This window comes from Heterocephalus glaber, unplaced genomic scaffold (assembly GCF_053883595.1).
Source record: "Heterocephalus glaber isolate CG9 unplaced genomic scaffold, H.glaber_assembly_v1.0 deba00001509, whole genome shotgun sequence".
NCBI lineage: Eukaryota > Metazoa > Chordata > Mammalia > Rodentia > Bathyergidae > Heterocephalus > Heterocephalus glaber.
The window spans coordinates 48,167,072-48,311,250 of NW_028258325.1; positions in this window are offsets into that span (position 1 = coordinate 48,167,072).

A 144,179-nucleotide genomic window follows, 5' to 3' on the forward strand; every position below is an offset into this window, starting at 1 on the left:
ATGTTAGATGGGAGCATATAGAAAAATGTGATATATGAAATCTGATATGTCAGTTCGGTAGAAGACAAACAACATTTTTGTTAAATAGTTGGAGCCAGGTATAGACCAAAAGTTTTTCCAGATGATAAAAAAAAATATAGTTCCAAAAATAATGTGAATCTTAGAAAAATATAAATCAATTCCCACATAGTCTATGATATACACAAATTATGCAGATGGCATAGTAGCTTATTTTGTGGTGCTATAACAAAATACCTGAGACTGAATAATATGAAAGAAATGGAATCTTCTTTAGCTTACAGTTGTGGAGCTAGAAATTCCAAGACCAAGTGACGCCATTCGTTTGATGAAGTCCTTCTGAGTACATAGTCACCACGTGGAAGGTATCATAATGGGACAGAGTGCTAGAGGAAGCCAGCAGTCACATAGCAAGACACCAAACCTCATGGGTTAGACTTGCTCATTTAATCACAACCAGCTGTCAAGCAGTTAACCAGGGTGCCGTGAGAACTACATTGCTTCTTGGCACGGACACACTTCCAATGACCTGATGATCCCACCTTAGCTGTTACACCACCTCAACATTACTACATTGAGGAACAAGCTTCCAAGCCATGAACCTTTGGGGAACACATTCAAATTGTATTCAAACCTTAGCAAATGATAACTATCTAGATTCCAGAATAGAATCTTAGCTCCTAAGATCATTCTCACCTAGAAATGGACAAGGAAATAACAGCCAACCAATACATGAAAAATCAAAGTGTGAAGGAGGAAATTGAGAGAAAGGCATATTCAAGTGGTTAGCAATTTTCTAAAAGAAATTAATGCACCATGAGTGAGATCAATGCCAATTCAGGTAACATGAGGGTTTTATATCCATAAGATTAGAGAATATTGAAGAAACAAATAATATTTTGCCAGCCATAGTAGTCTCATATGTAGCATGGGAAATCATTACTACTTTAAAAATCAAGCGGAAGAAATATATTAGAATTACCTATAGCACTACCAAACTCAAATCTAGAAATCTAACCCTTGAAAATGAGAACCTAAAGATAAACATGTAAGAAAATTTACTGCAGCATTTTTGTAGGAATAATAAACTAGTTTATCATTTTTTGGAATGACAATCAAATTATTGCACGCATAATCCCTAAGATAATATGAGCTTTTATAAGAAGTATTTCAGGTGTAGCAGTTACTTTTCAGGGCATTGCATGGGGTATTTTTGAAAGACAAATATAAGATGCAAGAAATGGGTCAAATTTGTATTTTTTTTTCACAAATGGTGGTGCATTTTCTATTAATCTAAAGACTTACTTAGAAGATAAGTATGCATAATACATTATTTTTGCTTTACATGGAGAGGAAGAAGGAGGTGAGAAATGAGAAAGTAGAGATTTTATACACATCTCTATTAAATAGGTTGTATTCTGCAAAATTTTATATGTGTGCCTGAGACTTTACATTTAATTTTTTTAAAAAGGAAAAGAAATTTAAAGAAGATACACCAGATTACATTGTAAGCAGTTCAAAAATCAAACTCTATTATTTTGTCTTTTATTTGAATATAATAATAAAGCATATTTTAAATGTGGTAAGGCACTTTCATTTCATATTACTAATCAAAACACCTCATTCCTTAGCTTTGTATATGATGTACAGGAAATGTTAATTTGTTGAAAGATAATCAAAGAAATAAATAACAAAATTACCAACCGGTTGTCATTTGTAGTTTAGATAGATAATGCCATTTTCATTTTTGCTTCAATAGCTGTTATTTTCCTACTACAAAAATTTCACTTCATTTGTGAAAGTGACAAATCAAGCATGGATTTCTATATTCTTTATGAAATTTTACTCTTTTAGTATGAATTAAAAGTACATATATTGTTATCAGGAAACTTGGAAGAAAAAGATCCACTTATTGGTATTTGAGTATGATAATAAAAGTTCTGCCTCAGGAAAGAACTAAAAGTAGTGTTTTTTAAATGCTTTCTCCTTCCTTATAACTTATTCTTTCATTGATAACTGATGCAATGATACAGTAAAAATCATTATGACTGAGATAATAGGATAAACATTCATTTGAAAGAAGTAAAAGTAAAAAAAAAAGTAAAAAAAAAGAAAAGAAAGAAGTAAAAGTACTAGCATGTTATAGGAATAATAAGAAGCATAAAAACTGAGAACATTCTCTGAAATTGTAAGGTTTAATTCTTTTGTAATTTAGATACAGGAGAAAAAAAATTCATTATTTCAATGTGAAGCAGAAGTCTACCATATTAGAATACCACTGAGGAGCTACAGTTTTAGTACAGCCTTCACTTTACTATGATATTTGTACTTGCTAGGAAAATTTTACAAGAATATCTTTCCTAACATATAGAAATTATCCTTTTTAAAAGTTCATATACACAAGATTACTGAAAAGATAAATAGGATAAAAATAATCTTATATTAGAGTCTGCAATGTAAAATTTATAAGAGAAATATTCAAGAACTTTAAAAATGGTCATTATTCATTTCAACTATTTTAATAGTATGAAAATTTCTACATTCAAAACAAAGATACACCAAGATTTGTGTAGATTATGGAGTGGTTAAGGAAGTCTATAGACTAGGGAACCTAATCTGTCTTTTCTGTGACAAAATAAGGTATCTAGTTTTAGGAAAATTATTATTTCTTATCATTTACTTTTTTTCTCCTAAATGCATTAACTTCATTTGCATGGAGAGTTTCAGTTTGTCTCTGTATCCTAGCAAAATGTTAACCATGTCTCTTTTACTGTTCAGAGTATCTTGCTTAAAGAATATATTGCACCCTGCCTATGAACATACACATACACAGTTTTAGAATATTTAAGATATTTTGAAATTTAGCCATAGAACCCTTAGGGAAGCAGTTCCATGCATACAGTTCTGCTTTTTGCTTAGCACACATCACCTGTGGATCAATAAAGCTTTCTCCCAAAGTATCTCTGTCACAGATGGCAAAATTCCTTTTACTCTAGAGGCAATTTCAGTGCTGTTCACTGCTATGCTATTCTCGGATTTCAGGTCTATGGTGGAACTGGATCTTGTGCCTTCTTTGTGGCTCCTTTGTGGCTGAGTGGAGCATGAAACTAATTCCAGCCATTGAATTGAAAACAAAAACGATGTTCGTCACATGTGAGCTAAATGCTATTTTATTTCTTTTTAGCATTTGCCCTGCCACCCAGATTTCTTCAGCAGAGATTCCATTGCTGCTAACAACTGAAAATGATCATAAAGTATGGATGAGAAATAAGTATTTGCCATTTTAAATCATGGATTTAACTAGAATTAGCTTGTTTTGATTGATATATAATGCCTCAGTTCACAGTTGAGATTGCCACATAGAAATTTTGCCAATCTAATTTTTGCATTAGAAAAATGCCAAAAAATTATGAGTTCCAATATATAAACATTCTACATAATAAAAAGGGAGAAATTATTTCAAAGTTATTTCCATAATGAGAGAGATAAATGCAGATGGAAATATTAAAAATACCAAATCACCATATATGAAACCACATGTGAAAGTTAAGTAAGAATTAAGCCTGTTTTGGATTGAATGTCATGGTATCTATTTCTGTGTCTGAAAATGTCAGATTTTTGTAGATTGTGTTGATGAATTAGTGATGAAGAAGGTCACTTAGACCTTACTGTAAATAACTTATTGAAATCTTTTGCTATGAACAGAAAAAATGCAATATGCTTCTGGAAAGTATGGGGGCACAGTTTTAATTTTGTGAGAGACAAGTGATTTTTACATTAAAATCATTTGCAGAATATTTCTTAAAATAACTATAACAGCTCTGGCCAAATTTGGAAATAGAACCAAAGCACTGATATTAACATATATATATAAAATAAAATCATAAGAAATAGAACAAGCAAGTGCATATTTAAATCTGAATGCAAATAACCAGATGTAATACAATTGTCCCTGTGAGAAAGAAAAGACAATTAATAGTAAAATAATTAATAATCCTAAAGAATATGGGGCTAACGTTGAGGTAGTAAGAAGTAAGATGGCAGTTCCCGCTATGTTATGGCATCAAGAAAAGAAAATAATATTTATAATGTATTTACTTTTGTTTATTGGAGAAAGAAAGGTGACAGACTTTGTATCTGATGGAAAGTTCTATTTTTATCAGTGAAGCATAGCAAAAGTAATATTCTGAGTATAAAGAGATATAAGGAGGTCAGAAGTTTAGAAAGCTAACTTACTGGAGAAATATTATGATCTCTAAAGGAAATATTGAGGTTCCTTATGAGGCTTAAAATCACAAAATAATCAAAAACATCTGATATGTGACTTTTCTCTAGACATGTCATCTACCAGATGGTAGCCATAGAAAAAGTCTCTGATTGCATTTTACTATGGACATAGACTGGCGATGGAATTGTAATGGGAAAGTAGTGGTGCAGAGCAGCCTGAATATTTTCAAAATAGCAATGGAAATAAGGGTCCTGTTGCTTGGAATTAATGGTGGAAATGGTGAAAATAAAAGCAATGGCACTCATTTTGTATCATGCCCTGGTGCTCTGAGGATACTTCAGAGTAGAAGAGTGGAGAGGGCACAGATTGTGGCCTGAAAATGGTATGTGCAAGTAAATAGTTTGGAAAATTAAATATTTTTGAGTAATAAGGAAAATTTAAAAGCAAGTGCCAGAGGAATATTGGGGGATAAGACAAGTTGGTAATGAAGAGATGGACTTCTAGTATTTTTTGGAAAGTTAATCTACATGGATATTACTGTGTTAGAATAGTAACATGGGTTAGAACATCATTATTCATTCATAAATCTTTATTGATTAATGACTGTTGATTGAGAAATATTTATCTGTTATAAGGAGGAGGACAAGGGGTGATAGAATAGGTACTCAGTCACAGGAGCAGGACCTATTAAACCTAGAGAGCCTATGTTTTGAAAAGCCATTTTATGGAGGAATAATCTCTACTACTGGACCTTGAAGTATGAGGATAGGTAGAGAAGGCCCAGATTTTGAGATGCAATACCACAGATTATCTGTGTCAGTTGCAATATGGGGGTAGAACCATAGAGATGGTATGAGCTAGAGAATGTCAGAATGGGCTAAGAGGAGTGGGGTGATGTTAGGAGATCATTCAGAGAAATTTGATTTGTTAGAAGGAATTTGAAGGTCTTCTGCTTTTGTGAAGGAAAAGGATCTTTTCCACTGCTTTGAGGCTTAGAGTGCCTTGACTAAATTTGAAAATAACAGTGCTTTAAAACTGCCTAAGGCGATTGTATAATACAGTGATGATATAGAAAATAACAAAAAATATTTTCAAAGCAGAAAATATTTAGGAGTGTCTAATAAGATATAGGCTACATTTTGGAGATGCAGAGAGCCGTCTATAAGGCAACAGGATCCCATTAATTGTTTTAGGCTGCTGCTGTCAGTCCTGTCATTTTTCAGAGTTGAAAATAGAAATAATGGAAATGAATCTGTCTGGGAGACAATGGAGTTCTTTCTAGAGTCACACAGACTTTGTTAAGGTCTACAACACTGACCAAACAGTTGCATATGGAGAGAAGGGCTCTGCATTGTGTTAATTTATAGCACAGTAGTTCAATGACTGTATTGGTCTGTTATGCGTTTTCATGCTGCCTGACACTGAAAACACAATATCAAAATAGGTGAATTTCACTTAAGTCAATTGATATTTTTTACACTGTTTCTTTGTGCTCTTGTAATACAAATTTTTGAAAAAAAGGATTCACAACTAGCTGGGAATGGTGGTGCATGCCTCTAATTCCAGTATTCTGGGATGCTGAGGCAGAAAGACACCAAATGTGAGATCAACAGAGGCAATTTAGAAACTTAGCCAGATACTATCCAAAAATAATATTTAAAAAGAAGGTTAGGAATGTAGTTCAATGTGAAAGCCCTGATTTCAATCCCCATTAAAGAAGATAGGAGTGGGGAATGGGAGGATTCACCACTGACACAATCCAAACTTTTTTTTTTTTTGAGACAGGATCTGTCTATATAGTCCAGACTGGCCTTGAACTCACAGTGATCCTCCTGCCTGACCCTCCTGATTGCTGGGATTACAGGCATGCCCCACCAACCCCACCTATAATTCAAACTTTTAACTGCAACTTTTGAAATATCAGTATGTTTTTTTGTATCAGTCGCAAAGTAAAAGTACGTTGTTAATGGGAACAGGAGCAATGCAATGTAATGTAAATCATTGTTAAGTTTAAAAATAGCTACTAATGAGTAAAATGCAGCTCTAGGAATACCAAAAAAGAAAGAAAGAAAAAGGAAACGCAGAAGCAGGAGATTTCTACTATAACTAAGACTGAGGAAAAAGTGAATGAGGAAGAGATTAAGAATTTAGGACAGCATGCCCTCAAAGTTCTACCCCTGTTTCTCCCCCAGCACCTCCCTCTATTCTGAACTTGTTGGAGCTCTGTGGGCTAACACAGGGAATGCAAAGCCAAATACTAGGGTGCAGAAACTTGGCAGAAAGAAATGAAGGCTGCAGGGTGCATGAGGGGGAGACGGATATTCACAACAGGACATGAATAGGCCATAGCCACTGAGTGATGGTTTACTGGACAGAGCTCACACTAGTCTGTAAGATTTACTGACATGAACACCATAGGAAATAATACCACACTAAAATTATCATAGGCAGCTAAGTTGGATAGAAATTAATATACAGTCAGAGAGGGACTGGGTCTTCAAAGAAGTCAGCAGAAAAATAATGACATCAGAATTATGGCTGGAGGCACATCTGAGGAAGATCAGGCCTCAAGATAAAGATGCAATGACCAGACCCAAGTGCCCCCCTGAGGGATAAGCAATAATTTGAGATTATACTATAACTGGTATCACCTAGTATCCAGTAAAGTCCACATAGACATCAGTCACCCAAGTAGGTGACTGGAGCATCTGGACCCATCCCTTCCCCAAAATGCCTTTGTTCTTGCCATGTACCCTTGCTATGTGATCTGCTTCCTTATTGGATCAATATTAGCTCAGCAGTTATACTTGTAATACTATAGATTGATTGTAGTTTGACCCACTTTGTACCCACGTTGTGACTTTGCTGTATAAATTACAGAGGGGCTCGGTGGCCACCCTCTTTCAGTACCCTTCCTGTCTCTCAGAAGCTATTCTATTCCCTAATAAACATTTCCTACTTTTAACCTCCTTCACTGTTTGGAATTCATTCTTTGATTTCTGGGGACATGAACTCTGCTTATGTAACCTCTATCAGGTTGGATGTTATATTTTCCCCTATATCATAATGACCCTCCACTCCCCTCTAAGAAAAGGCTCAAGCTTGTGAAGGAGAGATGTTTATGGAATTCAACACCAGAATCATGAAGCATCTTAAAAGCATTTATTTGGAACACTATGCTGAAAATTGTCACAGATTCTACACAGAAAAATCAAAAAATATTTTTTTCATTCTGGAATCTCATGAAAAGAACAGTAACTGCCATCTCCATGAAATTCATCTTATTTTAAGCTTTAACATATTTATTCCCCAAAGATGAATTTCTGAGTAATTAAGCATCAATATTTTGTTTTAAAATGCCAATTTAGAAATCACTGAAGAATCTATGATAAATCTTACATACAAAGATTGTTCTTATGTAAGACATAAAAGCAGCTTTTGTAAGAGAAAGGTTTTATTTTGTAAACCAGTCAAAGCATGAGGTGCCACATTTACAGGTGGATGTAAATGCAGGTCTAAGCTAGAGCAACTCTGGTGTCCAAATATTTGTTCTATCTCTGGGCATTCATCACATATCATTCACTTAGAGCCTTTGGTTAATTGTCCTCTTCCCCATCTTCCTCTGCTCAAATGCAAATTTTCCCAAGAGGATAATCCTGTGAAACTGAGGTTGTCAGCTCCTGTGGAGTCAAAAACAGTTTTTAAAAAGGCATTGAAACACAGGGAAGCCAAAAACCTTACCTCTGGTTCTCAAATTTCAGCTTTATCAGGAACCACATGCTGCACTTAAATCCTGGTCTGAAAATACTTGTATTAATTATCCTAAATGTTCTCAGGTTTTGATATCTTGATGTGAACAAAGGTTATCACGCTCAATTGCCCATATTTTGTATTCAAGAGAAGGGGAAAGGTTATGTAAATCATGGTTAAGGTTTCTTATTACAGGGACACAATTAGGCCCAAATCTTTATTCTGTTTTGCAGCCTAATTCGGATTCTTCTAACTAGTGATGTAAAACCAGTTATAAAGGAAGACAGTGGAGAAGGGAAAGAGCAAGGATTAAAACGATACACTGAGATAAAAGAAAACTAAAATGGGATAATTGTAATGGACACACCCTGACTCTCTAATAATCTGTACATCAGTTCAATTAACCTTGTAAAAATATTTTTCTATCCTACCAGCTGGCTGCTTTTGCTGGCTCTTGTCATTTTTATTGGTCTCTGTATGTAACAGCCTACATTTGGCCTGACTACTTTTATATTTCTCATTAAAGTAACTTTCAGCTAACCAAATCATTTGGTCTTTTGCAACTCTTCAAGTATAACTGGAATTCTATCTTTTAAAGTTAAATAGCATCATTAATCAGCATGCATAAATCATGTTTAATAAATGGCAATAGTATACACAAGAAAATTTACTTTTCTATTTCAGTTTGCTTTTACTTGATACAACCAATATATAATATTAAAAGATTTCCAAGATGTTACTAGACTGTGGGAAAACTGAGGTCACTATCTACAGTATGGTCAGAAGAGAGTTGGGATAAAATCTTACAGTGGGGATAATTTGGCAGGGGCACAATTCCTGGAAAGTAATAGGCCAACTCACTGGGTGGTCAGCTTCAGGCATGATACAAGATAATATGGACATAGTTTATAGCATTCTTCCATTTCACAATGACCTCTTATTCCTGAGACTCCTTCTTTAACCCCCAGTGTTTAAGTGCTGTTATACTACGTGACACTGTCATTTTGGCCACAATCAGACAAGAGATAGGTTGCTGCTTCATGCTGTGCCAGTCCTCTTGTGTCTCCTGAGAATTCTGGTCTGGGTGCATGGACACATTTTGAGTGTCTGCGTAGCTAGAATTATAAATTTTAACCTCAAGAACTGTAGGGCGCTCATTCACAACCATGACTGCACAAAGAGATGTACTATGGCATCTGAACACTGAGGCAGATATTGAAAAAAGCATAAACATTTGTAAGAAAGGAAATGCATTCTGACTTTTTATTTTCTTACTAGAATTCCTTGGAAGCAAAATTTTGTTATTCTTTCAGCCTGCCATTAATTCCTCCATTTTTTGCTTAAGCTTGCTCCAGGGTGCTTTTTAAAAATTACACTGAGTGTTTTCCTTTAATGTGCAGTATATTTCCTTTTATCAGATCATCAAAATGTATTCAACACATGTGACAAAGGGCTTTACACAGAATGAGTGCTCCAATTAAGACAAACAGGAAAGGCGATGGAATTAATAGCTGTTTTCTATGTTGAGAAAGTCAATATGCATCATATCCTACTTTATTATTTTAGCTTTCTTTTACACAAGTGAACCATTCATTCACAGTCAAAATTATTGGCTGTTTCTCTGTATACCAAAAGATGCTTCATGAACTTACTGTGTCACATGATTTCTAAAATGTTAATAAATAAATACACAAACACAGATACATGAAAATGAAGAAAATGATTGACACATGCCTTCTCTTAGCATTTCAGGGGAGATTTTGTGATACAGGATATTAAAGCAAAAATAAAGAAAAATAAGCTTATATAAATTTAGGTTCTTCTGGGAAAATTGTCAAGCAAACAGATGGTTATATTAAGAGGCTATATAAAAACTGATTGCCAATAAAAAGAAAAAACAAACATATTATTATCATTAATTTTATTGTAACTAATCCTGGAATAATTGTAGTGGTTGTTGAGACATTAATAGTAGCATAGCTGACATTTAACAAATACTTCTACTGTGCCAAGAACTCTGCTACAACTTTTATAGTTTTCCTCATTAATCTTTATAGCAACTGTGATAACTGTCATTATCATTTTGCAGATGAGGAAATAAAAGCTTAAGACACTAATGATACCATAAAAAGGTGTTTGAAATTCAATTAAATATTTTAACTTTATATTTTGAGAAAATAGATTTGAGAATATAAGACCCACATTTTATATCTGAAATATGCTCATTAAAATTTTCCTTTTGAGGCCTTTGCTCCTCTCACTCTCATCCTGTTTGCATCAAACTTTACTAAAGACCGTGGAAAAGTACAAAGATTTACCACCAATATTTTCCCCTAGTGCTGGTGAGCCATTGTCTAAGAAACATATATATATATGTGTGTGTGAGTGTATGTGTTACATATGTTATATATATTGAATCTATATTATATATAATACATATATTATATATATATTCCTGTACCTTAGACAATGGCTCACCAGCACTGGAATATATATATATATATATATATATATATATATATATATATATATATATTCTTCCTTTCTTCAATTTTTCAGAAAAATTTTTCTTCTTCCTGATGTTAATTTTTCCTCAAGGTATGACACCCTCTGATATTTGAAAATGAATGACAGTTTCCTCTAAGTTTAGTGTGACTAGGTTGTTAAGATTATAAATGTGTATACCTGGACACTTGAACATTGTTCACAAATTGGATTTTTCTGAAGTGTTAGCAATGTTCTTTTTGAGGTATTAATCTCTCCTTCAATAGAGATGGGGAGGAGGAGAAACAACACAAATACAATATTCCATAGACTTTATCATGCTCCGTATTAAAGCTCAAGATCCCATGTTATCTCTGGAGCAGTATTTCATCTCGTTATCTCATATTTCTGCTTTACTAGCCAGATCACATATTTTCCTCCATAGACAGAATTTTGGGTATGAATCCTCATTGTATTTTCATCCTTATTTTCATATTGGTTCATCTTATTTCAAAGATATCAAGGTAAGCGCCTCAGTAAAAATATTTTACTTCATTTGTCTTCACCTTGTAAAATACAGGGGAATAAATGGAATGAAAAGGTGTGAGCCTGAAAGGATTTTCATAAAAGATGGGGCCGCACCTTCACTCTGCAAGGGAAACTTCATCTTCACCAGAGGAGGCACTTCTACTGTGGAAATTCTCATCCTCGGGATGAGTTGAAAGTGCAGTTTAATTCTTCATTCCTAGACACTAACTAACACTACTAGGAAAACGTTCTGAAAATCCAGCATATCTAATCCTTACTCTGATCTAAAAGGGTAGCCCATGGTGCCTAGAACCTTGGCAGCAAAGCCAAAGCTCACAAGTAATTGGAAGTGTGCTCTATGGTCTTTCTGCTGACACCTGAAGTCCTGTTCAAACAGAGCATCCACTGTACACCTATGCCACTGAGTTAGTTGTCGTATGTAGAAGATGAACTCAATTTAATTTGCAGAAATAGAAATCCAAAGAATTGCAGACTACAAGGACATAAAGGCCATGCAGGGCATACACTTCAGATGACTACTTATTCAGTTATTGAAATAATATTTTATTAATATTCTTTCATTAAATAAAACTAAAATTTCAAATATTCTTCTAAGGAGATGAAGCCAAAGAGAGAATCATAAAAGTAGAAAAGTATGCAAACACAAAAGAGAAAAAAGAGAAACAAAGGGGATTGTTGAAAATTTCTTATTTTGAAGAAGTACTTTATTGATGTAAAGTTTATTACATAATCGACAGAATTGGTTAGCACAAACAATATGCTTTGGTAGTATTTTAAAAGAAGGAATTTTTGAGGTAAGTGTATATTTTCAAATATATTATGAATAGAATCAAATTTAAACAGGTTTAAAATCTAAAAATCACACTTTAGGTAATGGTAAACTTTGTATTTTGATAAATTGAATTTTCATATATAGATATTTGTTTCTAACAAAATCTAAGAATACATGCTTTGGAGTTTTTTTGTTTGTTTTGTTTTTTGTTTTTTGAACTTTTTTTGACTTTGGAGTTTTTATACCAGTTTTAAAACATTCCTTGGTCATTAAAACAGTACTAGCTATATATCAAAAAGCTGATTAATAATGAAAAAAATAATCTGTGATCACTAACATGAATATTTTGCCTTATTATGCAGTAAAAATTACATATAATTAATGAAAATTATCATGGCTTTCATGTTAATAAGAAAAAAAAGGGTATTACAATTGAAACATTTGAATTCCACATATATTAAACCCAATTAATACTTTTAAATATTTCCTAAGGCAAAGAACATGTGAACATATCACTGCAACTAATATTTAATATGGATTTTTCTTAGTGAAGCTTCGTTGATACTTATTAATAAATGTATTGGAATATTGTAGTGGGAAATACACTTGGATAGCTTTTCAGTCCTGTCACTAATGGGCTGCCTGAATTTCCCTCCTTTTTGGCTTTGTCTGTGTCTTGTCATAGGTTTAAGACCTTACCCATATCTTTAACTTAAAATTTGTTATTTCTAATCTTAATCATCGCCCCACATCTGGCTACACAATACTGAAATGATCTGATAATTCAATTTCCCTGACTTGCCCTCATGTGACCTTTTCAAATTTTTTCCCCTCTTAGTTTAATTGAGCACAGTCCAGTTGTTTTTAGGACAAAGAATAACTTTTTATTACACTTCTGCACAAGAAGGCAGAGTACTGAATAGCTTGACTTTAAGAGTAAACTATTCTTAATGGTGGCAGGCAAAGAAAAATTCTACAGAGCTAATGACATAGAGATTTCTTCATTTAAAAGCTCAAATTGAAATAAAAACAGAGCGTAGAAATCTTCAACAATCACTTCAATTAGAGATGTTCTCTTAAATAGAAGATTGATGTGTTGGACAATTTAAATCCAAAAACATAACCAAATATAAGCCTAGTTCATATATATTAAGCCCAAATATCATCCAGTACCTTTGAACCTAGTAAATTTAATGAGCACTTTTGCAAAATTCTAACCGTAGAGCCTAAAATCTTCAGGGTTCATTTCTTAAATGTTTTCATTGTTCTTGTTCACCACCAGATTGCTTAATATCTTTACAGCCTTTACTACTTCTAGAACTCTGTGTTCATATGACTGCCTCATTTTGTACTGCTATTTCTAGGATATGAAATTTGTTTCTGTACTGAATTACCAAAAATATTTCAATGTAAATAAAAGCTTATGAGTTTTGAAGAATTCACTGAAGTGGTTTGTGAAGAAGTCACGTTTCACAATTTAACAAGTCAGTTAAAACCAGTTTTCTTTGCATATGACCAAAATAACCATAGATATTTTTTCTAAAGCTACATATTCAACAGATTCAAAATTCACGTATTTATAAGAAAATACATTATGTTATAGAACATTTTGAATATCTTGTAAGCTGGAAGCATGAGGTAAACATATTTTTCCCTTGGATTCTTGTGTAGTAGCTAGCCTAAAAGAGCAGAAATAGAAAACATTTTTTTATTCTAGAAATGGAGAGGATATAGCGTTCTATTGCATTACAGTGGCTCTGTCTTGAAAACTGTTAACTGGGCTAGCTTAAAGTCATTTTCTAGAATTCCATTTCAAACTATTGTATAAATTTTAGAGGGCCAAAGTGAATCTTCAGTTATACTGTGGCTGAAACTCCTTGCCAATATAGGCTGGTGCCCTTCCTGGACTGGAGTCAGTTCCCAGTCCTGGAATTGCTGCATCATTCCTTGGAAATGACTTCATAAGACTAACAGGATAGGTTTGGTGTGGTGTGATGTGTATGTGTTTTGATCTCCATGATGAATTGCCTCAGCTTCTGTGGGCTATTTATGCTACCTAGCCAGAGATACACAGATTCAACTAGTCTTCATAGATTACAGCACATGCTTGAGAGTTCCATTATGTTTTACCCCACATTTTAAATTAAGCTCTCTTTCCTATTTTCCTGAATAGGGACTCTACATTTTAACATCACACTCAGAGTCAATAGCTTTAACTCCTAGAATTGCACATGGTCAAATTCTGTAACAAGACCTTAATTTATGTGTGTGTATTTGGTCCTGCTTCTTGGATCAAACTTGAATTTAGTATTTGAAACAAAAGTTGCTTCTTAGAGTGACTTGCCATCTTGGTTTGCCTAGTGATGGGAGTTTTCCTGGAACGTGAGTTCTCAGAATGAAGTCCATGTACAGAATGAAGTCCATGAGGAAATAGGATACACACCAAAGCTATTGTATGATTTTGCAAGTATATTAACTGAAGCTATTGGATGCTTGTGAGGAAAAATTTCTTAAGAGGATGTAGACCAAGATTGAAGGAATATAAAATGATTTCAGATTTGATTTTTCAGTTTGAAGAGATACTAGTGGTTGGGTTAGTTGAGTGAAATAAAGATTCAAAGACGATCTCTTCTAAGCCAAAATATTAAAACTTATTTGTTAGGCTATACATCAATGTACCCAACAGTTTATGGAAATTAGAATACTAGCAAGGATTTATTATGAAAAATTCACCTGTCTACCCCTTTGCTAGTCTAGAAGGTATGCACTTTGCTATAGGTGTAAAGAATTAAGTTGGTGAGGGAATCTCACCATCCTTCAAGTGCACTGTGTTCATTCACCTCTGTACGTTAGAAATCATAGTGAAAATTGATACCACCAAACTAGGTACATAAATGCTATGGGAACAATGGGATCTTAGGGTACAGGGGCCAATTGCCAACACTTAGCCATTTTTTTCCCCATTAAGTTTATTGGTACATTTTCAGTATAAAATACAGTTACATTCATCATTGGGATCTTGTACCTTTACATGAGTCTCTTGGTTCTTATTTGTTTTCCCCTTCCCTTGCCCTCCCTTCACCCTCTCCACCCTTCCCTATTTGCAAAGACCTTGTTTCCATTTTTTTTTCCTCTTCTCATATTTTTTCCTTTCCCTTTTTTCCCTTCCCCTACCCCTTCCAATTCCCCTGCTTTTAGACGTTTTCTTTCTGTTACACAATATCAGTTATATATTTTTAAAATTATAATATTAAGATCTAGGAGACATTACCACAGATTTTACAGAATTTAAAAGGATATAGAGAGCATATTACAAAAATCTTTTTTGAAATAAATTTGACAACTTCTAAGAAGTACATTGGAAGTCAAATTAATGAAACTACCTCTGGAGGAAACATAAAATTTGAATAGCACTTATTAAAGAAAGTATATTCCTAGCTTGAAAACCTACCTATATGACAACAGCAGGCTCATAAACATTTTAACTGATAAATTATATTCAATTAAAGCAGAAAAAAGAAGGAACACTTCTCCCCTCATTTTACGAACTCAACATTGTGCTAATCTTAAAACTGGATAAAGATAATAGAAGTAAAAAGTATGAACATAGATAGAAATTTGTTTAACAAAACAAACTATTGGAAGTCAGATCTGTCAGGATGTAGAAAGTGGTTTTGTTATAGGGATGGCAGAGTTGGTTCAGCATTGGAAGATCCACCCCCAAAAGTCATCATTTTAACAGAGGAAAGGAAAAAGCCATATGATCCTACCACTAGTTGGAGAAAAAGTATTGGACTAAATTCTACAGCTGTTCATGGTAAAAGCTATCAGGAGCCTAGAAGTAGAACAGAAACTTCTCAACAGATTAAAGATATGTACTCCATACTTCCAGCGAGAACACCTTATATAAATGGAGAAGATACAATGCTTTCTCCTTAAGGTGGGGAACAAGGCCAGATATGCTTACTCTTTATCTGTTCATTAAACTTTGAAATCTAGTCCCCACCAAAATAGTCTGGCAATAAAATGACACAATTAGGATAGGATTGGAAGAGCAGAAGCAAAATCTTTATATGTAGATAAAATGATCATCTACAAAGGAAATACTAAGAAATCTCTAGGAGCCCCTAGAACTTGTACTTGAATTTAGCAGGATAAGAAAACAAAAGGTACATATAAAAATTCAGATCTGTGTATACTTGCTATAAATGAAAAATTGGATATTGAAATTTAAAAGTTATGTAGGAGTACAAAGGACCTAGAAAAGTTAAAAACAAAAACAAAAACAGAAGACGTTTAGTACCTAATTTTAAGACTTCTTCTAAAGCTACAGTAATCAAGGCAGTGTTGGTGTAAGGAAAGACATATAGATCATTTGAATAAAACAGAGAATCTAGAAATAGAACCACACATATATGGTCCACTGAGTTTTGAAAGATTATTTAACATTAGCATTTTATAGAATATAAACTCAATACAAGAGCCCTGGAAGAGAGTGTTTTCAGCAAACTGCACCAGAACACCTGGTATCCGTATATAAAAAATTAACCTCAACCCTTTTTTTCCACACATGAAAATAACTTGAAGGGATCTATGAATCTAAATAAGAAAGCCTAAAAATATAAAACTTTAAGAAGAAATTATAAAGGAAAATATTTATGAATTCAGAGTAGGAAAGAACTACCCTGGGGTAGGCAAGAACTACCTAAATTTGGAACTTTAAATGACATCATTAAAATGAAAAGTAGTCCTTAAACAGACCATATTTACAATGCATATAACCTATGACCAGAATATATAAAGAATTCTTAGAGTTCATTAATAGACAACCAAATTAAGATGTAGACATAAGAAGATGATAAATAGGCAGTATAGCACAAGGAATGGTGTGCAACTCTAGAATCAGAAAAATACTAATCAGTACAATAATAAGATTGAATTATACACTCAATAGGGAGATGAAGTCAAAAGTTTTAAAAACCTTGTCCTGACGTTTTCTTTTTGTTGGATTCTCCCCCTTCGCATTTAATTTGTCATGCCCAGTGGATTCATTCTGCTGGGTTTCCTGTGGTTGTGATCCTCATTGTCTTTTCCTAGGGTATTGTCTAAAATTTTTTGGAGTGCTGGTTTGGTACTCGTGAAGTTCCTGAGGTGCTCTTTATCATGAAAGTATCTTATTTCTCCATCAATTTTGAAAGATAGCTTTGCAGGGTACATCAATCTGGGTTGGAGGCTGTTTTTCTTTAGGGCTTGAAATGTATCACTCCAAGCTCTTCTTGCCTTGAGAGTTTGCATTGAGAAGTCTGCTGTGATTCTGATGGGCTTTTCTTTGTATGTGATTTGTTTCTTTTCTCTCACTGCTTGTAGAATTTTGTTTTTCTGTTGGATTTCTGGAATCCTAACTATTATGTGGCTATGTGTAGATTTTTTTTTGATCAAGGCTACCTGGAGTCCTATATGCCTCACTTATCTGTATGTCAAGTTCTTTTCCCCTCCTTGGGAAGTTTTCTGCCATCACTTCTGTGAACAGCTTTTTCATGTCATCTGCACTCTCTCCTCTTTCTTCATTGACTCCAATCAGTCTTATGTTATTCTTCTTTGCATCGTCTAGCAGCTGCTGGATTGATTTCTCATGTTCCCTTATAATTTTAAAGCAATTTTTCTTTTCCTCCTCACTAATTGCAATCTTATCTTCTATATGTGAAATTCTATCTTCACATTGGTTCATTCTGCTGTGCAGACTTTTGATGGAGTTTTTAATCTCTTGGAAATCTGTGTCTGTTTTATGGATTCCATTTGTTTCCTATGTTGGGATTCCATCATGTTCCTCAGATCCTCTATTTTTTATCTGTGTCCTCTCTAGATTTATTAGTCATGTCTTTTACCATGAGCAAAATCCTTGCTGTTATCTGAGTAATTATTTCTGATTTCATTTTTCCCATATCCTCTTTTGTTGCCAGTTCAGAGAGTTCAGGTGGTTGAGTATCAGATTGTTCCATCTCGTTTCCCTTTGGGGTTGCTGTAGGTGATCTGGAAGTCTGTTTTTGAGGCTTGTTTATGTGTTTTCTCATTTCTATGGGTGTGTGTGTGTGCTTCTGGCGCCCACGCAGCTCACCTTCTCTGCCCTAGGAGCTTGGGATGGAGGTGGGGAGCTTCCTTCCGAGTGCTGGGACTGGCTCAGCTTCTCTGCCCTAGGAGCCTGGGATGCCAGCAGGGGAGCTTCCTTCAAGGTGCTGGGACTGGCTCACCTTCTCTTCCCTAGGAGCCTGAGATGGCAGTGGAGGAGCTTCCTTCTGTGTGCTGGGACTGGCTGAGTTTCACTGCCCTAGGAGCCTGGGATGGAGGCAGGGAGCTTCCTTCTGGGTGAGGGATAGGCTCACCTTCTCTGCCCTAGGAGCCTGGGATGGAGGTTGGGAGCTTCCTTCTGGGTGCTGTGACTGGCTCACCTTTTCTCAACACTTAGCCATTAAAGATAAAAATTCTTATAGTTTTTATAATGGGGAGCCAATGGAGTAATCAGAAGAATCTGAGCTGTGGAGATGTTTACAGTTGGCTTGTTGAGCATGGTGTCCATAGAGTTACATAGATAGGCAGGAAACTACAAGGTTGCTTAATCTACATAAGGGGGAAAGTGCTCGGTCAGAATTCTGACATAACTTGCCAAGTAAAGAAACATGATGACTCATTCATTTAACTTCCATATGTGAACTGTTAAATTCAGAGTCTTCAAATGAAAGAGTCCTCTTGAGGTTCCAAAAACTTATACTGCCAATCTCTCTCTTTGCTTTACATTGAGAACTGCAGCCATTTTTCAGGATTACTGTGAATTAAAGAGAGGATAACAAGATGTTTTAGCCAGATTCTGGATCCAAATAGAAACTAAGTCCTGTATACTCAAAACACTACTGTAATTAACTAGGGAGAATAAGGTGTAATGATTTGATAATTAAGAAAGTGATGGTTCAGGTCAATCCAACTGTGAAGCCAGTAAGTGCTTAAATTCACTCTGTGGTTTAATCGCCAGTTCCAAAATATATAATTGTAAAGGGTGTAACCATTGGATGTCAGAAGACCTATGTTAGATTCCTGACCTGTGAGGTAAGAACTGTTATAGGAAAGGCCTAGTAGAAGCCACTAGAACCATTTCTACTAATAAATATGGTCAACCAAAACCAAACCAGTAACTCATTTTTGGAGGGTATGACATGATCTGTGAAACCACCAGGATCTTAGGAAATACAGGAGAGGTGATGACTATTGACAAACAGAAACAGAGCTGTCATTAGGTAAGTAGTAATTTCACTGACAAATCAACAACTCTTTCATCCAGAGTACACTGAGACTATGTATTAGCAATGTGCCAAGTAAGAAAACAAAAGAATAGGACAATGCATTGTAACATCTTGGATAGGTTCAAAAGTTAGAAACTGGAACAGTTATTCTTTTCTGTCATGTTAGGTAAAAAATAATGTTTTTATTAATAGGCCAACCATTCAGATATAACTGTTATACCTCTTTCAACCATATCTATATTTATTTTTTCCAATAAAAATTAATTTGGTGTAAAAAAGCTATATCAGCATATTGTCTGAATATGACAATTTTGTGTCATTTCTCTCCACATAAAATTTTAACAAGGTATTGTATTAATATTGTTTTTCTTCACACACCATGGTTTCTAATCCTAAGTGGCTTCTTTTCTGATTTTACACTTATCAATTTTCTTTTTCACATATATACTATTTAATTATTACTAAAATGATTCTTCCTAATTAAATTATGTGCAATGGATTTGTTTGCATTTGGATGTGCTTCTGTAAGCAACTATATGTGAGGATCATTAAAGCAATTTTAATTTACTCAAGTTAATGATACAAAAGAAATTTAATTTAAAAATATGGAATAAATATATATATATCAACATATAAATAAGCATGAAGAAAAAGTAATTTAGTGTCTCAGACTAACTAGACATGCTGTCAGTTCAAGGATAAATTACTTTAGAATAATTATTTATTTAACGTATTGTTGAATGTTTGTTATTTACCAGCTTATGTGGTTACTGTGCAACATTAATAAAGCTGTAATGTGGTGCTTCATGCAGTTTACATTCTAACAGAGAATAATAAAAATAAGCAATAATCAGAGTAACCCAGTAAATTTTGTAATAAATTAGACAATTATGGGAAAATTGAACCAGAAAAGTGCAGTTTATTCAGTAAAAAGCTGAAATTTTTTAAAGAAGATGAATAGGTAGAAATTGAATAAACATTGAATGGATTTGAAGAAGAGAATTTCTTTAGATAGTAAGAGAAAGAGGATTGTGGACAGAGGGAGTGGCCAGTACAGATCCTGAAAATCTGTAATCGGTCTAGGACGGTCAGGGGATGGGATTCATTTGAAACATGTGGTCTACCTCCCGCAGACCTTGGAAAGCCATTGCAAGGAGTTGGTTTCATTTTCCATAAATAATTGCAAGACTTTAAACATAGTAGTTATATTTTTTATTTATATTTTAAAAGATTATTCTTTTTGCTGTTTCAAGAAAAGATTGAGTGGAAAGTAGTAAACATGAAGAAGGGGAACTTTTCAGGATTATTATGTTTTGCTTTAATTTAGTTAAAAACAGTGTGAACTTTGACTAAGAAAGTAGGAGCAAAGGTTATGATAAACAAGTAGAATATGTGACAAACAAGTAGAATAAAGTCCAGCTTCCTGGGAGAAGGTGGATACAAAAGAAAATGGAAAAGGATTAATAATTTCAAGCTTTGGGGACAGAGCAACTGATGGATAGAATTACCACAATTAAGATAGGTTGAGCTGGACAGTTTTAGGATAGAAATGAGAAATTCAGTTCTATTCATGTTTGGATTGCAATATCCTTCAGAGATTCAGATGAAGTTGCCATATCTAGTTAAATGCGTGAGCAGTAGTTCAGAAAAAGATCTGAAGAAACTCATAAATTTAGGAATCATGGTTGTTTGAGTGATATTTACAATTTGAGTAATACTATGAGGAGTATGAGTTTAGGTGTACAAAGACAGTATTGCTAGAGAATGAGCCCCAGAGCTTCCAATTTTAAGTTAGAAAAAAGGGAAATATCAAAAAAGGAAAATGAAAGTAGTAAACCAGATTTGTCAAGAGACCTCAAGTTATAATCAATGAAGTAGACATGGAGAACCGAAAGAACCAGAATATCATAGTTTACAGAATACCTTTTCTCTTTCAGTATTAACTTCAAGTATTTTTTTAAAAGTGCTGGATTCATTCTAAAAATTGGTAGGTGATTCTGAAGCTATTTCTTCCAGGATCTTCAACACTTTGAAGTACAAAAAGGTGCAATGCAAAGATTATCACACACTATTTTCACGTGAGTTGTGATGTCTGAACCTAAATTTCTCTGCTCAGCGATCCCAGGCTCTGACTCTATTCTCTGAGCTGATTACTGGGGCCCAGTGAAGGGTGCTAATGAATTACAGTTGCAACTCCCCAGCAATTATTGATTTCAACCAGCTCACTAAACAAAAATAAGTACTTTCTAATTTGTTGTGGCATTGAATAGATGTGTTTATTTATTAGAGGATGTTGTAACGGCAGCATGCCATCTTGTCAGAAGAAAGAGCAACTTTCCTTTTTCTGGAATCCAGCAAAGACTGGCAAATTAGTGTTGGTTACAGACAACCAACAAATGAGTGACTGAATAGGTTGAAATATGACAGAAGAAAAGAAACTAGAATTAACATCAAATACATCGAATTGAGTTTCTTCCAACTTTGCCACATGAACTTTTGGCTTTGTGTGAGTTATCTAACATTTCTTTCTCAGATTTTTCATCCAGAGATGTAGATGTGGACAAAAATCTTTTGTTAGCATATAATGAAAAAAATGTAAATGTCTCTGAAGAGCATAAAGAATTACAGAAGCCTTGGATTTAGCTCACTGGTTCTACTGCCTGCCTCACAAGCACAAGGCCCTGAGTTTGATCCCCAGTACCAAAAAAAAAAAAAAAAAGAATTACAGAAACTTTAAAAAAATGGGTGACTAAATTAGCTTTTGTTAATTAATTTTATTGATACATTTTAGGTATACAATATAATGACATTCATCACTGGAAATTTGTACCTTTACGTAATCTATCTAGGTTCTTTTTTTTTTCACATTCCCCTTCCCTCCCTTGAACTTCTCCACCCCTCCCTATTCACAAAGACTTTGTTTCCATTTTTTCATATTAATTTCACTCCCTTCTTTCCTTACTTCTACCCCTTCTACTTCCCCTTTGCACCTTTTCTTCCTATTTTACATTATCTGTTATACAATTTAGTCCTTATTTACACTTTCAATTTCTCATACCAGAGAAACTATTCGGTATTTACACATGTATCCTATTTATTTCACTTAAAAGTATCACCTCAATGTGCATCCATTTAGCTATAAACATCTCTAATTTCTCATTCTTTACAGCTGAGTAGTACTCCATTTTATAAAAAAACAAAACAAAACAAAACACATTTTCTTTATCCAGTATCTAGATGATGGGCAATTGGGCTGTTTCCAAGTTTTAGCTATTACAAACTATGCCACTATGAACATGGGTGCACATATCTCACTGTGGTATGATTCTTTTAATTCTTTTCAGAAGATACAAAGCAGGGGAATAGCTGGGTCAAATGGGACTTTTAATTCTAGTTCTTTGAGATATCTCCATACTGATTTCCACAGTGCTTGCACCAGTCTACACTCCCACCAGCAGTAGAGCAGGATTCCTTTTTTTCCCACAGCCCTGCCACAATTTATTATTGGTTGATTTCATGATAGCAGCCATTCTTTCTGGAGTGAGGTGGAATCTCAGTGTTTTTATATGCATCTCTTGAAAGACCATTGATGTTGAACATTTTTTCATATGTTTATTTGCTATTTCTACTTCTTTGTCTGAGAAATGTCTGTTCATTTCAGATGCTCATTTTTGGATTGGGTCTTTAAATTTGGGAGGTCTGATTTTTTAAAGTATTTTATATATTCTAGATAGTAGGCCTTTGTCTAAGGAACAGTTGGTAAAAATTTTTTCCCACATTGTGGGTTGTCTCTTCACACTGTAGGTGGTGTCTTTTGTTGTGCAGAAGCTTTTTAATAAGAAGAGATCCTACTTGTTAATCAACAAGTGCTAGTTCATGGGCACCTGAGATTTTGTTCATAAAATCTTTTCCTATGCCAATTCTTCAAAGTTCTCCCTAACCTCCCTTCCAGCTAGTTTAGTATTTCTGTTTTACTATTTAGATCTTTAACCCATTTTGATTTTAGTTCAGTGCATGATGAGAGATATAGGTCTAGTTTTAATCTTTGGCAAGTTGAAACCCAGTCTTTCCAGCACCTTTATTAAAGAGGCTATCTTTTGTCTAGTGAGGATGTTTGCTCCTTGGTCGAAGTTGAGATGGCTGAGTGTGTCTGGAGTTTTTTCTGCATCTTCTAATTTGTTCCACTGGTCCTCAGGTCTATTTCTTTGCCAGTAGCATGCTGTTATTATCACAGCAGCTTTGTAGTATAGTTTTAAGTGGGAGGTTGTGATACCCTCTACCTTATCATTGTTGTCTACAATTGCTTTTGATATTCTAGGTCTTTTCTTATTCCAAATGAATTTTTGGATTGTTTTCTCAAGGTCCACAAAGTATACTACTGGAATTTCAATTGCAATTGCATTGAATCTACATAGCAGTTTTGGAAGTATGGCCATTTTCATTATGTTGGTTCTTCCTACCCAAGAGCAAGGGATGTCTTTCCATTTTCTGATATCATTTTCAATTCTCTTTTTTCAGAGTGATATAGTTCTCAGAGTAGCAGTCTTTGATTTATTTCATTTGGTTGATTCCTAGGTATTTCAGTTTTTTGGATGCTATTGTGAAAGAAATTGTTTGCCCCATTTCTCTCTCAGTGAGTCTGATATTCATGTAGAGGAAAACTATTGATTTTTATGGGTTGACCTTGTATCCAGCTACTTTACTGAATTTAGTTATTAAGTCTAGAAGACTTGGGGCTGGGGATTTAGCTCAGTGTTTTTGCCGCCTGCTGCGCAAGCGCAAGGACCAGAGTTCGATCCCCAGTACCAAAACAAACAAACACAAAAAAGTCTAAAAGACTTTTGGTGGAGTTCTTGGGGTCTTCTATATAGAGTATCATGTCATCTGCAAATAGTGACAATTTAACTCTTAATTTCCTATCTTTCTTTCTTTTATTTCTTTCTCTTGTCTAATTGCTGTGGCTAATGTTTCCAAAACTTTATTGAACAGGACTGGTGATAGTGGATATCCTTGTCTTGCTCTTGATGTTAGTGTAAAAGATTTCAGTTTTTAACTATTTAGTATGATATTGGCTGTTTGTTTTTCATAGATGCCTTTTATCAGATTGAGGTAGAGACCATCTATTCCAATTTTTTGTAGGATTTTTATCATGAATGAATGTTGGATTTTGTCAAATACTTTTCCTGCATCTTTTGAGATGATCGTATGGTTTTCATCTTTGGGTATATTAATACAGTGCATTGACATGGAGTTAAGGGAAGATCATCTTGGCAAAGAGTCGTGCATTCAAGCTTACTAATCTTGCGGGCCCAGCAGGCTGTGGCCAAAGGGGATGAAAGGTCATTCCCCAGATAGTTTTCTTGTGGTGCTGACTCTGCTCCAAGAAGAGATCACGCCCCCTGTCATACTTCCCATAGCTGCAATCCTGTTTGTCTTGCCTTGGCTCCCTTGAAGGAATAGTTCAAGGATGGGAACATCCTGAGAAGTGTCTCAGCCCCTTTCTGTAGAGATTAGAGTGCATTTATAGAGAAGAAAACATTAAACAACACCTGCTGTTTATGCATTCACCTTAAATAACCTCTGTAAGTACTATGTAAGAGATGTATGAACCAAGAATAAACGTCCTGTTGTTCTTCAGGACCCCCTGTGTCCCGCTTTTGTTTCTTTGTGGCCCTCCACTCTTGGCCCTTATCTTCTCCAGGCCGAACAACAGTGTATTACATTTATTGATTTTTGTATGCTGAACCATCCCTACATCCCTGGGATGTATCCCACTTGGTCAGGGTGTATGATCTTCTGCATTCTATTTGCTAGTATCTTATTAAGGGTTTTTCATCTATGTTCATTAGTGAGACTGGCCTATAGTTCTCTTTTTCAATTGGGTCTTTCTCAGCTTTGGTAATCAAGGTGATGCTTGCTTCGAGGAATAAATATGGGAGTATTGCTTCCCTTTCTATTTAAATGGAGCATTAAAACAGTAGTGGCAAATAGTTCCTCTCTAATATTTTGTAGAATTCAGCAGTGACTCTGTCAGGGCCCGGACCTTTCATAGTTGGTATATTTTTAATTACATTTTTAATTTCATTGATTGATAATGGGTTGTTTAGAATTTTTGGGTCTTCTACATTCAACTTTGGTAATTCACACATATCTAGGAATATGTCCATTTCTTCTGCATTTTCCATCTTATTGGTGTATAGTTTCTCAAAGTAGGTATTGATGATCCTCTGGATTTTTGCTGGGTCTCTTGTAATTTCACCCTTTTCATTCCTAACTGCATGGACTTGGGCCTTTTATTTCCTTTTTTGGATAAGATTAGCTAAGGGTTTGCCAATTTTGTTTATTCTTTCAAAGAACCACCTCTTTGCTTCATTGATTTTTTGTATCGTTCTCCTAAGTCTCCATTGCATTGATTTCTGCTCTGATCTTTATAGTTTCCTCCCTTGTATGAGCTTTGGTTGTGTCCTGCTCTTTTTCTAGAAGTTTGAGGTTCAGAATCAGGTTGTTTAATTGAGCTCACTCAGTTTTCCTAATATGAATTTTTACTGAGATGAATTTCCCTCTTAAGAGTGCTTTCATTGTGTCCCATAAATTCTAACATGTTGTGCTGATATTGTCATTTAATTGTAGGAACTGTCTGATTTCTTCTTTAATTTGCTGTGTGATCCATTGGTTATTCAGAAGTGTGTTATTCAATTTCCATGTGTTTATGAAATTCTTGTGGTTTCTCTTGCTATTGATTTTTAATTTCATCACACTGTGGTCTGATAATACTGGGGATATCTTCAATTCCTTTACACTTACTTAAACATGTTGTATGATTAAGTATGTGGTCTGTTTTGGAGAACAATCCACGTGCAGCCAAAAAGAATGTGTATTCTCATTTTGTGGGGTGGAACACTCTGTAAACATCTGTTAAGTTCATCTGTTCAAGATTTTGATTGAGTGCCAATATTTCTTTTTCAATTTTTGTCTAGATGATCTGTCTATTTGTGACAGTGAGGTAATTAGTTCCCCCACTACTAATGTATTAGTGCTTATTTGATTTTTCATGTCTGTTAGTATGTTTTATATAGTTGGGTGCACTAGTTGCATATATATGATTTTCAACTCTTCCTCTTGGATTGTTCCCTTTATAAGAATGTAGTGTCCTTCTTTGTCTCCCTTAATCAGTGTTGGTTTGAAATCCACTTGATCTTCAAAGTGGATAGCTACCCCTGATTTCTTTTGGATTCCTGTCACATGGAGTATTTTTTTCTACCATTTAGCTTTCAGTCTGAGTTTCTTTTTGAATTAATTGTGTTTCTTGTATGTAGCATATTGTTGGATCTTGTTTCTTAACCCATTCTGTCAGTCTATTTCTTTCAATTGGTGAATACAGACCATGAACATTGATAGTTACAACTGATATGTATTGAATTATGCTTGTAATGACTTTTTCTTTTTGTTGGATTTTCTCCCTTTGCCTTTAATTTCTGTCATGACTGATGGGTTCATTCTACTGGGCTTCCTAGGGTTGTGATCTTCATTGCTTTATTGTATGATATTGTTTAAAAATTTTTGGAATGCTTGTTTGGTATTCATGAAGTTCATAAGGTGCTCTTTGTCATGAAAGTATCTTATTTCTCCGTCAATTTTGAAAGATAGTTTTGCAGGGTACATCAGTCTGGTTTGGAGGTTGTTTTCCTTTAGGGCTTGAAATACATCACCCTAAGCTTTCCTTGCCGAAGAGTTTATATTGAAAAATCAGGTTTGATTTTGATGGGCTTTCCATTGTATGTGATATGTTTCTTTTCTCTGCTTTTAGAATTTTGTTCTTCTGTTGGGTTTCTGGAATCTTAACTATTATATACCTATGTATAGATTTTTTTTGATCAAGGCTAGTTGGAGTCCTATATGCCTCACTTTGCTGTGTGTCAAGCTGTTTTCCCCTGCTTGTGAAGTGTTCTTCCATTACTTCTGTGAACAGTTTTTTATGCTATCTGTACCCTCTCTTGTTTCTTCATTGACCCCAATCAGTCTTATGTTAGTCTTCTTTGCATCATATAGCAGCTTGTGGATTGATTTCTCGTGGTCCCTTACTATTTTTTTGTGTGTGTGTGTGTACTGGGGATCGAACTTGAGTCCTTGCACTTGCAAGGCAGGTGGCAGACCCACTGAGCTAAATCCCCGGCCCCTATCCCTTACTATTTTTAAGAAATTTTTATTTTCCTAGTCACTAATTGCAATCCTATCTTCTATACCTGAAATTCTGTCCTCACATTGGCTCATTCTCCAGTGTAAACTTTCAGTGGAGTTTTTAATCACCTGGAAATTTGTTTGAGTCTGTTTCACTTGTTTCCTATGTTGGGATTCCATCATGTTCCTCAGCTCCTCTATTTTTTTATCTGTCTGCTCTAGATTTATGAATCATGTCTTGCACTATGGGCACAATTTCTGTTATTTTCTGAGAAATTATACCTGATTTCATTTTTTCCAGATTTTCTTTCCTTGCCAGTTTAGGGAGTCCAGGTGGTTGAGTATCAGATTGTTCAATCTTGTTTCCCTTTGGGATTGCCTTAGGTGACCTGGAAGTCTGGTTTTGAGAATTGTTTATGTATCTGTTCATTTCAATAGATGCAGCCTGCTGTGCCTTTGTTGATGCAACGTTTTTCTCACCCAGTGGTCTTCAATTCTCAGCAAGCCACAGAACAGACTTTTCTCTGCTGCTCACCAGTGAACTAATTCCTGGGTTCAGAATTGTTGCCTTCTGGATCCTTGAGCTGATCTATTGTCTGGTCAGGCTTCTGGCTGGGGCCTGTGCACAGTTGGGATGGTATCTAGGCTTGCCTCTGGGTAGGGCCTGTCCCCCTACCTAGCTGTTGTCTGGGAGGGCATTTGGCTGTGAGCTGTGCACTCCAGTCCCTGGTATCTGAGCAGGCTTCTGGCTAGGGTCTCCACACACTTATCAGTGGTACTATGGCAAGCCTCTGGCTGTTGCTTACACAACTCTTTTCCAGTGGGCCCTTGGCTTGGTTCTGTGTGCCCAAGAGTCATGGGTCAGAGCAGGACCATGGCTGGATCTGTCTGGAGCCCAGCTGCTCAGTTCCCCACTACTGCTCGCTGAGATCTGTGTGTGCTTATAGATGGAATCAGGGTGGGCCTCTGGCTTAGATTTCTTTAATATGGTAAAAACTGAGGCCAGAATAGTTATTCTTTAAGAACTTCTGTATTACTCAGATTTCAGCTTTTGGAAATTTTAAACTTAACATTTTATTGAAGTTCATAATAAAATCAATAGAGTGCTCACTTAATGCATTTGTGAAATAATCATCCAAAATATGAAAAATTGTGTAAGGTTTGTTTTCTACTTCAGAAGATATTATTAGCAATATATTGTATTAGAATTTAGACAAAATTTATATATTTATATATATATTATCCTCAAAAAGACATATTCTGTGAATGACAGGATATTTTGAATAGACATTTTTGTTGATTGAAGTGGATATAATTTTTACATTTGTCTGTATTTTTACTGTTTAGGTTTAAATAGTACAACCTTATATTCAATACACACACACACACACACACACACACATATATATATATATGGCAAAATCATTACTACACTCAAGTAATAAGTTTTTATTTGTATTTAAATTCTTTTATTGGTACACTTTAGGTATACAACACATTTACATTTCTCATTGGGAGATTGTACCTTTACATAATGCATCTTGGTTCTAATTTTTTCCCCATTCCTAGCCCTCCCTTCACTCCCTCCACCCTTCTGTATTTACAAAGACTTTGTTTCCATTTTTTGCATTTCTCATAATTTTTCCTTTCCCTTCTTTCCTTTCCCCTGCCTGTCCCACTTCCCCTACCCCTTTGGACCTTTTCTTCCTATTTTTCATTGTCAATTATTCATTCTAATCATTGGTACATTTTAGGTATACAATATCATTACAGTAATCATTGGAAATTTGCACCTATACATAATCTCTCTTCGTTCTTATTTGCCCCCTTCCCTTGCTCTCCCTTTAGCCCCTCCATCCCTCCCTATTTACAAAGACTTTGTTTCCATTTTTCCATTTTCTCATATTTATTCCATTCCATTCTTTCCGTTCCCCTAAACCTCCCACTTCTTCTTCCCCTTTGCCCCCTTTCTTCCTTTTTCACATTATCTATTATACCTTTAAGTGCTTATTTACACTTTCAGCTTCTCACACTAGAGAAACTATTTGGTAATTACACACATGTGTCCTATTTATTTCACATAAGAGTGTCACCTCAATGTCTATCAATTTAGCTATAATTGTCTCTAATTTCTCATTTTTTATGGCTGAGTAGTACTTCATTTTATACAAAAGACCACATTTTCTTGATCAAGTCTCCAGTTGATGGGCATTTGGGCTGCTTCCAAGTTTTGGCTATTACAAATTGTGTTGTTATGAACATGGGTGCACATAGATCACTGTGATATGATTAGTTTAATTCTTTGGGTAAGATACCCAGCAGGGGAATAGCTGGGTCAAATGGGACTTCCAGTCCTAGTTCTTTGAGGTATCTCCATACTGATTTCCACAGTGCTTGCACCAGTCTACACTCCCACCAGCAGTGGAACAGGGTTCCTCTTTCCCCAGAGCCCCGCCAGTATTTGTTATTGGTTGATTTCATGATAGCAGCCTTTCTTTCTGGGGTGAGGTGGAATCTCATCTTGTTTTCATTTGCATCTCTCGAATGACCAGTCATGTTGAACACTATTTCATGTATTTATTTGGTATTTCTACTTCTTTGTCTGAGAAATGTCTGTTCATTTCAGATGCCCATTTTCAGACTGGGTCTTTAAATTTGGGAGGTCTGATCTTTTTAAGTTCTTTATAGATTCAAGATAGTAGACTTTGGTCTGAGGAACAACAGGTGAAGATTTTTTCCCACATTGTGGGTTGTCTCTTCACACTGCTGGTGGTTTCTCTTGCTGTGCAGAAGCTTTTTAATAAGAAGAGATCCCACTTGTTGATTGTTTGTGCTAGTTCACGGGCAACTTTGGTTTTGTTCATAAAATCTTTCCCTACATGAATGTCTTCAAGAGTTCTACCTAACCTCTGTTCCAGCCTGTTCAGAGTTTCTATTTTAATATTTAGATCTTTAATCCATTTTGATTTTAGTTTAGTGCATGGTGAGAGATATAGGTCTAGTTTTAATCTTTGGCAAGTTGAAGCCCAATTTTTCCAGCATCATTTATTAAAGAGGTTGTCTTTCCTCCAGTGAGGGTGTTTGGCTCCTTTATCAAAGATGAGATGGCTGATTGTGTCTGGAGTTGTTTCTGTATCTTGTAATCTGTTCCACTGTTCCTCAGGTCTGTTTCTTTGCCAGTACCATGCTGTTTTTATCACAGTAGCTTTGTAGTATAGTTGCAGGTTGGGGATTGTGATACCCCCTGGCATGTTTCTGTTACCTAGAATTGCTTTTGCTATTTTAGGTATCTCCTTGTTCCAAATGAATTTTTGGATTGTTTTCTCAAGATCCATGAGTATGGTGCTGGGATCTCAATTGGAATTGCATTAAATCTATATAGCAGTTTTGGAACTGTGGCCATTTTCACTATATTGATCCTTCCTACCCAGGAGCAGCGGATGTCTGTATATTTTCTGATAACATCTTCAATCTCTCTTTTCAGAGTGCTATAGTTTTCAGAAAGGAGGTCTTTGATTTCTTTCGTTTCATTGATTTCTATGTATTTCAGTTTTTTGGATGCTATTGTGAAAGGAATTATTTGCCCTATTTCTCTCTCAGTGAGTCTGTCATTTGTGTAGAGGAAAGCTATTGATTTTTGTGTGTTGACCTTGTAACCAGCTACCTGACTGAATTTGGTTATTAAGTCTAGAAGACTTTTAGTGGAGTTCTTGGGGTCTTCTATATAGAGTATCACATCAAGAGCAAATACTGACAATTTGACTTCTTCATTTCCTATCTTTATTCCTTTTACTTCTTTCTCTTGTTTACTTGCTGTGGCTAATGTTTCCAAAGCTATATTGAACAGGAGTGGTGAGAGTGGACATCCTTGTCTTGTTCCTGATTTTATTGTGAAGAATTTCAGTTTTTGACTATTTAGAATGATACTGGCTGTTGGTTTTTCATAGATGGATTTTATCAATTTGAGGTAGAGACCATCTATTCCAATTTTTTGTAGGGTTTTTATCATAAATGCATGTTGGATTTTGTCAAATGCTTTTTCTGTATCTAAGGAGATAATCACATGGTTTTTGTCCTTAGCTCTATTGATATAGTATATTACATTGATTGATTTGCGTATATTGGACCATCCCTGCATCCCTGGGATGAATCCCACTTGATCAGGGTGTATAATCTTCTTGATGATCTTCTTCATTCTGTTTGCCAGTATCTTATTAAGGATTTTTGCATCTATGTTCATTAGTGAGATTGGCCTATATTTCTCCTTTTCAGTTGGGTCTTTCTCTGCTTTGGGGATCAAGGTGATGCTTGCTTCCAGGAATGAATTTGGAAGTATTGCTTCCCTTTCAATTTCATTGAAGAGTTTACACAGGAGTGCCAGTAGTTCCTCTCTAAATGTCATGTAGAATTCAGCTGTGAAGCCATCAGGGCCCAGGCTTTTCTTAGTTGATAAGTTTTTAATAACATTTTCAATTTCATTGGTTGATATTGGGTTGTTCAGAATTTTTAGGTCTTCTTCGTGCAACTTTGGTAATTCATATGTATCTAGGAATCATTCCATTTTTTCTGTGTTGTCCATCTTATTGGCGTATAGGTTCTGGAAGTAGGTATTGATGATCTTCTGGATTTCTGCTGGGTCTGTTGTAATTTCACCCTTTTCATTCCTAATTGCATGGATTTGGGCCTTTTCTTTCCTTTTTCTGATATGATGGGCTAAGGATTTGTCAATTTTGTTGATTCTTTCAAAGAACCAACTCTTGGCTTCATTGATTTTTTTGTATCATTCTCTTAGTCTCCATTGCATTGATTTCTCTGATCTTTATAATTTCCTCCTTTGTATGAGCTCTGGGGTTGTCCTGCTCTTCTTTTTCTAGAAGCTTGAGGTTCAGCATCAGGTTGTTTAATTGGGCTCATTCTGTTTTCCTAATATGCATATTCACTGCTATGAATTTCCCTCATAAGACTGCTTTCATTGTGTCCCATAGATTCCGATATGTTGTATTGGCATTGTTATTTAATTGAAGGAACTGTCTGATTTCTTCTTTAATTTCCTCTGTGACCCATTGGTTATTCAGAAGTGTGTTGTTCAATTTCCACATGTTTATGAAATTTTTTGAGTTTCTTTTGCTATGGATCTCCAATTTCATTGCAATATGGTCTGATAATATACAGTGGATAACTTCAATTCCTTTGCAGTTAATTAAATATGTTCTATGTGTGAGTTTGTGGTCTAATTTGGAGAATGACCCATATGCAGCTGAGAAGAATGTGTATTCTGATTTTGTGGGTTGGAAGACTCTGTAAACATCTGTTAAGTTCATTTGTTCAAGGTTCGATTGAGTTCTAGTATTTCATTACTTATTTTTTGTCTAGTTGATCTATGTATTTGTGACAGTGGGGTGTTGAGGTCCCCCACTACAATTGTATTAGTGCATATATGACTTTTCATGTCCATTAGTATTTGTTTTATATAGTTGGGCACACTAGTGTTTGGTGCATCGATATTTATGATTGTCATCTCTTCCTGTTAGATTGTTCCCTTTACAAGGATTTAGTGTCCTTCTTCATCTCTCTTAATCAGTGTTCCTTTGAAGTCTGCTTGATCTGCAAAGAGGATAGCTACTTCTGCTTTTTTTTGGGTTCCCGTCACATGGAGTATTGTTTTCCACCCTTTAACTTTCAGTCTATGAGTTTCCTTTTGAATGAAGTGTGTTTCTTGTATGCAGCATATTGTTGGATTTTGCTTCTTGACCCATTTTGCCAGTCTATTTCTTTTGATTGGTGAATTGAGACCATTAACGTTGACGGTTATAACTGAAACATATTGACTTGTCATTGACATGACTTTTTCACTTTGTTGGGTTCTCCTCCTTTACATTTAATTTCTTGTCATGCCAGATGGGTTCCTTCTGTCTTGCTTCCTGGGGTTGTGATCCTCAATGTCTGTTCCTAGGATATTGTGTAAAATTCTTTGGAGTGCTGGTTTGGTATTCACGAAGTTCCTAAGGTGCTCTTTGTCATGAAAGTATCTTATTTCTCCATAAATTTTGAAAGATAACTTTGCAGGGTGCATGAATCTGGGTTGGAGGCTGTTTTCTTTTAGGGCTTGGAATATGTCACTCCAAGCTCTTCTTGTCTTGATGGTTTGTGTTGGGAAGTCTGCTGTGATTCTTATGGGCTTTCCTTTGTACGTGATTTGTTTCTTTTCTCTAACTGCTTGTAGAACTTTGTTCTTCTGTTACGTTTCTGGAATCTTAACAATTATATGCCTATGTGTAGATTTTTTTTTTGATCAAGGCTCTTTGGAGTCCTATATGCCTCACTTATTTGTATGTCAAGCTCTTTTCCCCTGCTTGGGATGTTTCCTGTTATTATTTTTGTGAAGAGTGTTTTTAATGTCATCTGCACTCTCTCCTGTTTCTTCATTGACTCCAATCAGTCTTATTTATTCTTCTTTGCATCATCTAGTAGCTGCTGGATTGATTTCTCCTGTTCCCTTATAATTTTGCACAATTTTTCTTTTCCTTGTCATTAATTACAATCTTATCTTCTGTATCTGAAATTCTGTCCTCACATTGGCTCATTCTGCTGTATAGACTTTCAATGGAGTTTTTCATGTCCTGGAAATCTATTTGCATCTGTTTTATGGATTCCATTTGTTTCCTCTGTTGGGATTCCATCATGTTCCTCTGCTCCGCTGTAGATTTAATAATCATGTCTGGCAGTAGGAGCACAATTTCTCCTGTTATCTGAGAAATTATTTCTGATTTCATTTTTTCCAGATCCCCTTTTGTCACCAGTTCAGTGGGTCCAGGTGGTTGAGTATCAGAGTGTTCCATCTCATTTCCCTGTGGGGTTGCTGTAGGTGATCTGGAAGTCTGGTTTTGAGACTTATTTATGTGTGTTCTCATTTCGACTGGGAGCAGGGCTATTGGCACCTGCACGGATTACCTCCTCTGAGCTGGAAGAGGTGGAACAGGGACCTTTAGCAGCAGTAGGGGTGGTGGCCCAAGAGCCCTTTCCTGTGGGCTGGGAGCAGCGGGAGGGATGGTGGCCCAGAAGCCCCTTCCTCTGGGCCAGGAGCAGTGGGACAGAAGGTGGCCCAAAAGCCCTTTCCTCTGGGCTGGGAGCAGCGGGAGGGATGGTGGCCCAGAAGCCCCTTCCTCTGGGCCAGGAGCAGTGGGACAGAAGGTGGCCCAAAAGCCCTTTCCTCTGGGCTGGGAGCAGCGGGAGGGATGGTGGCTAGGAAGCCCCTTCCTCTGGAGCAGGAGAAGTGGGATGGTGGCTCAGATGCCCCTACCTCTGGGCTGGGAGCAGCGGGACTCAGTACAGTGGTCTCGTGGTCTGAAGTCCTCTGCGTCTTTGTAGTGTGGAAACAGGTGGCTGTACAGAGGAGTGGGGGGGCAGGTGTCCAGTGGATTGTTTCCAGGGCCCGTGCTGATTCAGTGTGTTCTGGGCAACTCGTGACCTTCATAGGGCATGCCCTGATCTGCCTGCCTGCAGTGGGCTCATTCCTCGTGTTCTTCGAGACTACAGACCTCCATAGGGCATGCGCAGACCTGCCTGTCTGCAGTGGGCTAGGATTTCAGTTTTTGACCATTTAGTATGCTACTGGCTGTTGGTTTTTCATAGATGGCTTTTATCCATTTGATGTAGAGACTATCTCTTCCAATTTTTGTAGGGTTATTGTCATAAATGCATGTTGGATTTTGTCAAATGCTTTCTCTGCAACTATGGAGAAAATCATATGGTTTTTGTCCTTGGCTCTATTGATATAGTGTATTACATTGATTGATTTGCATATGTTGAACCATCTCTGCAAACCTGGGATGAATCCCACTTGATCAGGGTGTATAATCTTCTTGATGATCTTCTGCATTCTATATGCCAATATCTTGTTAACAGTTTTTGCATCTATGTTCATTAGTGAGATTGGCCTATAGTTCTCTTTTTTGGTTGGGTCTTTCTCTGCTTTGGGGATCAAGGTGATGTTTGATTCCAGGAATGATTTTGGGAGTATTGCTTCCTATTCAATTTCATAGAGTGTTTAAACAGTAGTGGCAGTAGTTCCTCTCTAAATGTCTTATAGAATTCAACAGTGAAGCCATCAGGCCCCAGGCTTTTATTAGTTGGTAAGTTTTTAATTACATTTGTAATTTCATTGGTTGGTATTGGGTTGTTCAGAATTTTTAGGTCTTCTTTGTTCAACTTTGGTAATTCATATGTATCTAGGAATCTGTCCATTTCTTCTGTGTTGTCCATCTTATTGGCATACAGATTCTTGAAGTAGGTATTGATGATCCTCTGGATTTCTGCTGTGTCTGTTGTAATTTCACTCTTTTCATTCCTAATTGCATAGATTTGTGCCTTTTCTTTCCCTTTTCTGATAAGATTTGCTAAGGGTTTCTCAGTTTTGTTTATTATTTTGAAGAACCAACTCTTGGCTTCTTTGTTTTTTTGTATCATTCTTTTAGTCTCCATTGCACTGATTTCTGCTCTGATCTTTATAATTTCCTCCCTTGTATGAGCTTTGAGTTTGTCCTGCTCTTCTTTTTCTAGAAGCTTGAGGTTCAGCATTAGGTTGTTTAATTGGGTTCATTCTGTTTTCCTACTATGTGTATTTACTGCTATGAATTTCCCTCATAAGACTGCTTTCATTGTGTCACATAGATTCCAATATGTTGTATTGTCATTGTCATTTAATTGAAGGAACTGTCTGATATCTTCTTTAATTCCCTCTCTGACCCATTGGTTATTCAGAAGTGTCTTGTTCAGTTTCCATGTGTTTATGAAATTTTTCCAGTTTCTTTTGCTGTGGGTCTCCAATTTCATCATGCTATGATCTGATAATATCCAGGGGATAACTTCAGTTCCTTTCCACTTGCTTAAACATGTTCTATTCATGAGTATGTTGTCCTTTTTGGAGAAGGACCCATGTGCAGCTGAGAAGAATGTGTATTCTGATTGTGTGGGGTGGAACACTCTGTAAATTTCTGTTATGTTCATTTGTTCAAGAGTTCGATTGAGTTCTACTATTTCATTACTTATTTTTTGCCTAGTTGATCTATCTATATGTGACAGTGTGGTATTGAGGTCCTCCACTACAATTGTATTAGTGTATATATGACTTTTCATGTCCATTAGTATTTGTTTTATATAGTTGAGTGCACTAGTGTTTGGTACATAGATATTTTTGATTGTCATCTCTTCCTCTTTGATTGTTCCCTTTACAAGGATGTAGTGTCCTTCTTTGTCTCTCTTAATCAGTGTTGATTTGAAATCTACTGATATGCAAAGAGGATAGCTACTCCTGCCTTTTTCTCAGGTTCCCATCACATGAAGTATTGTTTTCTACCCTTTAACTTTCAGTCTATAAGTTTCCTTTGGAATTAAGTGTGTTTCTTGAATGCAGCATATTGTTGGATTTTGCTTCTTGACCCATTTTGCCAGTCTATTTCTTTTGATTGGTGAATTGAGATCATTAACATTGATGGTTATAACTGATACATATTGACTTCTCACTGTCATGACTTTTTCTTTTTGTTGGAATTTCCCACTTTACATTTAATTTCTTGTCACTCCTGATGGATTCATTCTGCTGTGTTTCCTGGGGTTGGGATTCTCATTATCTGATCCTAGGATGTTGTCTAAAATTTTTTGGAGTGCTGGTTTGGTTTTCATGAAGGTCCTAATGTGCTCTTTGTCATGAAAGTATCTTATTTCTCCATCCATTTTGAAAGATAGTTTTGCAGGGTACATGAATCTGGGTTGGGGGCTGTTTTCCTTTAAGCATTGGAATATGTCACTCCAAGCTCTTCTTGCCTTGATGATTTGTGTTGAGAAGTTTGCTGTGATTCTGTTAGGTTTTCCTTTTTATGTGATCTGTTTCTTTTCTCTGACTGCTTGTAGAACTTTATTCTTCTGTTGAGTTTCTGGAATCTTAACAATTATATGCCTATGTGTAGATTTTTTTTTGATCAAGGCTCTTTGGAGTCCTTTATGCCTCACTTATCTGTATGTCAAGTTCTTTTCCCCTGCTTGGGATGTTTCCTGTTATTATTTTTGTGAAGAGTGTTTTTAATGTCATCTGCACTCTCTCCTGTTTCTTCATTGACTCCAATCAGTCTTATTTATTCTTCTTTGCATCATCTAGCAGCTGCTGGATTGATTTCTCCTGTTCCCTTATAATTTTGCACAATTTTTCTTTTCCTTGTCAATAATTACAATCTTATCTTCTATATCTGAAATTCTGTCTGCACATTGGCTCATTCTGCTGTGTTGACTTTCAATGGAGTTTTTGATCTCCTGGAAATCTATTTGCATCTGTTTTATGGATTTCACTTGTTTCCTATATGGAGATTCCATCATGTTCTTCAGCTCCTCTCTAGATTTATTAATCATGTCTGGCACTAGGAGCACAATCTCTTGTTATCTGAGAAATTCTTTCTGATTTCATTTTTTCCAGATTCTCTATTGTTTGCAGTTCAGGGGGTCCAGGTTGTTGCCTACCAGAGTGTTCCATCTCCTTTCCCTTTGGGATTTTTGTAGGTGATCTGGAATTCTGGTTTTGAGACTCATTTACATGTCTTCTCATTTCTACCTGGGGGGGTGGGCGCTGTTGGTGCCCATGCAGCTCACCTCCTCTGAACTGGGACCAGTGAGATAGAGGCTTGGAAGCCCCTTCCTCTGGCCTGGGAGCAGAGGGAATGGAGGATGGCTCAGAAGCCCCTTCCTCTGGGCCAGGTGTGATGGGATGGATGGTGACCTGGAAGCCCCTACCTCTGGGGTGGGAGTGGCAGGAGGGACTGTGGCCCAGAAGCCCATACCTCTGGTCCAGGAGCAGAGGGATGGTAGGTGGCCCAGAAGCCCCTTCCCTGGGCCAGGAGCAGCAGGAAGTTTGGTGGCCCAGAAGCCATAAGTTTTAAAGTTAGGAAATGAGAGACCTCCATTGGATGAATATGGGATTTACACAGATTTTAAAACTGCAAATATTACTGTAATCTGTGTAAGAAGTGAAATGAACTTGAATGTTGGAATCAGTGAAATCTGGCTTCCAAACCATCAAGCAGCACTTGTTTTGATTATATCAATGTATTAAATAAAAGGTCAGTGAGATACCTAGTTCATCACATGCTTTAAATATTGGATGGTGCAATTTACATAAGAGGTTTATGATAGGCAGAACTTCTAGGAATTCCTAATCCTTGTCACTTGTAAAGGTGATGATTATTTTATAATGTATATGGCAGAGTAAACCTATGAAAGGGAAAAACTTCCCAAATATGTCTTGCCTAATCACATAAGTTTTTAAAGAGAAACTTTTCTTTGTCTGATTGCAGATGAGTAAAACAGAAAAGGAAGACAGATATTACAGAGAGAAAAGTCTGAGATTTGAGACATAAATACTAGATATCCCCTGGGTATTTTGAACTTGGAAGGGTCACATGGGAAGGAATGTGGAAGTCCTCCTCTAGGAGCAGAAATTGATTCTTGGCTCACAGCCAGAGAGAAAACAGGTGCTTCAGAACTACAGTTGCAAAAATCTCAATTTAGCCTGTACTTGAATGATCTTAGAGGCAGATTCTTCCCAGAGCCTAGAGATAAGTACTCAGGCAAGTTGCCACTTTGACTTCACCTCTGTTATATGCTGAGAAAACGTCTAACCAAATCAGTTGGATTCTTGAACAACGGAATTGTGAATTAATTAATGTATGGAGTTTTAAACTTCAAACTTATGATAATTTGTCATACAGCAATAGAAAATTAATAAGACCCCCAAATAGCATTTAGCATAATGAAATCATTCAACAAGTTTTAACTCTCTATACAGCTTTATGCAAACGATAGTGTTTTTATTTTTCACAGAGACGGTTTCATTTACATTTGTCTAAAGTACAGATTTCATGCTATACACATGGTAACTGAACACCACCTTCCTCAAGAAACATTTGATCACTCTGGGGTAAAAGGGCAAAAAAGAACCTTTTTCTGTTTGAACAATCACAAACAAAGCTTTGTTCATATCTTTTTACCACACCGTGACTCAATGCTTACTATAATTATATGTGGTTATTTTATCTCCAAAACTAGATCATACAACCATTAAGAGTAGAGTCCAGACTGTATTCACCTTCATTTATAATTCTGTCACTTAGGACAACAACATGAGCAAATTTGTATCTCTTCAAACACTTATTAAATATATTTCCTGATTCATTATTTGATATATTCAATAACTAGAGACATTTATATCTAAATGGATGCACATTGAGGCCGTACTCTTAAGTGAAGTAAATAGAACACACATGTGTAAATACCAAATAGTTTCTCTGGTGTGAGAAACTAAAAATGTAAACAAAGATCAAAATGTATTATTGATAATGTGAAATAGGAAGAAAAGGTTTAAAGGGGTAGGGAAAGTGGGAGAGGTAGAGGAAAGGAAAGAAGGGAAAGGGAAAAATGTGAGAAAAGGAAAAAAATGGAAATAAAGTCTCTGTAAATAGGGAGGGGTGGAGGGGTTGAAGGGAGGGCAGGGGAATGGGGAAAAAATAAAAACCAAGGCACATTATGTAAAGGTACAAGTTTCCAGTGATGAATATAACTGTATTGTATGCCTAAAATGTACCAATAAACTTAATGAAAAAATATGGAATTAATCAAAAGGTGACTTATTGCTAAAAATGTAAACATTCGTGAAACAACTGATAATTCTGGAATAAACAGCTGCAAGTAAATATTGAAAATAATTCTAAATAATATTGAGAAAAAAATCTAAGTAGACTAATTGGTACATTGTTAATTTTTCTTTTTTGAACATACAATTTCATTTATAGCTGCCACCTTGTCTGATTTATTCCTTATGCTGCGAAGAACTGATTTTCTAGTTGACACAAGGAAACTCATGTTCAATAAATGTTAAAGAAAAGAAAAGCTTTGGAAAAAATTTGAAACCTTTAGATTAAAGCTTTGATATGAAAAATTCTCAACCATTTGAAGAGTGCCAAAAGTCATTAGAGATCACAGTACCTTACAACGACAATGTGACATAAAAACATTTCTAAAATCACAAGAAAAAAAACTTATCTTTATATATCTGAGAATTGAGAGTTCAAAACCTACTGTTTGCCAGTTTTTATTTTGTTCTTGTTCCTTAGTAGCTTTCTGAGAGTTCATTGACTTATATGTCTGTGTAAGAAGTCAACACTGCATTTCATGTCTTTCAAACCTGAAAATAATCATACAGGGAGAAATATATGTCCATTCTATTAATATAATGAGTGTTTAAAGGGAGATTTCAGGGATGATGAGAAGAAATAGAAAAATCAGAATATTAAATCAGTAATGGATATTCCTACATAGCAACAAAATTATGTCTTAAGAAAGTTCAAAATGAAGGCTTTCATAGGAAAATGACTATTATTATATATAAGCTCATTAGAAGTCCATAGTAATGTATTTGCTTTTGCTCCTCATTAGTATGCCAGTCTAGATATCACATTCCATCTCTTGGTTCTCCAAGTCTTCATTTCCATGTGCACATAAAGGTAATATATTTAGCCGATTTCCCATGTTGCTTGTTGTTACAATGAAATTTCTTGGGGAATATTCTGACATTTTACTTTGTCTTCAAAGGTCAACTTCCCTCAGATCATTATGTTATTAGTTTCAGGCCTGTAGAGAAGTCTGATTTTACACCACTGGATTCTTTACCATAAGAAATGCTATTTTTTCCTCATAATTGGTATATCTGTTTCTATCACCTCACATCTTACTTTTTCATTCCAAGGATACTTTTAAGTATTTCTACCTGTCTAATGTATTTCCCAATTCTGTTCTGAGTTGCATAGACTGTGCCATGGGAGGACTTTGAAATCCTTATATAAATCACAAACCATCATACCTTCGAATGAATTCTCCAGATATTCTTAATTATGTACAATTTTTGTAATATAATCATGTGATCCTGGTAGAGATCTTCTCTTCTTGTGTCTCTGTATATGAAACCCATCAGAAGAGTATGGTATGGAAGAAATGACTTTGCCAATGAACAGTTTTAAGCTACAATTCTTCATTGATTATGCACCCTAAATGTCCAGTATTCACATCCTTTGAAGGTCAAGCCAATTGCCATCATATGTTTTAAGTAAACTAGTCCTTTTAAATAATTACTATCACTCAGCATTTCATCTGTCAATCAGACTAGAAATAAATGTTTCCTCTCTCTATATATACATATATATGTATATATGTATCTTAGTTACTTTTTCTTATTGCTGAGAGAAAATATATGACACCTGTTGGTGGTCTCTCTAGAGGGCTACCTGGAACCCCGGAAAGCACCGACTTTTAAAGAAAGAAAAGGAGACAGCCTGGGGGGCAAACAGCAGTTTAATTCCTCTGGTACTATTTGACAATCACAAAGGAAAGAAGCAAGGCTTTTATACATGTAGGAAAGCACCTTAGTTATTTTGGCTATCGTCTTTCTGATTTTAACCTCTGGTGACAAATGACTTTAAGTGACTCATAAAAGCTACAGGTGAATTTATAAGTCCCCTGTTTCCATTCACCAATCCCGTACATCAAAGAGCAGACTGCAGCCCTCTTCTTACCAGATAGTGTCAAGAGAGCAGGATAACTTTAGCCAAAATCAAGCCCACCGGCCCACCATAAACATCACAGATGTGCATGGTGAGCCATATCTCTCTTACCACCAGTAGAGTCATTGGGTCGTTTTCCTCTGATCCCAGAAAATGGTAAATAAGAAAACTAGGAAAACCTGTTTTTCTCCCGTGAGAATTTTACAACTTCTCTTAAAGTTTTCTGGCATTCTTTTAACAAACAGACTTGTGGAATTTCCCAGAAACAATTTAATTTTCTTAGTTAACAAACTTCTTGTGATCTATTCTTACAACTAGATAGCTGAATTCTACCATTTCCCACAGACACCCAAAGTTAAAGGAGGAAAGATTTATTTGGCTCACATTTTGTAGAGGTTTCAGTCCATAATCAGCTGGCTGCAAGGCATGGCAGAGGGGCATAACAGAGGAGAAACAGTTCATGGCAAGTAAGCAGGAGACAGCAGAGCAGTAAATAGCAAGTGACAAGTGAAAAGTAAAAACAACAACAGCCCTTTTTCTCTTTCTTATATTTTATCTAGGCTACCTGTCTTTATGCCAGGAAACACTCACATCCTTAATCCTAGCATCACACCCTGAATCAAGCCCAGCATCACACCCTTGATCCCAGCAGCACACACCCTATTTCCAGTCATCTCCAAAAAGCCCCACCCATGATTGGATGAGGCTTTGGGGAACATCTAGATAATAAACCATAACAATATATAAATAAAATCCCTGGTTTGTACTACACTTTCATTTTTTTGAGGAACTTCCATGTTCTGTTATGTTTTCCATAATATCCTTAACAATTTAAATTTCCACCTGCAGCATACAATTTTTCCCTTTTGTATAAAATGTAACCAAGACTTACTATCTTTTTTATAGTATCCATTCTTTTTTTTGGTACCAGAATTCAAACTCGGGACCTTTCCTTTCACAGCAGGCAGTGGAACCACTGAGCTAAATCCCGGGTCCCAATAGTATCCATTCTTATCTGTGGAATCTGAACAAGTTGAATACTTTGGAGTGGCAAATACATAATTGATTTCTAGTGGTTGGGGGATAGGGGAGGTATTAGTCAAAGGGTATAAAGTCACACTTAAATAGCATGAATAGGCCTAGATATCGAATGTAGAGCATATGATTATATTTATATTTTATATTGTTATACATACTAGACATTTACTAACAGAATATATTTCAAGTGCTCTTTCTTATACATTCACACAACCAAGTGATCTGTTAATTTGTTTCCAAGTAGCAATAATTTTACTAAGTGTATGGATATCATATAATATTTTTATCCTCCATATATAGAATTTAATTTAAAATAAAATAATTATAATTATATAACTACGAATTAGGACAAAATAAAAAGTTGATACATTTACAGCCTCAGATGTAGAGAGAGAGTAATGAAGTCTATTAACTAGTTCAACAGATTATTAATGCTGCCCTTGGGTAGAGTCGGAGGAATAAGGAAATGTGATACAGTTAAAAACTAAGCACAGCAAGTGCTTTAATTGTGAGATGTGAATCAAAAAACTCTTAGAAGATTTCAGTTGCTGTTAAAAGTTCAACTTGCCTCAGAAAGAGGGCTCTTTCTTTGGTCTTTCTGATTTCTGCAAGCATCAACCATTGAAAAGATCAAACCAGAAGTAACAGGGTGTGTTGTGTAGATACATAGAGTGGGCTGCATGACCATTCCTCATGAATTTGAATACCAATGGAAGCTAGCAATGTGCCCATGTAGCGTATATAGACAGCAATTTTAAATATGAGTGTGCATAAGTCCCAAACATATTTCATCTGTTACACACATGCATCATTCCTGTGGCGCTATCAAGCAGGCACCTGAAGATATGTGTAGAGCTGAACTATCCAACAGAATAACAACCAGATTCCTGGAGCTCTTGGGCACTGCTTGATGTGTGGTTGGTTCAGTAGAGTTGTGCTGTAAGTATAGATACATGCAGGACTTTGAATAGCTGTTATAAAATTATTAAAAAATCAATATTTTATATGAGTTTTGTTGGCTGTATTGGTCTTAATATGAACATATTTTTAATGTTTTATTAACATTAATATTAATTTTCTATTATTTTTCCAATTCTCCAGGTAGCAACTAGAAAATGTAAAGTTAAACTTGTGGTTCACATTACATTTTTATTTGACACTGCTGGACCAGAGCTACTACTAAAAGAAGTCTTCACAGAGGATATAAAACTAGATTGCTGTGAGAGGTATAAGGTCTCAGACCAATGGTGGAAGCAGAACTGTTTCTTGTAGTGGAATAGGTTTTAATTCCATGATCTTATACAAGCTCTACATAGTCTTGTGTCCAGAAAGATGATCAGAGTTATAAATAAATGGTGGCATAATTTATATTGATGCATTACTATTACTATGGATTTTTTGCTCCAAATTTTATTCAGATGTTCTCAGGCATTAGTTTGTGTATTGAAGAATTTGACTTTCACATTTAATTCACTGTTAGCTAAATTGGGATCCCTATATTTTCAAGGGTTATTCAAATATAATTTTTCTATAATACTTATCTATCACTTGGCTAAAAAAGACAGCTTAGACAAAATTTGATTTATATATTTTTCAGGTTGGTGGCAACAATTTCAAAGGTTCTTAATAAAGAAGACTGGAATATTTTTAAAACATTGATAAGAATTTCAATGTGCCAAAAAGTCTACTATCTGCTGTATTATTCCTTAATTTCTTGTATCCAAGTCCTCAGAAACCATAGGGAAGGTTGCCAAGCAATTAAAAGCTGCAAAGACCTCTGGAGGGTTTCCCTGTGCACTTTAGTTCCTTTATAATGAAATCAAAATCCCAGATCTCAATGCAGTACTTTGAGGCTACTAACATTCTACTGAACTGTGGAAAGGAGCTAAGCTGGATGAGTCCTTCTCCTTAGCAAAGTTCTATTAAACCATTTTATAAGTTCCATGAGAAAGATGCTTGATCATATTTTATTCAAATCATTACAGAATCCAGCATTAGAAGCTAGAGGTGAGGTTTGTAGAACTTACTCTCAGATTTCACAGCCTCAAGAACCATTTGGAGAAAGGCGAGGAATGTTTATTTCATGATCTTTTAGTTTTGACAGCCCAATCTGTAACACAATATGACCTGTACAGTGATTATTCAATAATTTAATATTTTAATTTGACTAGGAAATGTATATTTAAGAGACCCATTTTCAGGCTTAGGACAAATAAATGGTCTAGTTAAATTAACCTTACCAGAAGTCAATAAGGAATAAGTCTACCTTGCCACAGGCCAATGAAAGATGGACAGGCTAGTTTTTTCTTTTTTTCTTTTCTTTTCTTTCTTTCTACTTGCCAGCACTCACTCTCTCTCTCCCTTCCCCTCCCTCCTTCCCTCCCCCTTTGTCTCATTTGAGACAGAAACTTGCAAAGTAGTTCAGGCTGGTTTTGAACTCACTAAGTAGCCCTGGCTGGTTTGCACAGCTTCACAAATTACAGGCATATCTGCCCCTATATCCAACTGGGCCACCTATTTCAAACAGAGGAATACAGATGGCTTCTTTTGAGGTTATACTAACCCCAAGGAGATTACAACAGAATAGTAACTGAAGGAAAGCTAGACAGATTGTAATGAAGAATTAGACCTAATATTATCATGACTGATACAATATAATAAAATTTAATAGATTCCTTTTAATGCAGAAACAAAAATATTGTAAACTATATGAATTATGCACATTCATAAGGAATTTTGTCATTTCAAAATTTACAGGTGAAAAAGCACTTTGCTTCGTCTGTGACCAAATGTCAAAGTCTCTGTAGCTGGAAAACAAATACGTACTTATAATCTCAGTGTCATGATGACAGCAATGTTGTTAACATTAAATTTTTCTGTAAATGCTCTAGTGTGTCTGTTGTGCTAATACTGTATTTCACTCTTACCTATTTTTTATAATCTAATACCTTTTCACGTGAGGTAGTAATACTATTCAAGCATTCATTATATAGTAATGTTAAAGTTGATGTTAAATAGTGTGTTTAATCATTAACTGAGGATCAGAAATTAGTAGTGAACTCTTTAAAAAAAAAGTAAAAATGGGATGGGAATTTAGCTCAGTGGTGCCACACCTGCTTCTCAAGCACAAGGTCCTGAATTCGATCCTTAATACCTCCCCCAAAAAGTAAAAATGTTATAGGTTCTGCTATTTTTAAAATTGAACATTCTAATTAATGCAAATGAAATATAGCAAATATTTAAATGGATATAAGTGCAAAATTATTTTCATTTTAAAATCATCCTATGAACAAGAAAGGATGATTGGAAAGTACTAGTTATATGAGTATGAGATCCATGCCATCATCATTACAAAAATATGTTCATTTGAGTGCACTGAAAATATCCTGTTCTTTATATTTATTCCTACAGGGAAAAATATTTCTTGAATTACACAAATTTGAAAGTGATTCTTTAAATATTTTCCTCTATCCCAACATGTACTATTCTCTCTTTATCAAAGATTTAATTTTACCTCATTTTTCATGAAATTATGTTGAAATCTATCTAAAAATTAAATTATTTGTAAAAGCAACTGGAAACTTTAATTTTTTTCCTTTAAGAATTTCTTTACCCTTATAAAACAATTGATTTAGTTATTGTCAAAAAACTTACACAAATATCTATTACATGCTTCTGGGTATGTGTTCTATCTGTTTTGTTATACAATTGTAAGTGATGTAAAAATAACATAAATAATGTAATAAAATTAACAAATGGATACTTCATATTCTTTTCTAAATAAAAGACAAAATTTCTAATGGGGCCAATTACAATGGAAAAATTTGAGTTTTTTTCCTTATTCTTTCTTCAATATATTGCTGGTTAAATCTCTATTGTGAGCATGGTATATTTTTAGGGTTCATATTATCAGTATAAATATAGAGAGTGAGATGTATCACTTTTGCCTTCTCTTAAAGGGTGCCAATTGCACTCAAAATCTGGAATTATCCAAACCTGACAATTAAACTTTTAATATAATGTAAAATGATGATTGATGCTTTTTTCATTTTTCAGTCTTTTCCTCCTCAATGTTTATTCATTGCATAACATTTAATTAATGTACACTGTTGTATGTTTTTTAATCTTGAGAAGAAAATCGTATTAAACCCAAAGCACATATAAATCAAAGAGCAAATTACATAAGGACAATGGGAAATAGAAAGATAGATCTTTGGCAAAGGAGACAAGTAAGAGAAAGAAGATGTAAAGACAATTAGGATCTGTCATGTACATGTCCCAACTACCCACAATGAATGTATCTATTATGTACTGCAAATATGTACTAATCAAAAAGTAAGCTAAAAGTTTCAACATGATAAAATAAAAAAATCCCCCATCCTTAATAATTTAAGCATTGCCCCAAAGCACATACTTGACCAGGTTTGAAAGTTATAAACTGAATTAGTCAAAATGAACTGTAGGAGGACATAACACTTTTTATAAGCAGTTCTCCATTTTTTCCTATTTTTCTTCCTTTCTCCTACCTTCCTTTTCCATATCCTTCTTTCTGTTAAAACATTTAAAATATTTTAGCATAGACAAATGCCATAATTTTATGGGAACACATTGAAGTGACTTTGTTTAATATGAGCAGAGTTTTTTTCAGCTTGAAATACAAACAGTATAATTAATGGAATCCACACCAAAATATAAAAGCAACTTATATGTGTGTGAAGCAATAGAAAAAGCCAAACATTTTCAAACATTCATGTTTCTGAGTTGGTGGTGTCATTTTCTCAGCCTTTCACTTTCACTTTCACAGAACTACTAAAGGAGCTTGTAGAAAAGCAAACCTCTCTAACTCTGACTTAAGTTTCCAACATTCTTGAACCTATAGTGGAACTGGGAAAAAAGAAATTGATCCTTATTTCAGCTGGGAGCTCTCTTTGAATTACCCAGGGCCTCATATCTGATCCATAAAATAATTATGACCAGGTCTTCATTGAACCTAGGGACCTAGATAAATAGAGGACATAGATGGTTGTTTGAGCCATACTGTGCAAAAGAAGATTGGTTCCAGCAATTGTTGGAGACATTCTTGAATGTCAAGAGTATCCTGTATCCATTCCATATTATGTCTGTAGCAGAATGGAGCAAACTGAGACTATAGAAACCGCACATTTTCTCTGTATTGTGAGCAAAAGTATCTGCTATGGTTAGTTTCATGTGTCTACTTGGTTAGATTACACAACCTGCAATTAAACACTAATCTAGGTGTTGGGGTGGAGATATTTTGCAGATATGATTAACACCTACAATCAGTTCATTTTAAGCTAAAAAGTTTATTTCAACAATGTGGGTGGGCCTTACGCAATCTGTTGAACAGCTTTAAGAGCTAAAATAGGTTTCTTTAAAGATCAAGAAATTCTGCCTCAAGATAGAAGTTTCAGTACTTGTTTAGAAGTTTCCACTCTGCTGTCAAGTCCTACAAATTCTGGAGTTTCAGCCCCCACAACCACATAAGCCAATTCCTGAACATAACCCATTTATTTTACAAGCTTCAGCTCCGAGTCTTGTAGAACCCTCACTAATATGGTATGATTTACACAGCGCTCTATGAAAACAATTTTCCTTTGCCAGCAAAGCTAGCTTTTTAACATTTGCAAATACAAGGCATAGTCTGGCTTATTTTTAAAGTAAACTCTAATCTTATTGAAAAGACCACAATCACAAAATGGGCTGACATTTTCTTCCTATTTGTTTTCTTCTCATCTCTCAGTAAAATTGCACCATGCTCTTTGACCACTGTATCTAATGAGTCACATGACAATAGTAGTATTCTCATATGTCTGAATCTGATTCCAATTTTTATTGTAGTGTTTTTCTATCTTATGTCAGTTCTTTAATTTGGTAGACATAAAAGTGGCTTTGGTGTATATTTTCACTATTTACATTTGAAATTGTCTTTACTTCGAAAGGAAAAAGGAATTAGTTGCATCTCATCTGTGAAATTTAAAACGTTTTAGTGCTATCTGGAATTTCATGTTAACAAATACTGTTTATCTGTACTCCTGATTAGTGGAAATTATTAAATGTTTGGTATTTATAGTAGGTGTCGAATAGAAGGGTAGAAGGAATTGTGATATCTTTGGGGATTCGGATACATATGATGATGCTAGAAAAATCCTTATCCCTTTCAGTTGAGGTCCAAATCTAGATCCAAATACAGTATATATTGATTTTTAAATTTTAAATAAAATTACTATTGAACTAATCATATAAATAAGAAAATATGGTCATCTTGAATTCTTCTTTACCCATCATCCTATCTGATGCTGAGACTTGACAATTCTGCTTCTTAAATATTTATTTTATCTGGTTTTTCCATTTGAAGCATTGGGCACACTCCAATCCCAGAATTTAACTATAGAGTATTTCTTGACACTTCTAAAGAGCACATCCCATAAGAACAAACATTCAGATCCATGTTTACATAGCCAGTAGATAAAACAAGTTTAAGACACTGAGCATGTTTATCAATAAATGTTTTTTAAACATATGAACACTTTTTTCAATTTGTAATTTACTTTTTATTAATAAGCATCATCAAAAGTAAAGCAAAAACTCTACAAAAGACATTAGCTCAAAACATCCAAAAGTTGAAGTGATAGCTCTATTGTTGGCTAAACATTGTGGGTGTATGTGTGTGCATGTGCTTGAACACACATGTGCACATGTGTAAATTTTAAAATACTTAAACTTGCATCACTAGTTAACAGTTTTATGTGATTTCTGATTTTGACATTAGGCTAAAATGATACCATTCTACAAAGAAATCATGCTATATAGAAATTTTGAGATTTGCATTTATGTTTGTAGATTAGTTAAAAATAAGTAAATAAATACCAAGATGTGACACATCATATTATGGTTTAGTAAACTCACTCTTTCATCTTTATCTTTGCAGAGAAGAAAATGGATACAATTGCCTTTTAAATTATTTGTAGAAAATGGCATAATTTGATCATCATTTAGCATGTAGAAATATTAAGTATTTTTTTAATCATATCTAGAAAAATAAGTGGTTGAAAATGACCTTTCCAGGCACTAATCAGGAGACCCTTGGCTTGTTTTTCTATGTATATTTCTTTTTTTTTCATTAAGTTCATTGGTACATTTTAGGTATACAATACAGTTACAGTCATCATTGGAATCTTGTACCTTTACATGATGTATTTTAGTTCTTATTTTTCCCCATTTCCTTGCCCTCTCTTCACCCCCTCCACGATTTCCTATTTACAGATACTTTGTTTCCATTTTTCCCTTTTCTTATATTTTTTCTTTTCCCTTCTTTGCTTTCCCCTACCCTTCCCACTTCCCCAACTCCTTTAGACCTTTTCTTCCTATTTCACATTATCAATTATATCATTTGAACCTTATTTACACTTTTAGTATTTCACACCAGAGAAACTATTTGGTATTTACACATGTGTGAACATAGGAACATTTTATAAAGGCTTTCTCATTCTCAGCAAGAGTAGGTGTAACTTAAGTCCCACCTCTCACTGTGTTCTCACTTTCTCCTAAATACTTCCTCCAAGGAACAGGCGAGCTAGTTCACACTGATAGCGGGGATGATTGTCAGCTACTAGTTCATGTTACATTATACACAGAAATCACAACCCAAATTTTTCCACTGTTACTTGTATTCAGTTCCTGGATTTTATGTCCCAATAAAAGTCCAGCTAAGGAAAAGGGATAATTCATGAGGAGAGGAGAAAAATGGACAAGGGCTCATGGTCTGGGTTTCAGATAATTTTCCAGGCACAGAGAATGAATTTTGTGCTTTCAATGTGCATTTTATGAATTTTAGTCAGAATATACTCACAGGTCTCCTGGATCACAGACACAATCGTTATTATCACTTAACGATAATAACTGCTTTGGAATACTTTGCCCAGTTTTTACACCTGAGATTACACAATAAAAACAAGACAAAAATCATGCCATACAGGAGGTGTCGAGAACATGGACTGAGCTGCTTATGTGCAGGAGGAGGACACTGCCTCTCTTTTCCCTCCCAAACAGATGCTCAAAATCTTCTGTTCCCTTGAGAGGTGACATAAAGAATCCTGGATTCTCAGTCTAACCATCTGAAGTGTGAATGCATTTTTTCTAAGAGCCATATACATCCCAGCATTTCTGGATTTTATAACTTAGATGCATCTCTAAGCTCCAAGGCCTATTTTCTTTCAAAATAGAGAACCGTGTACCTCGTGTTCAGTGAATCTCTCTGGAGTTCTTTCACAATCTAAGCAGATGAATACTACTATCTCAAGATTTACAAATTCGATATTTTTAAGCAAATTTATTCAGAAAGCTCTATCATGTAGAAATAAAGATTTTTTTTCTCTATGCTGTAGTGTGGCTATAACCTCTCAAGACCCAAGTGAAGTGTATGTTTAAGGAATCACAACTGAATGTGGGAGCATGAACTCAAGAGAGCCAAAATGTTGAAATTTAAGACCTGTGGAAGAAATCTGAGCAAAATAGGAACCTCTGCAAGTAAGGGGGCCGGGGGGTCTGTGCAGCTTTCCAAACAGTTTAAATGACAATACTACAGCAATAAGAACCACATGACTAGGATTAAGGGAAAATAACTCTAATATCAGAATACTATGAAGTTTCTACTCCAATATATTCTCCTAATAATTAGTTCTAACAGATTTTTAGGTAAAAAAAATTAGCAAATTGAACGTATTGCCATATAAGGAGGATGATACATGATTACTTATATTTTAGTCTAGTAATGAAAATTTGACAGTTTAAAATTATTAGAACTGGTGCATGACCTACCAAGGTCCTGAGTCGCACAGAACATGCTGAATCAGCCCGCTGCAGACAGGCAGGTCTGTGAACGCTCTACTGAGGTCCTGAGTCGTGAAGAAGACACCGAATCACCCCACTGCAGACAGGCAGCCACCTGGTTCCACACTACAAAGAGGCAGAGGACACCAGACCAAGGTACTGAGTCCTGCTGCTCCTGGCCCAGAGGTAGGGGCTTCTGAGCTGCCGTCCCACTGCTCCTGGTCCAGAGAAAGGGGCTTCCACGCCACCATCCCTCCTGCTTCTCCCAGCCCAGAGGAAAGGGCTTTTGGGCCACCTTCTGTCCCACTGCTCCTGGCCCAGAGGAAGGGGCTTCTGGGCCACTGTCCCTCCCACTACTCCCAGCTCACAGGAAATGGCTTTTGGGTCACCATCCCTACCACTGCTCCTGGCCCCTGTCCCACCTCTCCCAGCTCAGAGGAGGTAATCCATGCAAGTGCTAACAGCCCCCCGCCATGGTCGAAAGGAGAAAACACGTAAATAAGTCTCAAAACCAGACTTCCAGATCACCTACAGCAACCCCAAAGGGAAATGAGATGGACCATTCTGATACTCAAACACCTGGACCCACTGAACTGGCAACAAAAGGGGATCTGGAAAAAATGAAATCAGAAATAATTTCTCAGATAACAGGAAAAATTGTGCTCCTAGTGCAAGACATGATTAATAAATCTAGAGAGGAGCTCAGGAACGTGATGGGATCCCAACAGAGGAAACAAATGGAATCCATAAAACAGATGCAAATAGATTTCCAGGAGATGAAAAACTCCATTGAAAGTCTACACAGCAGAATAAGCCAATGTGAGGACAGAATTTCAGATATAGAAGATAAGATTGAAATTAGTGACCAGGAAAAGAAAAATTGCTTCAAAATTATAAGGGAACATGAGAAATCAATCTAGCAGCTTCTAGATGATGCAAAGAAGAATAACATAAGAATGATTGGGCTCAATGAAGAAACAAGAGAGAGTGGAGATGACATAAAAAATCTCTTCACAGAAATAACGGCAGAAAACTTCCCAAGCAGGGGAAAAGAGCTTGACATACAGATAAGTGAGGCATATAGGACTCCAAATAGCCTTGATCAAAAAAAATCTACACATAGGCATATAATTGTTAAGATTCCAGAAACACAACAGAAGAACAAAATTCTCCAAGCAGTCAGAGAAAAGAAACAAATCACATACAATGGAAAGCCCATCAGAATCACAGCAGACTTCTCAACACAAACCATCAAGGCAAGAAGAGCTTGGAGTGACACATTCCAAGCCCTAAAAGAAAACAGCCTCCAACCCAGATTGATGTACCCTGCAAAACTATCTTTCAAAATGGATGGAGAAATAAGATACTTTCATGAAAAGAGCACCTTAGGAACTTCGTGAATACCAAACCAGCACTCCAAAGAATTTTACACAATAGCCTAGGAACAGACATTGAGGATCACAACCCCAGGAAGCAAAGCAGAATGAACCCATCTGGCATGACAAGAAATTAAATGTAAAGGGGGAGAACCCAACAAAAAGAAAAAATCATGGCAATGACAAGTCAATATGTTTCAGTTATAACCATCAATGTTAATGGTCTCAATTCACCAATCAAAAGAAATAGACTGGCAGAATGGGTCAAGAAGCAAAATCCAACAATATGCTGCATACAAGAAACACACTTAATTCAAAAGGATTTTCATAGATGGAAAGTTAAAGGGTGGAAAACAATACTCCATGTGACAGGAACCTGAAAAAAACCAGGAGTAGCTATCCTCTTTGCAAATCAAGTAGATTTCAAACCAACACTGATTAAGAGAGACAAAGAAGGGCACTACATCCTTGCAAAGGGAAGAATCCAAGAGGAAGAGATGACAATTATAAATATCTATGCACCAAACACTAGTACCCCCAATTATATAAAACAATAGGTAGATCAACTATACTAAAAATAAGTAATGAAATACTAGAACTCAATCGAACTCTTGAACAAATGAATTTAACAGATGTTTACAAAGTCTTCCAACCCACAAAATCAGAATACACATTCTTCTCAGCTGCACATGGGTCATTCTCCAAAATAGACCACATACTCACACATAGAACATGTTTAAGTAAGTGCAAAGGAATTGAAGTTATCCCCTGTATATTATCAGACCATAGGGTGATGAAATTGGAGATCCATAGCAAAAGAAATTCAAAAAATTTCATAAACATGTGGAAATTGAACAACACACTTCTGAATAACCAATGGGTCACAGAGGAAATTAAAGAAGAAATCAGACAGTTCCTTCAATTCAATGACAATGACAATATAACATATCGGAATCGATGGGACACAATGAAAGCAGTCTTATGAGGGAAATTCATAGCAGTGAATATGCATATTAGGAAAACAGAATGAGCACAATTAAACAACCTGATGCTGAACCTCAAGCTTCTAGAAAAAGAAGAGCAGGACAACACCAAAGCTCATACAAGGGAGGAAATTATAACGATCAGAGGAGAAATCAATGCAATAGAGACTAAGAGAATGATACAAAAAATCAATGAAGCCAAGAGTTGGTTCTTCAAAAGAATCAACAAAATTGACAAAACTTTAGCCAATCTTGTCAGAAAAAGGAAAGAAAAGGCCCAAATCCATGCAATTAGGAATGAAAATGGGGAAATTAAAACAGACCCAGCAGAAATCCAGAGGATCATCAATACCTACTTCCAGAACCTATACACCAATAAGATGGACAACACAGAAGAAATGGACAGATTCCTAGATACTTATGAATTACCAAAGTTGAACGAAGAACACCTAAAAATTCTGAAAAACCCAATATCAGCCAATGAAATTGAAAATGTAACTAAAAACTTATCAACTAAGAAAATCCCGGGCCCTGATGGCTTCACTGCAGAATTCTACAAGATATTTAGAGAGGAACTGCTGCCACTACTGTTTAAACTCTTCAATGAAATTGAAAGGGAAGCAATACTCCCAAATTCATTCCTGGAAGCAAGCATCACCTTGATCCCCAAAGCAGAGAAAGACCCAACCGAAGAGAACTATAGGCCAATCTCACTAATGAACACAGGTGCAAAAATCCTTAATAAGATACTGGCAAACAGAATGCAGAAGATCATCAAGAAGATCACAAACCCTGATCAAGTGGGACTCATCCCAGGGATGCAGGGATGGTTCAATATATGCAAATCAATCAATGTAATACACTATATCAATAGAGTCAAGGACAAAACCATATGATTATCTCCATAGATGCAGAAAAAGCATTTGACAAAATCCAACATGTATTTATGATAAAAACCCAGAAAAAATGGAATGGATGGTCTCTACCTCAAACTGATAGAAGCCATCTATGAAAAACCAACAGCCAATATCCTACTAAATGGTCAAAAACTGAAATCCTTCACACTCAAATCAGGAACAAGACAAGGATGAACACTATCACCACTCTTGTTCAATTTAGTTCTGGAAACATTAGCCACAGCAATTAGACAAGAGAAAGAAATAAAAGCAATAAAGATAGGAAATGAAGAAGTCAAATTGTCATTATCTGCAGATGACATGATACTCTATATAGAAGACCACAAGAACTCAACCAAAAGTCTTCTAGACTTAACAACCAAATTCAGTCAAGTAGCTGGTTACAAGGTCAACACACAAAAATCAATAGCTTTCCTCTACATCAATGACAGACTCACTGAGAGAGAAATAGGGCACATAATTCCTTTCACAATAGCATTCAAAAAACGGAAATACCTAGGAATCATCCTAATGAAAGAAATCAAAGACCTCTTCTCTGAAAACTATGGCACTCTGAAAGAGAGATTGAAGATGATATCAGAAAATGGACAGACATCCCCTACTCCTGGGTAGGAAGGATTAATTTAGTGAAAATGGCCATACTTCCAAAACTGCTGCATGGATTTAATGCAATTCCAATTGAGATCCCACCAGCATACTTCATGGACCTTGAGAAAAAAATCCAAAATTTCATTTGGAACAAGAAGAGGCACAGAATAGCAAAAGCAATTCTAGGTAATAGAGACATAGCAGGGGGTATCGCAATCCCCAACCTGCAACTATACTACAAAGCTATTGTGATAAAAACAGCATGGTACTGGCAAAGAAACAGACTTGTGGACCAGTGGAACAGATTAGAAGATGCAGAAACAATGCCAGACACACTCAGCTATCTCATCTTCAATAAAGAAGCCAAACACCCTCACTGGAGGAAAGATAGCCTCTTTAATAAATGGTGCTGGAAAAATTGGGCTTCAACTTGCCAAAGATTAAAACTAGCCCTGTATCTCTTGACATGCACTAAACTAAAATCAAAATGGATTAAAGATCTGAATATTAAAATAGAAACTCTGAGCCAGTTGAAACAGAGGTTAGGTAGAACCCTTGAAGACATCAGTGTAGGAAAAGATTTTATGAACAAAACCTCAGTTTCCAGTGAACTAGCACAAACAATCAACAAGTGGGATCTCTTCTTATTAAAAGGCTTCTGCACAGCAAGAGAAACCACCAGCAGTGTGAAGAGACAACCCACAATGTGGGATAAAATCTTCACCTGCTCTTCCTCAGACAAAGGTCTACTATCTCGAATCTATAAAGAACATAAAAAATCAGACCTCCCAAATTTAAAGACCCAATCCGAAATTGGGCATCTGAAATGAACAGACATTTCTCAGACAAAGAAGTACAAATAGCAAATAAATAAATGAAAAAATGTTCAACATCACTGGTCATTTGAGAGACGCAAATGAAAACAACGCTGAGATTCCACTTCACTCCAGAAAGAATGGCTGCTATTATGAAATCAACCAATATCAAATGCTGCTGGGGCTGTGGGGAAAGAGGAACCCTGCTCCACTGCTGGTGGGAGTGTAGACTGGTGCAAGCACTGTGGAAATCAGTATGGAGATACCTCAAAGAACTAGGACTGGAAGTCCCATTTGACCCCACTATTCCACTGCTGGGGATCTTCCCCAAAGAATTAAAAGAATCATAACACAGTGATATATGTGCACCCATGTTCATAGCAGCACAGTTTGTAATAGCTAAAACTTGGAATCAGCCCCAATGCCCATCAACTGGAGACTGGATAAAGAAAATGTGGGGTTTTTTAATAAAATGGAGTACTACTCAGCCATAAAAATGAGAAATTAGAGACATTTATAGCTAAGTGGATGCACATTGAGGGAATACTCTTAAGTGAAATAAATAGGACACACATGAATAAATTCCGAATACTTTCTCTGGTGTGAGAAACTGAAAGTGAAAATAAGGACTAAATGTATAATAGGTAATGTGAAATAGGAAGAAAAGGGGCAAAGGGCAATGAAGTGGGAGGGCTAGGGAAAGGATAGAAGGGATGGGATTAATATGAGAAAATGGAAAAATAGGAACAAAATCTTTGTAAATAGGGAGGAATGGAGGGGTTGAAGGGAGGGCTGGGCAAGGGTGAAAAATAACAACCAAGAGAGACTATGTAAAGGTGCAAATTTCCAATGATGAATGTCATTATATTGTATACCTAAAATGTACCAATGATTAGAATGAATAATCGAAAATGTAAAATAGGAAGAAAAGGCCCAAAGGGGTAGGGGTAGTGGGAGGGGCAGGGGAAAGGAAAGAAGGGAAAGGAAAAATGATGAGAAATGGAAAAAATGGAAATAAAGTCTTTGTAAATAGAGAAGGGTGGGGGGGGTGAAGAGAGGGCTAGAAATGGGGAAAAAATAAGAACCAAGATGCATTATGTAAAGGTACAGTTCCCAATGAGAAATGTAATTGTGTTGTATACCTAAACTGTACCAATAAAAGAATTTAATTAAAAAATTAAATTAAAAAAATAAAATTATTAGAACTATATAATTAAGCACAATAATAACTCAAGTTGAAGTTTCATTACTATGTTTAATTAACTAATTTTAATAAATTCTTAGTAGTCTAAAATTAATATGACATTGGTACCAAAATTGAAATGGAGATCTGTGGGGTGAACTAGAAAAAATTATATGTGTGTGTTTTGTGTGTGTGGTCATTTGCATTTAATATAGACCTAGTTACTTTGTTCTTGGTAAGGAAAATATAGGTCAGTTAACAAATAATGCAAGATAATTACTTTGAGGAAAATTAAATGAAAATGTCAGAGTAGATTGTATGTAGCAAAATTGTGGGATTAGTAAATAATAAAAAATAAAAAATTACTTTTTTGTTTGTTTGTTTTGTTTTGTTTAAGACAAGGTCTTGCTATATAGCCCAGGCTGGCGTCAAAGTTATTGACCATGCCAGGTTAATAATTTACATTCTTAAAAAAGAGAGAATAGAAGGAAAAATGCAAACAAAGCTTCTATAAAGAAGGAGGGGAAGGGGGATCAAAGTAGGGGGAATGGGAAAAAAGAAGCATGATATATCATGTACAGATATAAATTCCCTATGATGAATGTCATGGTTATGTATAACTAAAATGTACCAATAAACGTTTTGGTTAAAAAAAAAACAGTAGGAATTTCTCCTTTTTTTGCAATAATTTGGAAAGGGGGCACTTCTGTATTATTCATGAGAGACAAATACCAATGAATTTCCTACAGGATAATTTCTGGGTGTGTATCAAAAGTTTAGAATGCACACTTACTTTCCACGTCAAGCCAAGTGTCTTCATACATAAGTAAATATTTCAAAAGTGATGTAAACAAAATATCTACAGTAAACCTATAGTAATTTTTTATATACAGTACAATACCACAAATCCTTCAACAGTCTTGTGTTTGAGGATAGGTACTTTCATGAAAAAAAGAAGTTAAAATAAAAGCTGGATGTAAGCTAGGGATATAATTATGAACTAAAATTAATACACATTTAAAAAACAGAACACAATGTGATTAATGTGAATAGTAGATTAAGGTTTATTTGAGCTTTCTTATCTCTCTTCTTAACTTTGTTCTTTTGTTTCTTCTCCCCTCTCCAGTACCCAATAGATAACTTATCCCTTCTTCCTTCTCCCATTCCCTCTCTCTCCTTTGCCTCTCTTCCATTTCCCCAACTTTCTCTCTGAGTTTATCTCTTTCTCCCTCCCTCCCTTCCTCTCCTCCTCCCTTTTTCCTTCTATCCTTTGCTATTTTCTTATTTTATATTTTGCATAGTTTTTCAGAAAATATAATCTTCTCACAATTAAAAACACTGAAAATTCAAAGCATCTTTAACATATTATTAAGGTGATAATAAGGGACACTTGAAAAAATATTTTTCTTCCTGTAAGAACAATCATCTCCTTAAAAAACTTTCTAATCAGAGTTAAATGACCTAGCAAATATCCGTAGGTGCTGTATTTCCATGCCTTGAGGTTTAGAGTTTCTTCATATTTATTCATAGTAGAAAAATTTTATTTGTGAACTGAGAAGTTGATAAGGTAAGAAGTAAGCTTCTCATAGGCTTGAGCAGTTAAATCACATAGGATTCTTGAGGAAATATATATATATATATATATATATATATATGTGCCATATCCTACACACATACAAGCATAAATACATGAATACATACATACATATATACATATATCTCTGTGTATACAAACAAAACACACACATTGCATGTGAATGAACACACACACACTCCCCACACAATTATCCATAGCTTCCTTGAGTTATTGTTTCAAAGAATCACTTAGGAATATGCACAAATTCAGTAGACACAGGTGAATTGCACTGTATTTGTGAATTATGAGCTTAATTGCTGTTAAATGTTTTTAGCAAAAAAGCCTTAGGCTTCCAATTGCTTCATCAATCCTTGGGACTTAACTTGGCTAACAACCATAAGGCAAAAATCTAGAAAAATAAATTTTAAGCCTTAAAGTTTAACTCTAAGAAATGAGTGTAAGCGAATATTTTCTGCTTTCACAATTTCATCCCTAGTCTGTTTCCATTATACATACTTTTTTGGATTTTCTTTGTTTCTCGTTGTAAATCTCAGCCTCAAAAACTGTATTTATAAATCATCCAATTTTTAAAAATTCTATTCATATTAATTTATGAGCTTCAATTAAAATTTTTGAGTGATAAATACAACAGAAAAATAGCAGCTTCACTTTCACCATTCTTAGTGATTTTTCTTTGTTCATTAATAATATTGAAATCATTACACAGCATGATAGTGTATATTATTACATAATATTTTACTATACACACCACAGCACTCATATCTCACAAACTGCCTAATGTCTTGAGTCTAATATCAGACGAAGAACCTAGGATATGTTAGCAGCCATGAACTCTGTTCCGACACCAAGGCACACACATGCACACACCTACAGGAATAGCTAACCGAACAGCAGAGCTGACATTTTGAACATGTGAGCAGGAGCACAAAGCTGTTTTCCTGGGTAACAATGACATCCTTCAGGTGCACAAAGCCCTCTAAAACAGAGAAGTCACTGAATTCACAGCTTTTCTTCAAATGAAAGCTCAAGAAGAATTTATTCTGTTATCACATACAAGTGAAATATTATATACAGTGATGGAAAGATAGCCTATATCATAGGCTTTAAGGGATAAATACAGAAGAGTTTATTCATCTTTTCTAAAATCACCTTTAATATAATGTCAAGGTGAATTCAGTTAAAGAAAAATTTTATTTTAAATTCACAAATCATTGACATAATTTTCACTGGTGAGATACTGCTTTTCAGACCTCTCTGCTGATAAATTTTTTTCAATAGGAAAGGGTGAACTTGGAATATGTGGTGAGGTCTGAAGAAATGACTTTGTGTGCAAGCAAAATGCACTGACACAAATTTCTTTATTCAGTGCCACAGTGCTAGCATAGCAATGGCCAAGACATTACACATGCCATTTCTCACAGTGTTTGAAGGTATTTTGGTCATATTTTCTGTCAGTAGCCTGGCAACCATATGACATGCCTTACTTCCTTGTCCCCCACCATACACACAGTCAAAACAAGGAACATCTGCATTCGCTATCACACAGAAAAGGATATATTCTGTTTTGCAGATGAGGAACATGATCAACAATAATGTTGTTTTAAAAATAGCAACATGTCTAAGAAATGGAGACATGAGGCAGGGACATATATTCTGAATGTCTTTTGTTCCATGTAATTCAGAAAAAAAACAAGATTCACAAGGAGAATGCAAGAAGACTCAGTGAATGACAATATTTGAACTGGAACTCAAGATACCAATTGAATCATTATTTTTCTTGACATAAAAGAGAGGGACAGCATCTTAAGTCAAAACAGAATACATAAATGAACTAATATTTAAATCAATGGAAATATTGGAAATACTGTCTGACTGATCCTGACATTGATTTTCTATCCAGCAAAGGGAGGATTTGAAATAGAGCTCTGCTTACTGTTTAGATCTCCACGTATATGGCTGCAGTAGTATACAGGGGTATTCTAGTGATTATATAATCACAGCATAGTCCAACATATCAACTTTACTCAAATATTTGAGAGGAGATATGGATTCATAGTATTCATTTTTTGTTTATACACCATCTTTTAATATATGCCAAACATGGTGCTACAACCAGCTGATGAATCTGTGAATGAGATTAAGTTCTTGTCTTCATAGGGCTTTTGCTTATGTGCATGTTTATGGACATGTATGTATATTTGTGTATCTTTCTACATCCAAACAAACTTCTTGTTTGATTGTTAAGGTTAGACAAACATTAAATTATTTAGTTGAGATAGGGAAGAATTTTGGTTGATTAGTTGTTAACAGTAGAAAGTATATCTATTTTTAACAAGTCCATGCCATGACCATTGATAGGCTATCTCATGATAATTCTATGTCAATGTAAAATCAAGTTGTAAGTGTAGAGAATGAATAAGAGCTAGGATAAAGCTAGGTTAAAATATGGCAAGCTACTATAGAAGTGAAAGGAAGATATGAGATTTAATTGACAAATTTGTCCTGTTAAGCATCAGAGTCAGGTTGAGTCAGAGAAATTACGATGTTATTTCTTTTCAAAATCTAGATATCAATTAGATATCATCTAATCCAGAGTAGATGTGAAAATTAACACAAACTGTTTGCTATTATTTTGTCTCATTCTTGACATGTTCTGGCATTCCTTGATAGATTTATACATGTAGAAACTAAGGAGAAAAGTGTAAAAAAAAATCAAATAAGTCTTAAATTATATCAAATCAGAGATGCAAAAATAAGGGCTGGTAAACATAATAATTGCATTATTATCAATAACCAAGGAAGACTTAATAGAATCATGAAATATGCTCTACAAAATAAAACGTGTTTTCTACCTTCCATCCTTGTAAATAACACATAATTCTTTCAAACACCATTGATTTTCGGTGTATAATAAGAATTCTGAAGCTATTGTTTAACTAAAGGTGTAATGATCCACTAGGAAATGTTTAAGAATTAGATTTTATGTGATACAGGAAAGCAGCATACAATTTCTACCACAAAGTAGTAAATAAAGATATTATTAACTGAAAGGTATGGGTAGATCTATAGCTCTTAAGGGTTACCTTGAGCTGGAAAAAGTTATTTTAAGGTTGAGAAATGTGGCTATAAACATGGCCAGAGGAGAAAGAGCAATTAGAAGGGAATTAAGGAGTGATATGGTTTGAGTGAAAAGAGAAAGGGATCAAATAGAGGGCACAGAATGCAAGTGTACATAATCTGAAGAATGAGAAACCTCTCTTTTAATATCCAGTGACATACTGAGTATAGAGTAAGAAATCTATGCTCTCCAAAAGGGTTTTTAATATGTTTAACAGAGTTGGTTTTTTTGTTTGTTTGTTTATTTAGTAAAACGGTAGACTTAGTTTCAGAGTAATCAAGCCAATCAAATCCTAGAGCTATGTACTCAGGGAGATGGGTAAATTTCTCTTATGGGATATTTTTAATGACAAGACAGATAGCCACCTGATAGACTCCATTTGTTTCAATTGCTTCTGCACTGTTGGAAAAGGTGACTTTGAGATTGCTTCCAGGCCTACATTTTTATGATTCAATGATTCATTTATGCCATCAGTACTAACCATAGAATAATAATTCAAGTAAATCATAAAATTTTGGTTCCCAGGTTGTAATCAATTTATGTGGGGTCTAATGTTTCAAACAAATAGCTTTTATTACAATTATGAACACACACAGCATAAAACAAGACACTGTCTATACCTTATTTGAATTAAAATAATATATTTTCAAATTCTCATTCGGTAAAACTGCAAAGATTTCCTATCATTTGCTTTTCCTGTCAGAGCTCTCAAATTAATGTGCAACATTTATGAGTTAATAATGCTGACATATGCTGAATTGTTAGTAATGAAATTAGTGTAAAACACATTATTTGAAACAGTTATTTCAGTTTCATGTGTCTGGTACTTGTTACTCAAACTTCTCTTATTTAAATGTGTAAGTAAAAAAATATATACATAATGTCCTAATTTCTGATTTTTTAGAAAGTAGATATGTGTATTAAATTTATATTTGATAGTAATTCTATTGAAACATTAATTACATCTATCACATTATAGTATCTTTATAAGAGTTGATGAGAGAAACCACTAACGTGGTCAACTAGTCTCCCATTACATAAAGTCAACTGATCCAATTAACTACAAAGGCAAAGTATTTCACTGCATATCTTATTTTCCAACAAGTGGAATCTACAATAGCTTACTTGTTCAGTAATAGCTTTCAGTATGGACTTGAAAAAAAGAATATGATACTTGTCGGTATATCTTACATAGATGTTAGAAAATTTTAGGATTAGCCAATATCCTGAAGTGCCCAACTGTGAGCAAGAAATTTTTTCTAATTTGTGCCAAAATATTGGTACTCAAAACCTGTATAGTGTTGACAGTTTGTACAGTATAATGTTCAGAGACAAGGGATACAGTAAAATGGTATGGGCTTAATCTTTGTTTCCATTTGAAGTTGCCCCAGACTGATGACTGAGTGAATTATGTAGTTTTACTTGATGACTAGTGATGTCAATCCATCTTGTTCTTTTTCCTAATAAGGCTTTAATCCTGAGATGCTCAGGGTTTACTTCTACCTTGTGCATATCCCCAAGCCTTGTCTCACCTCATTCCTAGCTTACCATTCTGATAGCTGAAGTTCTGTACCTCTCTAATTTAGTTTCCTGACCCCTCTGACATATGGCATGACCCAGGCCAGCATCAATTATATGACAAATGGGTATCAGTCTCGAAAAGTTAGTATCACCTGAGTTTCACCAGCAGTTTTTTGACTCACCAAACAAATCTAACTCAGTTCTTACAGGTAGGCTTTATATAAAATATTTTACTGATTAAAATAACATATACAATATTTTAAAAATAAAAAATGTTATACATGTACAAATGAGAAAGTGAAAGACAAAAATGTAGTAAGAGTCTTCTACTAATGAACTCTTCTGAAGGGGCTGTATTTTGTTTTTAATTTGGGATTTTAATTCTTTGGAAAGTTGAACTCATAACTTTAAAATTGTGCATAATAATGTTTTCCTCTTTAATCAGTTTTATAGAAAATCTGTGGACTCTGTTCTGCAAGATGAAAATAACTTCATGACTATATTTACTATTCAAATCTTCTGTTAAATATTCTGGCAGTAGATGTTCTGAGGGGCCACGATCAATATAGAAAACTCCATCATGGTTAACTACAAAGAAACATTATTTTAAATAGGACTTGATTTTCTACATATTAAGCAAAATACCCAATACCCAGGAGTGAAGAGAGTTCTCTGCTCAGGATATAGAAAGTGGTAAGAATGTATTAAATTATCATACTGTACATTCTAAATACCCAAAATAAAATGAAGTCAGTGGCAGGAGAATGCCACTTCCATTCTAACAGGAACAACTCAGACAATCTAAAAATTCATAAATATTTTAAAACCTCAGAGGGTATGCTCACCAAGTGACTCAATGAGCTAAACTACAAAAAGTAACAATTCACACAGAGGCCGGACACTGCTTTGGTTGCATCTTTGCTAAAGCAATTGAGAGAAGTAATTACCTGAAGTTTTAATGAATTCTTAAACGCTGAGGGTTAGCTAGGTTGATGGTTTCAAATCTTTGCAAACTCCTGAAACAAGAGAAGTCTGTATCTTGGATTCACTCTTTTCTATGGGCTTTTCTTGAATGCTTGGAGGAAATTTTGAGATACATCAGGAAAGTAGGCCTAAGCATTAGGCATGTGGATCCTATGTGAAGTTGAACTCAGGAGCAGAGAAACTTATAAACTAGTCTTCATCTGCTCTGAAGTATACACTAAGAATCATTTTATAGCTCTGTCTCTGCAGGAGAAGTATAAAAACTGAGAGACATAGATGTCTTCAGATAACCAGGCATAAGCCTGCATGAGTGTAAGGAAAAATCAGGGTATCTGTGAAAAATATTGTCACGTTTGGGTCTTACCTTGAATATCCCACAATTGAGGGTCAAACACCACTGGAAGAATACTCTTCCCAAGAGGGGTGGGTTGGACAGAGAACATATCTAAATTGACAGCCAAGGTGGGGCAGCATCCTCACAGCAAACCAGGAATTAGATAAAATATCAAAAAAGTTCTTAGACTAGGATAATGGAGAGATACCTCTCAACTGAGTATAGGGGCATAGGACCTTCCTACTCTGAGTAGGACACAGAATGCAGGACTCCATCAGTCAGTGGAGGAGGGGAGAGGACATGGAAGGAGAACCTGAGGTTCCTCTTCAAGTCTAGGTGCCAAAAGGGTAATGGAAAGAGCGTATGGTGCAATGAATATGACTGAGATAATATCAATGGGCATGTAATTAAACATTAATTCACTTCTCTCTATCTTGATTGCCAGACAGAAGCAACTTCATCTATTTTTCAGTTTAAAAAAATAATAGTACTAGCCACTACTGTTTTTCTAAACACATTTGAAACTCAATAAAAAAATTTGAGCTGGACATAAAAGAAACATAAACTTGACCCACTAACAAAGAACCAACAGTTTTTCTTCAAATATTTGATTATTAATAAGGTTCATTAAAAAAGCTATGATAAATATGTTAATGTATTTAAGGTAAAAGTATGTAATATGCCTGAATATACCCTTTCAGCAAAAGACAATAGTATATAAAAAGTATAGTATATAAAAGATTCAAATGGAAATTATAGAAATGAAAGATAATATTAAATAAAATTATTTTTAAGAGTCTGTTAACAGGCTCTCTATATAAGCTTCCATTTTACTTGAAAACAAGTCAGTGGTAATTATTCAAACAGAAATATAGTTTCATTTTCAATTGAGGATAAATAAACAAATATTTTTGAGATCCACCCAAAAAGATCAAACTTTTTACCATGCATAATGAAATCCAAAGAGAATATAAAAAGAGTAGGACATGGAAATATTCAAAATTGAGAATTTTCAATTTCAATAAAATATGAGACAACTCACATAATTAATAAATTCAGAGACAATCAAAGAAAAGCAACAATTACAACAACAAAAACAGAGTGAGTGAAGTTATAGCCTCCTTAAAACCAACCACAGAGAAAGTTTTAAAATCAAAGCAAGAAGAAATACTAAGTATTACAGATGTGTTTTATCAGCAACTCATTAGATGAGTTTCAACCAGCCTAGAAATTTATATACATAAAAGTATGTTCCATAAAAAATTGTGAAACTAAAATATTTTTGACAGTCAAAATATTAATTTATTTCCAACAATGTACTATATTTACATATAATTTTATATTACAAAATATGGCTATATGAAAGTCTTTTAAAAATTTTATCCCAGTTATTCAAATAAAATCACAATGTAACACCAAGTAAATACCCAATCTGATGACAGAGGGATGACATGTAAACACCAATAATTGTAAAAACTTAGTATAACATAAATACACTTCATCCATGAATAAAGAAGTGTCCAACAATATAACAACAAAAAAGCCTTAGAGTAGGTACAGTGAGATAAAATCATTTTATCATTATTCCCAATTACTCTTCCAGTTGATAGATTTCACTTAAAGGTTTCTACAATTTCCTCCCTTGCCTTTTGATCTATTCTTCAGAAAACTTAGTCATTATCTCCTTGAACACAAGTTTATTACTTAAGCATGGTCTATTTTATTTATATGGCCTTTATTTCTCAAATAATTTCCTTTATTTCTCAAATAATTTCCTTTATTTCTCAAATAATTTTTAAACTGAGGAAGCTTTTGGTTCAGATTGCTGCATTTTAATTAACTAATAGGAATTGGTAAAATTATAAAAGTAATAAACAGTAAATTTTCTTCAGATGAAGTCATTTCCTCATCAATATATTTTGATTAACCAAAGTTTCTACTTACAGGTTTATCCTTAATATTTTTTTCTATTGATCATTTTATTCATATTTTATTTGTGATTAGCTAAGTACAGCATAATTGGATTGACTTAATATCAGAAAATAAAACTTCAAACAAAGGATATTACAGATATTTCATAACAGGAAGAGAAAAATCCAAAAATGGTCTACGATATAGTTAATCATTATAGAATTTTTAATGGAACACCAAAATACACGAAGTGAAGCAGGGCCCAGGATTTAGCTCAGTGCTGCCACCTGCCTCGAAAGCTCAAGGTCCTGAGTTTGATCCCCAGTACCGCCCCCCCAAAAAAATTCACAAAGCAAAACTGAAAGAATTAAAACAAGTTGACAAGGTTTGAAATTTTTGAGCACTTCTTTCCATAGTTGCTAGAATACACAGAAAAGGAATATCAACATAGAGCAATTTAGAAATGCTATTAACCAAAAAAGAATTTTGAGTCATCAACTTACATAAGTACTTCAAATTACTGCAGGAATTAGTACATAAAATATTGGGAATAAAGACCAAATATAAGAGCAGAAAATAAAAGAAATTGAAAATAGAGAACAGTAGAGAAAATCAATGAAATCTAAAATTGTTTCCAAGATCAAAATAACTTGTATACTCATCGAGAATAAAAAAGTAAACACAAATTTGCCACAAAAACAGTGAAATAGAGAGCATAAGCACTAAATCTATAGACACTAGAACAACAATATGGCTGCATCATGTATGATTTTACATAAAGCAATTCCACACAAATTAAATAAATTAAGGAAATTCTTTCGAAGCTGCTGTGATAGCCAAAATGGTTCCTCAAACATATCCATTGCCGGTTGCCTAGATTCTGTGAATACCTTATGCTACATGGCTAATAGGACTTTGCAGTGAAAACGATGCTGTGAACAATAAAATAGAGGGACCATCCTGATTGTTCTGCTCCAGTCTGATCACCTGGGCCTTTACAGTAGCAAAGCATATTCTCAATTTGGGTTTGGAAAGAGAAGGAGAGAAATTCCAAGAGACTTGAAGCATGAGAAGGATCCATGCCTCCTTTGCTAGAGAAGGAACATAAGCAGCCTCTAGGAGTAATAACAGAATCTAGTTTAATTCTTTTAAAAAATATTTACAAATGACTGTATCTGGCCTTCAGCATGAAGGAGTTAGGGAGGCAGTATCACCATCAGAGTCTCTGAAGGAGCCCCTCATTTTGGCCTTGTGAGATATAAAACAGATGAGACAAGCCAACCATGCAAGCCTGAACTTTGAGCTTACTGGACTGTGAGGTAAAAATCAGTTTTGGATTGCTGTTAAATTTTGGTAATTTGCAAAGATAGCAACAGTATATTATCACAGCCAAATACTTAAACTGACTCAGAAATAAAGAGTGATGTTATATTCTTGCAGCCCAAAATATCCAAACTGACTGAAGAATAAATAGATATTATGAGAAGACCAATGGTCAACAAATAAATTTTATTCATAGTACAACATTTTTTATGATAAAAACAGCATGTCCAGATAGTTACACTGATAGGTTCTACAACTTTAAAGAAAATGTAACACTAAGGCTATATCAGGGTTTCAGAAAGGGAGATATTAAAACAAGTCATTTTATAAGAATACTATTTCTCTGATGCTAAGACCAGAATAAACTTGATTATATTGTTGAAATTCCTCAAACAATATTTTAAATGATAACTGATGGAAACACCTTTAAGATATATTACAATATTGAATCCAAAATATGTAAATTATAATATGTTTCCTAAAAATTCAACACATAGATTAATATCTAAAATAAATTAACACATTTTCTTGTATTAACAGACAAAAGAAGTCATTATTATACACACAATAGACATTAAAAACATTTGACCAAATTCCACATTCACTGTTTTAATAACAACATTCTAGATAGAAAATGAGCTTTCACAATTTAATATGAGCCATAATTTTTTTTGTTAAATTCTTTTATTGATACATTTTAGGTACACAACACAATGACATTTGTCACTGGGAATTGTACCTTTACATAATGCATCTTGGTTCTTATTTTTTCCCCATTCCTAGCCCTCCCTTCACCTCCTCCACCCTTCCCTATTTACAAAGACTTTATTTCCATTTTTTCCATTTCTCATCATTTTTCTTTTGCCTTCTTTCCTTTCCCCTTCCCCTCCCACTACCCCTACCCCTTTGGGCCTTTTGTTCCTATTTTGCATTATCGATTATTCATTCTAATCATTGGTACATTTTAGGTATACAATATGACATTCATCATTGGAAATTTGCAACTTTACATAATATCTCTTAGTTCCTATTTTTCACCCTTGCCCAGCCCTCGCTTCAACCCCTCCATTCCTCCCTATTTACAAAGATTTTGTTCCTATTTTTCCATTTTCTCATATTAATCCCATTCCCTTCTATCCTATACCCTAGCCCTTCCACTTCCTGCCCCTTTGCCCCTTTTCTTCCTATTTCACATTACCTATTATACATTTAGTCCTTATTTACACTTTCAGTTTCTCACACCAGAGAAACTATTCAGTATTTATACATGTGTGTCCTATTTATTTCACTTAAGAGTATAGCCTCAATGTGCATCCACTTAGCTATAAATGTCTCTAATTTCTCATTTTTGATGGCTGAGTAGTACTCCCTTTTATAAAATGGAGGTTTACATTTTCTTTATCCAGTCTCCAGTTGATGGGCAATTGGGCTGATTCCAAGTTTTAGCTATTACAAACTGTGCTGCTATGAACATGGGCACACATATATCACTGTGTTATGATTCTTTTAATTCTTTGGGGAAGATCCCCAGCAGTGGAATAGCAGGGTCAAATGGGACTTCCAGTCCTAGTTCTTTGAGGTATCTCCATACTGATTTCCACAGTGCTTGCACCAGTCTACACTCCCACCAGCAGTGGAGCAGGGTTCCCTTTCCCCACAGCCCTGCCAGTATTTGATATTGGTTGATTTCATGATAGCAGCCATTCTTTCTGGAATGAGGTAGAATCTCAGTGTTGTTTTCATTTGCATCTCTCAAATGACCAGTGACGTTGAACATTTTTTCATTTATTTATTTGCTATTTGTACTTCTTTGTCTGAGAAATGTCTGTTCATTTCAGATGCCCATTTTGAGATTGGGTCTTTAAATTTGGGAGGTCTGATCTTTTTAAGTTCTTTATAGATTCGAGATAATAGACCTTTGTCTGAGGAAGAGCAGGTGAAGATTTTATCCCACATTGTGGGTTGTCTCTTCACACTGCTGGTGGTTTCTCTTGCTGTGCAGAAGCCTTTTAATAAGAAGAGATCCCATTTGTTGATTGTTTGTGCTAGTTAACTGGAAACTGAGGTTTTGTTCATAAAATCTTTTCCTACACCGATGTCTTCAAGGGTTCTACCTAACCTCAGTTTCAACTGGTTCAGAGTTTCTATTTTAATATTTAGATCTCTAATCCATTTCAATTTCAGTTTAGTGCATGGCAAGAGATAGAGGTCTAGTATTAATCTTTGGCAAGTTGAAGCCCAAATTTTCCAGCCCCATTTATTAAAGAGGCTATCTTTCCTCCAGTGAAAATGTTTGGCTTCTTTATCAAAGATGAGATGGCTGAGTGTGTCTGGCTTTGTTTCTGCATCTTCTAATCTGTCACACTGGTCCTCAGGTCTGTTTCTTTGCCAGTACCATGCAGTTTTTATCACAGTAGCTTTGTAGTATAGTTGCAGGTTGGGGATTGTGATACCCCCTGCCATGTCTCTGTTAACTAGAATTGCTTTTGCTATTCTGTGCCTCTTCTTGTTCCAAATGAATTTTTGGATTTTTTTCTCAAGGTCCATGAAGTATGCTGCTGGGATCTCAATTGGAATTGCATTAAATCTATATAGCAGTTTTGGAAGTATGGCCATTTTCACTAAATTAATCCTTCCTACCCAGGAGTAGGTGATGTCTGCCCATTTTCTGATATCATCTTCAATCTCTCTTTTCAGAGCATCATAGTTTTCAGAGATGAGGTCTTTGATTTCTCTCATTAGGTTGATTCCTAGATATTTCAGTTTTTTGGATGCTACTGTGAAAGGAATTATTTGCCCTATTTCTCTCTCAGTGAGTCTGTCATTGGTGTAGAAGAAAGCTATTGATTTTTATTTGTTGACCTTGTAACCAGCTACTTGACTGAATTTGGTTATTAAGTCTAGAAGACTTTTGGTGGAGTTCTTGTGGTCTTCTATATAGAGTATCATGTCATCTGCAAATAATGACAATTGGACTTCTTCATTTCCTATCTTTATTCCTTTTATTTCTTTCTCTTATCTAATTCCCATGGCTAATGTTTCCAGAACTATACTGAACAAGACTGGTGACAGTGAACATCCTTGTCTTGTTCCTGATTTGAGTGTGAAGGATTTCAGTTTTTGACCATTTAGTATGATATTGGCTGTTGGTTTTTCATAGATGGCTTCTATCAGTTTGAAGTAGAGACCATCTATTCCAAATTTTTGTCGGGTTATTATCATAAATGCATGTTGGATTTTGTCAAATGCTTTTTCTGCATCTATGGAGAAAATCATATGGTTTTTGTCCTTGGCTCTATTGATATAGTGTATTACATTGATTGATTTGTGTATATTGAACCATCCCTGCATCCCTAGGATGAATCCCACTTGATCAGGGTTTGTGATCTTCTTGATGATCTTCTGCATTCTGTTTGCCAGTATCTTATTAAGGATTTTTGCACCTGTGTTCATTAGTGAGATTGGCCTATAGTTCTTTTCAGTTGGGTCTTTCTCTGCTTTGGGGATCAAGGTGATGCTTGCTTCCAGGAATGAATTTGGGAGTATTGCTTCCCTTTCAATTTCATTGAAGAGTTTAAACAGTAGTGGCAGCAGTTCCTCTCTAAATGTCTTATAGAATTCAGCAGTGAAGCCATCAGGGCCTGGACTTTTCTTAGTTGATAAGTTTTTAACTACATTTTCAATTTCATTGGTTGATATTGGGTTGTTCAGAATTTTTAGGTCTTCTTTGTTCAATTTTGGTAATTCATATGTATCTAGGAATCTGTCCATTTCTTCTGTGTTGTCCATCTTATTGGCGTATAGGTTCGGGAAGTAGGCATTGATGATCCTCTGGATTTCTGCTGGGTCTGTTGTAATTTCACCCTTTTCATTCCTAATTGCATGGATTTGGGCCTTTTCTTTCCTTTTTCTGATAAGGTTGGCTAAGGGTTTGTCAATTTTGTTGATTCTTTTGAAGAACCAACTCTTGGCTTCATTGATTTGTTGTATCATTCTCTTAGTCTCCATTGCATTGATTTCTCCTCTGATCTTTATAATTTCCTCCCTTGTATGAGCTCTGGGGTTGTCCTGCTCTTCTTTTTCTAGAAGCTTGAGGTTCAGCATCAAGTTGTTTAATTGGGCTCATTCTGTTTTCCTAATATGCATATTCACTGCTATGAATTTCCCTCCTAAGAATGCTTTCATTGTGTCCCATAGATTCCGATATGTTGTATTGTCAGTGTCATTGAATTGAAGGAACTGTCTGATTTCTTCTTTAATTTCCTCTGTGACCCATTGGTTATTCAGAAGTGTGTTGTTCAATTTCCATGTGTTTATGAAATTTTTTGAATTTTTTTTGCTATGGATCTCCAATTTCACTGCACTATGGTTTGATAATACACAGGGAATAACTTCAATTCCTTTGCACTTACTTAAACATGTTCTATGTGTGGTATGTGGTCTATTTTGGAGAATGACCCATGTGCAGCTGAGAAGAATGTGTATTCTGACTTTGTGGGTTGGAAGACTCTGTAAACATCTGTTAAGTTCATTTGTTCAAGAGTTTGATTGAGTTCTAGTATTTCATTACTTATTTTTTGTCTAGTTGATCTATGTATTTGTGACAGTGGGGTGTTGAGGTCCCCCACTACAATTGTATTAGTGCATATATGACTTTTCATGTTCGTTCATATTTGTTTTACATAGTTGGGTGCACTAGTGTTTGGTGCATAGGTATTTAAGATTGTCATCTCTTCCTCTTGGATTCTTCCCTTTACAAGGATGTAGTGCCCTTCTTTGTCTCTCTTAATCAGTGTTGGTTTGAAATCTACTTGATTTGCAAAGAGGATAGCTACTCCTGGTTTTTTCCAGGTTCCTGTCACATGGAGTATTGTTTTCCACCCTTTAACTTTCCATCTATGAAAATCCTTTTGAATTAAGTGTGTTTCTTATATGCAGCATAGTGTTGGATTTTGCTTCTTGACCCATTTTGCCAGTCTATTTCTTTTGATTGGTGAATTGAGACCATTAACGTTGATGGTTATAACTGAAAGGTATTGACTTGTCATTGTCATGACTTTTTCTTTTTGTTGGGTTCTCCCCCTTTACATTTAAGTTCTTGTCATGCCAGATGGGTTCATTCTGCTTTACTTCCTGAGGTTGTGATCCTCAATGTCTGTTCCTAGGCTATTGTGTAAAATCTTTGGAGTGCTGGTTTAGTATTCACGAAGTTCCTAAGGTGCTCTTTGTCATGAAAGTATCTTATTTGTCCATCCATTTTGAAAGATAGTTTTGCAGGGTACATCAATCTGAGTTGGAGGCTGTTTTCTTTTAGGGCTTGGAATATGTCACTCCAAGCTCTTCTTGCCTTGCTGGTTTTTGTTGAGAAGTCTGCTGTGATTCTGACGGGCTTTCCTTTGTACATGATTTGTTTCTTTTCTCTGACTGCTTGTAGAACTTTGTTCTTCTGTTGTGTTTCTGGAATCTTAACAATTATATGCCTATGTGTAGTTTTTTGTTGTTGTTGTTGTTGTTTTCTTTTTTTGTTAGTACTGGGGATCAAACTGGGGACCTTGTGCTTGTAAGGCAGGTCCCGGAACCTCTGAGCTAAATCCCTGGCCCCAGGTTTTGGGTTTTTTGTTTGTTTGTTTTGTTGTTTGTCAAAAAGCTTTTTTTTTGTTTGAGTACTGGGGATCGAACTTGGGTCCTTGCACTTGTGCAGCAGGTGACAAACCACTGAGCTAAATCCCCACCACTTGTGTAGATTTTTTTGATCAAGGCTATTTGGAGTCCTATATGCCTCACTTATCTGTATGTCAAGCTCTTTTCCCCTGCTTGAGAAGTTTTCTGCCATTATTTCTGTGAAGAGTATTTTTATGTCATCTGCACTCTCTCCTGTTTCTTCCTTGACTCCAATCAGACTTATGTTATTCTTCTTTGCATCATCTAGCAGCTGCTGGATTGATTTCTCATGTTCCCTTATAATTTTGAAGCAGTTTTTCTTTTCCTGGTCATTAATTGCAATCTTATCTTCTATATCTGAAATTCTGTCCTCACATTGGCTCATTCTGCTGTGTAGACTTTCAATGGAGTTTTTCATGTCCTGGAAATCTATTTGCATCTGTTTTATGGATTCCATTTGTTTCCTATGTTGGGATTCCATCATGTTCCTCAGCTCCTCTTTAGATTTATTAATCATGTCTTGCACTAGGAGCACAATTTCTCCTGTTATCTGAGAAATTATTTCTGATTTCATTTTTTCCAGATCCCCTTTAGTTGCCAGTTCAGTGGGTCCAGGTTGTTGAGTATCAGAGTGTTCCATCTCATTTCCCTTTGGGGTTGCTGTAGGTGATCTGGAAGTCTTGTTTTGAGACTTTTTTATGTGTTTTCTCATTTCGACTTGGGGGTGGCTGTTCATGCCTGCACAGATTACCTTCTCTGAGCTGGGAGAGGTGGGACAGGGGCCATGAGCAGTGGTAGGGATGGTGACCCAAAAGCCCTTTCCTCTGGGCTGGGAGCAACGGGAGGGGTGGTGCCCAGGAAGCCCCTTCCTCTGGACCAGGAGCAGTGGGACGATGGCTCAGAATCCCCTACCTCTGGGCTGGGAACAGTGGGACTCAGCACCTTGGTCTGGTGGTCCCATGTACACTGTGTCTTTGTAGTGTGGAACCAGGTGGCTGTACAGAGGAGTGGGGGGGTAGTGTCCAGTGGATTGTTGTGGGCTGATTCAGAGTGTTCCGTGTGACTTGTGACCTCAGTAGTGCATGCGCAGACCTGCCTGTCTGCAGCGGGCTGATTCGGCTTGTTCTGAGTCACTCACAACCTTGGTAGGCCATCTATAAGCCATATTTTTTTTAAAAAGATATCCAGTATTTTACCTAACTTCAAAAACAGGATAATGATGTCAAATGATGCCACACTAGTTTTATTCAGCATTTTACTGGAGACTTTAGCAGGGGGACTAAGGAAAACAATTCAGAGACATACAAGGAAGAAAGAAATAACACTAGACTTTGAAGACAATATGATCCTGTAGCTAGACATTTTAATGAATCTACAAAAATATCTATGACAATTAATAGACAAATGTAAAGATGTTATAGGACATAATTCATCAATATCAATTGTGTTATACAAATTTAATTTGGAAAATTAAATTAAAAGCTTAAAACCATTTACATTAGCATCAATACTTGCTATGAAATATTTAGGAATAAAAGTAACAAAGGTTAAACAAGATGTATACAAAATATTGAAGAAGAATTTTAGTAGTGCCTAAACTGGGTAAGCACTGATGAGTTAATAGCTGAATATGCTCTGAAGAGCCAGGGAATGATTGGAGATGGGTAACGGGACAAGATTTGGAAGGGTGTGTTTTCCTTGGCTTCTTTCTTTTCTCTCCTTCCTGGCCACCATGGGTTGAGCAGCTTTCTGCTGTCATGCCCTTGCATCATGGCATTTCTATCTTGGAACCATCCAAGGAGGCATGGACTGAACCCTTTGAGATAGTAAGCCAAAACTTCTTTAAATTGTGTGTGTTGGATATTTTGTTCCAGCTATGACTAACATACTTGTATTGCTAATCTTAGTCATTGATATCTCAACTATAAGTGAAGAGGGTTTTTTAAGCCAGAAATCTAATAAGACATTGCAAGTTTAACATGTCTAAAATTAAGTAAGTTGTTTTCTGCCCCAAAGACAAACAATAATTGTTTTACCTGCATCTGTTCCAGTGCTATCTCACTTATTGCAAATCTAGTCTTCCAGCTACTCAGATTCAAAACACTGCCAACATTCTTGACATGCTGATCCTGTTATTTCTAACATGGTAGTATCAGAAAATATCTTTGGAATCTGATGGCTCTTTCTACAAAATATATCCACAACTTGACCAAGTTTATTCGCTTCTATTGCTAAATAACAAGATTTAACAAGTGATTCTTTTTAATAAAAACTTTGTTGAAATCATGTTATCATCTGTAAGTAGTTTCTTGAGATAGATCAATATAACTCAGAATAAAACTTAAAACCCACAATAATCTACAGGAATCTGCATAATCTATTACTACTTTGCCTCTGATTCACTCACTGACATTCTTCCACTTTAGCTTCCTGGATCTATATATTATTTCAATATTCTGAACCAATTCTCATCTTTGAAAATTTGTTCTGGCTGTTTCCTCTCTATTCTCACAGATGCTTGCTTTGTTAAATTCCTTATGTCCTTTAAGCATTTGTTCAAAGGTCATTTTTTTTTTGTACCAGGGGTCGAACTCAGGACCTTGCACCTGCAAGGGAGCTACCGTGCCACTGAGCTAAATCCCAGGCTTGTTCAAAGGCATTTTTATTCTCATTGTGACCCAACATATCCAGCCTATGTAGCATAACAAACGTTTCCCCTCCATCTTTGATATTCTGGATTTCCCTTACATGATTACATAGGTTTACATGACACATCAGTTTCTAGAGTAATGTATTGTTAATTCAATCTGAAAGTTATTTATTTAGTCTAATCTTCTCAAGAATACAAATGTGTAAAACTTGGAGTAATGCTTTGTTCACTCTTGTATATCAAACACTTAAAAAAAATATGTCACATATAGTGCTTGTTCCATGAATTTTTTTTTAGGTAGTGAATAAGCAACATTCTAGATCAGTGAAGAATGTTGTTGGTAATTTAATAGTGATTGCATGAGCTGTATAGATTTTTGATAATATAGACATTTTGCTGACATTAATTCTGCTCATTGAAGAACAGGGAATGTCTTTTCATTTTCTAACATCTTCAATTTCTTTCTTCAGCGTTCTACAGCTTTAATTTCTTTCTTTAGAGTTCTACAGGTGTTTCTTGGCTAGATTTCTTTGCAGGTATTTAATTTTTTTTTTTTTTTTTGGTTCCAGTGTTCGAACTCAGGACCTTGAGCTTGCAAGGCAGGAGCTGGAACCACTGAGCTAAATCCCCGGCCCAGGTGTTTACTTTTTTGAAGTTATATTGAAAGATGTTGGGAAATTCCCAAATTTCCCAAAAACTTTCCCAGTGGAGTCATTATTGTTGTGTAAAAGTTTTATTGACTTTGCTCAAGGACTAGATGGCTGAATTGTCTGGGAATGTTTCTGCATCCTCTATTCTGTTCCATTGATCTTCATGTGTACTTTGTGCCAGTACCATGCTGTTTTTTCACTGTAGCTTTGTAATATAAATTGTAATCTAGAAATATAATCCTTTCTACTTTACTCTTATTGCATAGGATTTCTTTTGCTATTTTGTAAATACTTTGAAGCAACCCTTGGTGTGGGAGATCGTAATGTGACATTGTAAGACACTATAGAAATAAAAGCAATATTAGTATCTATATTTTAACAGATGCATGTAACCCACCCCAACAAAGTTCCTTTGTCTTTCTAAAAGAAACACTCCTCTAAAAAAGACCTACTTTGATACTCCTACAGAAATAGAATTTATACAAATGTCTGAATTAGGTTAGATTGCTCCTCTATCTGTTCAAATAGGAGAGGCCTTGTGGAGGTTGCAGAGGGCTGAGCTCCTTGCCTGTTTGGTTGTGGCTGGGAAATGGGGTCCCTTGCCTGGTCGTCAAATTATTTCCTAACAACTGACTTAAACTCTTCCTTTCAGGTGAGGGGGCCTGAGGATCAAAAGAGCCCTCAAATCTGCTGCTCATGCCATGTGTAGGCATGTCCGGAGAGTGGACCAACGCTTCCCCAAATTTCAATCTCTGTTCCTGGAGGTGGAGTTGGCTGGTGACTATTTGGCTGTCTTCACTTTCAGTGCATGCCCCTTCACCCTAGCCTTCTCTTCGGTCTGCAAATAACAGGTTTTATTTTTTTCTCTATTCCTGGGGCCTGTTGATCCCAGCTGCCACAGGTCTCTGAATATATTAGCACTTATTTCTCCCTGTGCCCTGTGTCAGAGATGCAGCTGCCTGAGGCCAAATTGCCCAGTCCTTTGCTTGGCACTTGAATTCCTGTCTCTCTCTGCTGAAAATGGCTCAGACTTCAGACTTGCTCCGAGAACAGAGCTCATGAGCTAGGTAACACTTTTTTGACATTATCTCAGACTCAGGCCGTGTCCAGGCAAGGGAAGCACATAAACTGACTGGTGATGACGACTATGACCTTTGGGATAAGTGCCTAGCTGAGGCTGCCCCCTCACCCATCTTTTTCTTGAATGTTTTTGTGAAATTCCCAGAATGATTTGGACTCTGGATCCAAACTGGGAACCGAGGTCCTGAACAGGACAGCACTTTCCTGTTGTTTTCATTGTCCCTGGGTGTGTCCTGTTGGAGTGGACTGTGTGGCTCCTCCACACTGTAGATAGTACACATCCAGACCCAGCTGGGAGCAGCACCCAGGGTGTGAGGCAGCTCTGCTTCTTCCAGCTCTCCCTTTTTTGGTCTCCCTGTTCACTATCCCATTCTGATTGTATCCCAGTGCTATGTGTTTCTAGCATGCCATGTATCCCTGCTGTGACTGATCCTGGTGCATATAACGGAGATATCTGACTGTGATGCTTCCTCTCAGAGACATGGTCACTCCCCTTGACTCCATGGTCACTCCCCTTGCTTTTGTTTTATTCTTACATTCTCTTTCTATGAGGGGCAGTAGATAATAATGCTGATATAAATATAGAGAGAACTTGAAGATAATCTGTAGAGGATAAACAAAGACTTTCAGAATAGAATAAGAGTGGGGATCAGAGCAAAAGTGGAAAGTGTATTTTTTGATAGAAAACCAGACATGTTACTATTGCAAAACTAGGTGAAAGGAAGAAAATAATGTTCACACATACAGAGATTTGTAACCTCAGCCTCATTTTTGTTGAAACTCAATATCATATTCACTCAGTTGTTTTTGTTAGATACAATGTTTTTCCTTTACTACTCATGTAAATCTCTAGATTGGATAACATTTAAGAAGTTATTTTCTTTTGTCTTTGAGAAATTATAGTTTATTAATAATCTATTTTGTGCAAAAGTAAATAAGAGCTCTAAACATTTAACTTAACACGCAAGTCAAATGTGTTTGTTAAATACATGCTATATTTCATTCTTCAGTACAGGTGATATTATCAGAAATCAATAATATATTTTTAAAGTTTGATGACTTGTATTTTTCAGAAAATTCCTGCACTTCTAGAAGTTATGAGTTGAAATATTTTTCAATATTTGAAAACAAATCCCAAGTAAGAAGATCTCACTTGCTATAACAGAAATAAATTATCCTTCTTCCAATATTAAATGTTATTTTTTATTATTAAATGTTATTTGAAAGCTTCATATTGGAAAAATTTGATGAATGAAACCAATTTTACTATTCAAAATCTGTATGTTGAATGAAAAAATGAAATTTTAGAGCACTAGAAGATGGGTTATTTTGAAAATTTTATAGTATTCACAGTGTGTATTAGTGAATTATGGCTATTTTAGACTAAAGTTTAAAGAAATACACCTTTTATGATTTCAAAGTTTTCTATAGAGAAATAATTTGGACAATTTTTACTTTTCTTTAATTCTTTGTTAAATGTTTTATTGCTAAAATATTGATAGATAATATAAATTACATGCAAATAATTTGTAAACAATTTATTAATTTGACTTCTTTTCCTGCATAATGCAATAAAATATTTAAATATGGAGTATTTAGTCCATTCCTTTAATTTGTATATTTCTTTCTTAAATCAAAGAAATGCAGAGTTCCCCAAGGATGGATACATTTTTAATATTTTTCATAGGCATATCATATACTGTCACTACCATATGTTTAATAACCACAAATTTAAGTGAAATATAGAAAAAATGTTTAAACTACATGATATGGGAATTCAATTATTTTATATCTCACATATGAGCCATGATCCTATGACGGGCCTAAACTGCAATAGATGAAAGTGCCATATTTAATCACACTAATAAAATGTATATCCTAAATCACCACCTTGTTTAAAATACATTTGAAATTCCAAAGTGCTTAGTATGTGAATTAAAATCACTCAACCTTGGCATATTTAGGACATGATACATAACACCGTTTACCTTGTAAGCAGTAGGTTTATACTTCCTGAAAAAAAGTGAAATAGCATAACAAACCATCTCATTGCTTTAAATGTTTACCATAGGCTTGGCTCAGTTATTAAACTTTGAAATAATGCAAAACAGGGCATGCCTTAATTAAGGGCCTTTCAGTTTATATTAAACAGCTATTTCTAAAAAATAAATTTATCTTGAGTATTACAGGGAAGATTGTCTTGCATATTGAAAATAGTCATCAAATACAGGCAACTTTATTTCCAAATTCTTGTATTAATATAAGGTATTTATTTATTTATTTGATGCCTTGCTGGAGATTGCATCAAGGGCCCTGTACATGCTAGGCAAGAATTCAACCACTCAGCTACACCCTGAGCTCAATTTATTGTATTTTAAAAATTAAGATTCACTAGAATATATAACTTCCTAAATATACCTGTGAAAATTTCTCATGTTTAATAAAATTTACATAAAGATTTTAAGCAAATAAAATTCATTAAGTAGATAAGGCACACACTCTGATTAACCTGCTGGAGATAATCATTGATAAGCAATAATACCTATTGGAGGTTTCCAGTACATTCACCCAAATTTGTTAAGCATTGATAATAACCATGCCAACTCAGAGATTTTATTTCCAAAAGCCTAATGTCAGTGAGGACCAAGGACGGGATAAGCCATAGATCTCCTGGAGTCAGTTAAACTCATTGCACCAGATTCACATTTTTATCCAACTCATCTTCTTCTTCTTGACATTTTTTCCATCTCCTCTAATCCTTACCCCGACACTTACTCTGATTTCAGGTCTTTCTCCATATTGATGAGTCATAGCAACAAAAACTTTTTCTTCTAAGGTCTCTAATCCAGTTCCTTATCTAATAAAGCCTGAGCCCAAGTGCTTAATCTCAAGTTTAGGCTTCTCTGACATCTCCACAGGATACTTACTGCTGGAAAACAGATGGCATGCAGTGACCTTTTAAATAATCCCTAAGGAGAAATTCATTCATTCAAAGACATTTATAATTCTCTCTTACTTCTCACTGTATTTCACCATCATTATATTAAATCAAAATGCATATTAGCTAAAAAGTAGCTAGCTAGCTACCTGGCTAAATAGATAGATAGGGATATAATTTCATGTATATTGGATCTTGAATGAGCCACCGAGTCCCTATCTATTTCATGTTTATTTCCCCCAGAAAGAGTTACTATATAACATTTTTCAGCATCTGAAGATTATTTTCATTCAGATTCAAAACTTTTTACAGCTGTAAAAAAAGGACAAGACTGGAAGGTGTTTTTGTTTCTTTCTTTCCGGAATAATGGAAACAAGAATACAGGCATTTTAGCATGTGCTGTCAAGAATTTTTCTCTGGAAGGATTACATCAACTTTATACCCATTTAGCTAGGAATTATATGAACACTATGTCCCCACATGGCCAGACCTGAACAGCACCATGAGTGTCCACCTCTTCCTTAGGCCATGGTGCCATGTCAACTTACCATGCCTCTTAGATCTGACACAGGTTTCCACTTTGAATATTAGATGAATAAGGCAAAAGAGTATGTAAATGGGGAGAAAATTGCATATGTGTGTACACAAGTGAGATCTTAACAATTTTGTGCCAAAAATATTAGCATAAATTCACATAATTTTGCAATGTGCATATCTCTTCTCTTTAAAATATTGTATGATACATAACATTTATTAGAAATAACTCATATGAAAACCCTAGAGATATTTCAAATATTGTTCATCAATCAGCTCCATTCTCCATGGCTGATCTTTAAAGAATTTTCATCCCTTTAAATTTGATTCTAATTTTAATCCCTGGAAGTAAGAGAATATTTTAAAAACTCTAATATTTGTCATATAATTCCAGTGTGATGTGGCCTTTCTGAAGCTCACCTTCAGACTAAAGAAATTTGCCCTAAAGAGAGCTAATGCTTTGGTCTAGGCCAGGTTAACAGTGTCATGTGATTTTCTCTTAGTTACTTTCTTGTCAACAACAGCAAGTTAAAAGAGGTAAGATTTATTTTAGATAACAGTTTGTAGAGGTTTCTATCTGTGGGACTAAGGAAATTTGCCCTAAGGAGAATACTTTTTTCTATACCAGTTTAACAACAATGCATGATTCTCTCTTAGTTACTTTCTTGTCAACATCCACAAGTTAAAAGAGATAAGGTTTATTTTGGCTAACAGTTTGTAGAGATTTCTGTCTATGGCTAGCTGGCTCCAAGGCAGAGTGCCATGGCAGAAGGACACAGGAGAGGAGAAAGAGCTCATGGCATCAAAGCAAGAAGCAGAGAGGGACAAAGGGAGGAGAAAGTTAGATCTGATTAAAACTGGGAGTTATATAGGAAAATACTTAAAATTCAGCATCACCATAAAGCTTACTGGAATCTTAGTATAATATGGATCATAAAATGAATTTAATGGATAAATTGATAATGAAAGTTGGACTTTTGGAAGCTTTATTTAAATTTTTCAAGACTCTTGAGATTAAAAAATCAACTTTAGATGTAGATTTCCAATTCCTTATTTCTAATTTAAGGATCTACCATAATTATCATTTTTGATTCTTTTCATTTGGACCACTTACTTTTGGTGAGATAATTCTGGGTGAATTTCTACGTCCAGAATTCTTCTACAATTTTAATGAATATTCTAAAAGTTTTACTTTGAAAAAGTTTGTTTTGCTATCATTATTCTGCTATCTGCAGTGAATGTGTGCCTGTGATTAATTTTACCAGGACTTGGTACTGTTATCAATGATAAAAATATTTTTCATTAAATTTCCTTGATTGAACTCTATGGAGACAGATTTCAGAAACACTGGGTAAATGGTTCATAATACTGGGTCAAGAATGGTCCCAGATCTTGCTGTCAGGCAATCTTTATTTCTTGCTGTGCTGTGAAGAATTTATTCTGAAAAGGTGTAAGTACTTACAATGGGAACGTAGAAAATGCTTGTAACACATAATACTATATTACAACAGAAAATGAAGAAATATTACTATGTTAATATCACAAAAATGAAAAAGAAATAAGGTAACATAGTAATGGGAGGTTACCTTTTGTCTCTACACGTGCTAGAAAATTATGAAGATAAAGCTTGTTGAGATCAAAAGTCATTACCTCATTGTCACTGTTTGAGAGTTAATATGTTATACTTCTGTGAGAGCAGTTAGTTCTGTAACATTTCAATAGTGGGTACTAATGAACAGGTTTTCTTGTTTGTTTAAGTATTTCAGCTCTTGCTATTGAGTAATGAGATCTCAAAAATATAAAGTATGACTTAATATAAAGTCCGAAAATGAATACTTGCATGACTTCAAATGTTATTTAACCTTCATCAATTTTAGATTACTTCTCAGGTAAATTGATTCAAAGAAACTTTGAAGGAGATTTCTTTTTTAGGCTTACTTGAAATGTATAATAGATATTGTGACTTCACTGACTCACAGATAGAAGGACTTGCCTCACAATCATTTGTGGCTTGCATCTCACTCACATCTGATTGACCTGAGACAGTGGACTTTGGATTTTTGGATCAGTAATAGAAATGTATAATAAATATTGTGAAATAGCAAGAAAATGTTCAAATGGGAAGGAGAACTAGAGAGGGGAGAGGAGGAAAAGAAGGATGGAAAAAGAAAAAAATGAGAAAATAATAAAATAGAAACAAAGCATTTGTAAATAAAGAGGGAAAGAGGGCTGAAGGGAGGGGAGGGGAATGGGAAAATATAGAATCAAATATGTCACATACAGGTACAAATTCCCTATAATGAATGTGATCATTATGTATCATTATTGGTACCTAAAATGTACCAATAAACTTAATTCATTGGAAAGAAAAGAACCCATAGGCTAGAGAGAAATAAAAAACCTAAAACATCATTTGTCATTTGATAGTTCAATAAATGAACTTAGTGCTATTACTGTTGCTAGTTTAATTTTGTTTGTGTGATAACTTTTTGGTAAACTAAATTTATCAGAAATACCTATATCTCTGCACACATTGAGGGTATGAAATTACATTTTATAGGTATATTTATGTTAATAATGGATAAAAAGGAGAGTGATGTTTGTTAATTTTATTGACAATTCTTTCATGGAATTAATTGACCTTACAATTTCCTTTCTCAAAGAATATAGTGTACAATACTTAGAAATTAAAAATAAAACAGGATAAAATATATTAAAAGGATTTTATTTAGATGTTCCTCCTTAAATTTATTACTCTTAATAAATTTTACCTCATTTAGATATAAAAAGCATAACACACTATTTAATCCACTTCTGTACCCAAAATAGAATGCAAATATTATATATAATAGAAACCATGAATACGTCTTTCAGAGTTACAGATGTACCCCTGAAATATTTATATACTGTACTATAATGAAAATTGAATTTATTATATACTATGGTTCAACCCCAGAGATAGGAGTTTTAAGGGAGTGAGTGTATAATCGAGATGTACCTCTCACTACCTATATAATGAGGGAATTTATCTTTTTTTTTTCTGCTTGTATAAATAGTCCTATGTTTTCTGCTGTCATTCTAATGATGGTAGTATCTACAATACTACTACTGATACTTACTCCTCAGTAAGAAGTACTCCTCTCCCTCTTGGAAGAACAAAATAAATTTAAAAACATATGTTTATACAAATATGCTTTCCCTAAACCCAGGAGACATACAAAAGATATTTACTACTTACGTGTTGTATATCACAAGGTCTATATAAAGAAAAGCATTGTTACATCTGAGATTCAATACAATTCTTTTTACCATCAGTACATTTTAATACTGACATACTACCTCCTACTTTTCCTGATGTCCATTTCATCACTTGTTACTGTTTATAAACTGGAAAACACTAACTAGACAAAAAGTGACTTCTCAACATTTTTAAGTACATAGTTATTAATATGATTTTGTGGGTTTTGATATTTTTACTTGTTTTCTTCTTTCTATCAAAATTCCTTCCTATATTTTGAAAATGAAAATTGAAAAAATCATGACTGTACATCAGTTGTTCTTCCAAATGCAAAATATATAGCATTTTGTCTGAAACCAGTAAGCATCATATGTTGTGTTTTCATAGGATCATACAAGATATTTGGAATTTTATTAGCATTATCAATTTTGGTTATATAACTATGAAGGTGATGCAATGAGAAATAAGCTTGAAAATTATTTTTTAATAATGGGTAGAAACTGAATCAGGAGTTCTGAGAGAGATATTGTGTTGGAAGGAAGAGATACCATTAGGTCCAAGATGCTGAAAGAGCACAATTCTGATAGATACAATTATCACTTAAAATAATAGTTACACAGTTCTCCAACTTGAAATTGGGTAAAGATGCAGGGTCTGTATCTGTATTTTTATCTTATATCTAGAATACAAAGTAACACTTAAGAATGTGAGTTCTATAATTAGGCAAAATGGATTCAAACCTAGGCTTCTTACCTCGAGTGTTAGTAACCTTGGTTGAGTAACGTATTACGTCTGTGACCTCACTGGTCATGTCCATCACATGAGAATAATGCCAAACACATAATATTATTCTGTGGATTACACTGAACTTCACAAAGCATTTATGAAAGGGTGGAAGAAATTTATTTTCTTAATTTTACATGTTAGGAAATGAAAACCTAGAAAGCTTAAGAATTTCTTGAAGTCGGTGAATCAGTAAGATAAATCAGGAGTGGGAGTCATGGGCTTATAAATTAATGTTCTTTCCTCTGTGCTAAAATGATGCTAGGTTACTGATGGATTGCAAAATTATTAATTGATAAGAATGAAATACAAATAACCTGTGCCTGAATAAAATTTGAAGAGAGGGCACTAAGACAGGCCTGATAGTATTCTTGTTGTAATTAAAAGAAATTGAATGTATGGCATCCTAGTACTCAATAAACAGGAAAGATTTTCTGGAAGGCTTAATGGTTTGCTTTTGGTTTTTTGATATTCTCTGGTTTGTGTTTTTCTGAGGGTGTATTTAAGACCTTCTCTACAATTCTCTCTTTTTTTTTTTTTTTTTGTACGAGGGATCCAACTCAGGACCTTGTGCTTGAGAGGCAAGCAGTGGCACCACTGAGCTAAATCCCCAGCCTGACATTTCTTCTTTTCATTAAACTATACTTAATTGTTTTCTGTGGAACAGTTCCACTCTGAAACTTCTAATTTAAGAAATGCTTTTAGAGAAAACACAATTGTCTTACAACAAAAACTTATCACTATGCAAAGGTATAGTCATTTTTCTTCTGGGCTGGTCTAAAGGCCGGAATATTGATGTTTTGTACTTATTCCCCATAGATTAGCCAGCTCAAGTTTTGAATCAAATATTATCCTCTTTCTCTCCTCATCTAAAACTTTCAAATCCTTCCATTCTTATTTTCAGTGAGACCTAATCAATTCACCATGGTTTCCAAGACCACATATGACTTAGCTTCTGCACCTCCCTCTTACATCATTTTGTAGTAGTTCTCACTTACTTGAATCCAGCCATGCTGGTCGCACTCCACCCTCACTTGACCACGGATATCTTGCTTCTGCTTGTATGTCTTCTCCCCAGAATGATCTACTTCAAGGTTAGATATCATAATGTACCTCTTTTGGAAATTTTTGTCTTCATTAGTCTCATATTTTTCTATTTTCTGTCATCTCTCTCTCTCAGATACAAAATAGAATAGACTCTCCATCAGAACAAAGAGTTATCATAGTCAGCTCTATAACTTTATTTGTGTAAGAACAAATGAATAAATAATATGTTGCCTTTCTATGTAGAGATGAATCATCAGCACAACCTTCATTTGGATAATCTGTCTATTTGATTTGTGAATTTCAATACTGCTTTTCCTTTTGTGTTTCATTTAAGGGGGATAAGGATATCTCTGTTGGTCAGTTATGTACATGGATAAATAATTAAAAATTGAACCTATACATTTCTGAGAAGTGTAGCTGCTTTTCTGAGGCAATCCATTGAAAGGTTGCAATGAACTCTTAAACAACTGCATTTTCTTGATTCCATATGTTGTGACTAAGATACTTGTGATAACAGAGAATTGATTTCCCCCTTCTACTTCCCTTCCAAGTTCATACACTACCTTAAGAAGAAACAATTAGATTCTCTCTAAATGCAGTGTTACTGATGAGCTTGGTCTGAGGTCAATGGTGGAAATCAATTTTCATTTAAGAACCTACAGTACTTTGCCTTTTTCTTTTTCAGTAGTCTCTATTGATTCTTTCTCCATGGAAAGTCACTGTCTATTCTGCTGTAGCCAGGAATTGTTTCCAAGATTTCATAATAATGGGTTAGAAGTTCTCAGGGAGCTTTCCTAGTTTTCCTAGTTTTTTTCATAGTTTTACTAGTTTACCCACTTTTTAATACATAGATGAAAGTCATTCTATTTATTATATAGCTGGGGAGAAGACTTCTATTTAGAAAAGACAGAAATATTATTGTTTCAAGACTCATGGTCCACTGCCTCCTGGGATGCTAGCCAAACTTCTCTAATCCATCTATTAACTCAGGTAAAAAGAAGTAACTAAAGAAAAAAAAGGAAACAAAGTCTTTGTAAATAGGGAGGGGTGGAGGGGTTGAAGGGAAGGCAGGGAATGGTGAAAAAAATAAGACTGAAGGTACAAATCCCTAGTGATGAATGTCATCATATTGTGGACATAAAATATACCAATAAACTTAATGAATAAAATAAATAAATAAATAAATAAATAGTAGATCTGAGATATTTTCTCTAATGCCACATAGATATGTATGTTTTCTCAGGTGAAAAAGCATGTAAATTAATTTATAGGATATTTCATAGAAAATTTTGGGGAATAATGCTCATATATACTTAAATGTGACTCGGTAAAATGTATCTTTGGAAATACACACTAAATTTTATACAAAAGTATCCTACCATTATATGATAATAAGCTTGACTTTTCTTATTATTGCTTTTGGAACTAGTTATCCAATCAGAAAATTATCAGTTAGATCAAGGGCACAGAATGAAATTTGCAGAAAGGGAAAATTTGAAGGAAAGAATAGTTTTCCACTAACTGGAAACAACTTAGTTCCTAGTTGTCTTATAGTCACTGGTGGTTCATTAGTGTGTAGCATGTGTATTCTGTTTCTGGTGGGTCTTTTTTTCATTGCTTTTTTCAACGAGATTTGTTTTTTAAATTAAGTAACACATAATATCACATACCACTTAGACCATGTATTGGCCAAATTTCATATCACTGGGAACAAACATCTGACACCTACAATTTAAAGTAGGAGAAGTTTATTTGGTTCACAGTTTCATGGGATTCAGTCCATGGTTGGTTGTCTGAACACAGGAACATCATGGCGAAGGACATGTTTGAGAAAAATTCCTTAGTTATGGGTTCCAGGAACCAGAGCAGGGAAACAACACCCAAGAGAAAGGAGTAAGGGACAAACTATAGTAGTGTCCAAGGTCATGCCTTCATGACCCACCTAGATATACCCAGAAATGTGCTTTTTCCAATACCCTCAGTGGCTCCCAAGCCAATCAAATTGACGAACTTAGTCATCACAGAACCTGAAAAGGGAACATCTAGAATGCATTGATATATTTTCTTCCAATTCTCCAAAGCTAATCACATTAAATTAAGATTATTTTAATTAAAAGAAATATATTTTCTCATGGAAGATAAGATTGTCAGATAAATACAGGACATTTATGTTCGTAAATCTAAGTGTTCATCTTGACTGGGAAGATGCCACGAACACTGTTAAAGCACACTTCTGGGTGTGTGGGTAAGGATATTTCCAGCGATGACTGAGATGTGCCTGAGCTAACTGAATGGGCCAGACCTGCCCTGAATGTGGTAGCATCATCTAAAGGTTGGCAATATGGATGAAACATTAAATGGAAGAAGGAGCAACTCGCACACGAGTGCAAACTCTACTCCTAATGAGTGGATGTTTTTGCTGCTGGCATCTCCTATTGCCAGTGGACTCCAAATTCTTCAGGCTTTGAATGTAGACTCATAAACAGAGCTTCCAGCCTGTCAATCTCAAACTGGGGCTGCCTCATTTGTATTCTTTTGAGGCTTCCAGGATCATAGACTGAGCAGCTAACAGTTTCTTTAATTCTCCAGCCACTGTGGGGCATTCAACTTTGATTATGTAAGTCAATTTAATAAAAATCTTCATAATTTTCCATAGATTCTATTGTTCTTGTTCTTCTGAAAATCTCTAATACAACATTCAACTTAGATTTGTCTTTGAGATAAACAATGCATATTTTTAGGATTATAAATATATTTCAAATCTTGTTTCAGAAGACCTTAACTTAACACACTTACTTGTTTGAACTTCAAATTTAACATTTGTCTAAATGTGCCCTTGTAACCTTTATGATGTAACCACAATAAAATTTGAAACACAAATTTTACTCAGTATACTTTATTTTTATTTGTTAAATCTGACAATTTTATTTGCAAGTCATTTCAGGTATAAAAATTATGAAAAATATATTAAAACATCTGTGACTTTATGTTTAATAGAGTTTCTTATATATAAATCTTATGACTGAATGAAATTGAGCTCAAAAAGTAAAAAATAAAAATATATAATACTATTGCTAGACTACAATGTACATCAGTTGGAAGACAGTATTAATCTTTGTAAGAGTTATTTGTCTTCCTAATATAATAAGAAAGAGCCTTTTATCTTTAGAAGGGGCAAAAACATGATTGAAGGAATTTTTCTTGCAATGAAGAATATCATCTCAATGAAATATATTTTTACTACGGTAGATAAAGAGCTATTTTGTTTAATGATTCTTCCTGTATGGGGAACTATTAAAATAAGTCCCTCACCTTTAATTTGACAAACACCTCTCAAATTTAAAATTAATTTATTCTAGCTGACCATAGAGTGTCATTAGAGATATATAATTCTTCATATTCAATTGCTTTTTTCCTCTTGTTAAATAGTCCAAGTTGATCTATACCATAAAAATAATTTTAATGCGACTAAAAACAGATATATACAGCTATATTTCATAAACAGGAAAATAGTTAATCTTCTTATATAAACACAATTTAAATTGGAAAAATGTACTGAGAAGAATTGTCTTCATACATTTTTATTACATGAATTAGTCTTATAAAACCAAAAGTCTCCCTTCAGATAACTTGTTCTTATGAACTATAACAGGTGCAACCAAAGCTAAATTACTGGTAAGTGGAAGAATCATTAGAATATTTTTAATTTAATGACTATCAAAAATAAAATGGTCTTAGATTAACAAATGCCTTCCCTTTAACTTACTGGGTTGCTTAGTTATACATTGATACTCTCACAATAATTTCATCATTGTCTTTGGTAATCAGTTTTTAGTCTGAGAGCAGCAGTTGAGTAGTGCATGAAATGCTTATTACTGCCTGCAGAACAAGCAAATGTTGACAATGACCTACATTCCCAGAGAAGGGTAAAAGGTTCAATGAGCGAAATATTACTAATTATCTCAGATTTTACTATTTTTGAAAAGTGTTAATTATTTAATGTGTAATGAATTGCTTATCTATGTTTTTCCCTAAATGTAAAAATTATATAAATGGGTAAATGGATAATCAATGCATTTTATTTGTCCACTGAGGGAAAGAAAGCAAGTAAGTGTTCTTTAATAACTTCCTTTGTCAAAATTCTAAAAATTTATACTTCCCACAAAGCTCTTTTATGCTTGTAGATGAACTGTAATATTTCTATCAATTTTTATAGCTTAAAATGTAATTTTCTTTAAGAAATAGAAAATATTTATTCCTAAAACTAATACTTAAAGAAATTCAAAACACATTTAGTATTTTTTATTTGTGTGTTACAGGAGTCTGTAAAATTTTCATCAGAAATGTCAATGTGTACAAAAATTGAATAAAATAATATGGCAGCTGTAAAATTGATTGTTTCAAACAAATACTTATGTAAAGCATTTATAATGGAAATGTGTAGTAGTGTGTAATAATTCTAATTTGTGTATTCTGAAATTTTGCAAAGTTGGTTACTATTGGAACTGTGGCTTTGTCACAAAGTTTATTGTATCTAAAAAAAGGGACACATGAAAATAGAGGTGAGAATCATGTACATTCAGCCACATGAAATAAAAATGAATTATTTAATTGGTCAAAACCAATGTAATGACTGTTTAAAGCATGCCTACTAACTAAATGCTTATTCCTGTTTTCTTTTCCATTGTCTGACACACACTGAGTAGATACAATGATATCATGGATGCCAACAACCTCTAATTCTTAGGAAGCCTCCAACAATGAATAATTTTTCATTTTGACATAATGTAAATTTTGCCCTAATGTAATAAGCATTATGTCCAACTCAGAAAGCTGATAAGCAAAGAGAGTTTAATGTGTTGAATACGTTTTGTTTTGAAGTCATCTACTTTTAAATTGTGTTATTTCTGGCTAAGATTACTTGTGTCTACAAAGGTATTGACAATATCCATTTCTCTCACTCCCTTGGACCAAAATATTGGAAATTGATATTTGTCTATTTTGGAGAAAGAAATACTACCTACTTTACCTCACATTTCAGCCTCTAGCCAAGGAGTAAAATGGCTTACCTTTTGTAATTTTAGATGGAAGGAGAAGTGAGGGGGGATAAACTCTCCATTTTTACTCTCTTGCAATGTCCTTCCAAAGGGCAGAATATTGATCTAACTGTAATGATTCAAGTTCTGAAAATATGACTTCCTTTATAGGTATAGAAAGATACTATGCATATTTCCCTTTTACTTTAGTCAACCTCTTTAAGAAGATAATTTGTCAATATCCAATCCAAGCTCTAGCATTCAGACCATACTTGGTCCCTGCAAATACATTGTTGTATGGAGCAGAGGACCCCAATTCTGAATGGCAGTAGAGTTGTATCTTACCAAACATGCCTCAGTATGTGATTCCCAGGAATTAGTTGTGCAGAACAGCCCAACTGGTCCTTTAGTGAGTTATATTTACCAATCTATCTTGTATGGAAGTTTTGCCTTGCAATGTAATCTATCTTTCTTAATATTAATCAAATATCTAGTTTTATCTTAATGGTTGTTACCCAGATTAATAGGGACTGGTACCTCTTTATGGGAAATATTTTATGGATAACTATTTCTTTACTGGTTAAGTGGCAACATCTCCTACAAAATGGGAGAAAAAATTTTCCAGTTACTTCTCAGAGAGAGCACTAATATCTAAAATATATTTTAAAAATCTATGTAAATAGGGAAGGGTGGAGGGGGTGAAGGGCACACAGATAATTGGAAAAAAATAAGAAACAAGTACATCATGTGCAGGTACAAGCACCAATGATAAATGTAAACATATTGTATACCTAAAATGTACCAATAAAAGAATTTAAGGAAAAAAAAATCGACAAATTTAGAAACCCCAAATTTAAAGACCCAATCTGAAAACGGGGATCTGAAATGAGACACTTCTCAGGTATAGAAGTACAAACAGGTAATAAATACATGAAAAAATCGTCAACATCGCCAACCATTCGAGAAATGCAAATTAAAACAATACTGAGATTTTATCTCATTCCAGAAAGAATGGCTACCATCAAGAAATAATCAATAACAAACACTAGAAAGGCTTTGTAGAGAAAAGAATTCTTCTTCATTGTTGGTTGGAGTTGGAGTAGAAATTGGTACAAACACTATGAAAGTCAGTATGGAGATTCCTCAAAATATAAAACTTAGAGGTTTCACTTGTCCCAGCTATTCCCCTCCTAGATATATTCCCCTAAAGAGTTAAAAGCATCATATCACAGTGATACATGCATACCCATGTTTGCAGCACCATTTATAACACTTAAATCTTGGATACAGCCCAAATGCCCATCAAGGGATGGATGGATAAAAACATGTGGTATTTATATACAATGGAATACTACTCTGCCATTAAGAAAGATAAACTTAGTTAAATAGTTACACCTGGAGACCACGATATTAAGTGAAATAAATCAAACACAGAAGTCTAAATATCACATTGTTTCCCTTGTATGAAAAACCCAAAACATAAAAAATGAAGAAAATAGAGGTTAGATATTAGAAAGTAGGAAGAATCTGTTCAAATAGGGAATTTATCAAGAGAGGTGGGAGGAAGGGAAAGTGGATTTAAAAGAAAAAGAATTGAAGAAAAAGTGAAAATAGAACATTTGTAAATAGAAAGGGGGATGGAGGGAAGGGGAAAGGCAAAAAAGAATTGAGAAATGTTATGTACTTGTACAAATCCCTCATGATGAATGTGTTCATTATGTCCTGCAAACATGAACTAATGAAAAGAAGATGTTGAAAACAAAAAAAGAGAAAAGTATACTTGTGTGTCATCTTTGTGAATAACATTTAAAAGGTTAACCTAATCCAACTTATTTTCAAGCTAATATTTTATTTTTAAAAATATTATTTGTGCCAGGTATAGTGGCAGAGGCCTGCAATCCCAAGACACAGGAGGCTGAGGCAGGAGGATTGCTGCGACTTCCAGTCCAGCCTAGGTGACTTAGTGAGTTCAAGGCAAGCCTGAATTGCATAGCAAGATCTTGTCTCAAAAAAAAAAAAAAAAACACATTTGGATGTAAAAGAACACATTTAGATCAAGGCCACATGTTTTTTCAAAATGGGAGATTTACATGATATCATATATCGAATTTGTAATTTAAATAGGAGATATATTATCTTAGATGAATTTTTCATTCAACTACTAATTTTCTGATCATTTGAATTTAAAATGGAAAATCAATTTATTATATTTAAGTTGCAATAACTTTCTTTGAATGTGAAAGGCATCACTTGAATCCTATTTCACGATTCTGACATAAGTTGGTTAAAATTAGTTTTTCTGAAATATTTATGGAATTTTCCTAGGCATTAAAATTTATTCTTCTTATCTACTTACAAGGCTAATACAAGTTTCATATTTTTCAATAAAAGTAAAAAGAATAATAAAGTAAGAAATTTAAAATTGGTTGGGCTACTAAACACTAATCATGAAAATCCTGAATTATTTACACACAAGATATGGAAATGACATTTTATATTTGAAGTTTAGTTTTTTGAGAATAAAATTATATTTCACTTTTTTACCAGGACATTTATGGTTGCTTGCTAAAGGGCAACTTTCATTTCAACCGTCTGAATTTCTTGCCTTCTATGTCAATGAATAATGCAGTCAGTACATGCATATACAGTAAATAAAGAAATTTTTAAATGTTATTCTAGAAACCTCAATGTTAGTCTTGCTCTCTAAAACTTTCTGAATGGGAAGTACTTGAAGAAAGAACAAGATTTGGAAAGGTTAAATTGAGGTGGTTTCCACATCCTCACCCACTTGTGTTTACATACTTGCATAATCATATCCTTTTGTGTGTAGTATCTCTGTCTTCTTTCTAAATGGAAAAGTTCTAGTATTTCATGCCCATTGTTAAACATTGATATTTAACACTGACTCTTGATAGCATACTTAGGTTTAAGACTCTGTTTCTCTCCTTTTTATCTTTTGGGAAGCAAGCTGCCACCTCCTTCAGACACATGAACCCTTAAGTATACAGTAACAGAGTGAGTTCAGAAGTGGATGCTTCCCTAGTTGAGCAATTAGCCAAGAATCCAGCCATAGCTGACACTTTGCAGCCTAGTGAAATCCTAAGCAGAAAACCCAGCTAATCCATCCGGTCTTTTTTGACTCTTAGAAAGTGTAATACGTTTTATACACCAGATAAACTGACTATAAAGTTAGATAGGTTTAGCATCCCTAATCCAAAAATCTGAAGTCAGAAATGCACCAAAATCCTACTTGTTTTGAGTACTAACATGGTGTGACAAGTGGAAAATCCTACACTTGACCTCAGGTTATGGGTCACGTCAGAGTGCAGGCCAACTAAACATATTGTGTAAAGTTACCTTTAGGCTATGTGTTTAAGGTGTTTATGAAACATAATGTATTTTATGGTCAGTCTCGGGTCCCATCCACAGGATATCTTACTATGTGTATATAAATATTCCAAAATTTAAAAAAATAATGAATTCCAAAATTCTGTTTGCTTCAATTATTTTAAATAAGAAATAGTCTGCCCAAAACTTGATCTCCTAAACCAGGGCCTCTTTGCTCTGTGAGCATCGCCATGGTAATCACCCCCAAACAGTTTCACGTGTCACATATTTCAGTGGACTCTGAAAATTGAGAGGAAAACAAATAATATTCAGCTAGTAGAAAATTACCTGCTCATAAGTATGGCAGATGCAGCCTCGGGATGGTATTTATTTTTTGAAAGAAGCAAATTGTTCCATACATCCTGTAAGAAATGATGGCATCATCTATTCAAAATTTCCTTCTATATTTTCTTTTGGTTCCTCCATTGCCTGTGAAACAACCTCAACCTGAGTATAGAAATTAATTAATTAATTGAAATGATTATTCATTTTTGTGACAATAAAATACTGTCACTTTGGTTTATAAATACATGGTTTCCCAATTCCTTAATTTATTTTCAATACTAGTTATATTATGAAACAATTCCTTATGGTAAGTCAAAGTAGAAAGTATAATTTATTTGTTTATATTAAGACATCAGCACATACTTTATTTTGAAAGTTTATAATTTATTATTATTTCAAAAATCAATTGATGGGCACTTGGGCTGTTTCCAAGCTTTCGCTGTTACAAACTGTGCCGCTATAAACATGGGTGCACATGTATCGCTGTGGTATGATTCTTTTAATTCTTTTGGGAAGATACACAGCAGGGGAATAGCTGGGTCAAATGGGGCCTCTAGTACTAGTTGTTTGAGGTATCTCCGTACTGATTTCCACAGTGATTGCACCAGTCTGCACTCCCACCAACAGTGGAGAAGGGTTCCTTTCTCCCCACACCCCTGCCAGCATTTGTTATTGGTTGATTTCTTGATAGCAGCCATTTTTTTCTGGCATGAGGTGGAATCTCAGTGTTGTTTTCATCTGCATCTCTCAAATGACCAGTGATGTTGAACATGTTTTCATATATTTATTTGCTGTTTTTACTCCTTTGTCTGAGAAATGTCTGTTCATTTCAGATGCCCACAGTGGGAGGAGAAGGGGAAAGGAAAGAAGAGAAAGGAAAAATTATGAGAAAAGGAAAAAATGGAAACAAAGTCTTTGTAAATAGGGAAGGTTGGAGGGGGTGAAGGGAGCACAGGGAATGGGGAAAAAATAAAAACCAAGAGATATCATGTACAGGTACAAGCACCCAATGATAAATGCAAATGTATTGTATACCTAAAATGTACCAATAAAAGAATTTAAGCAAAAAAATCAATTATAACACATTAAGCATTTTATTAGAATCCAGTTTCCCTCTTTTCTGTTTTGAAAATAGCACAGTGTTTGCCCATTAAGATTTTCCTTCTATACTTGAAAAAAAAAACCCTTGAAATCATTTAAATCACAGAAGTTATAATGAGGCACCAAAACCTTTTATGAATTTTACAAAGAAGTCATTGGCATTTGCTTGTGTTTAAAGAACAGCAGTAGTTTCATTACTGCAAAAATTTGGTCATCACCATTGCTTTGTAGTACATTAAATTGTGTCTCTACAATACTATAATCTGTGCAACTGTAAATATAGACTTGCAGTTTTGAAAAACATATTTTAATTGAACTTCAGTGTTTTGGAAAAAAGTGATTCCAATAGTAGTTTGTTCCTTATAACCTGTTCTTAGTTTGAGGACAGAAGCTGAATGCTGGATAATATAGTCATTAGTTCCTGTAGAATAAGCAAATGTAAACAATGACCTTGATTCCTAGAGTAAGTGTTCAGAGTTCACTGTGCAGAGATATTGGGCAATTAGCTCTGATTTTACTGTTGTTGAAAACATTAATTATTTAATGAGTTTAAAATGCTGAAGTGTTTCCTTCTGACTTAAAATAAATATACTCTTAACTAATCAACAGTCAGGTTTAACTGAATGAAGGAACACACAAAAAACATATGGTTAAAACCATACCAAGAAATTCACTATGTCTTTTGAAAATAAAGAAGTGGGTGAAAAGTCTCTAAAGCCCAGATTCTATGGTATTTAAGGTTGAAAACAAATCAATAGAATTTTATCTTAGGCAGTATTAATAGTGTGTGACTCCCATATGTCTTTTCAACTAAAGTATGAATTCTAAGCAAATCAAAGTCTACCATTTTAGGTGGTAAATGTGAACTTATTCTGGATAAAGCTAGATACATCTTGAAATACAAAACCTTCTTCTCTATATGAAGAAGCCTAATGTAGTGGACACTTGAATCAGAATGTGTTAGACAACACATTTCTTATAAAAAAAACTTCTGAGTAAAATGCAAAAGGTAGTTAAAGGAAAACTAGCTAATATTCTTTTTTTATTTAAAATTCTCTAATAGCCAGAGAACATCTAGGCAAGGGTAGCACAAAATATGCAGTACAGTGTTTTACAGATTAAATCAGACAAACTAGTTATTGATAGTTATGTTGCAGTCTGAAAAGAGAAATATCCTTTATTCTTTAAAGAAATGATAAAAGCATATCATTTAACAGATGACAGTATTTCTGTTCATAAGAAAATAAAATTGCCATCACTTAGAATACCGTGATTTGGAATAATGCACACATACACACAGAAGAAATGAGTATCTTGCACCAGGAAGATCAAGAACAAGATAAAATATTTTGAAAGTTAAATGAGTAACTTAGTAGAAGCAAGTTCAAAAGTTTCAGGTATAGGGAACAATTTTACAAAGCTCTCTATCTAGGGAAACAGTTTAACTCTTACCAATTTTCAGCACTGCTACCAATTGAAAGAGATAATTTCTCTGGGATGATTATAGCATAATAAATATTTCCTATTTCCTAATGTTGTAGCAAACATAAAAAAAGGATTTTCTCAGGAAAACTAAACAGCAATTGCACTGCAAAAATTAGATTACATAAGTATGAAAGAGATAAAGTAAAATCTGTGCTGTAAACTCCAAATATATTTCTTTCTTTTTACATGAGTTATCAATATTGTATAATAGGACATTCTCATTTATGAGTTGGTTTTAGAAATTTCATGTTCTATATTTAGCAAGAAAATAATGTCTGCTGAAAATGCTATTCCATACAGAATATTTTCTTATGTCAATATGTTCTTGAATTAAATTCTTAAAGTAAACATGTTTCCAAGGAGCAAACAATATAAACTACTATGCTGCCATTTGGGTATACTTTATATCTCTTGAAAACTTCTAAGACAATGAATCTTTTTTCATAATTTCAGCTAAAGTTTGGTTTCTTAGGTCCAAGTTTAGCCTATTTCTGATCAATTATGTTCTAAATACATTACCAAAATCATGATTATAAAAATCACATTATTGCACTGAAAACATTTCGAGATCGTAGAATAAAGCCCAGAATAACATTGCTTTAAAAAAAAAAAATCTACTTAGAGTGAAAATCACTGTCAGAAGTTATTCAGTACAATAAATGTTTTCTGGCCAAGTTCTTCATATCTTTCTAACCTTAAAAATCAAAAAGCAGACAAACCTTGATTGTTTGTCTCAGCACAAATACAAGGAGGACATAACCTCAACTTGTCTCTAGAATGAGAGGTGACCTGGGAGAGTTTTAAATTTTCTTTTCCCACAGGGGAGCCTATATTCTATACAGCAAGAAGACAGGATCCTTTCTTCGTTCCCCCCCATGCATTCTTTCTAAACAAGTTCTGAACTCCTTCCAAGAATAAGCCATTTTGTCCTAGTTATATTTCTATCTGCTTTTCAGTGCTGGCACCATGAAAGGTGAGTAAGGTTGTGTGATTCAGTGTGACTTATGACTTTTCACTTAGTGGGCTAAATATAGTTGGAAGGGAGGTCAATTCCTCAGGAGATACTCTTCAAAACAAGCCTGTTTCCTTCAGGCTCAAATTGACTTGTGCTCCAATTTTGCCAAATTTCAAAATTCCCCTGATGCTTGGTGCTCCCTCTGTCCTCTGTATTCTCTCATATTCTGCTCTTCTGATAGCGTCTGTTAATGTTAATTCTCTCAACAATAGCACTGCAGTCTCTCTGCCTCTTCCTCTCTTTCTCTCTCTCTCTCTCTCTCTCTCTCTCTGTCTCCTTTCTCTTTCTCTCTTCTCTTGCTCCCTCCCCACTTCTGTCTCCTCTCTCATTTGATTTTTTTGAAGTTACTTTTAATGAAAAGTATATATTTTAATACATGGAAAAGTACATTTATACAGTCATGTTATTTTGAATCTTGCACCAATGAACTCATGTCAATAAAGCTTGCATTATAAATTCTTCCCATCCCAGCAACCATGATGCTTTTCTTCTAATCCATGTGTATCACAACTTGTTAACTTTGGAGAGGGGGGAAATAAAAGATTGAAGATGGCCCTCAAAAACTAGAGTTTTATTAGTGGAAATATAATATAATATTTTAACTTCTATTTGCTCTTACATATTTTAATGTGATCAAATAAATCCTTCTTCCTTGTTAAATTGACATTTTTGATCAGGAAATTGGAAGCTAAAATGAAAAATAAAGCACCTGAATAGAGATTCTGGTTGTATTAATCCTTAATTTATGATGTAGACAATTCTAAGTTTAAAAATAAATTCAATGCTTATGCTAGTGGGCAACACTTCTAAAAAGAAATAATAACACATGAATAAATCCAATTAAAATATTAAGTTATTACCACTTAAATTTTTTTGCATTTCAAGTACAAATGAAAAAGTTTGATTTCTTCTAAAATATTTTATAAAATACAAGAAAATATACTTCTGATATGAGGGTGAGAAATCAATAATGAATTCTTATTTTTTAATGACATAACTTCTTCCTACCTTTTATTTGAGTTGTGGGGAATAACTAAGTGTTACTTATATCTCTGCATAGCTCTGTGGTGCTAATTAAATCTGGCACACTGTACTGCTGGTCTGAAAGTTTGATATTTTTGGATCACGAATAATGAATATCTCAAGGAAAATGGCTTTCTGGTATCCATTAGAGTTCCTCATTGATATTTACTTAGCATTTTCCTGACTGTAATTTTTATTTACTCAATACATGTAATGCAGTTCTCTGTCTACTATCTAGAATAATAAAAATGTTTTCAAAGGAAACCAAATATTTTGTTTTGTTTTTAATTTCCTGTCACAGACATCTAACAGCATTTAGAAGCATAACACACAATGAGTGAAAACAATTGTTGGCAATTAAGCACAACTATAAATGTTCCTTTGATTTCATGGGCATGTAACAGGAATAACCATTATTAAGGGTAATATAAAAGTGAATCAGTATTCAATTATTTCTCTATGTGACTAAGAAACCAATAGGTCTTTGCAGTGTAGTTTTAAATAAAGTTTATGTATCCATAATTTTCTTTTTATTTTATTTTTAAGTCTGAACTTATAATTAAAAGGACATTTATAACTGCCATTGTTACACAGTTCTTGGTCAAATTTAGTTCCCATCAATTCTTGTTGCAATTTTAGCTGCTATTAGTTTTTGTTCTGATTTCAGCAAAGAAATCTGAACTGTCACAATTTTTCCTGTAGCACTGAGTTAATTTTACCTCCAGTACCCTTATTTTTTCTTTATAACAGACTTTATTTTCAGAGAAATTTATTTCCATGGCAAACATGAGTAGTACAGAAATTTTCCAAATTCTTCTAGTCCCCATGCATGCATATTCTCTCCATTAGCAACATCTCTAGAGTAGCGCAATCAATGATCACTATGTTTACATATCATTACCACTCAAAGTCAATTATCTCTTTCAGTAGGGTTCAGTTTTGGTCTTGTATATTCTGTGGGTTTGAACAAATAAATACTGATATGTATTCACCATCTTAATATCATACAGAATAGTTTAACTGCCCAAAACATCTTGTGTTCTACCTATTCTTTCCTTCCTCCATACTACTCCCTGCAAATCAATGATCTTTTTGACACTATCTATGGTTTTACTCTTTCTAGGATGTCACATATTTGCTATCAAATAGACTATATCCTTTTCAGGTTCACTTCTTTTATTTAGTAATATGTTTAAATATCGAGAATGTTTTCTCATGGCTTTATAATTTCTTTTATTATTAAATGATATTTCTCTCCAAAGCACCAGTTTGTTTATCCATTAACCTACTAAAAGGCATCTTAATTGTTTCTAAATTTTGTAAACTATGAAAAAAGATGTTACAAGTATCCAGATGCAGGTATTTCTGTGGCCATAAATTTTTTTTTTTAGCAAATATCAAGGAATATGATGTTTGGATGTCAGAGAAAGAGTATGTTTAGTTTTGTAAGAAACTGCCAAACTACCTTACACAAGAGTTATGTTACTTTGCATTCTCTTCAGCAAGGAATGTCATTTCCTGTTTCTTCATATCTTCAGCATTAGTGCTCTGAATTTTGGCCATTCTGATAGGTGTGTAGTGGTATCTCATTGTTCCAACTTGTATGTCTCTGGCAACATATGATGTTGAATGCCTGTTTCTATACCTGTTTGATATTTGTATATCTTCTTGGTGAGGTGTCTGGTTAGGTATTTGGCCTTTTTAAAAATAGGCCTTATTATTATTATTGTTATTATTATTGTTGAGTTGTAAGTGTTCTTTTGATATTTTGAATAAGAGTGCTTTATAAGATACAATCATTGAAAGTATGTTTTCTGATTCATCTTTCACAAAATAGAAATCTTAATTTTAATCAAGTCTAGGTTATCATTTTTTGTTTTATACATTATGTTTTTCATGTTATCCTTAAAAAGTCATCAGCACCAAACCCATGGTCTACTAGATTTTCTCCTATGTTATCTTCCAAGAGTATTATTGTTTTATGTTTTGCATGTATGTTTCTGATCTATTTTTAGTTTTGTGAAGCGTGTAAGATCTATACCTAGATTCTTTCTTTTCTTTGCATTTGAATATTCAGGTGTCGCAGCATCATTTTCTGAAAATACTATCTTTATCGCTGCTCATTTGTCAGAAATCAGATGACTCGATTTATATAGGTCTGTTAGTCAGCTTTGGGGTCTGTATCTTACTCCACTACTCTACCTGTATATTATATCACCAGTACCACACTTATTTTTCAATTATTGTAGACTTATCCTAATTATTAAAATTAGATAGTGTCAGGCCTTGAACTCTCTTCATCCTCTTCAATGCTGTGCTGGCTTTTTGATCTTTCAATTTTAAATTCAGAATCTGTCAGTATCCACAAAAATGATTACTGAGATTTTTACTGGCATAGCTTTGAATCTATGGATCAAATTCAGAACTAAATGTTAAGATTAAGTCTTCCTATTCATTAACATGAAATACATCTCCATTTTTGTTCCTCTTTCAATAGAATTTTGTGACTTTTCTCATGCAGACCTTTTGCATACAGTTAGATTTCTACCCAAGAATTTCATTTTCAAAGTCCTAATGTAAATGGTATTGTTCTTTTAATTACAATATTGTTGTCACCTTTGATAGTTACCATCTGTTAACAGTTAGTAGTGTAGTATTTTTTTCAGTAATGGTGCTGAGAATATCTTCTTTTTCTTGTAGTTCAGCTATTACTATTGGATATGGGGTCTCAGAAAGATCTTAGATGTGCACAAATATAAACTCTGCAAATGACTACATGTGAAACAATACAGATAAACTACCACATCTTTTGGCATTATGATTGTTTAATAAATGTTCAGATTTCCATATTTTTGGTGGCCTAATTTTTATGTTTGCCTGACAGTATATATTTCAATACATATCTTAAGGCAACACAAATTTATATGTTGTAGGTATACATGGATATTTATGTCAATTTTTCATTTGGCATTTTTACTTACATTATAAGGTAATATGTGAGCAAAGATAGCTCTCTTTCTTCTTATTAGCATACTTTTCATTTATATATATTGTTTGATTGCATGAGCAAGGGCTTTCAGTATTATGTTGAAAAGAAATCAGATCAGGGACATCCTTGATTTTAATGGGAAAATTTCAAGTTTATCATCATTGAGTACAGTGTTAGATGTATGACTTATGTAGATACACTTCATTAAGTTCAGGAAGTTTCTGTGTAGTCATTGTTTAATGTGTGTTGTTTTATGAATGATTATTGGATTTAGTCAAATACATTTTCTGGATTAAATGGTATGACTGTGAGATTTCTTTAGTCTGTTAATGGAATTTATTAAATTAGTCAATTTCTAAGTGTCAAGTCAAAATCTGGAATAAATCTGACTTCATTATGTGCAGCTTTTATATTTGAATTTAATTTGCTAATATTTTGTTGAAGATTTTGAATCTATTTTCATGAGAGATATTGGTCCATAATTTTTTTTTATGTTTTTATCTGGTTTTAGTAATAAGATAATGGCCAACTCATTGAGTGAGATAGGAATTAGGTTCTCTATTTCTGTTTCTGGAAAAGATTGTAGAAATTTGATAAAATTTCTTCATTAAATGTTGGGTAGATTTCATAAATAATCCTATTAACATCTCTTATTTATGCTTGGGAAATATATTAAATATTGATTAATTTTATTAATAAATATAAGCCTATTCATATTTTCTTTGTCAAGGATTAATTTCCCTTCAGTTTTAAATAATTTCACAAGGTATATTTCTAGTTTTGTAGGTGTTTTCCTTCAAAACCTAAAATATTGCACACTAATCTCTTGTTCTTGTTGTGGTTTCTGAGGAGAATTTTGATGTAATTTTATATTTTTCTTGTCTTTTCCTTTCCTTTTCTTCTTCTTTATATTTTTTGTTTTAATTCCATGTACGTAAGGTTTTATTTTTCTGCTGGATTCTTTCAGGACACTTTTTCTTTCATTTAATTTTGTGTGTTTTTAATATTTTTATTTTTGGTCTTTATCTCATATGGTTTTCTGTGAGCTCTTTGAATTTGTAGTTTGATGTCTGATATCAATCTGAGAAACTCTCAATCGCTATTTTTCAAATCTTATTGCCTGTGCCCTCTTGTTTCTCTTTCTACTATTCATATTCATATTTATACCTTGGTTTATTCATGCTACTCATAATGCATAGTCTGTTCTTTACTTTTAAGTCATTTTTCTACTTGGTTTTCAGTATTGGACCTTTGTACTGAGACATCCTCAAGCTCAGACATTCTTTTTTCAGTCGTATTTAGTCTAAGCCCATCAAACGCCTTTTAATTTCTATTATAGTAATCTCTAGCACAGCTTTGGGTTTTTTTCTTAGAAATTTCCTCTCTCTGTTTAGATTGTTCATATGTTCTTGAATGCTATTTACTTTATCACAGCCCTAAGCTTTAATTATTTTGAATTTCTAGTTTGATGATATTAATGTCCCTACCATGTTTGTTTCTGACAACTGCTATTCTCATCAAACTCTGGCTTCTATATTTAGAACATCTTGTAAAGAAGAGCTAAGCATGATCTACTGGGTAAAATGAGCATTACAAATAGGCCTCTGGTAATATGGGAGAGGAGAAACATTCTATAGTCCTGTGATTGAAACTCCATATTTTATGGAGCATAAAAATCTGAACTGTGAACGTTACACATTCTGCTCAGTACCACACCCTTCTCATCCCTGAGATGCACCAGGATGAGGAAGGAGTTGCTGTTGGCCATTTCTCCTCCCCTTTGTCAGTGACTTCAATGAAGTCCCAGGATATTGAGCTCTGGTAAAATAAAGTAGGTAGGACTTTATAAATAAAGGCAGACTTTAGTAAGAACAGAATGCTCTGTTATCCCCAACTTAGGGTAAATCGCTTTCCTCTCTACCCCATGGAAACACAAGGGGATTTTCTCACATGGTCAATGAGAGAATCTAGTAGGGCTCCATAAGGTAAAACCAAGCAGTGGATGTGTCACCACAGAATCTTTAACTCCCAGAGTTGTCTACGTAGAGCCTTCAGCAGTTCCCCAATTATAGTTTAGGGAGTTTCTTAACCCTGTACTGGTTCCCATGAGCATTTCTGCTTCTAGAAGTTGGGATTTCCTGTGCTTATCTGTGTCTGCCCAGCTTTGAAGGTAATGCTTTACCCTATCATTCCTCTGACAAATTTAAGAGTTGTTTGCTTTTTCATTTGTTGAGCTTTTTATTTGTTGTTAAAAGAGTGACAACTTCAGAGCATTTCATATGTGGGACTGGAAACTGAAAATCGCTATTTTTTTTATCTTTCCTCTGTATACAGTGTAAATATTCAGTGTTTTTATTCCACAAAAATTCCTAGAAATGATCTCTTCACCCCTATCCTAGAAAATTTAAGTTAAACTATGAGAATGACTCCAGCTTCATAATTAATTGCTTTTCATTTTATCATCGGTCCCTAAGTGGATATATGGAGGTAGAGTAGATTATAAGCAGTATTTCCTTTCTTATCTAAGCTAATAAAATGCTGTTTTGTGTAAAAGAGAATTAAGCAAATGTAAGTGTATTTTTCATATCCAAACATATATTTCTTTTTTCTTTTTTCGTATATCATTTTATTGGTAAATTTTAGGTGTACAATATAATAACATTCATCATTGGAGATACACACCTTTGCATATTCTCTTGGTTCTTATTTTTTCCCCCTTGCCCTGCCCTCCCTTTAACCCCTCCATCCCTCCCTATTTACAAAGACTTTGTTTGCTTTTTTTCTTTTCTCATATTAATTCTATTCCCTTCTTTTCCTTTTCCCTACCCCTTTTCCCCTTTTCTTCCTATTTCATATTATCTATTATACCTTTTAGTCCTTATTTACAGTTTCAGTTTCTCACACTAGAGAAATTATTTGGTATTTATACGTGTGTCCTATTTATTTCACTTAAAAGTATTGCCTCAGTGTGCATCTATTTAGCAATAAATGTCTCTAATTTCTCATTTTTGATGGCTGAGTAATACTCCATTTTATAAAAAAAAAACCCACATTTTCTTTATCCAGTCTCCAGTTGATGGGCATTTGGGCTGTTTCCAAGTTTTAGCTATTACAAACCATGCTGCTATGAACATGGGTGCACATATATTGTTTTGGTATGATTCTTTTAATTCTTTGGGGAAGATACCCAGCAGAGGAATAGCTGGGTCAAATGGGACTTCCAGTCCTAGTTCTTTGAGGTATCTCCATACTGATTTCCACAGTGTTTGCACCAGTTGACACTCCCATCGGCAGTGGAGCAGTGTTCCTCTTTCCCCACAGCCCCCCCAGCATATCCAAATATATATTTCTTAATACTTGTAAAATAATTTGTGAAGCCTCTTGAGTATTCCTAATATAAAGATGAATTGATTTCTAGAAAATACAATTTATTTTTTCTTTATGGTAGAGTTAAGTGGTTAAGGTAGATACAGTTAATGGGTCAGGGTAATTTTCTTTTATGGATCCAGTTTATTCAGAGGTCAGGTAGAGAAACAGACTTCAACTTACTGTTATAATAAAATCCAGGGTAATTTACTATAAAAGCCAATATCATATGTTATAATATTCTATGTAATTTAATAAATAATTATTTCTATGTCTATTATCTATTTATAATTTTTAAATTTTTTTTTACTTTATTGACTTGGAATAATTATGATTAAAGATAATTATTTCTTCACTTATTATTATCTAGTTCTATTTTTTGTTTATAATATTGTTCAAATAATTCTTTGCAGATTATTTGTGTTCCTAATTTATGCAAGATGATATAGCTCAGCTTTGTTGCTATTTGAATCAATCTGAATTATTTTTCTACCTTCTTTCAAGTGGTGACATGTTATGGCAATTTTCTTGTTAGTTTTGTCTCATCTATGTATATAAATTTATTTTGAGTGATAGTTGAAGTGAGTAAATGAGGTGAAATTGCAGCTCTAAAACTGTATTTTCTGATAGACTGTATTAAGATTGAGCTTCTATTTGCAAACAAAAAGTATTTACTCATGTGTTATAAAATGTTGCCCTGAGGAAAAAAGAAATTTATATATATATAGATACATTATTATTAAATAAAAATGAGGTATATACCCAATACTATCATAATATTTTTAAATGACATTAAAATATTAAGAAAGGATGTATTATATATTGCTATAATTTAATTTAATTTCCCACATACAATGTCATTATTTATCTTTTTTTTGTTGTTATTTTTTGGTACCGGGGATCGAACTCGGGTCCTTGCGCTTGCTAGGCAGGCGCCGGAACCACTGAGCTAAATCCCCAGCCCTATTTATCTTAATGTATACTGGTCTCCTGGTTACCGTCTTTACTTCAATATTCAGTTTACTGTTTTCTCTGTGTAACATTTTACCTTGAAGTTGTAGTGCTAAAGAATCAGGTGTCATTTCTCCAAATGATTTCTGACAAGTGCCTTGGCGTGAGGACTTAACTCACATGAAAAGATATCTCATGTTGGTAAAATTCCTTAATTGATTTGAATAACTGAACTCTTACTAAATTCTAGAACATTCAAAAGCCAAAGTCTCTAATGTACTGAACACATTTAAACACTTTTAGCTAAATAAAAAACTAATCAATCACCACTTATAAATCCACTGCTCTTCATTTTAATACAGTAGACATCGGGCCTTTTTATTTCATGGCAAATATGCCCCCTATATTTTTTCTCCCTTTAAATTTATCCTTCTAATTACAAGAGTCCAAGGGCGAGGGGTGAGGAGGCGTGTAAGGGGACATAAGTAGAATAAAGATGTGCCAGGGCCAGGGATTGAGCTCAGTGGTTCTGGTGTCTGCCTCACAAGTGCAAGGACCCGAGTTCAATCCCTGGTAACAAAAAGAAAAGAAAGAAAGAAAGAAAGAAAGAAAGAAAGAAAGAAAGAAAGAAAGAAAGAAAGAAAGAAAGATGTGCCAAACCCAATAACCTCCATGAATGTAAACACCATATGTCATAACTCAAGCTAAGATTAGTAATATCAATAAGAATGAAAATGTGGAAAAGGGAATTAGAGGAGAGAGGGAGGGGCAATTAAAAAATAGGAAGCAAGTTGAATTATATGTATGTACCCACTCCCTAAGATAATTGTAAAATACATGTACAGATAATTTGTACAAACAAAAAATATTTTTTCATGAAATGGGATACTTTTTAATTAATATGCAATTGTCTTTATCTTGTAATCTTTGCATTTGAGAACATTTTATACTTGCAATATATTCCAAAAATATTGTAATGTATTGTACATACCCATCATCCAATTTTCAACATTTAGCATTTTATATTACTGAAATGAAATTGTCCAAATCAGGATACTAAAATTAATCCAATAATATCTGCTATGGTTTTGATCTTAAGTGTCTCCCAAAAGCCCATGTACTAAAGGTTTGATCCTCAGCTTAGTTCTTTTGGGAGATAGTGGAAGCTTTAAGAGCTAGGTCTACTGGGAGGTCTTTAAGTGACTGGAGTCACGCCTAGAAGAGGAGAGTGGGAACCCAGCCCCTTCATACTCTTCTTTTTGGCTTTTCAGCCAACATGTGAGTAGTTCTGCTCCACCATGTGCCACTGCCACAGGTCCAAAACAATGGGCCCAACTGACCATGGACTAAGACCTCTAAAGCTAAGACCTCTAAAGCTAAGACCTCTAAAGCTGTGAGCCAAAATAAAAATCTTCTCCTGTTAATATGAAAAAAAAAATTACCTTTCTCAACTTAAGAACCATCCTTTTTACCTTATGATTTTAATAACCTGGTATCAGAAAAACATGCCATCTTGTCTTTGAAATTGTATTTATGCATAGATTTTTCAGATACTTAAAACAAAAGATAAAATGCAAAGCAGCAAAGAATAGGCATGACTTTGTCATAACTTCAAATATTATTCTTCAGTGTATGTCTCCCATAAAAGTTTGCTTTTCATCTTACAATTACTTAATAGTGACAAGGGCAAACTAATGAATTTAAAACAGGGATATTTTTATTTGAGTCTCCAAAGATAGAGTATCAATGCTCATTTTTATCTTACCTCCATATTTACTGTAAATTGCAAAAAAAGTTGAATATTCTAAGGTGCTACTATTAATAAATATAAAAAATCAACACTGAATACTGCCTGTAGTTAAAGTACTGAGATCAAGAGTCAAAAATGTCTAATAGTCTACTTTGCTCTAGTTAACATATAGAAAATAGAAAACAGGCAGGGTCAAATTCCACTCTAGGCAAACTATGATAAAGTAAATGAGACGTTCCTAGGAGAGCTGAAAACAACATATAGTCTCTTGTAAACTCATTTGGGAAATTTCACATGCAGTTAAGCATCTTGAAAACAATCCTCTATGCAAGCGAAACTGAGCAAGGGTTGTCCTTCTCCACACCTCCTGCATGACCACCTGTTTTTTTTGTTTTGTTTTGTTTTTGTATTAAATTCTTTTATTGGTACATTGTAGGTATACAACACAATTACATTTCTCATGGGGAATTGTACCTTTACATAATGCATTTTGGTTCTTATTTTTTCCCCATTCCTAGCCCTCCCTTCACCCCCTCCACCCTGCCCTATTTACAAAGGCTTTATTTCCATTTTGTCCATTTCTCATCATTTTTTCCTTTCCCTTCTTTCCTTTCTCCTGCCCCACCCACTACCCCTACCCCTTTGGACCTTTTCTTCCTATTTTACATTATCAATTATTCATTCTAATCATTGGTACCTTTTAGGTATACAACATAATGACATTCATCATTGGAAATTTGCACCTTTACATAGTCTCTTTTGGTTCTTATTTTTCACCCTTGCCCAGTCCTCACTTCAACCCCTCCAGTCCTCCCTATTTATAAAGATTTTGATCCTATTTTTCCATTTTCTCATATTAATCCCATTCCCTTCTATCCTACACCCTAGCCCTCCCACTTCCTTCCCCTTTGCCCCTTTTCTTCCTATTTCACATTACCTGTTATACATTTAGTCCTTATTTACACTTTCAGTTTCTCACACCAGAAAAACTATTTGGTATTTACACATGTGTGTCCTATTTATTTCACTTAAGAATATCGCCTCAATGTGCATCCACTTAGCTATAAATGTCTCTAATTTCTCATTTTTGATGGCTGAGTAGTACTCCATTTTATAAAAAAAACACATTTTCTTTATCCAGTCTCCAGTTGATGGGCATTTGGGCTGTTTCCAAGTTTTAGCTATTACAAAATGCTCTTCTATGAACATGGGCACACATATATCACTGTGGTATTATTCTTTTAATTCTTTGGGGAAGATCCCCAGCAGTGGAATAGCGGGGTCAAATGGGACTTCCAGTCCTAGTTCTTTGAGGTATCTCCATACTGATTTCCACAGTGCTTGCACCAGTCTACACTCCCACCAGCAGTGGAGCAGGGTTCCTCTTTCCCCACAGCCACGCCAGCATTGGTTATTAGTTGATTTCATGATAGCAGCTATTCTTCCTGGAGAGAAGTGGAATCTCAGCATTGTTTTCATTTGCATCTCTCAAATGACCAGGGATGTTGAGCAATTTTTCATGTATTTATTCGCTATTTCTACTTCTTTGTCTGAGAAATGTCTGTTCATTTCAGATGCTCATTTTTGGATTGGGTCTTTAAATTTGGGAGGTCTGATCTTTTTAAGTTCTTTATAGACTCAAGATAGTAGGCCTTTGTCTGAGGAAGAGCAGGTGAAGATTTTTTCCCACATTGTGGGTTGTCTCTTCACACTGCTGGTGGTTTCTCTTGCTGTGCAGAAGCCTTTTAATAAGAAGAGATCCCACTTGTTGATTGTTTGTGCTAGTTCATGGCAACTGAGGTTTTGTTCATAAAATCTTTTCCTACACCGATGTCTTCAAGGGTTCTACCTAACCTCTGTTCCAACTGGTTCAGAGTTTCTATTTTAATATTTAGATCTTTAATCCATTTTGATTTTAGTTTAGTGCATGGTGAGAGATATTGGTCTAGTTTCAATCTTTGGCAAGTTGAAGCCCAATTTTTCCAGCACCATTTCTTAAAGAGGCTATCTTTCCTCCAGTGAAAATGTTTGGCTTCTTTATCAAAGATGAGATGGCTGAGTGTGTCTGGTGTTGTTTCTGCATATTCCAATCTGTTCCACTGTTCCTCAGGTCTGTTTCTTTGCCAGTACCATGCTGTTTTTATCACAGTAGCTTTGTAGTAGAGTTGCAGGTTGGGGATTGTGATGCCCCCTGCCATGTCTCTGTTACCTAGAATTGCTTTTGCTATTCTGGGTCTCTTCTTGCTCCAAATGAACTTTTTGATTGTTTTCTCGAGGTCTATGAAGTATGCTGCTGGGATCTCAATTGGAATTGCATTAAATCTATATAGCAGTTTTGGAAGTATGGTCATTTTCACTATATTAATCCTTCCTACCCAGGAGCAGGGGATGTCTGTCCATTTTCTGATATCATCTTCAATCTCTCTTTTCAGAGTGCCATAGTTTTCAGAGAAGAGGTCTTTGATTTCTTTCATTAGGATGATTCCTAGGTATTTCAGTTTTTTGGATGCTATTGTGAAAGGAATTATTTGCCCTATTTCTCTCTCAGTGAGTCTGTCATTGGTGTAGAGGAAAGCTATTTATTTTTGTGTGTTGACCTTGTAACCAGCTACTTGACTGAATTTGGTTATTAAGTCTAGAAGACTTTTGGTGGAGTTCTTGGGGTCTTCTATATAGGGTATCATGTCATCTGCAAATAATGACAATTTGACTTCTTCATTTCCTATCTTTATTCCTTTTATTTCTTTCTCTTGTCTAATTGCCATGGCTAATGTTTCCAGAACTATATTGAACAAGAGTGTTGAGAGTGGACATCCTTATCTTGTTCCTGATTTGAGTGTGAAGGATTTCAGTTTTTGACCATTTAGTATGATATTGGCTGTTGGTTTTTCATAGATGGCTTCTATCAGTTTGAGGTAGAGACCATCTATTCCAATTTTTTGTAGGGTTTTTATCATAAATGCATGTTGGATTTTTTCAAATGCTTTTTCTGCGTCTATGGAGAGAATCATATGGTTTTTGTCCTTGGCTCTATTGATATAGTGTATTACATTAATTGATTTGTGTATATTGAACCATCCCTGCATCCCTAGGATGAATCCCACTTGATCAGGCTTTGTGATCTTCTTGATGATCTTCTGCACTCTGTTTGCCAGTATCTTATTAAGGACTTTTGCATCTATGTTCATTAGTGAGATTGGCCTATAGTTCTCTTTTTCGGTTGGGTCTTTGTCTTGGGTATCAAGGTGATGCTGGCTTCCAGGAATGAATTTGGGAGTATTGCTTCCTTTTCAATTTCATTGGAGAGTTTAAACAGTAGTGGCAGCAGTTCCTCTCTAAATGTCTTGTAGAATTCTGCAGTGAAGCCATCAGGGCCCGGGCTTTTCTTAGTTGATAAGTTTTTAACTATTTTCAATTTCATTGGTTGATATTGGGTTGTTCAGAATTTTTAGGTCTTCTTTGTTCAACTTTGGTAATTCATATGTATCTAGGAATCTGTCCATTTCTTCTGTGTTGTCCATCTTATTGGCGTATAGGTTCGGGAAGTAGGCATTGATGATCCTCTGGATTTCTGCTGGGTCTGTTGTAATTTCACCCTTTTCATTCCTAATTGCATGGATTTGGGCCTTTTCTTTCCTTTTTCTGACAAGGTTGGCTAAAGGTTAGTCAATTTTGTTGATTCTTTCAAAGAACCAACTCTTGGCTTCATTGATTTGTTGTATCATTCTCTTAGTCTCCATTGCATTGATTTCTCCTCTGATCTTTATAATTTCCTCCCTTGTATGAGCTCTGGGGTTGTCCTGCTCTTCTTTTTCTAGAAGCTTGAGGTTCAGCATCAGGTTGTTTAATTGGGCTTGTTCTGTTTTCCTAATATGCATATTCACTGCTATGAATTTCCCTCGTAAGACTGCTTTCATTGTGTCCCATAGATTCCGATATGTTGTATTGTCAGTGTCATTGAATTGAAGGAACTGTCTGATTTCTTCTTTAATTTCCTCTGTGACCCATTGGCTATTCAGAAGTGTGTTGTTCAATTTCCACATGTTTATGAAATTTTTTGAATTTCTTTTGCTATGGATCTCCAATTTCATTGCACTATGGTCTGATAATGTACAGGGGCCAACTTCAATTCCTTTGCACTTACTTAAACATGTTCTATGTGTGAGTATGTGGTCTATTTTGGAGAATGACCCATGTGCAGCTGAGAAGAATGTGTATTCTGATTTTGTGGGGTGGAAGACTCTGTAAACATCTGTTAAGTTCATTTGTTCAAGAGTTTGATTGAGTTCTAGTATTTCATTACTTATTTTTAGTCTAGTTGATCTATCTATTCATGACAGTGGGGCGTTGAGTTCTCCCACTACAATTGTATTAGTGCATATATGACTTTTCATGTCGGTTAGTATTTGTTTTATATATTTGGGTGCACTAGTGTTTGGTGCATAGATATTTATGATTGTCATCTCTTCCTGTTGGATTGTTCCCTTTACAAGGATGTAGTGTCCCTCTTCGTCTCTCTTAATCAGTGTTGGTTGGAAATCTACTTGATCTGCAAAAAAGATAGCTACTCTTGCTGTTTTTTGGGTTCCTGTCACATGGAGTATTGTTCTCCCCCCTTTAACTTTCAGTCTATGAGTTTCCTTTTGAATTAAGTGTGTTTCTTATATGCAGCATAGTGTTGGATTTTGCTTCTTGACCCATTCTGCCAGTCTATTTCTTTTGATTGGTGAATTGAGACCATTAACATTGATGGTTATAACTGAAACGTATTGACTTGTCATTGCCATGACTTTTTCTTTTTGTTGGGTTCTCCCCCTTTACATTTAATTTCTTGTCATGCCAGATGGGTTCATTCTGCTTTGCTTCCTGGGGTTGTGATCCTCAATGGCTGTTTCTAGGATATTGTGTAAAATTCTTTGGAGTGCTGGTTTGGTATTCACAAAGTTCCTAAGGTACTCTTTGTCATGAAAGTATCTTATTTCTCCATCCATTTTGAAAGATAGTTTTGCAGGGTACATCAATCTGGGTTGGAGGCTGTTTTCTTTTAGGGCTTGGAATATGTCACTCCAAGCTCTTCTTGCCTTGATGGTTTGTGTTAAGAAGTCTGCTGTGATTCTGATGGGCTTTCCTTTGTATGTGATTTGTTTTTTTTCTCTGACTGCTTGTAGAACTTTGTTCTTCTGTTGTGTTTCTGGAATCTTAACAATTATATGCCTATGTGTAGATTTCTTTTGATCAAGGCTATTTGGAGTCCCATATGCCTCATTTATCTGTATGTCAAGCTCTTTTCCCCTGCTTTGGAAGTTCTCTGCCATTATTTCTGTGAAGAGGTTTTTTATGTCATCTCCACTCTCTCCTGTTTCTTCATTGAGCCCAATCAGTCTTATGTTATTCTTTTTTGCATCATCTAGCAGCTGCTGGATTGATTTCTCATATTCCCTTATAATTTTGAAGCAATTTTTCTTTTCCTGGTCATTAATTTCAATCTTATCTTCTATATCTGAAATTCTGTCCTCACATTGGCTCATTCTGCTGTGTAGACTTTCAATGGAGTTTTCATCTCCTGGAAATCTATTTGCATCTGTTTTATGGATTCCATTTGTTTCTTATGTTGGGATTCCATCATGTTCCTGAGCGCCTCTCTAGATTTATTAATGATGTCTTTCACTAGGAGCACAATTTTTCCTGTTATCTGAGAAATTATTTCTGATTTCATTTTTTCCAGATCCCCTTTTGTTGCCAGTTCAGTGGGTCCAGGTGGTTGAGTATCAGAGTGTTCCATCTCATTTCCCTTTGGGGTTGCTGTAGGTGATCTGGAAGTCTTGTTTTGAGACTTATTTATGTGTTTTCTCATTTCGACTGGGGCGGGAGGCTGTTAGCGCCTGCATGGATTACCTCCTCTGAGGTGGGTGAGGTGGGACAGGGGCCGTGAGCAGTGGTAGGGATGGTGGCCCAAAAGCCCTTTCCTGTGGGCTGGGAGCACCTGGAGGGATGGTGACTGGGAAGCCCCTTCCTCTGGACCAGGAGCAGTGGGCCGATGGCTCAGAATCCCCTACCTCTGGGCTGGGAACAGTGGAACTCAGTACCTTGGTCTGGTGGTCTGGTGTCCTCTGCGTCTTTGTAGTGTGGAATCAGGTGGCTGCCTGTCTGCAGAGGGGTGATTCGGTATGTTCTGTGGGACTCAGGACCTCGGTAGGGCATGGGCAGACCTGCTTGTCTGCTGCTGGGTGATTAGGCATCTTCCGCATGACTCAGGACCTTGGTAGGGCATGCACAGACCTGCCTGTCTGCAGCGTGCTGATTCGGCGTGTGTTCCCTGTGACTGGGGACCTCGGTAAGGTGTGGGCAGACCTGCCTGTCTGGAGCGGGGTGATTAGTCATCTTCCTGACCACCTGTTTAAGAGACACATGTAAATGGTTGTGCTTTTCATAAAATGCTGAAGTGATTAGTGGTTTTGGAGCACAGGGACTGTTTCCTGGGAGATAGTTTTCCATGGATCAGTGTGGGGGGGATGGCATTGGGGTGATTTGAGCACATTACATTCATTGTGTCCTTTATTTCTATTATCATTCCCTTGTAAAATATAACAAAATAATTATACAAGTCAGCATAATGTAAAGTCAGTGGGAGCCTATAGCTTTTTTTCCCTGCAACTAAGTGGTTCCATCTGGGAGTGAAAGGAGACAGTGACATCCGAATTGTGTTGCTTATGTTCAGGGTGCTTCTTAAGGTCATTTTGGTTCCTGTCACTGCAGAATATCCAGCCTTACAAAGATAGGATGATCAAAATCAAAGCAGGCTTTTCAGTGCTTTTGTGGCAATCTCAGAATATTACACAATGACTTTAATCTACAATATATGGAAATTTGATGTTGCTTGACATATTGTTAAGGCCACTATCATTTATGATGCCAAGCAGTTAATTTTATTTTAGCATGGATGAAGTCAATTCACTCAGCTTATTCAGAAATGAGTCACAGATCCATTCCTTTCTAATGTTACAGATGTCTTTTGTGCTTAGGAAGTGACACTCAAACTGTTTTGAAAGATGAGATAGGTGATCATGGAACAGCTGGGAGAAAGAAGGCTCTGGCTCTGTTTCAAAATCTTGGCTGTTTGAATTATATAAGAACTCCTTGTGATTATAAATAATTTGTTTCCATTTTTTTCCTTTTCTCATGTTTTTTCTTTTCCCTTCTTTCCTTTCCTCTATCCCTCCCATTTCCCCTATTCCTTTAGACCTTTTCTTCCTATTTCACAATATCAGTTGCACATTTAGATCCTTATTTACACTTTTAGTTTTTCACACCAGAGAAAGTATTCGGTATTTTTGTAAATAGGGAAGGGTGGAGGGCAAAGGGAGGGTGTGGAACGGGGAGAAAATAAGAACCAAGATACATCATGTAAAGGGACAAGATCCCAATGATGAATGTAACTATGTTGTATACCTAAAATATATCAATAAAAAAAAGATATTCTATGACATAAGCCAAAAAAAAAAAGCTGCTTGTGTTTACTTGTCATCCACTTAATTCCAGTTTGACCTCCATCCAGACACTTTCTGTTCAGTTGAACACTATAGTTATTCTCCCTAGAAATGACAGTTTGTTGAACAGGTTGAATATGTCACATGAGCAAGCTAGCTCTTTAGCCAATTCTGTGTCAGGGAAATGTGCTGCCAGTGGTGTCTGTTTTCCTAAAAGAAATCTCTGGAGTGGTTCTCATGACTCAAAATCTCTGATCGGTCCTCTTTCTTTAGGAAATTATCTCCTGTTTGTGTTTAAGTGAAGCCATGAATGCACAGTGGCCATCCATCTCACAGAGCTATGTGAAAACACGTCAGCATGCACTTTAATGTGCTTGATAATTTTAATCACATCCTGAAAAATGTCGTTCAGTTCCATTGACGTTTTTTGATGAGCCAGTATTTCTCTCTTGATAATTCAATGCATCAACTCACATTCAGAAGCCAAGTAATGACCCAAGTAGAGAAACCAGAAAGCTATCCAGTCAAGGCAGCAGTTCTGTCCTAGCATTTAATAACATAATATGACCAATTTAATTTTCCTGATATGCAATCTTTCAAAAACTTGAATAATTCTGCAGCTATGGTTTTTTTTGGGGGGGGGGAAGTGCAAATATATCTCTATGCACAATCCCCTAAAAAATATGTGAGACAAAAAACACGCACTCTTGCCTTCTTGGCAACACTGTTACACTTGTTGACCTGGATTGTATTCCATAGTGACTTATTAATCTTCTCTAACAATCATGGCTCAATATCCTCTGCTACTGTATCAATTTATGTGGTTGAGTTCCTAGCCTATGAAGAACATGTGCCAACTTTTGAACTGCAGCTTCTCCTAGAAGTTTCCAGCAAGTTTCCCAAGAAGCAGACAGAATAAACTCTTCATCAATACAAAGGGCTTCTTAACTTCAGCAGTACAGCCACTAAGAGTGATGCTCCCATTGCAGACATATTTGATGACATAGCATTCTTCCACACTTGCTTTGGCTCTTCATGTTCATTGTTTTCCTTTGGAAAACTCCAAAGGCTTTTTTGGTAAGTGTAGAATTCTTGGTTCCCATTTGGTGAAGTAGTTTTGAAGTTTCATGGCTTCATTGGATATCTGATTACCACGTATACAAAGCGAGTTTGGAGAATTTTTGTCACCTCTTGTAATTTTACCATAATTTCAGTAGCACTCTTGGTATTTTCTTTGAAATATAGCTTTCTTTTCGTTACCAGCCTTTTACTGTCTCAATGGGTCTTTCTCCTACTTCAAAGAAGCTCTCCTGGTGCATTTGTTTTTTACTGGCTCTGGCTATGGTTATCTTGTGGGCTTACTTAAAGTGTGACCAACATTTGAGAGATGCAGATGAAAACAACAATGAGATTCCACCTCTCCCCACAAAGAATGGCTGCTATCAAGAAATCAACCAATAACAAATGCTGGTGGGGGTGTAGGGTGAAAGAAACCCTTCTCCATTGTTGGTGGGAGTGCAGACTGGTGCAACCACTGTGGAAATCAGTATGGTGATACCTCAAGGAACTAGGCCTAGAGGTCCCATTTGACCCAGCTATTCCCCTGCTGGGTATCTTCCCAAAAGAAATAAAAGAATCATACCATAGTGATATATGTGCACCCATGTTTATAGCGGCACAGTTTGTAACAGCAAAAGCTTGGAAGCAGCCCAAGTGCCCATCAACTGGAAACTGGATAAAGAAGAAGTGTTTTTTTTTTTTATAAAATGGAATACTACTCAGCCATAAAGAAGGAGAAACTGGATACATTTATAGCGAAATAGATGCATATTGAGGCCATACTCTTAAGTGAAATAAATAGGACACATGTGTAAATACTGAATAGTTTCTCTAATGTGAAAAACTGAAAGTGTAAATAAGGATTAAAACAATTAAAATTAATAATTGATAATTTAAAATAGGAAGAAAACATCCAAAGGGGTAGGGGAAGTGGGAGGGGAAGGGGAAAGGAAAAATTATGAAAAAAGGAAAAAATGGAAATAAAGTCTATGTAAATAAGGAAGGGTGGAGGGGGTGAAGGGAGGACAGGTAATGGGGAAAAAATAAGAACCAAGATACATCAAGTACAGGTACAAGTACCCAATGAAAAATGTAAACATATTGTACACCTAAAATGTACTAAGAAAAGAATTTAAACTAAAGAAAGAAAGAAAGAAAGAAAGAAAGAAAGAAAGAAAGAAAGAAAGAAAGAAAGAAAGAAAGAAAGAAAGAAAGAAAGAAAGAAAGAAAGAAAGTTTGACCAAGACCAATGCACAGTGGGGGAAGGAAGTATAGATGGAAATGATAAATAAAATAATGGTCAGGTCACACCTAGACTAAATTATCAGATTCTGATTTAAGGTATTTCCCAAATGTAAATGTACAATTAAAATACATCAACTCATAAAGCCTGCCATGAGATCTGGCTTACTGACACTTGCCACACACTGATAGAGTTTTGATATGAGTTTGCTAGCAATTGATTTATTATGGTCTCCATGCAGTCAAACTACCTACTAATGCTAATGTTTTGGCTGCCACTCCCCAGCACTCGCATCATTGCCTCAGCTCCACCACAGATTGTCAGACACTGGGCTTTTATAAGAGTTTGCAAATCCTAGATCTCTTGCATTTCACAGTAGTGTTTCTGCTTCCATGACACAATATTGCTGCTGCTGATCTGTCCTAGTCAGAGGTTGGGCAGCAGTGCGAGTAATGGGAGCAGAAGCTGCAAATACAGAAGTTGCACTCACTTGCTACCACTCCTGTCCGTGGCCCATTTCTAACAGGCTGTGGACCAGCACAGGTCTGTAGGTCTGGTCTTGGGTGCCTCTGGCTTAGTGAATTTTTCCAGTAAGTGAAATAGATGTAAAGTCAAAAAGGTCAAGTTTTGCCATGACAATCTACAAACTGTAAATTTTGGTTTCCCAAAACAACACGTGTATTTTTTACACAGTTCATCTGTTATTCACCCTAATTTCAAGTTTTTTCAGTGTTGTCATCATTCTTACTGTGTGACACAGGCTGTTGAAGGGACTACAATCTACAATACTGACACTTTCTCTGAGATATGGTAATTAACACCCCAGAAAATCTAAATACATTTTCAAAGCACAAGTGATCCATTTCTCTTTTTCTTTACAACTCTTTGACTAGAATGGTGATGTGGTTCACTTGAAGTACAGGGAATGACATTTAACCAGGAGAGAAGAATATGTAAATATCTAGTAAAAATCACTAGTAAGTACTTCTGTAAGCTGAGGTCTTTTTGCCCCTTATAGTGTGTATCTTCTGTAAAGAAAAATTACAGTATGTTCAAATCCTTTGCCAGTAGCATCTTTGTTGATGCATTAAGCTCACTTTTACATTCATATAAAATTATTTTCACCATGTACAAAATATTAAAAAATACTTTTGGGTACTTTCATAGATCCAAAATTTTTTGACTTAAAGTAAAAAAAATGGTCAACTTACTTCTTTTCTTAAAAAGTTATTCTATACTCCCAAAAAAGTGAACTGTGTTGATTTTAGACTTTAGATATTTAGATATTTGAAGAATTTCACTGTCAGACAGAGGGCAGGAACAATGTGAACACCATTTTACACTGCCTTTGAAAATTATTCAAAGAAGAATAAAAACTATTTTAGATGTTTTCTGTCTTCCTGTGTATTGGCATTTCTATCTCCTTGAAAAAACTAAACTTAAGGCTTTGCAAAGAAAGGTGACAAATGGTTGATTTTATTTTTGATGTAATCATATGGCAATCACACAGGAAGAGAATTACATATGGAATACAAAGGATTTATGTTCAAACTAGATCAAAGTAGTTATAATGTATGTCCTTAGGCATCATTTCTTCTTTGATAGGAGACCTTGGCAAACTGTGTCTTGTGGGCCAAATTTAGCTTGCTATTTTGGTATGGCCTATAACAAAGTTGTATTTTACATTTCAAATAAATAAAATAACCAAAAGAATATCTTATGGTACATTAAAAATAAATAAAATTTAAATATTTTGCTTCTAGATGAAATTTTGCAACACAATTATGAATATGATCAAATAATACAATGAATGATTCAATTTTAAGAAGTTTATAACAGTTAAAGACACCTTATCATCAATTCACTGAAAAAATACTCCCTATTAATTTAATCATGCTTATCCCATTGTTCTTGCCATTTCCTGGAGACTTCCCAGAAATCTTCCTTCATGAGTCTTTAGTGGTGCTATCTATGTGGTTCTCTCATTGTCCTGAAATGATTCAAAACATTTACTTTCATGGTCATTTTTTTACTTTGAGGAAGAACCAGAAGTTGCCCAGTGCCAAATCTGGTGAATAAGGTAGATGAAGACACAATATAGGGTTTTTTAAGCCTGCTTTCCTGTTGGATTGCCCAGAGCAGCCACCTCCACTGTATTTTTGATCATACCTTGTAAAGACACTCTGGAGTGAAGATTTCCTGAAATTCTACAGAAAGTGACAAGAGTTATGAGATACTGGGCTATAACCAAAGGAAGTATTTGGATGGAGATTGGTGGCAGTGTGTCTTTTACTGCAATAAATTTTAAAATTTAAACTTTCACTGTGTTTGACTAATTTTATTTGTTCATTCCTTTCCATATTGTTTATGGCTATTTCCTGTTCAATGATAGAGTTGAATAGTTCCAATAGAACTGTGTAACTGTAAACTCCAAAATACTTATGGCCTACAACAGAAAGTTTTTGTGAACTTTTGTTACAGGGTTTTATTTTCCTTATCTGTCCAGTAAGACTGATAATTATTTCATAGAATTACAATAGTCTGGAAAATTAATTTTCAGGTTTTTTATGATTTCTTCATATGAATTATGATGGCTCTTAAAATAATAATTATTCAGTTATAAATCACCACATGATTTCCTTCCATTAAAAATTGAACATAGACTTAGTAAAACTTTTAGCTTATGATTCAGATTGTCAATTGATGGGAGCACCATATTTTGTGTATCTGTTTATGTGCTTTTATTTTTTTCTCTTTTGGGCAACATTGTCTTCACTCCTGCTATATCTAGTGCCCATAAGGCAAAATAATGAAAATCTTCAGGTCTTATGATTAAAGATGATGATTAACTTGCTTATTTTGAATAAAATCCATTGTTCTGCTTATTTAATGTACCATATCTTACTGTAGTTACAACGCAGTTGATACTTGATTTCACATCTTCTTCGAGATGTAATCAGGAGAGAGGTAGAATAGAAGACAAAGCCTTACACTTTCTTAGAGTAAAAAGAGAGAACTCAACTCTTCTCCAGAGTCATTATTTGGATCTAGTGTGATAATCCTGAGGGCTCACACTCAATGGCACACATAAGCCATAATTAGAAGTTAACACAAAAGATTACATTGGTAATGTGTAACTGAGATTAGGTAATAGATGGTTAAATCTAAGTTCCAGAAAAATATAGAGCTTTTGCAAATGGGAAGGGATCAAGTGTTGGAAGGAGCACAGAGAGGGTTAGGGGGCAAAAACAAAAGAATTAAGATATGTGCATATAATAACTCCCATGATAATTATAACCATTATGTACTGCAAACATATACTACTGACAGAATAAAATATGTATCAATAAATAAATACCATTGGCTCACCTGAGGACACATGGTATAGCTGGAGTAGCCATTACTAGCAGCTTTGTGGACAACAGGGAACATAACACCAGAACCTGAAGAAATGTTTATCATTCTCTGCACTTTTGGTGCCATTCTCATGATGGCAGAGTGACCAAACAGAGTGAAACCCAGCCCCCATCTGAGACCTGATACATAAAAAGTAAAAGAAAACAAATTTTTGAATATAGAAAACCACTCAATTCCAGTAATAAGAAAGGAAGAAAATAGCAAAACATATTCAAAACAACTATAAGAAAGTAGGCAAGTTACAGGAATGTGTCTTAACACAGTGATATTATTCTTGAACATAATTGGATTCCATTCCCTACTTAAAATGGATAGCCTGGCTAAATAGATACAAATAAAATAAGACCCAACATTATGCTGCTACAAGAAACTCACTTTCCTAATAAAGACACTTTTAGACTAAGAAAGAATAGATGTCAATAAATATGTTAAAAGATACTATATGCACACAAAAAGTAAAAGTCTGTAAGACTAGTTGTGCTTAAAAGCAAATAAAGTAGACAATATGATGAAATTGTTAAAAGAGAGAGAAAATGTCTTTTATACTGGACAAAAGATCAGATTCAAAGGATGATACAATGATTAAAACATATATGGACTTAATAACAAAACACCTAATTATATAAAGCAAACATTATTAGATCTCTAGGGAGAAACAGGCTGTGAAGCAGTATACATAGGGAATTTCAATATCCTACTTTGAACAAAGGTCAGATAATTAAGGCAGATTCACAAGGAGAAAATAAAATTGTACTTCAAATAGAAGTAATTGATGTTTTCAGGAATATTCATTCATAAAATACAAAAAATACATTCTTCTAAGTGGATGGAACATTCTCTAAGAGAACATAAACAAGTCTCGCAAACTTAAAATAGCATAGACACTACATAATTTATCTGCTTTTTAACTATATTGGACTAAAACTAGAAATCGATGACAAAGGCATTTTAAATGAATATATGGAGAATAACCAGCAATCCTTTGAATAGTGAATCATTGAAGAAATGAAAAGGAAAATTAGAAAAAATTTGAAATAAATGAAAATGGAAATAAATATATGTAAAATTATATTATATATGAAAAAGAGTATGGAAAGTTTACAGTTATAAGAATTATAAGAATCTACATCAAAAATAAAGAGTTCAAATAAACAACTTAGCATTGTACCTCAAGGAACTAAGAAGTATGACAAACCCAAAATTGGTAAAATAAAAGTAATAACAAAGATCAGACCTGAAATAAATAAATCAGAATTTAAAATAATATAAAAACTCAATGAAACAGAGTTGTTTTCTTGAAAAGATGAAATTGGTATACATTTATCTAGACTGACCAAGAAGAAAAATAAATGGCTAAAATAAAATCAAAACTGAAAAATGAATCAATACAAATGATACTACAGAAATATAAAGTATCATTAGGGACTATTAAGAACTACTATATACTAAACAATTGGAAAACCTAGAAAAAATGGATACATTTTTGGACACATTTATCCTACCAATAGTGAACCATGGAGATGTAGAAAACCTAAACAGACCAACATTGATAATGACATTAAATTAATTTTTAAAACTCTCACAACAACAACAACAACAACAACAACAACAACAACAACAAGAAAAGCCCAGGAATGGATAGCTTCCACTGCTGAATTCTATCAAACATAAAAAAAAATAATATCACAATCTGTCAACATATACCTCAAAAATAAAAAAATAAATAATAAGAGGTAATTCTTCTAACTTCTTTTTTTTCCATTAAGTTTATTGGCTCATTTTAGGTTTATAATACAGTTACATGAGTCATTGGGATCTTGTATCTTTACATGATGTATCTTGGTTCTTATTTTTTCCCCTTCCCCTGCCCTCCCTTAACCCCCTCCACCCTTCCCTATTTATAATAAAAAGACTTTATTTCCATTTTTTTCTTTTCTTATATTTTTTCTTTTCCCTTCTTTCCTTTCCTCTACCCCTCCCACTTCTCCTACTCCTTTAGACCTTTTCTTCCTATTACACAATATCAATTATACATTTTGATCCTTATTTACACTTTTAGTTTTTCACACCAGAGAAACTATTCGGTATTTATACATGTGTGTCCTATTTATTTCACTTAAGAGGATGGCCTCAATGTGCATCCACTTAGCTATAAATGTCTCTAGTTTCTTGTTCTTTCTATGAAGCCAGCATTACCCTTATGCTGACATCACATAATGTCATGATAATGATGAGTAAAGATTCAAAGAAAGAAGGAAGGAAGGAAGGAAGGAAAGAAGGAAGGAAAAGTAAATGAATTAAAGGAGGAAAGAGAAAGAAAGGAAGAATGAAACTATAAATCAATATCACTGGTGAACATAAATGAAAAAATAGTAATAAAATTTAGTAACTTGAATCTAATAACACAACAAAGAGATCGCTGACAGCAATCAACTGAAATATATTCCAGGATTTTAACGATGGTTCACCATATGCAAGCCAATAAGTGAAACCCATCAAATTACAGAAGGAAAGCCAAAATTATCTCAAAAGATTCAGAAAAAGCATTCAATAAAATTCAACATCCCATCATGATAGAAATTCTGAATCAATTAGATGTAGAAAGAAGGCACTTCAACATAACAAAGGTTGCATATGACAAACCCGCAGTCAATATCACCTTGAAAAGGGAAACACTGAAGTATTTCCTCTATAATCTGGAATAAGAAAACAATGTTAACTTTGACAACACTTATTCAAAATAGTACCAAAAAAATTATCCAGAGCAGTTAGGCAAGAAAGAAAAATAGAAGATGTAGAAGTAGGAAGGAGGAAGTAAAATTATACTTTAAAACAGATGATGTGATTCTATACTTAGAAAACCTAAAGAGCATCAAAAGGCTATGAGAACTGATGAACTCAGTAAATTTGCAAGATAGTGAATAGACATACAGAAGTAGGTAACATTTTTATGCAATCTTGCTGAAAAGAAGCCATGAAATTACTCCTATTCATAGGAGATACAAAAATAAATGTAAAATACCTATGGGAATATTTGAGGAAATGAAAGACTATCACAACAAAATTACAAAAAAACTGATGAAATACATTGAAAAGAAAACAAAAACATAGATTAGAGGAATTACAATTTTAAAATGTCCATATTATCCAATATAGTTTACAGAGTCAATGCAATTCTCATCAAAATGCTAACATTGTCCTTCACAGAACTAAGTGATACTAATAATGAATAGGAAGCACAAGAGCCCAATCACTAATCATTGAGGAAATCACTAATCAATGCCAAAATGAATATTTTACTGAAGTTAGAATGCCTATTTTAAAAAGACAAAACAAAACACAACAAAAGCAAATGTTCCTGAAAGAGTGAAGAAAAGGAATCTTTTACAGATGATTGGTGGAAATATAAATTAGTACAACTATTACGGAAAACAGTATACAAGTTTCTCAGAAAAGGAAAAAAACCTAGAAATAAATTTACTATAGGATGAAATGTCCTACTTCTGGATGTTTATGTAAAAGAAATAAAGTTTGTATAACAAAGAAATAGCATTATCCCTGTGTTTACTGCACCACTATTCACAGTAGCTAAGATATGGAATCAACCTGGGTGTTCTATAAAGAATGAACAGATTAGAACAAGATGATATGTACACACAATAAGATACTATTCAGGCATAAAAATAATGAAGTCCTATCTTCTCAGAAAAACAGATGAACCTAGAGAACATTATATTAAATATGTGGAAACAAAAAGCAAGGTTTATCTGAATGAAGAATGGAGTGATTACTAGAGACTGGATGAGCAGAGGGAAGCTAGAGAGAAGTTTGCTAACAGATATCAAAATACAGATGAGATGAATAAGCTGTAGTCTTCCATCGCATGGTGTGATGACTATACTCATGTCTCTTGCAGTATATGTAGGAAGAACTGGGAGACAGGGCCATAAGATCTCCAAAGATAAACAAATGATCAGGAGATGGATATACCAATTATGCTCATTTTACCTATACTCTTTGTTTACATTTACTGAAATACCACATAGTATATCATAAATATGCATATTGTTACTTGTTAATTTTAAAAATTAATGTGAAAATAAAGCCTACAGAGACCTTTAAAAAACCATGAATTTAACAACAAGATATAAACAAAATTTCCTAGATCCATGAAAATTCATAGAAATTAATGTCATCAGTCACCAACATATCTGAAGTAAGTTGTGACGTTAAAATGTTTTCTCTTACATTTATGGGATGCATTTTTAAAGAATGGTTACATAAGTTCAACATTTATCACTTGCAGGGTAATAAAACCTGATAATCTTCTATCTATAAAAAGCTATGGAAGAAAAGGTCTAAAGGAGTAGGGGAAATGTGAGGTTTAGGGGAAAGGAAAGAAGGGAAAAGAAAAAGATATGAGAAAAGAAAATAATGGAAACAGAGTCTTTGTAAATAACTAAGGTTGGAGGGGTTGAAGGGAGAGCAGGGGAATGGGGGAAAAATAAGAACCAAGATACATCATGTAAAGGCACAAGATACCAATGATGAATGTAACTGTATTGTATTCCTAAAATGTACCAATAAACTTAATGGAAAAAAAGGCTATGAAATTATTCCATAAAAAATTGAGTAATATAGTTCTGACACTAGAGAAAATGGTGACAAAATAAGATAAAAGTAAGATTTCAGAGAATGTGGGGAAAGTGTTTCCCAAAACTGATATATCTGGGAGTTATTGTTCTGATGAAATATAAAATCAATACTTTTTTTTTAAAAAAAGTGTATAAGAATATAAAAGGAAAATTGAAACCTGGCAATATGAATAAAAATATGATAAACAGAAACATGGAAAATTTTAAACCAATGTATTTGTTCAGGAAATGCAATAAAAATAAAAAATAGATTTTAGAAGGAAAGAAAAAACAAATTGGACAATTAATAGTGAAAATTCAGTATCTATCAGTAAGAACTACATGATAAAGAGCAGAGATGAAAAGCAGAGGATGGGAGTTCAAAAGAAATATTAATTAAAACACTATAACCAATTAGGGATGAGTAAATTTTTCTAATTTTAAAACTATTATACCTTGACATTTGGAAATATGAAGGAAAATTAGGTAAAATGTTGTATGTACAATTGTCTGACTTCTTATTGGCAACACAGAAAACTCTTCTTTTTTTTCCATTAAGGGTATTGATACATTTTAGATGTAAAATACAGCTACATTCATCATTGGGATCTTGTACCTTTACATGATGTGTCTTGGTTCTTATTTTTTTCCCCTTCCCCTGCCCTCCCTTCACCCCTTCCACCCTTCCCTATTTGCAAAGACTTTGTTTCCACTTTTTTTTCCTTTTCTCATATTTTTTCTTTTCCCTCTTTTCCTTTCTCCTACCGCTCCCACTTCCCGTACTTCTTCAGACCTTTTCTTCCTATTACCCAATATCAATTATACAATTTTCAAATTACAATATCAAAATTTAGAGAACATTACCACAGATTTTACAGAAATTAAAAGGATAGAGAAAGCATAATACAAAAATCCTTTTTGAAATAAATTTGACAACTTCTAAGAAGTACCTTGGAAGACAAATTAATGAAAATGACTCTGGAGGAAATATAGAATTTGAATAGCACCTATTAAAGAAAGTATATTCCTAGCTTGAAAGCCTACCCCTATGACAAAAACAGGCTCATATATATTTAAACTGATGAATTATATCAAACATTTAAAGCAAAAAAAAGAAGGAACACTTCTCCCCTCATTATAGAAAATCAATATTGTGCTACTACTAAAACAGGATAATGATAACAGAAGAAAAAAGTATGAACATAGACAAAAAATTTGTTTAACAAAACAAGCTATTAGAAGTCAGATCTGGCAGTATGTAGAAAGTGGTTTTATTACAGGGATGGCAGTGTTGGTTCAGCATTGGAAGATCCACCCCCATAAGTCATCATTTTAACAGAGGAAAGGAAAAAGCCATATGATCCTGTCACTAGTTGGAGAAAAAGTATTAGACTAAATTCTACAGCTGTTCATGGTAAAAGCTATCAGGAGACTAGAAGTAGAACAGAACATTCTCAACGGATAAGACGTATACTCCATACATCAGCAAAAGCACCTTATATGAATGGAGAAGATACAATGCTTTCACCCTAAGGTGGGGAAAAAGGGCAGATATGTGTACTCTTCATCTGTCCTTTAAATTTTGAAACATAGGCCCAAACCAAAATAGTCTGGCAATAAAAAGAAACAGCATAGGATTGGCAAGGTAGGAGTAAAATCTTTATATGTAGATGAAATGATCACCTACAGAGAAAACACTAAGAAATCTCTAGGAGGCCCTAGAACTTATATTTGAATTTCACAGGATTAGAAAACACAAGGTATATATAAAAATTCAAGTCTATGTATACTTGCTATAAATGAAGAATGGGATATTGAAATTTAAAAGTTATGTAGGAGTACAAAGGATGTAGAAAAGTAAAAAGAAAAAAAAAAGTGTTGGAAGACATTTATTACCATATATATGTATACATATATTTGTTGTTGTTGTTGTTACCAGGGATTGAACTCAGGACCTTGCACTTGTGAGGCAGGAAGCAGAACCACTGAGCTAAAACCCCGGCACTTATTACCTAATTTTAAGACTTCTTCTAAAGCTATAGTAATCAAGGCAGTGTTGGTGTAAGGAAAGACATATAGATTGTTGGAATAAATCAGAAAATCTGGAAAAAAACTCACACATACATGGTCCACTGCGTTTTGAAAGATTATTTAACATTAACATTTTATAGAACACAAACTCAACTCAAAAGCAGAGGAAAAGATATTGTTTTCAGCAAATGGTACTAGAACACCTGATATCTGTATGTAAAAAATTAACCTCAACCCTTTATTTCCACACATAAATATAACTTGAAAGGATCTATGAACCTAAATATGAAAGACTAAAACTATAAAACTTTAAGAAGAAATTATAAGGAAAATATTCATGAATTAAAGGTAGGCAAGAATTTCCTAGGATACAAAAAACATGATGTATAAAAGAAAAAAATTGATAAATGAGATTCCATGAAAATTTAGAACTTTAGGGGCCAGGAATTTAGCTCAGTGGTTCCACTGCTTGCCTTGTAAGTGCAAGGACCCGAGTTTGATCCCGAGTACAAAAAAAAAACAAAAAACCAAACAATTAAAATTATAAATGACATCGTTAAGAAAATGAAAATTAATCCTTAAACAGACCATATTTATAATACATGTAACCTATGGCCAGAATATATAAAGAACTCTTACAGCTCATTAATAGACAACCCAATTAAAAAGTAGACATCAGAAGATGAAAAATAGCCAGTACCGCACAAGGAAAGGTGTGCAATACTAGAATCAGAAAAATACTAATCAGTACAATAACAAGATCATATTATACACTCATTAGGGAAGTGAAGTTAAATGCTTTAAAAGAACAGATGTCCACTTAGATGTGAATCAGTTAGAACTTTCGAATACTGCTAATGTGAATGTAAGATGATAAAACCATTTTGGAAAAAAAATATAGAAATTACTTGTATTACTGTTAAGAATGAACAGTTCTGTTCTTAAGTTTTTACTTAAGAGGAATGAAAACACATATTCACAATGGATTTGTACATAAAAGTTGACTATCCCTTATCTGAAATTCTTGGGACCAGAAGTGTTTCAAATTTTAGTTTGAAATGCATTTGATCTGCAAGGAGGAAAGCTACTCCTGCTTTTTTTCAGGTTCCTGTCACCCGCAGTATTGTTTTCCACCCTTTAACTTTCAGTCTATGAGTTTCTTTTTGAATTAAATGTGTTTCTTGTATGCAGCATATTGTTGGATCTTGCTTTTTGACCCATTCTGCCAGTCTATTTCTTTTGAATGGTGAATTGAGACCAGTAATGGTTATAATTTATCATTGACTTATCATTGTCATGACTTTTTCTTTTTGTTGGACCCTCCCCCTTTCATTTAATTTCTTGTTGTGCCCAATGGATTCATTCTGCTGGGCTTCCTGGGGTTGTGATCCTCATTGTCTTTTCCTAGGATTTTGTCTAAGAGTTTTTGGAGTGTTGGTTTGGTATTCATGAAGTTCCTAAGGTGCTCTTTGTTATGAAGGTATCTTATTTCACTATGAATTTTGAAAGATAGTTTTGCAGGGTACATCAATCTGGGTTGGATGTTGTTTTCCTTTAGGGCTTGAACTACATCACTCCAAGCTCTTCTTGCCTTGAGGGTTTGTGTTGAGAAGTCTGCTGTGATTCTGATGGGCTTTCCTTTGTATGTGATTTGTTTCTTTTCTCTAAGTGCTTCTAGAACTTTGTTCTGTTGGATTTCTGGAATCTTATTATATGCCTATGTGCAGATTTTTTTTTGATCAAGGCTATTTGGAGTCCTATATGCCTCACTTATCTGTATGTCAAGTTGTTTTTCCTGCTTGGGAAGTTTTCCGCCATCACTTCTGTGAAAATTTTTTTATGTTATCCGCACTCTCTTCTGTTTCTTCATTGACTGCAATCAGTCTTATGTTATTCTTCGTTACATTGTGCAGCTGCTGGATTGATTTCTCATGATCCCTTACAATTTTAAAAAAAACTTTTATTTTCCTTGTCACTAATTACAATTTTATCTTCTATATCTGAAATTCTGCCCTCACATTGGCTCATTCTGCTGCATAAGCTTTCAATGGAGTTTTTAATCTCCTGGAAATCTGTGTGCATCTGTTTTATGGATTCCATTTCTTTCCTATGTTGGGATTCCATCATGTTCCTCAGCTCCTCTATTATTTTATCTGTGTCTTCTCTAGATTTATTTATCATGTCTTGTACTATGGGCACAACCTCTGCTGTTATGTGAGAAATTATTTCTGATTTCATTTTTTCCAGATCCTCTTTTGTTGCCAGTTCAGGGAGTCCGGGTGGTTGAATATCAGATTTTTCCATCTCCTTTCACTTTGGGGTTGCTGTAGGTGATCTGGAAGTCTGGTTTTGAGGCTTGTTTATGTGCCTTCTCATTTGTATGGGGGGTGGTTGCTGCTGGCACATGCGTGGCTCACCTCCTCTGTGCTATGCCTGCCTGGGAGCTTCCTCCTGGGCACTGGGATTGGCTCATCTCCTCTGCCTTGGGAGCGGTGCTATGGCAGCCTCTTTTTTTTTTTTTAAAGCATAGTCCATGTTTCCAATCCTTCATAATTGCATTAATCTTGAGTCATTTTACTTCCTCTTCTCCTGGCTCTCTCCTCTCCTACCTTAGCCAAATTCCCTTTCCATCTCCTCAGAGTGTATCACCCTGTTTCCTACAACCTCCCTTTTACTGTGGTCTTCTAATTATTTATTTGTTGGGTTTCTTATATTAAAGAAGCTTTGTAAAATATTTAGCCTGTCTGACTTATTTCATGTAGAAATATAGTGTCTCTCTTGCTCATTTGGCTCTAATTAGCAATTGTGACAATCCATGATTGCATAACATCTTCAAAAGTATGATCCAAAATGAACTTCTCTTTTGTATAAGTTGTTTATTGTGGAAATTTTATTACAGTACCAGAAAGACAAACAAGGAGCAGCATTGTAAATGTTAGGGATTCTGCATTCACAATCTATATGGAACACAAAGCTTAACATAAGAGGCAGACCATAACAATTCAGAGACCAAGAAGTCATCAAAAGTAAATGAAGGTAAAATCAGTGTTAAAAATTGTTTTGTTGGGCCGAAGATTTAGCTCAGTGGTTCCAGCGCCTGCCTCACAAGCACAAGGTCCCAAGTTCGATCCCCAGTACCAAAAAAAAAAAAAAAAAAGAAAAAGAGTCATAAAAATTGTTTTGTTGATGGGCAATTGGGTTGTTTCCAAGTTTTGGCTATTACAAACTATGCCACTATAAACATGGGTGCACACATTTTGCTGTGGTATGATTCTTTTAATTCTTTTGGGAAGATACACAGCAGGGGAATAGCTGGGTCAAATGGGATGTCTAATACTAGTTTTTTGAGGTATCTACCTACTCAACTGGAGACTGGATAAAGAAGATGTGTTTTTGTTTTATAAAGTGGAGTATTAGTAAGCCATCAAGAAGGAAAAACTAGAGACATTCATAGCTAAATGAATGCACATTGAGGCCATACTCTTAAGTGAAATAAACAGGACACACATGTTTAAATACCAAATAGATTCTCTGGTGTGAGAAACTGAAAGTGTAAATAAGGAACAAAATGTATAATAGAGAATGTGAAATTGGAAGAAAAGGTCCAAAGGGGAAGAAGTGGGAGGGGTAGAGGAAAGGGAAGAAGGAGTAGAAATAAATAATAGAAAAAGGAAACAATGGAAACAATGTTTTGTAAATAGGGCAGGGTGGAGGGGTTAAAGGGAAGGCAGGGGAATGGGGAAAAAATAAGAACCAAGATATGGCATGTAAAGGTACAAGATCACAATGATGAATGTAACTATTTTATACCTAAAATATACCAATAAAATCAATGAATAAAAAAATTGCTTTGTAGAGTGGGCATGGGCCCAGAAAATAGGACACTGCACCTTTGGGACAAAGAGTCATTGTTCACAGTCAGTGTGAAGAGTTCAGGAAATCAGTTATGGAAACACTGTTAGGATTTACAGCATGGCCATACAAGCTGAGATGGAGTGGTATAGATGTGGCTGTGGAGGAGCCAGCTTGACCCAGTAAAGCAGAGTTAAAATGGCTACTTATACTACAGATAGACAACACAGCCAATAAAGAAACCCAAGTCCTTTTACCCATATTAAATTTCAGAAAATCATATGGTGGCATGGATATGATTAATGAATCTCTATTCTGCTTTCATATGTAGGGCAAATGGTGGTTCCATTTATGCTGTGAGAATTGTGAGTTGTATTATAATCTTAATAGCTTGATTGATGATATGGCTGTCAAAAACATAATGATGCTTTGTCAATCTCAATTCTATATCACATCAAACACAAAATAACTATCAATCCTAATTTACTGTAAAATATGCAACATCCATCTCTTTCTCCTATTAAAATCTCTTTTACTTGCTGTAGGTCCATTCCCTGAACTGAAAGTGCTCTTGTGCTTCTTGGGGTTCACCAAGGGTCTCTTTTTACTATATAGACACTGCTAACCTTCAGAATTTTTGTATTCACCTATTTTCACCCACATCTTCTCCAGACCATTGCCTTTACTGAAAAATAATTTATATTTACTTAAATATATTAATGTAACTAAGGTTTCAGTTAATTTATCTTCATTGTTATATCTTTTTTATACTTACAGAATTATATAAACTTACTAGTTTATACAATAATAGACATATTTCAAATAAAAGTGTGTAATATCCTCTATTGCAACATCATTTTCAATCAAAATCTTTGTCTTCTTGAATTCATAGATTATGTAGCCATTTTGTTTCTTTAGGTTGAAATAATTAAACTCGTTGATAGTTATGCTCCTCTTTTTCATTATAAAATTACAGAATTTCATTATAAAATTCTACCACTAATATCTTAAAGATTCTGAGTTAGCAGAGTGCAAAGACATGTGTTGGTATAAGCTAATTAGAAATCCATAAAATTTTTAAAAGAAACAATATAATCAATTCACAAATACGTACATTAAAATAGCCCTTATTTTTGGTACCAGGAATCTAACTCAGGCCCTTGTGCAGGTGCTGCACCACTGAACTACATCCCTGGCCCTAAAATAAACAAACAATCTTGGTGAGGTAGCACACACCTGTCATCCAAACATTCTGGGGGATGAGAAAGAAACATTTTAAGTTCAAGCCCAAACTGGACAATTTAGCAACTTTGCAAGACCCTATCTCAAAACAAAAATGAAATAGAAAAGGGGCTGGGGATATAGCTCAGGACAAATGTCCTTGGCTGAAACCCAGTACCAAAAAACTAGTATGTATGTATTTAGTCAACTAATAACTTATTTGTATTATTCACAGGGCTTGCAGCGTTGTAATATGCAAATGAATTTTATTTTCTTTGGATTCATCTATATACATATGTATACATGTACTTCTCTCAAATCTCTTACTGTTTATCCTTCTTTTTGTCTTCTCAGCATCTCTCTCTTACATGCACACATACACATACACACACACACGTAAACATGTCCGCACAGATTCATGCATATGATTTTAGAATTTCTAGTATTAATGCTGATTAAAAGTAGCAGGATCAGAATACCAGGGCAGTCTGCAGGTTTATTTTTATCTGTGGGCATGGTTAACACCCTGAGATACACAGGCACCAGAGACTGACATTTTAACTGAACCTATCACAGGCTCTATGGAGTGGTCACCCAAATGGGGGAGGTATTAGAGAAAATCTTTCAATGACTTTTATGATTATTAGAACTGTCGCTGATATACTTAGTGTTAAGTGAGACATTTTAGAAAAAAATTAATTTGTTCATCTTCTAACCCCCTTTGGTCAAGTTCTTGTTACATAGAAGCCCTCAGGATGAATTGCTAAGGATATTATAGGGTGGAAAAATACAATGTACATGTAGGAGACAGTCTGGCCATCCATAAACAGGACTGGTCCTCCATTATGGTATTTTTTCTGGTAAACAAGGATATGCCCAGGCTATATTCATTGGTGCAATATTGCCTTTAAAAACAAGCACATAATCAATTTGTTCTGCAGTGTCAATAACATTCATTTTAATTAAAAGCAGAATTGCAATCTACTCAAGCTCACACTTGAAGTAAAATTTATTTCTCATTCTGAGAAGACTAAGAATTCAAAATGCTATTGTGCAAGAAATGTAGTTCTATATTGAGGTCTGGCCACGGACTTTTTCCATATAGGCCAATTTGTTTAAATTACCTGTGGGAGAAATTTCTTGCATAATTAATTGACAAAATATGCAAACTTAACCAAATGAACCAAAAGCAAAGATGAAGTTGCCAATCGTGGGTAATTTAGATAGTTTAGAAAGGTTTCTCATAATTCATATTTTTTTCTTGGGCACAATAAACTGGATTTTTTAAGAACTTTACCACTAATTGCAAAATACAAAGTGCTTGGTTGTTATGCTGATTTGTGCAGGTAATTTTCTAACTATTTATTTAAACTATGTATGCATAATGAATTTATGACTGATCCTAACCACAATTATAAATATAAATGAAGCATTAGCATTATCATATAAAATAGTAAACTAGAGTGGAATATCTTCTAATGATTGCTACATTTGAATAGCAAGAATGGAATGCTTACAAACTGGTTAATTATTAAATATAATAAATATACCTCCATTGGGGATGGACTCTTGCTTCCTGTCTGATAATAAGTGATCCCCCACTTTTAAGGGCCCATGTAATTAAAATGAATGCTAAAGACACCATAGAAAAATTGATCATGAGCTTGTTTTTCAAGGTAATATGGTACTAATACCCTTAAACACTGTGAATTGAAATAAATACATAGGTTAAACACAACAGATATATGATATAGACATGAGCATGGCTAAAGGAATCAAAAGGAAAAGTTTATCAAATTTGGTCTAAATAAAAGACTAAGTCAAATTAGCAGTTGTAATATATTTTTTGAGAAATATATTCACAGACTCAGTGTCATATGTATGCATGTACACAAACCCATATAACCATACACACACACCCAGCTTCCACTGTTGCTCTGAGTCACTCACCAGTAAAAGTTAGGGCTTCTTCATCCTGTACCTACAGAAATTACTCATTCCACACCCTGGGACCTACCTTCACCTCAAACCCAGTATAAGAAGTTTTAAGTTTGTGTATTATCACTGATATAGTAATTATATCAGAATGCTTCGATGTGTTATGGTCAGATAATTGAGAATATAGTCAGCATCTGATAATTAATATTTAAAATACACATGCATGTGATTAGTGACATCAGCTTAACCTTTTTAGAAAGCATATCAATTCAGATTCAAATCTTTGCTGCAACACATCCATGTTAGTGTACCTTAGTGAGCTTAGGTAAATGAACTAACCTGCTTCATCTTCATATGCTTAATTTATGGAGAGCAGATTTAAATTCCATATGAATATAAACATAATTAATAATCATAATATAGAGATTTTATGTAATTTAGTGAGTTAATTAATATAATATACCTATTATAGTTCATAACATGCAGTGTATATTCTACAGATTCTCTAAAGACTGCCTAATCAAATGAGGGAGAGCATAAACTTACTGCTTATGAAAAGTATGTAGCTTTCATTTGATCTAGTCATTAAAGATAGATAAAGTAAAAATAGAAACTTATGAATTTTACAGAACTAGAAAAACAAATAGTAGATGTTTGAGTTTATCTAGTGCTGTGTAGGCAAAAGATACAATGAAACCCACAAATACTCACTTTCTCTAATGGAATACTCATGGCTTCCATTATTTCAGCAAAAAGCACATGTCAGCATGACATCAAATCACCTTTGATTCTGACTGTCTCTGCATATGCCTATTTAAAACCCATTAGCAAACAAACCTGATAGGTTATCATCCCTTTCACCTGTTTCATTCCATTCCAGGCCAGGAGAATGGTCTCAGTCTCTTCACTGGCTCATCATATTCTCAATGGAGCCACCACAGCCTCCCTCTCAAAACATGTTAAAATAGATCAATTTTCTGCAAAAAACCTGGCAGTGACTTCTCAGCGCACTCTAAAGAGCAAATACTCTTTTTTAATAAATTATTTGCTTTTTATTTTAGTTTATTGGTACATGTGGTTACTACATGATGTTTACCTTCCTTGTGGGGCATTGGTAATGTACCTAGCACCTCTTCATTCCCTTTTTCAGATCCTTTTCCTTTGCTCCCTCCCCTTCCACCCATCTCTTGATCCACCCCACCCCCTTTTTTTGCTATAGTGACCTACAATGCTCCATTCAATTTAGGGTTTTTTTTCCCCAATCTTACCTCATCCCCTACCACTTTCTCTTGCACTCTAGTTAAATTTACTAATCCCAGGGGTTCTGAATTTACTGTCACTTTGACTATAACGCTCTGCCCTAGATATTCACATGACTTCTCTCTATTTTACTACAAATCTCAGCTCAAATATCATCTTGATAAAACTCTAAAAACAGCAGTCAGGTCTGCTAATAGACATTCCTCAGGTTATTTCTCTAACTTTTCCCTTTCTAAATGTATTTCCTCATTATCTGTACAAATACTCCTATATATGCCTTCACAATGATATCTCCATGATCACAGCGACTTTATGTTGTGTAAGTCTGTATGCCTAATACCCCAAACAGTAATAGTAAGTAATTGCTACATGTTTGTAAAGTTAATGAGTTAAAATCATACATCTCTCTTGCAGATGAAACCAACGCTGAGATTTCACCTCACCCCAGAGAGAATGGCTGCTATCAAAAAATCAACAAATAACAAATGTTGGGGGGAGGGGAGAAAGGAACCCTTCTCCATTGTTGGTGGGAGTGCAGCCTTGTGCAACCACTGTGGAAATCAGTATGGTGATACCTCAAGGAACTAGGCTTAGAGGTCCCATTTGACCCAGCTATTCCCTTGCTGGGTATCTTCCCCAAAGAATTAAAAGAATCATACCACAGTGATACATGTACACCCATGCTTACAGTGGCACAATTTGTAATAGCTAAAGCTTGGAAACAGCCCAAGTGCCCATCAACTGGAAACTGGATAAAGAAGATTTTTTTTTTAATAAAATGGAGTACTACTCAGTCATAAAGAATGAGAAAGTAGAGACATTTATAGCTAAATGAATGCATATTGAGGCCATACTCTTAAGTGAAATAAATAGGACACACATATGTAAATATCAAATAGTTTCTCTAGTGTGAGAAATTGAAAGTGTAAATAAGGATTAAAATGATTAAAATGAACAATTGATCATTTGAAATAGGAAGAAAAGGTCCAAAGGGGTAGGGGTGGTGGGAGGGGAAGGGAAAAGGAAAGAATGGAAAAGAAAAATTATGAGAAAAGAAAAAAAATGGAAACAAAGTCTATGTAAATAGGGAAGGGTGGAGGGGCTGAAGGGTGCACAGGTAATTGGGAAAAAATAAGAACCAAGATACATCATGTACAGGTATAAGCACCCAATGATAAATGTAAATGTATTGTACACCTAAAATGTACCAATAAAAGAATTTAAGAAAAAAAAAGATCATACATCTCTTAATGTTTTAATGATGTGTTCTGTAGACAATATGACAATGAATTTTTTTTTTTTTTTTGCCTTCCCACTAGCATAATATAAATAAGGGGCAGAGTGTCTCCAGGCACAAATTCTCAGAAGAAAGAACACTCTTTCTTACAAATTACTACATTTTTAAAAAGTTGCCAGAGGAGAGAAAACAAACAAACAAAAAATTCATTTGGTACACCTGTGGAAAACTTCTTGGTTCAAAGTTTAATGTTTGACTACATGGAATTTTTCTTAAACTAAAAAGAGAATTATAGAACACTTCCCTAGCAAGTGACTTGAGCAGAAAGTTTTGAAGAGCAGTTACATGATTTCAAGAGTAGAGGCCAAATATACTTAGTTAATGGCACAGAATTAGCACTTCCCAAGATATTTTCCTAGATATTTCCTAAATGCAAATCAAATGTAAAAGATAATATGCAAGGAATCTTTAATAAAAAATTAAAGCATCTACAATTAATATTAATAGACCTTTATTGTAAATGGCTTCCTTTTCTTTGATTCTTTGAATAGCTCTCAAATACTGGCTATATAGCTTTGTAAAGCTGAGGTATTACATATTTGAGGTGTAACATGAAAATATATTAAATACAGGCCATAAACTAGATATTGAATGAACGGTTTTCATGTTTATTAATTCATTGAACACATACAATCTGGAGATGAGATATTGAAGCGCAGAAGTTAAATACACTCAAGGTCACAAAATCAGTAAGTTCAGGAAGCTTGTTTTTGGTCTCCTGACTGTGAATTGAATAATCTTTCTCCTATATCATTTGTTTGGATCATTTAATCTAAAAATAAAATCAATATATTCATAAATATATTTTAATATAATGTTAATATTACTAGCATTTTCAAGTGTTTACATAATATCCTATCATGTCTTTGTAAACTATATTCTTGCTTTATCTGAGAAAAAGTAATTGTGCATGTTACTTATTAATGATATCATTTTTTGCTTGTTCTAATTCGGAGTTATTTTTACTTTGTGGCTTATTTATTTTGGCACAGCAAGATTCACAGTTTCATCCACAATTTCATAAAATATTTCTTGTCTCATAACCTCGTTGGGTGCCCTAATTGCAGTGTTCTTTAAAAATAAAGTGAATTTGTGGCTTTCTTTAAGTAATTTTAAGGGTTTTTGTTTAACTTATAGGCTTTTACCACATATAGAATAAAGCATGCTTCTGAACATAATGCACATAATCTTTTTTATTTTTCTGAATTGTTCCTGTAATAATTTTCGGAGAATATTACCTGTTAATATTTTGGTTTTGAAGAATGTCTAAATAACCAATATTGATTACTTCATTAAGTTTTATACAAGGAGAAAACATCTCTATTAATTGAAAAGTGTCATTTTACAGATTTCAATGTTTGTTCCCCTGTTTATGAAAATGCTAGCTCAGAATTCATTAAACCAGCTATGACGTTATATTTGCATATTTGCTCAGTAATCGTATGCTTTATTTGATGTAGCTGACTTTGGAGGACAATATTACATCATCTACTCAGTTAATGTTCACTTAGTGTACAGCAGTATTTGAAAATGATCCTTATGGTTTTGGGAATGTGAAGGTAGGTAATGAAAATCTACCCTCTCAAGGCTTGTGGCATAATGGTGGAAACAGAGTGCATCACATATTTCAATACAGTGCACTGCTATGTCCATTCCAGATAACTACACAGGGTGCTATAGGATTTCCAAAGAATTGATAAGAGTAGTAATTGCAATAAAAAGTCATATAGAGAGGGCTGGGTGTCTCAAATAGAATTTTGACATCAGGAAATTGCTAGAACATTCTTTCATGAACCTGGAATGAAAGTTGTGCATGAGAGAATAAGACTTGACTAGAGAGGTAGGCAAGGATCAGCTTAAAAACAATTTCAGGGGTCCGGGGATTTAGCTCAGTGGTTTCTCCGCCTGCTGCGTAAGCGCAAGGACCCGAGTTCGATCCCCGGTACCAAAAAAAAAAAAAAAAAAAAATTCCAGAACCTGAGTCATGAGCTTTAAACTTTATAATAAAAGAATATATTACTGATGAATATTTTAACTATGAATTATATTAAATAATCTTCTGTTTATGGTAGAAGGATTGTTAGTAATTTCTATGCGCAAAATGCCAGAGAGAAAACTTTTTCAATAATTTCATGCTATGTTTCTACTTGAGATTTTTCAGGGTGGTTATTTGGATCACTAATATATGAAAATATACAAAGCACTATTTTTTATCACATGGCTTAATTACTCCAAATAACTTCTACTAGCTTAATTAATATTGTAAAATTTGAAAATCTGAAAATGAAGTTTATCAATCAATGTTTAAGAAATTCCTCTTGTTTATTCTGGTGCACACCAAAATTTAAAAACTATTGTTAGAGTATTGACTCATTTTTATTAACCATGACTATACCTTAAATCTGTTTTAAAATCCTCAAAATACTGATAATTCTATAATCTCTTTAAAAGAGTTTGATTCATAATAAATTTTCTGAAAGGGGATATAGTATGTTTGTGTACACATACATTTCCCCCAGGTGATTCCTAATATCCGTTCAAGGTTGACAGGCACTGTGATAGATCAGTACCTTCTCAAATGCAATATATATTCACAGCATCTGGGGATCTTGTTAAAATGGATATTTTAGTTCAGTGTTGTGTTAAGCCTAAGAATTTTTAGTTTTCTCAGTGTACCAGATGATGCTGATGCTACTGGTCCAAAGCCATATGAAAAAGCAAAGTATTATATCATTGTTAAAATGCCACTATGTCTGAAATATATATTGGGAAAGTTTTCAATTCATTGCCAAAGGAAGACAATATTTCTTTCTCTTTGAGAATGTGGGCTTCATTATTAGAATGGGTTTTAAATGTTCATTGTATATTAACTGTACAAGCAAAAGAAAATTTCTTATTCCTTAGTTTATTTTCAAAACCAATTGTCAGTTGTTAAGAAAACCAGTGGTAACTACTGATATAAATTTGTGAATATTTAATATATTAATCAATTGTCTTCCCTTTTATAAGTGCTTAATAATTCACTATTTTTTTATTTATACTCTTATTGTGAACTTCTCTTTTTTAGTTTGACCTGTACTAGTTAAGTTCAACAGTCAACATATGTAGAAATATTAACATATATTCTTATAATTTTGTCCAAGATTATGCTGAAAAAGTATAAATAATATATGACTGGAAAAAAGAAAGCTACACCACATTTATTTCTTTGCAGCAGCAACTTAGTAGACATACATTTTGGATATGGAACATTAACAAATATACAACACAATGTAATTTATTATGAGGCATGACCATTTTAATCACCTATCTGGCCAGGGCTTTGAAAATTTTAATATAAATTCTATGACCTGCTTAGACACAAGACCTCTTTAAGAAGTTCTTGAATCCTGGACATATGGCTTTTCACAGAACAATTCTTTGATCCAAATGCTTCCCTATTAAATAATAATGTATTTCCTAAGAATCACAACACAGCTAGCAGTCCAACACAATATTTAAAGTTGGCTATACTGACTAATTAAATTCAGAGTTTCTGATTTTAACAGAAACAAAATTGCTTCATATTTTCCATTCGAGAGTTTGACCTACTTATCAGACTGGAGAACTTTGTGATCTGACTCCTATTCCTGCCTGACAGAAGGAATTCATATCCCTTGAGGACTTACCTTAAGTAGGACTCATTAGTTCTCTGTTGTCCACTACCCCAGCTGCCCATGCTGAAGACAAAAGGGTAGCCAATTTAATTAACCATAGCCTGAAGGAGCATAATTCATTATCAAATTTTCAAGTAACCTAATACTATATCAGTGCTCCCGATAAGAAGATAGATGGAACTGAATGGTCTAATAAGGACAAAAATCCCTTCAATCCAGTTGTTATTTTGACTATTTAATTGAAGGTGAAATTAGAGGCCATGACAAGACCACAAAACTTATGGTCAGAGCAGAGGAACTTATATATCTTTTATGTGATGTGAAGTCAATAAAATACACAACTAAGCCTTAGAGAAAGAATTATCTGTGTTCCATTGTAAAAAACAACAAAACAAAACAAAGCAAAACAAAAAAACATTGTAGGCCTTCTATTGTCCTTAGTTTATATAACCAATTTTATGACAAATTAAAAGCAATGAAATTGTTTATTTTTCTATTGTTTATAATGACTGACACAAATCCAGTAACTAGAAATAGGTTGTCAATGATTAGATACTACCAGATATTAATTAAATGACTACTTGGTACTAGGTTAATATAAAATTTTCACTTTGCATGATATTTTTATGTCATTGAAAAACTAACAGTTTATTAAGTGATGTGGAATAATCATGTATCGAGTGATACATATTTAAAATAGAAAGAAAATATATATCAGTAAGTATTTTGGGAAAATTTGAGAAGACAGAATATTCTACAGAATAGCTACAGAAAATATAATTTGAGTTATTCACAAGACAGTTACAGACTTTAACTTGAAGATCATAGGTAAAGGAGACTTTTCAACATAAAATATATGAAGTTAAATACACTAGTACATCTGTAACTGTCCTTGGCAGCATGTCTGGAAAAATGAACTTGCATGAGGTAGATAGAAAATCGGAGTGATATCAACTGATTCTTGATTTTAGAGGTCATGAGTTTGAATATGTTGTATCTATAATTCATTTTGTACATTATCTTAAAAAATATTAAGGTATAATCTCTGATCTGCACCTTGGTAAAGACCTTGAGAATTAAGACCGCTGGAATATCCAATGCCATCTATGTGATAAATAAAAGCTCATAACTTCACTCGGTATGTCCTGCTTCAGGCCTCCACATATTTTTATGCACTTAGTAGCAAGAAATTTTATGTCATATGAAGAAAAATGAAATGATATCATAGGGTATTACTGACATATTATAGTTAGATGTAGGATTACATTTGATTTTAATGAACACACAACCAAATTTAAATAGAAGTCTACCAATGTCTTTTCCAAGTTCAAGAACCAACAATTTTTTAATACTTCTCTGTGTCTGGAGTGCATCAAAAGAAGTAATGAACTTGGTACATTTTGGAGAGTGAGTATCTTCCAAAGGTCCATATTTTAAAGTATTGGTTCCCAGGATCATGCTTAAGAGGTGGTGTACATTAGAAAGTGGAGCAGAGCACGAAGTCACTGGGGAGATTCTCCTGAAGGAGATTTTGAGTCCCAATCCCTTTCTCTTTCTCTTGCCTCTTGTCTTTGAGGTGAATGACTTCGTCCCCACTCTAATGTGCTATCTTTCCACCAGTCCAATACAATGAGACCAATTAACCAAAAACTGGACTTCCAAAATTGTGAACCAAAATAAAACATTTCTCTTTATAAGCTGATTACCTT